Source organism: Electrona antarctica (assembly GCF_951216825.1).
Source record: "Electrona antarctica genome assembly, chromosome: 7".
NCBI classification, from domain to species: domain Eukaryota; kingdom Metazoa; phylum Chordata; class Actinopteri; order Myctophiformes; family Myctophidae; genus Electrona; species Electrona antarctica.
In genome coordinates this window covers 39,594,304-39,721,580 of record NC_136812.1, presented here as the reverse complement: position 1 = coordinate 39,721,580, position 127,277 = coordinate 39,594,304, and the positions used below count along the sequence as shown (strand labels likewise).

General features: G+C 41.8%; 9 protein-coding genes across 17 annotated transcripts in view; 5 read left to right on the top strand and 4 right to left on the bottom strand.

Annotated features, from left to right (window-relative positions):
• The window catches only part of p3h2 (prolyl 3-hydroxylase 2), an 81,776-nt gene extending 78,388 nt beyond the window's left edge, over positions 1–3,388 (top strand). For both annotated transcript variants that reach the window (XM_079507092.1, XM_079507091.1), the window contains exons 14-15: positions 1–20; positions 913–3,388. The exon at positions 1–20 is cut by the window's left edge and continues 121 nt beyond it. In XM_079507092.1, coding sequence (XP_079363218.1) covers positions 1–20; positions 913–1,023 — 131 coding nt within the window. In that variant the 3' untranslated portion in view covers positions 1,024–3,388. The remainder of the gene's footprint in view (positions 21–912) is intronic.
• Positions 3,389–5,604: 2,216 nt separating this feature from the next.
• On the bottom strand, positions 5,605–13,572 carry ccdc181 (coiled-coil domain containing 181; the record flags this gene model as incomplete). The annotated part of the gene is made up of 6 exons (XM_079505512.1): positions 5,605–5,842; positions 7,291–7,448; positions 7,675–7,824; positions 9,309–10,127; positions 10,601–10,819; positions 13,468–13,572. The coding sequence occupies 6 exons, from the start codon at positions 13,570–13,572 to the stop codon at positions 5,671–5,673; spliced, it is 1,623 nt and encodes a 540-aa protein (XP_079361638.1). The 3' UTR covers positions 5,605–5,670.
• Positions 13,573–14,894: 1,322 nt separating this feature from the next.
• On the top strand, positions 14,895–23,630 carry cpox (coproporphyrinogen oxidase). Its single transcript, XM_079505957.1, has 7 exons — positions 14,895–15,582; positions 16,200–16,343; positions 18,673–18,783; positions 18,920–19,061; positions 20,937–21,155; positions 21,857–21,961; positions 22,241–23,630. Exons 1-7 carry the CDS (start codon positions 15,060–15,062, stop codon positions 22,323–22,325), a joined length of 1,329 nt encoding a protein of 442 aa, XP_079362083.1. The 5' UTR covers positions 14,895–15,059; the 3' UTR covers positions 22,326–23,630.
• Positions 23,631–27,338: 3,708 nt separating this feature from the next.
• prrg1 (proline rich Gla (G-carboxyglutamic acid) 1) lies at positions 27,339–35,091 on the bottom strand. Of its 3 annotated transcripts, none has more exons than XM_079504985.1 (4): positions 34,973–35,091; positions 34,066–34,140; positions 31,653–31,813; positions 27,339–29,902 (listed from the first exon to the last, which is right to left on the bottom strand). In XM_079504985.1, the coding sequence occupies exons 2-4, from the start codon at positions 34,073–34,075 to the stop codon at positions 29,444–29,446; spliced, it is 630 nt and encodes a 209-aa protein (XP_079361111.1). In that variant the 5' UTR covers positions 34,076–34,140; positions 34,973–35,091; the 3' UTR covers positions 27,339–29,443. The 3 variants fall into 3 exon arrangements, with proteins under 3 accessions (XP_079361111.1, XP_079361113.1, XP_079361112.1); XM_079504987.1 differs by lacking the exon at positions 34,973–35,091 and adding an exon at positions 34,720–34,830; XM_079504986.1 differs by lacking the exon at positions 34,973–35,091 and adding an exon at positions 34,338–34,551.
• Positions 35,092–44,521: 9,430 nt separating this feature from the next.
• On the top strand, positions 44,522–54,543 carry tmem47 (transmembrane protein 47). The gene is made up of 3 exons (XM_079505975.1): positions 44,522–44,854; positions 50,630–50,770; positions 52,691–54,543. Exons 1-3 carry the CDS (start codon positions 44,626–44,628, stop codon positions 52,867–52,869), a joined length of 549 nt encoding a protein of 182 aa, XP_079362101.1. The 5' UTR covers positions 44,522–44,625; the 3' UTR covers positions 52,870–54,543.
• A 550-nt stretch (positions 54,544–55,093) lies between these two features.
• Positions 55,094–66,726, bottom strand: tab3 (TGF-beta activated kinase 1 (MAP3K7) binding protein 3). 3 transcript variants are annotated; one of them, XM_079505952.1, is made up of 7 exons: positions 66,580–66,726; positions 65,709–65,877; positions 63,419–64,682; positions 60,736–60,896; positions 58,941–59,037; positions 58,691–58,774; positions 55,094–57,162 (listed from the first exon to the last, which is right to left on the bottom strand). In XM_079505952.1, exons 2-7 carry the CDS (start codon positions 65,808–65,810, stop codon positions 57,017–57,019), a joined length of 1,854 nt encoding a protein of 617 aa, XP_079362078.1. In that variant the 5' UTR covers positions 65,811–65,877; positions 66,580–66,726; the 3' UTR covers positions 55,094–57,016. The 3 variants fall into 3 exon arrangements, with proteins under 3 accessions (XP_079362078.1, XP_079362079.1, XP_079362080.1); XM_079505953.1 differs by lacking the exon at positions 65,709–65,877; XM_079505954.1 differs by lacking the exons at positions 65,709–65,877; positions 66,580–66,726 and adding an exon at positions 64,803–64,935 and having other exon boundaries at positions 55,095–57,162.
• A 6,396-nt stretch (positions 66,727–73,122) lies between these two features.
• Positions 73,123–89,052, top strand: nexn (nexilin (F actin binding protein)). 3 transcript variants are annotated; one of them, XM_079506384.1, is made up of 15 exons: positions 73,124–73,339; positions 76,235–76,691; positions 78,490–78,684; positions 79,450–79,534; positions 79,686–79,834; positions 81,755–81,943; positions 82,363–82,551; positions 84,429–84,617; positions 84,856–85,047; positions 85,577–85,621; positions 86,267–86,464; positions 86,852–87,073; positions 87,166–87,354; positions 87,898–88,258; positions 88,409–89,052. In XM_079506384.1, exons 2-15 carry the CDS (start codon positions 76,284–76,286, stop codon positions 88,420–88,422), a joined length of 2,625 nt encoding a protein of 874 aa, XP_079362510.1. In that variant the 5' UTR covers positions 73,124–73,339; positions 76,235–76,283; the 3' UTR covers positions 88,423–89,052. The 3 variants fall into 3 exon arrangements, with proteins under 3 accessions (XP_079362509.1, XP_079362510.1, XP_079362511.1); XM_079506383.1 differs by lacking the exon at positions 88,409–89,052 and having other exon boundaries at positions 73,123–73,339; positions 87,898–88,293; XM_079506385.1 differs by lacking the exons at positions 85,577–85,621; positions 88,409–89,052 and having other exon boundaries at positions 87,898–88,293.
• A 927-nt stretch (positions 89,053–89,979) lies between these two features.
• mindy4 (MINDY lysine 48 deubiquitinase 4) lies at positions 89,980–108,737 on the top strand. 2 transcript variants are annotated; one of them, XR_013790482.1, is made up of 19 exons: positions 89,980–90,294; positions 90,443–90,562; positions 92,757–92,971; positions 93,778–94,069; positions 94,266–94,507; positions 95,081–95,139; positions 95,948–96,063; positions 96,296–96,412; positions 96,515–96,606; positions 96,826–96,927; positions 98,539–98,602; positions 99,079–99,144; positions 99,933–100,000; positions 100,345–100,408; positions 101,114–101,275; positions 101,693–101,873; positions 105,796–105,874; positions 106,422–108,243; positions 108,422–108,737. XR_013790482.1 is itself a non-coding variant. In XM_079506683.1 (18 exons), the coding sequence occupies exons 1-18, from the start codon at positions 90,235–90,237 to the stop codon at positions 106,468–106,470; spliced, it is 2,148 nt and encodes a 715-aa protein (XP_079362809.1). In that variant the 5' UTR covers positions 89,980–90,234; the 3' UTR covers positions 106,471–108,737. The 2 variants fall into 2 exon arrangements, 1 of the variants encoding a protein (XP_079362809.1); XM_079506683.1 differs by having other exon boundaries at positions 106,422–108,737.
• A 14,418-nt stretch (positions 108,738–123,155) lies between these two features.
• Positions 123,156–127,277, bottom strand: part of alkal1 (ALK and LTK ligand 1) — a 14,765-nt gene continuing 10,643 nt past the window's right edge. Inside the window, exon 6 of the mRNA XM_079506684.1 lies at positions 123,156–123,739. The gene's annotated coding sequence lies outside the window, so the exon portion shown is untranslated. The remainder of the gene's footprint in view (positions 123,740–127,277) is intronic.

Sequence of the window (127,277 nt, the reverse complement as noted above, 5' to 3'; positions counted from 1 at the left end):
ATCCGCTCTACAGGGAATTGGTAAACAGCACATACCACTACTCTGATTTGTCACTTAACCCATTAACACCGGAATCTGAAAATGACTTCTAAATCCTAAAAGTTTTCTGAAAAACATAATGTTAAAACACACCAATTCATGGTTTATTATTGTTACATACTGGGGTTTTTTTTAACACTTCGATAAGCGAATTCATCATTGCTTAGTAAGTAGTTCATTAACATTTAAGGATCCAATTATAAACGATAATTTATAACTGTTAATAGTTTCTTATATTAGTTTCATTTTTGTTTTGTTTGCTAATAGGAATAATGGTTAACCACTTAAACCCTCTGTACTTAGTGAAACGGACCTCAGTTGGCTCTGTTCTTGTTTCCTTTTACACCAAATCTCTTTGCCAGAAATAGCTGATATACAAGCTTGCGTTGCCACCATAGAGTATATAAAAGGATAGAGACTGAACTGGCGCGAAGCTCCGCCCCCCCCAGCTATTCATGTCAGTGGAAGTTGCTCAGTGGCGTTTTGAAGCACCCGGAAGACTGCCGGAAGTACCGTCTCAGAACGTCTACTTCCGCATTTGACCACCAAATTTTGGTGGTCAAATGCGGAAGTGCAACCGAGCGCTCAATGTTAAAGCCCAGCTGCACGGGGTTTCCCGGTCATGAATCCACGGGTCCGCCTGTAGTCCCTCCTCCTACCACTAGGGCCCAGAGCTTCAACGTTGAATAGCCTCACTGGCCCCTTGGTTGCCACACGCTGTGAGCTTGTAGTTCAACTATTACTGATGAATAGGGGGTGCTAGGGTTCAAGTGGATAATAACTACCGGTAACCACTTTTACTTGGTGATGTTTGACTTTGATCGAACCTTTCCCAACCTTCATCCTCCTCCATCTCTTCTTCCACAACACCAGGAGAGATTACAAGCAGACGAGGTGATGGAGGCGTTGGACCGCCAGTCTCTCCAGCAGCCCCAGCACAACTGGGACCAGGGCTTTACTATCAACCCTAAGGATGAATTGTAACAACACCAACCCCCTTCCCTCCTTACAGTCAGATCTTTCTATCTATCTATTTCTATCTATTTATTGAACGACCTTTTGGATAAAAACAATTCTATTTTTGTACCATTTAAAGTGGAAGGGTATTGATCATTGTTGCGTTGTTGTATTGTCCTGATTTATTTTGTTTTATTTTCATGTTTTTCCGTTAATTCTATCAGTGCAAGTAGTAGACACCATATTACAGGATGAACACAAATCTAAGCAAATAAAGACAAGAGAAATACTGAAATACTGGTATTGTACTCCATGGAATTTTAGGAGTAAAGAAAAACTTGGATGTATAGTGGTATTATGGGGTGTCAGAAAGATATGTATAAGATGTGTATAATCAGTGATATGTGTGTTCCTTTTGAATGTTGCTGGGCGTGGGCTAGGTGTGAATAGATGGATATGTGGGTCCCACTGGAACTGGAGGTAAGGCAAATCTGCCTTACTGGGAGCCCGCCCACATACTGGGAGCTCGCCCACATACTGGGAGCCCGCCCACATACTGGGAGCCCGCCCACATTGAGGGTTTGATGGGGCAAGGAAGCAGCAGCAGGGGAAATCACTGGAGCTCGCCCGATCACAAGCTCTGCATTTTTATTTTATTTGATTTATTTGGGTATTTCGTTGATATTGGGGCCATATATGTTTTCTGCACTGTGAACAAGCCAAATCAAAGAGCAATATGCAGTCTGAGAAATTCTTTGTTCAAATTATCTCCTATACATAATGGATAATAATCCTTTAAACTTTTCCAAAATATACACATTTTATTTTAACCCCAGCAATAATGTTTTATCAGAGTAGGTGTCACTGTAAAGCTTAATTCAGTGGTTCCCAAACTTTTTCATTAGCCTGCGGACCCCCCATTTGATAATATATGGTACAAGGGGTTTTTACAGCTCTAGCAGTGATAAGCCTATCTCACAGAATTTCCCCGCCCCCTTAATACGCCCCCTTTCGGGGTTAGTGGTGATAGCGTGACGTCACTCCATAGACGCTACATGTTAACAGAGGTAATTTAAGAAGTCTACAACTTTTGTTTTCTCAAGGTAAGGTTTGTTCGAGCTGACTTACCATCTTGTTTGCTTCATAATAATATTGGTCTGTCACATTTTTACATTAGAAAATGTACTTAGATTCTCCAGAGAAAAAAACGTGTAAATGCTAATTTACACGTTAAAGACACCACTATTTACCGGAAGTGGGCGTGGAAAGCGGGCTGTGAGATAGGCCTATTTTCAACCATTTTCATTTCAAGGACCCCCAGTTTGATATGCAACAGGCTACGGAGACCCCTTTTAATGGATCTCTGGGACCTCTCAGAGTTACAGACCCATAATGGTCCATTTGGTTACAAACTATAATTTAGTTGGGTACCCCCTGGAACTCCCTCAAGGACCCCTAGGGGTCCCAGGACCCCACCTTGGGAACCACTGGCCTCATTTATGCTCTGCCGCACGCCGTTGGGTGTCACGCGTTATGAGCTTCAGAGCTTGTAGGTCGGCCATTTTTGACGCGTGACACCTTCATGCAACGAAGTGTGAATCAAGCTTAGAAAATCTCATTCTGTCAAGCTTGGAAGACAAAACATGAACATGAACGGCTAAGAGCACAGAACGGGGACAATATTGGAACTAAGGATATTATTTGTCTGTGATTGACATTTTGTGTTTGACTTCTTTTTTGAAACCAGTGACTGATCTTATCTGTCACTACCTGTGTGCACTACCTGCACTTTCCTCATGTTAGGAGATAAGCAGAGACCCCTCCCTTTGAACAAACAGAACAGTATAATAGTTTACAAGTTCATTGACGTACGTGTGTGTGTGTGTGTGTGTGTGTGTGTGAGCGTGTGTGTGTGTGTGTGTGTGGCTGTGTGCGTGCATGCATGTTTTATGTGTTGTTTTTTGTTTTAAGATAGCTGCTATGGCAATTGTCGGCTTTTAATACTAGTAACTTTTTTAATAAAAGAACTCAATCATTCCTGTTTCAAGGAATAATGGTTATCTTTAATGGTTATTTTAAAAGTGGGTTGTAGTTCTACTTTCTTTTCATAAGTCCTATTTTGCCAACAATGCAGACAGGTAAATGCATGCACTGTAAGTCCAGTGGAAGTTGAAGTGGCATGTGTGCTGTACTTGTTTTTTGTTTTCCACCGATTCCAACCGCTATGAATTTAACCCATCGATGTTGAAGAGCTGTTTTTAAGGATTCGTGTCTGATGGAGAGGGTGGCCACTTTGCTTTGTTTCACTGATATTTAACTATGAAATGCTGTAGAACATAAATTGATGTATGTGTGTACTGTATGTGCCTATAAATTAAAAAAGAGAACATTGCTTATCCAAAATTGAAGAATTCAATGTTTGTTTGTTTCAATATTAGTTGTATGTGTTCTTCAACACACTGCATTTCTCATTGTTGATGTCATTGTCATGATTCTCATCTTCCTTTTACACAAACAATATAATATTCCTTTAAATATACATTTTCATTTGTTTCTGATAAGAACGTGTCCATACAACTAATGTGACCTTCTCAACATGGTGGGAAGTCTTTTTGTTTTACTTCCCATTACAGTCAGGGAATATTATCAGTATAATGTCAAATTTGGGAATACATTTCTTAGCAAGAAATGTCTTCACCAATGTGTTTGTAGAGGTGTATACTAACATATCCCACATATGGTTTATATTCAACCACCCTAGGGGAATTTTTGACAGCTGCTGAAAGTTGGGGTACCATCAACAGCATTAGTTTTGCACGAAAAACACTCCTTGGGCTAAAAACGGCCATAGACACTTGCCTGACCTCATCACATTTGTGATGACTGCTATGGCCTTTTTAAGCCCAAGGAGTGTTTTTCGTGCAAAACTAATGTTTGGAATGGATTCAGAATGATGATAAACCCACTAGTTTGACACGTCACATGCTACTTAAAGCATAATGACATTTAGAACATTTTGCCTTATAATGGTTGTATAACTTTCAGCAGCTGTCAAAAATTCCCCTAGGGTGGTTGAATATAAACCAATGTGGGATATGTTAGTAGACCTCTTTACAAACACATTGGTGAAGAAAATTCTTGGTACGAAATGTATTCCCAGATTGTATTAATATCCCCTGACTATACTTGTAATTCTATTACCATTTTTGGCAATGCACTCTTACATGATACACCAAGCAGAAACATACGTAATTAAAATGCTCTGGATTTGCACAAACTACTGTATTTGTCCCAGGTCTGCCAGCTGTTACAAAACACTTATTGATGCAGACTATGAAAAGGCATATGGTCATAGGAAGGGTATGATTCTCATGTTCAGACTGTAAAGTGATGAGCTCCATTCAAAGTGCATCTGCCCCTACAGAAATTATTAAAGCTGGTAAAAAACAAACAAAAAAACACTCAAAACAATGTATATGCCACAGTAACCTTATTGATCTTGGATATTTCATTTACCCAGCTACATTCACACTGATCAAACAACAGTCCAGGTAAAAAAAAAGGGGGTTTTCATGTAGCTTATATATATACCCGTTGTATTGTTATGACATCCGTAGCAGCGAAAAGGATTGTCAGTAACAGTAAACTAAGATGCATATGACCTCTGTGTGAGGTGATGATAGCTCACAACTTCAGTAGGGTTGGGATCTGGAATCGGGGAAAAAAACTGATCCAGCATTGAGGAACCGGAATCGGTTCCGTCACATTTGGAAGCGTTTCTGGAACCGTTTTTTATCACACTATCGGAGCTTTTACAGCAGGGTTCCCCAATAAATTTTCCTCAAGGGCCATATTTTGACTAGGGAACCAGGCTGGGGGCCGAGTCCGCACAAGTTTTTATTTTTACATTAATTAATTAAAAATTGTTCTCAACCAGTGGTCCGGAGACCACCAGTGGTCCTTGAGGGGGTGCCCAGTTTGACATGCATAGGCTACTGACCCCCATTTAATGCCATTTATATCTGGGACACCCCCCCAAAACAAAACAAAAAACCTTTTTTTTTTTTTTTTTAATTCTTCCAGGGGCCACAAGGGGCCGCTCCACGGGCCGCAAATGGCCTGCGGGCCGCCTATTGGGGAACCCTGTTGTACAGTATATGGACTTCACGTCTGCTATTACAAATCAATACCGGTGGTTCTCAAATGTCAAGGACCACAATAGGTGCGGGTCCATTTGGTTCCATTTGTACACTCGCGCGGTTAAAGACCTGTTGGGGTCCATTTGGAACACCCCATAGGAATCGTTAAAGGGAACCATTAAGGAATGGAACCGTTAACCCATTCTGGGCGGGAACCCCTTTTGGTGTTAGCATTATGTTATGCTTTAGCTATTGAAAAATAGCAGATCTACAAGCTCATAGCGCGCCACCGAGTGGCGCGCTACGAGCTTGTAGGTCTGCTATTTTTGAAAAATCGAAGAACCACTGACATAGAAACATAGCTTTTTCAGAAAACTGTCAGGATGTAGAAGACATTTTTAGGATCTGATAAGAGGGAATCGTTAAAATCCAATAGGATCCCAACCCTAATATAAAGTTCAGTGCGGAGATGTGATCTATCCTGGTCTCGTTGTCCTACAACGGAGGCCTGAAGGCGTGCTGCGGGGCGGTGAGGTCAGAAGCGGTACGCCAGGTGTTCTGAGAATCTGAAAGTCTTCATGTCGTTGACGGCACACAGCAGGTCTTGCGTGCGTCGTGCTCGCCGCTCCTCCACCACCAGCATGCGGGAGCGCTCCCGAGCTGCCTGCTGCTCGGCGCGCTTCTCTGCCCGCTTCCTCTTCAGCCACCTGGGAGGGAGAGGTACAGTATGTGGTGTAGACGACAAAAATGAATGGCTTGTAAAGGGTTTGGTCGGTGACCTTCAAAAAATGTGTAGATCTGCAATTTTTTGCTTAATTATTATAATTTTTTGTGCTTCACCCTTTTGCAACCATATCATGGTATAAAGGGTAAGCGTGTGACATCATCATCATACCCGGAACGCCTACTGAGTGGCAAAAAACTAACTTTCTGGCGTTGACAGCCCATACATCCGAACAGAAAATCTGATCTGATTGCTCTAAACGACATTAAACAACGTTAAACTCACTTTGCCAATCGATTTTCCATTCACTTTATGCATACCCTCTATACCCTACTCTATAGAGCGTTGCAGTCCCGCCCCCTACCATGGACCAGGAAATGATTCTCCGTTCATTTTCCTCATAGACATTTCAGAAAGTATTTATTTAAAGACGTTTACGCCGCGGACAAAGCCAACTCGAGTCGTGACAAATCATGACAACAAACACAATTTTTTGGGCCGAACAAATAATTCTAAAGAAGAAAAAAACGGCAGGTTACAACACTTTTTGTTGTTTTTCTTCTTTGTAATTATTTGTTTGGTCCAAAATATTGTTTGTGTTGTGTTTGTGGATTCATTTCCTGGTCCATGGTAGGGGGCGGGACTGCGACGCTTTATACCCTCTATAGGTCCTCCTCACTAATGCTCATTATGAGAGGGTACCATTTCTGTCTACTTGCTCTGCGTCTCTGTTGGGCTGGTTACCTCCAATGACATAATCAGTGATAATTGCAAACAAGATTTTATTTTTGATGAAGTAATGCATTATTCCAATAGCTTGGAATCCCCATCGGTGTTGTCATTTAAGTTTTCAGAACTCCACAGCCCAACAGACACAGCAAGTAGGCAGAAATAGTGCCATCTTAAAATGAGAATTGGTGAGTACCAATTATATGAAAGATACGGTTGAAAAATGGTTGAAGTGCTTCTTTTGGCAGTCGCTATGCCTGAAAATAGCTGATCTGCAAGCTCAGACAACGCATCAATGCGATGTGTTGTGTGAGCTTGTAGATCTGCTATTTTCGCTATCGTAAAGCCGTCGCTATCTTAGGCCATCAATAAGCCTCTCTTAGCTCCTGCATGGGCTACTGACTCACGTTCTGAATGCCCTGTCGGACTCCACCGGGTTGTGTATGTAGATGGGCTACTGACTCACGTTCTGAATGCCCTGTCGGACTCCACCGGGTTGTGTATGTAGATGGGCTACTGACTCACGTTCTGAATGCCCTGTCGGACTCCACCGGGTTGTGTATGTAGATGGGCTACTGACTCACGTTCTGAATGCCCTGTCGGACTCCACCGGGTTGTGTATGTAGATGGGCTACTGACTCACGTTCTGAATGCCCTGTCGGACTCCACCGGGTTGTGTATGTAGATGGGCTACTGACTCACGTTCTGAATGCCCTGTCGGACTCCACCGGGTTGTGTATGTAGATGCCACCCTCCTGCTCCAGCCTCCTCATCTCCTCCAGCTGTCTGTCCCTCTGCTGCTGCTCCTGTTTCCTGTGCAGCCAGGACCTGAAGGCCACATCTGGGTCAATGGCATCTCTCTGTTATGGGGAAAATAACATATTAAAATTTAAAAAAAAATATATATATATATTGCCAGAGAACAGCATATTACTAAGCTATATATTGTGGTGTACAAAAACATGACTCTTTTCAGTCAACCTATGCAGTATTCGAGGTCACTGAGGCTGAACTGAACCACTATTATTTTCAGCAATGGTTTTAAGTTGTTGGTCTCGCTGCTCAGTGGCCATACATACAGTGTACCTTGCTACTGTTCATCCTCTCCATCTCCTGTGCTCGATGGATCCGCCTCTCCCCCTGAAACTGCTCCCTTTTCCTTATCAACCAGGCACGGAATGCCGCCTCATTTTCCTGACGCTTCTGCTCCTCTTCCTCGCGTTTCTTTTGCTCTGCCTAATGGGGAGAAATGGAGATTGGAGAAGCTAACACATTTCCATGGCATGAAAAGTACAACAATAGACCATTTTCAACTCATTTTGACAGGTAAACACAGCTGAAGGTAATTACATTAAAGGTGCTATGTTGCACTCACACTAATGTTGCAACAAAGGTGCTATGTTGCAACATTAAAGGTGCTATGTTGCACATAATGCCTCTGTTGCATAAGGTTCATTATTTCCCTGAATCACGTGTAGGCAGCACTCAATTTGCACAATTGTAACGTGGGGCCGGGCTCCGGCTTCAAGTGTCTCTTGAAAAATGACCTTCCCCAATGAAAATGGAAGCCACTTGGATAATGCCTGCCAACAGCTGAAAATTATTTTAATTATTATTTCACAATCAGCTGAGTTTAGGTATAGGTAACTGTAAAAATGGCTGCTTTGTAAACTAGGGTCCAACCAGGGATGTACTGGAGGGCAAAACCACCTAAACTCCAAACACTTACTTTGTTAATGTGAAAGATATCCCACTTGTGTAAGCAAATAGATAAGAACTCTATCCAATCCCTGAATTAATTAGAGATATTTGTAGTTAATCAAAAACATAAATCAAAAACACTTTATTATCCAAGAGGGTTTCGTGAAAGGAATGTAGTTTTGGTTGATGGTGACTTGACAGCTTAACAATATAATATTATTGATGCATACAGTAACTGCTGCCAAAGGCACATGGACATGCAAGATTGATATTACTAATCCAATATAATTTCTATCTAATATAATAATAAATATAGCTGCAAGCAGCGATAAGACGGGGTCATGCCATAAAAGCCCCTCTCGTCAATTCCTGTCAGTTCCCTTGCGGATGCTTCCTGTCTTCCAATGATAGTGCTTTCTAACCTTTCAGCATCTTCTCTCGAATGAGCTATACGCAATATAAATAAATAACTGGTTGGAGACTGGAGATGACGTCACTTTTTGTTACGCTGATTGGCTGAAGGGGTTGTCTATCAACGCTGTACTCCCGCAGAAAACCATGCATTAGCGGAGTCGAGACACAAATGAATGACATGACATGCGATTTCAAGGCGGAATGGTTAACCATACAAACATCTAGGAGTGGATAGAGGTTCATATAATTCATCCATTGGGAGATCTAAAGGTCAGAGGTCCTTTGACGAATCACTGTGAGCTTCAGTTCTTGACCGTTTCCTATGACCCTCTACCATATTGCTGAAATCCGTAGAATACGACAGCACCGAACTGCCAAAACTGCGAAAAATGGCAGAATCAGAAAAATCGCTACTAAAACAATAAGGGGTTTTCGGGCCTTTGGGCCGAAGACCCAAATAAATAAATCATCATAAATTATTAACATTCTAAAAATACATTTTGGTAAACTGGTTGTTGTCCACCCTGAGGAGATCACTTACTGGAATCCATTATTTTCTCACCTTTTCATTCATTTCTAGATCACGGACTTACATTGGTTCCTACCTCTTTGGCCAGCTTCTCTTTTCTCTCCTGGGATCTTTGCAGCAGTTCCTTCTGTTGTGGGGACAGCATGTAGGTGGCCTCGCATGGGGCTCCCGTGGCTGACTGCACTCTGCGATTAGTGCTTCTCCTCTGGCTGTCCCTCTGGCTGTGACTGGCTGAGTTGGGTCGGTTCCGTGGCTTGACCGGAGGTCTGGGTGCTGCAATGCCCTGCTGAGAGAAAGAAGCGCTGGCCAGCTGAGGTGGAGCGGAGGAGAAGGCGGGGGTCTTATTGGGGCTCGACACAGGCTCCTGAGGGCGAGGCGAAGAGAAGGTGGTCTCACTGGGATGGTTTGCTAACGGAGGCAGCAGGCCTTGGCTCTCCATCTCCTTCAGACTGACCAGTTCAAACTTGCCGTCCTTTTCTACCAAGACTCTTCCCTCCTTTCCTCCATGCCCCACCTGGCTGCTTCCCTCAGCCTCCGCCGCCGCCCTGATCGGACCTCCTGCCGCGCTTCCCTGCCGCGGGGAGATCTTCAGCTCAGACAACCTCCCCGACACCTCGTTCTCTGCCTCTGTGCCGTTGGCCCTGTCCGCGCTGCTGTGCTCCTGTCCTTCTGCCTTTGCATCGGCAGGTGTTGCACCTCGCTCGTACTCCAGAGGAGGAACCACCAGGTCCACCAGGTTGTCTTTGAAGTGCAGCCTCCTGTGGCGTGACGCGTCCGGAGCCTCCTGGTCCTGCAGCTCCCGGTTGGCCTGTTGGATCTTCTCCAGGATGTACTTCTTCTCCTCGTCCACTTCTTCTTGGTCGTCCGACACCAGAGGAGGGGGCGAGGCCGTGGGCTGTGTCACGATCATGACATTTTAGTTAGCGATTCATTGTCATGCAAATAATTGCGATTAACGATTTAAGTATGTTTTTTTTTTGTATTGAACATTGGAACATGTAAGCAAAAATTGCACAGGGCAGATGTTACAACTTAAATATACACAGAAATGACTGACAGTGACAAATAGGCCTACGAATAATCAAAATAAATAATGTACTGTAGCCAAAATAGGCCATATTTACCTATTTTATATTCATAATTATTTCAAAATAGCGCGGCAATAGCCGATCTACAAGCTCACAGCACATTGCAAAGTGTGTGTGAGCCTGTACTGTAGATCTGCTACTTCCACTACCTTTGAAAAAGTTTGAAAATATATGAACATCAATGGCTGAATTTATACAGATTAATGGAAACAATTCGGACGATTAGGGAAAAAAATTACTGTGATTATCTCAAATAATTACGATCAAGCAATAGGCCTACCGGGCCGTCTCCTTCCATGTCGCATTCTAGAGGCTCCATAGGTGAGGGCCACCTCTCTTCTTCCTCCATTACTTCCATCTCCTTTGTTGCCTTCTTTCCTTTCACTGCCTTCTGGCTTTTCTTCTTCTTCTCCTTCCTCCCTCGCTCATCCTTGTCCTCTTCCACCAGCTTCTTGTCTATTTTGCTCTCAATTGTCTCATTGTCAGCCTTGTCAGGGCCCTGTGGTGACAAAGTAGAGTTTGATTGATTGATTGAAATATTTATTAACAGTTTGCAGAATTACAGTACATTTCAAGCACAAACTCAATACAAAGACTGTTAACTGTGAGTGGACGACCCAATTAAGCATTACACTTGTTTACAACAGGGTCCACCATGTTCAATTCATCAAAACATTTAGAGACGTACAAATAGACACTTCTATATAGTCAAAGAACAGAACAGGAATTCATCATAGAGGTAAAAAGGGAAAAGAGACATATACAGTGAGTTGGGTGGGGGGAGGGCGGTGGGGGATTCAGATTTTTACGGGGGGCAGTTTTGAATTGCAGCCGTCCATGGTGCCCTTTGAGAACAGCTGTATCGACGGACAGTAACCAAGAACATTTTCTTGAGTGCTGTACTTGAAGGACGACTTCAGCCATTTTCAACCTATCTTCATATGATTGGTCCTCAGTGGCTCAGTCCTCAACCTATCTTCATATGATTGGTCCTCAGTGGCTCAGTCCTCAACCTATCTTTATATGATTGGTCCTCAGTGGCTCAGTCCTCAATAATGCTCATTATAAGATGGCACCGTTTCTGCCTACTGTGTCTCAGAGGAGGGCTCTGGACATGCAGAAACCCGACATCACTGATGAGGAATCCATAAAGCTTATAGAAACTGCAGGCTTTCTATTCCTTGAAAGTTGGCATGCTATAATGGAAACCATTGTTCTCGCGTTAATACAAATCTAAATATCTTTTTTTAAATCTTGCAAAACAGTTAAAAAAAAACTGCCTAATGATGAAGTCATTGGTAGGCAGGTTTCTTATGTCCCTCCTATGAGACACAGACTGTTTTTGAGGGGCAATACTTTGTCCTAACACAAACATTAAATGGCATTGACAATGAATGGACAATTTTGAGTGTTTGTGTAAACACAAACATTGCGTAACACAAACATTGCGTAACACAAACGTTGAAGACGAAGGTGAGGATGCAAATTCTGATTGGCCGGAATGAGATGATGTATTTATGATGATGTACAATGATAAGAGCGCCCCTCACTTCACACAAGTGTGTGAACTATTTTATCACGAGCATTGGTGCTTTAAGTACTTTTGTTTTTGTTTACTTAAGTATTTTTGAGTGGTGCAAACCACTCCAACAACCAGCTTTGTTTGTACCCGTGTATGTGTGTACCTGTACGTGGGGCCACGTACAGAGGAGCACGGTTGCTATGGTTAGTGTGTGACGTCACTGCACCACTCAGTTCACACGGGTGTGATTTTTGGATACTTACTGACTTTCACTAAACTATTTCAAAGACAACTAATTGTACTTTTGACTGCACTATACATTAATTAGAAAATGTACTTTGTAATATACTTTTGAATACTTAAAGGACCACTTCACCCATTGTCAACCTATATTAGAATAATTGGTCCTCACTAATGCTCAGCATAGCGCAGCATGAATTAAGCATTAAGTGTGCATATTCAAGTCTATCAATAATGCATCCTATAATGATATCTTTCCCTGGCACAGAGAAAGTATGCACGGCGGTGTCACTTGAGCAGGTTTCCCATGCAGACGGTGGGACTGTGGAACATGCCAGCGTTGGGTTACTCATCACTCTCTATCACACTTTCACAGGGTCAGGGTCATGGACCCATTGGCTTCTCGTCTTCACTGCAGGTAAACACAATTTACCTGCGAACTGGTTACACTGAAGAGCTATTTGACAAACTTCAAAAGTTCTACTGACTGAGTGACATACCGGTACCAATAAATAAGATTGTGTTACTGTAATTCAATGTATCTTTCAGCAAGGGAAAGCTAAATTATTTATCTCCATCTCTGTGTTGCTTCTCTTTCCTTTCCATTATTGTCTCCACCAGGCCGAAGGCATGGGGAGAGAGTATGTTTTGCACTCCGTCCGTCTGTGTGTCCGTCCGTCCGTCAGCTAATCTCCGGCACCGTTAGCCCGATTCATGCCAAGCTTTGCACACACACTCCCTAGATGCTAATGATGAACCTCTGCCCCACATTTTCCAGAACAGCCTGTTATAGCGCCACCAGGAGGCCGACTTTTGTAAAACACATTTTTTGCTATTACTCCTCCAGATTTTCTCCAAAACTCCCGCAAATCGTTACACAGTATCTCTATAGTCATTTGCTCAAGATGGATCTGTCCGATATTTCATATTCCATCCTAATTGGCTAACATTGGCTTTCAAAGTTTGCAGGACTGGCCCGTTTTGAACAAAAAGCCTCAATTCATGAACGCAGCTTGCAATTTACGTGAAATCTTTCACACACTTTCCAACTAGGTTCAGGAATATATCCCACCCTTTTCACATTGGCCTGTTATAGCGCCACCAACAGGTGGATTTTTGCAAAACACATTTTTGGAACAAAATGCCTCAAATCATCCAATTGCCATCAAAGGCATAAGAACAAATGGCACCCTTTTCACATTGGCCTATTGTAGCGCCACCAGGAGGCCACAACCTGACCTGCCCTGGTGGAGACCTGTGCCCCGAGGGGCAGTTTTTCTAGTAATATTACACGTTCCAGCTGTGTGGAGGAAACATTGAGTAAATATGGGGTGAGCATGTGTCTAATATTAGTAGCTATAAATAAGCAGAAAGGAAGTGCTCACCTGGTCATCGGTCTGACCCTCCTCTTCACTAATCAGCCAATCCAGGTCCTTCTCAAAGTCATCCTCGTACTCATCCTGGTTCTCTGTACTCACACCCTGACTCATCTTGGAGCACTGCATGGGAGAATAATTTCATTTAATAATGATGAACTAAAATATATTTGGTATTTGTATTCAATTGTATTGTGTTGTTATATGGTCAATATTAACTGTATAAAAACACAGAGATTAGCCATAAGTTAATTTATGGAACCAAAGGCTCAATTTTTTTCCATTTGTACACTATCACAGTTACAGTAAGGACCCCCTCAATGAACCCTGAAGGTCACTGGACTGACCTCCACAATTGAGAACCACTGATGTAGACTTAATTGACTTCAACCAAATTGCTACAAAGACATGTCAGTTAGCATTTAATTATAATGATTCTAAAAAAATAGCTTTTAGTATTTTCATATTTCCTCTTATAATAGGAGGCACAAAATAACGTGTGCATTTACAGGAGTGAAATACAGGTTTGTTTTTGAGTGGGGTTGCGTAGCCTTAGCTATCGGTCGCCCTCTCCTGGTCAAAAGATAATAGTTCAGGGTAAAGTATTAGGCTATGTAATATCCCACAGACGCGTGCAGCGTTTTGTTTTGTTTCAAACATGTATTTATTATTTTTCTCAAATTATGTACGCCATATACGGGTAAAGATCAGCTGTGAGCTATATATGATAGACAAATGACTAGTGAGTTATAGTGTACGTCTGTACAACTTGACTTAATCGACTGACGTAAGGAAATACATCAACGAACTACACAGACTACAAAAGTAAACATCTAAACTGTGGCAATAAAAAAAAACAGCTGCACCATACTGGCTTTTTCGTCTGTAAAAGTTATATGCTAATGAAACTAACTAACAATATCGTGGATTCATAGTACAGCAAAGTACAGCAAAGTGGTTGATTAATGTGATGTGACCACAACCTACCAAACTGGTACCAAATTATTCTGTCTTCTTCTTGCTTCAAACAAATGAAAATGTCTTCAAGAAGGTTGTCTGGAGACGAGTTGCACCTTATTATTATTATGACACTACATTCTCAGCTATCCGTCTGTAGCCCATCAACCTGTCTGTGCACATAATCCACTTCTCTGTATGTCTGCTGCCCTCAAAGGCTTTAATAGACGTTGTCATGGCGACCTACAACACGCCTTATCGTCGGGCACATGCGCAAATAGCACACACACGCGCGCACGCACACACAGACGCGCACACACACACACGCGCGCACACGCACACGCACACACACGCTACCCTCTGCAGACGTGACGTCAGAGTCAAGCATTGCCTTCTGGGTGTTGATGTTTTCTTATGGGCCTCTATTTGGCTGAGTTCGATGCGCTATGAGCGATCAAGAACTCCATTTCCCATGTCTCCTTAGAAAGGACCCTCCCCCCCGACCTAGCACGCGTCTGCTTGCACGTCTGTACGATAACATCACTGTACGTCAACTTACAGCATGTCAGCGTTGAGATGACTTCAGTAAATGTATCATAACTGCGTACTCCCGTCACGCACACACAGGGCGCAGGTCTCTACTCATGGCTACTGTCGGACTTTATTCCGTAAACAGGACGCTTCAGACAACTGCGAGGAAATGTTTCGTTTCGCCGCTAAAAGGGGTTGCTAACCTTTCTAACACGACACTCTCCTGTTCTCTTCCGGGGACGCGATGGTTTTCCAGGACTACCGGAGTAAGGTTCATGTCCCATGGGACCGCAGGCACGTCTGCCCCGGGCCGAGCCAGTCGGGGAGCCCTGCTGCTCGCCGGAGCTGCAGCCGCAGCGGCGGGCTTCGTGGCCAGTGCGAGCCACATCCTCCAGCGGGCGGAGATGGCGTCGGTGGTCCCTAAGGTGACCGTGGAGGAAGAGGGGGATATTTCGGAGAGGTGCAAGGGGTTCATGTCTCCCCCCGTGACCAACGTCAGCGTGCTTCAGGAGAGCAGAGCGGAGATGAGCACCAGGATGGAGATGCTCATCATGGAGACGCAGGCCGACTTCTGCAGAGCTCTGGAGAAGGTGGACGGTGGGACGTTCCAGGTGGACCGATGGGAGAGGGAGGAAGGCGAGTACAGAATGGTGTGTGCCATTTGGCACGCACGCACCCTTGGCTTCTTTTGCGCGGGGCGCGGGTGGGCATCGCCATTCGCCAAAGTGCCAAACTGGAGTAAACGATGTTTCAGAGCGGTTCAACAAACTGGTTGATGCAATGATGCTGGTTATGATGCTAAATCAGTTGTTTCTGACATTTAATAGAATCCAATGTTGACAGTAACAATCAATGTGTTTTCATTTAGGTGCTACTGAATTGGTACAGCATGGACACCTGTACGCATAGTTAATTTCATGCTGGAAACGGCCCTAAATGAAACTCACACAAATACAGTTATTACCTTCAGCTACTTTTACCTGTCAAAAAATGTAATGGCTGGAATTTCACTTTATTGAACTATGCTTATTGGGGAATTCCTGTTTTACCCATTGTCAGAGTACCCATCTTTCTGTGGCTCCTTAATGCCCATATATGGAGTTCTGTGTCAGGCATTCCCAAATATGGGTTCAGGTCTATGACCTCATATTGATGAAATCAGCTGAAGATCACACTTGCCACTGTGCTGCTAATTTCTACAGACTGATGTTACTGTCCTAATTGTTGTGTCCCTGTCTTATGTTGTGTATCAGGCGGTGGAGGAATCAGCTGTGTGATGCAGGATGGTAAAGTGTTTGAGAAGGCGGGAGTCAGTGTGTCTGTGGTGTTTGGACACTTGACTGAGGAGGCTGCCAAGCAGATGAGGAGCAGAGGGAAGGTTCTGAAAGGGAAAGATGGTACGTCTACACACAAATCAATATATTCATACAGGGGTTGACACTAAGGTCTCAGAGGCTCGTCAAAAAATAATAATAATTACCGTTCATTTTAACACTTTTCTTTTTTCTTTTGAGTGGCGCTAGCCCCTCCTATGCCCACACAATGTTTGTGTTTGAAGACAAAAGTGTGTAAACACAGACATTGAAGACAAAAGTGAGGACTCAAATTGTGATTGGCCAGAATGAGATGATGTATGATGATAAGAGTGCCCCTCACTTCACACGGGTATGATTTTTACTTTACTTGCCAATAGCTATACATTTTGACTTTTAATTTATTAAAATACATTTAATATTTTAAATTCCACAGACATCTTCTGTTTTGTTTATAGAGAAATTGCTTCCACATTCATACGCACTTTGGGCAACCTGAATGCAAACTCCGCCTGCCCGGACCCGAACATTTTATTTTACTTGCCACTGGCAGTTGGGAGTCAACTAGGGCGTTAAGCAACTAAACTAGTCGACTAGTAAATCCACTAGTCGACCTTGTTGGTACTAGTTGACTAGTTGATAAGGATAAGGATTATTTCTTTCCCCCGATTTTGTAGGCCTCAAGATCAGGTAGATTATAGTTATAGTCACCATGTACACAGTTTTTAAATGTACAAATATTTATTTCCCAAAAAAAAAAATATATATATATATATATTTTTTTTACATTATAGGTAGTTAAACAACTAGTCGACTAGTAAACTAGGCAACTAGTCAACTAGTAAAAATGACTAGAAGTGAATGCCCTAGCGTCAACCCCTAGTGTCAACCCCTGTTCATTATAGGGCAACTATATCAGCTATATCATGATATTACTATAACTGAAATCACAGATGGTATCTAGTCTCATATCATCGTATCGTTTCAGTAAATAAAATGTCCAGCCCTACTTAGACCGTTGCAGTCCTTATGATTGTTAAATCATAAGAAATAATATATTCAAAGACATTGTCACTTTGAACAAGAGCAATAGGTAAATATTCTTAAATGTGTATGAGTCTTCTTGCATAAGCTAAAGCTATTGGTGGCTTTTGGGGTGGCAATGGCCCAGGAGGTAGCAGTCTTCTGAGGACTGTAAGGTTCCTGGTTTGATCCCTGCTTCTTGTGGTGTAGTGTCTTTGAGCAAGACACTGAACCCCTTTTTGTTTCATGTATTACTAATTATGAAACAGTTTGATTGATTGATTGATAATTTTATTAGACAATAAAATGAAAACGGTACAGGGTACACTACAGCCAAGCACAGCATTGGTCCAAAAGGACAGCACCGAAGAAAGACCTTGCTGTCTTGTTTCCATTCGGGTCCCATGCATTCATTCACAATAACAACAGTGACAACAAACAATTAAGATATCTCAAACACATTAAATCAAACACAAAAATCATGTACAGGTTGGAATAGAAATAAATTGAAAGGGGGGGAGGGGGGGCAATCACCTTCTCTCCCTTTGATCTGATGACAGCGACAAGTGAATTTTCAGACATTCTTTATGATTAATATTTTTATTATTTTTCATTCACAGGGTACAGAAAAAATCTTTGCAACAGTGCAGTAACAATTAAAGCAGGAAAAAAAGGAAAAACAGAATGCAAACGTGAACAATTAAAAAAAATAATACATACATACAAGAAAAAGAAAATAATACAAATAATAATTCAAGTACAGTTCATATGCTGCTCAGTTTACAATTAGACAGTGCCTCCAGTGTGCGTCTCCCACTTAAGAAGTCTGAAAGACAGTTTTTCCAACGCTGCCACTTGACCAAGTTGACTAAACCAAACATTCACAGAGGGGGCAGAGGGAGCCCTCCACTCACACATTTTCCTTTCCTCTTTTAAAGGAAACTTGCTTGTTTTGAGGGAATGGGGCAGGTCATTCCAGGGGGCAGGGCATTCCAGTAAGGCTGGTAAACAAGGCTACTGGGGCGGTGCTCACGTAGAGGTTAAGGCAGCATACCACTAACCACATACTGTATAGGCTCTAATGCGGCCTGACAGCGAGTTGCAGGTTCTAGGCCCGAGACCGATAACCTTTGCTCTGTGTCACTCTCCGTCTCTCTCTACCAGTTTCCTGTCTATCTCTGTGTACTACCAATGAAGGCAGAACAGCCACAAAAATATCTTTAAAAAAACAAGGCTACTGAACTCTAACTACTCCCGATGAGCAGTTTGGTGCCTTCATAGTAGGCTCTGCTGTCTGTCAGTGTGTAAATGTTGTAAAACTTTGGATGAAGTCACTCTAAAAATGAAGATGATTTCCCATTTTAATGTGTTTTCCTGCACTCTCCCCCAGGTAAACTGCCATTCATTGCCATGGGGGTGAGCTCTGTAATCCACCCCAAGAACCCACACATTCCCACAGTGCACTTCAACTACAGATACTTTGAGATTGATGAGGAAGATGGTGAGTGTGTCATTGTCACGTGACTTCAGTAGTGGTTGTGTCTTGGTGTCAGTGACACTATTGATTATTGATGAATGAAGGTTAATCCTTGTCCTCTGCTTGTGTGTGTGTGTGTGTGTGTGTGCGTGTGCGTCAGGCTCTAAACTGTGGTGGTTTGGTGGAGGCACAGATCTCACTCCGGTCTTCATTAAGGATGAAGATGCCTTTCACTTCCACAACACGCTGAAGGAAGCCTGCGACAAGCACCATCCACGGTACTACCCTGACTTCAAGAAATGGTACGGACTGACTTCTCCAGATCTGTGTGTGTGTGTGCTATGCATGTCTGTGTTTTTGTGCATGTGCACGCAAGAGTGTGCGCACCAAGCATGACGTATACAGTAGGTCCCGTGTAGCACAATGAGTAGAACATGACACTCACATTACCAAAGAGATTTCATTGCCATTGGGGGACCCTTGTTATAGAGCATCACAGTCATGACGACGACGACAGACCCGGAAAAGTATTTCCCATGCATTTCTTCCATAGACATTTCAAAAAGTATTTATTTAAAGACCTTTTAAGCAATTATTTTTGGCCAAACAAATTAGAAAGAAGAAAAAAAGGGCATGGTATAACACATTTTTTGTTGTTTTTCTTTTTTCTAATTATTTGTTCGCCCCAAAAAATTGTTTGTTGTCATGAGTTGGCTTGGTCTTTAAATAAACACTTTTTGAAACGTCTATAGGAGAAATGCATGGGAAATGCTTTTCCCAGTCTGTCGTCGTCATGAAAGGGGGCGGGACTGTGACGTTCTATTAAGCATGTATTATTATGGTACTATAAAGAGCTTTGGGTAAATGGGTGAATGTAATGCTTGGATAATATGGATAATTGGATAATATGAATGAAGTCTGTTTGTGTGCATGTTTTGCATAATTCTTTATTCAGTGACTTTGTGTGGTTTAAGTGTGTACATGTGTCTGAGAGTTTCATCACATTGGGCGTATCCTTGCTGTTTGAATATGATAAGGGCAAGTCGCTCCCTATAATCTGCAACTGCAGAATAACTGTTTAGTCTGAGGTCATGAGGTGAAAGACCTTGTAGTACGCCAATGAAAGGGAGGTTGGGATGTTATCTTGCATGGCCTTGTAATGGCATTTTGTTGACTTTAATCAACCATTCCCGTTCATTGAAACCCACTGATGCACCATAACATGTATTTTGTACTTGTAATCTGGTAATGTTAACTTGAAGTTGACTCCTAACACTGCAATGCTTAATATCCTGGACATAATACTGTCGGTGGGACCAATCTGATGTCGTACTGTAGTGTAGGTTGTGGACACATTGTGCAAACAGCGGTGCTGCAACGTCTCACATTGTACTATCATTCCCAGGAATGCTGGCATATTAATACTTATACAAGGTATTATATTCCATACTAAAATGCTTCAGGCTCATGTCGATGTCGTATTTTAATATCATTAGTGTAGCGTTGGAGATTACTCTGTAAAAAGAGTAGAAGAGACATATACAGTAGGTGGTTCAGACTCAGAGGGACAGCCCTGGTGAATCAGGAAGTTGGTACATCATGTTTACCCTAGGATGAAGTTGCAACAGCGTCCCTGAATAATAATAAGAAGAAGAAATTGCACTCAAAATAAGAAGTCAGGTGTTTTAAATTTGACAGCTGTCAAAGAGTCACGGTGACCAGGAAATGCACTGTGTATGGGCAAGACTGAGGCTTCTTTTTGTAAGATCATTATTAAGATGGATGTTTAAATGATTATTCTAGAGATGTGTCCTTGCACATTCCAAACAAATAATTACATTTCAATGTTAAGCGTAATATTTTATACTCCATGTGCAACATTGTTGCTTTCTTGACAAAACAAACACAACCTTGCATTGTGATGCAATGTTCTTTTTGGGAGGGAGCAGTCTATGTAATGGAGTGAAGTAATGAGGACTACTTTTGTCTTCAGCTAAATGAGAATCCCTGTTAGTTTGCTTCAATGTTGACATTTACCTGATGCCTTCTACCACCCTCTGGTGGTCAAATTGGAGTCACGTTGATGGACGCTACAAGTCCAATAAGTGGATTTGGTTCCATGATTTGTACACTCTTGAGTACACTCTGTTATGGATGACCGTGTGTTTCTTCTCCAGGTGTGACAGATACTTCTTTATTCGCCATCGGGGAGAGACGCGGGGTATAGGAGGTATCTTCTTCGATGACCTGGATTCGCCTGATCAGGAGGAGGCCTTTAGTTTTGTCAGGAGTTGTGCCCGCACCGTGGTGCCATGCTACTTACCCATCGTGCATAAACACCTCACTGAACCCTTCACTGTAGAGGAGAAGGACTGGCAGCAGGTTCGACGAGGCAGGTGAGTGAGACACTTTTAACTTGCTCTCCCTATTTTGGGAATGCTATTATAGGCAAACAATTAAAAACACGTTTACAACAACAAACTTTTCATGGGGAGGTTTGATTCCAGGCTGGCCAGACCATCAAGAGGACAAATTAAAAAATATTTAAATATATATATTTTAAAGGCAGGGATTTGCCCAATTTTTACAATGCAAATACAGATTGCGCCTGAAAATGCAAAATGGTGTAACCACATAAGAATTGTAAATATTTTGTATTTTATCCACTTGAAGTGAATGAAAGTGTTCTCATAAAATGTTTTAGTTTTCAAATATCAAGTAGAATCATCTCTAGGTGTATATTTTGGCCGTTTTTCATCCCATGCTTTATTATTTCACTGTTTTCCTGTATAGGTGTATATTATCATATTCTTCTTATGAAACATACTGGTTCCACTTGATACAACCCAGCTACAGCACTTGACAATGTTGCTTTTACAGTGTCACTTTTCAAATTATCTTTGTATTTTCTTTAATTCCACTTGACAACTAATCAGGATAAAAATTGGGAGTGATTGTGAACGTTTGTTTGTATGAGTGAGAGAGAGACAGAGGGGGGGTGAACTGAAGACCTACCTAAAATTAGTGACCCCGATTCCTATCATTACACATCCTGGCTAAAGATTCCTCTGAGTATCAGTGTGTATGTATGCTTTAGGTACGTGGAGTTCAACTTGGTGTATGACAGAGGTGTGAAGTTTGGCCTGGCCACCCCTGGCTCCAGAATTGAGAGCATCCTCATGTCCCTCCCCCTTACTGCTAGGTAAGCTGTGTGTGTGTGTGTGTGTGTGTGTGTGTGTGTGTGTGTGTGTGTGTGTGTGTGTGTGTGTGTGTGTGTGTGTGTGTGTGTGTGTGTGTGTGTGTGTGTGTGTGTGTGTGTGTGTGTGTGTGTGTGTGTGTGTGTGTGTGTGTGTGTGTGTGTGTGTGTGTGGCACGTGTGTGTGTGTGTGTGTGTGTGTGTGTGTGTGTGGCACGTGTGTGGCGCGCGTGTGGCGCGTGTATGCGCGTACGTACTTGGTAACCAAGCACTATTTCTCCCCAGGTGGGAGTACATGCATGAGCCTGCCAAAGGTACCCCGGAGGCTGAGATGTTGGACGTGCTACGGAACCCCAGGGAGTGGGTGTGACATCATGTTTGTATGTCACCATGAAGACCACCTTCAAGTGTGCTTGTGTCATCGATCTGTGAAATCTAAATTATGACAGACTTGCCAAAAAGAAAAATAGGCGCCATATACTGCTTTTTTTGTTTTTGCTAATCTAGGCAGGACAAACGTGCAGTGCACTTTTCTAAATGGACAAATAATGACTTACTACGAACCGGTACTGCTTATGTTTTTACTAACGTTTGTATCTATTTACACTTACAGTGAATCATTACTTGTGTTGCTGTCTGAGTGTCTGTGGCATTATTTGACATTGTCAGTCAAATTGAAGACAGCAATGTTGTTTCTCAGGTAATGATTATGTATACTTTTGGGTCATCACATATCACTGAAGCATGATTTCTACTTAATTGCACGCTGGTATGATTGGTATCGCACAGCACAAATGGCTCATCTAAAAGCCCACAAGGTGTCTATTCTCGGCACACAACACCAGCGCAGTATGAGTGAAGCATTATTTCTCTTTTGTGTGTGTCAGAAACAAGCAGTGTTTGTTTTCTGTGCTCTGCTGTGTTTGTAATATAGCTTGCTCTCACTGTAAGCTGTTACAGTTCACTTAACCCATTTTTGGCGGGAACCCCTTTTGGTGTTTTAACTAAGCATTATGTTATGCTTTAGCTATAGGCCTATCTCACAGCATTTCCACGCCCCCTTTGGGAGCTAGTGGTGTTATTTAACCATTAGCATTTACACTTTTTTACTATCTAAGTACATTTCCTAATGTTAAAATGTCAAAGACCAATAATAATATGAAGAAAACACAATGGTATAACAACTCAAATAAGTAGAATAAACCTTAACTTTACAAAACAGTAGTTTGTGGCTCGTGAAAATACCTCTTTTAACATGGAAGCCTATGGACTGCAGAAAAAATAACACCACTAGCTCCAAAAGGGGGCGTGGAAAGGGGGCGGGGAAATGCTGTGAGATAGGCCAATTGAAAAATAGCAGATCTACAAGCTCATAGCGGGCCACCGAGTGGTGCGCTACGAGCCTGTAGGTCTGCTATTTTTGAAAAATCGTAAAAATGCGGCACAAATCTTTGAATATATATTCTTTCAGAATACTTTTTTTTTATTTCGATGTCGGGTCTGAATGGGTTAAAAGAGAACGTTTAGGAACCGAGCCGCTCCAATAGTGTGCCAAGACCAAATTTTAATAAATCTGTTTTTGATATTTTTAGGTCTAATCATTGTAAATGTTACAATGTGGTATCTTGTTAATGGAAACAAAGGACTACAAATTGACTATAAAATGAATCAAAAATATACCAAAATATATTATCAAGGCATATTGCGCACTTTCCATGTAGTGTTTTATGTGCATTTGACAAGACTGACCAAAAGGGAACCGCTCGTAATTCCATCTGCGCATTAGTCCGACAATGTGGCTTTGTGTGCTGTTAGGGTTACGGACAGGGTTAGTAATGGGGCGACCAACGCGCCATCAAAACAATGTGCTGTCAGAATAATGCTGCTGACCTGTTTTAAATTACAATTTATTTGTCAAATTTCTATGCATGATTTCATGTTTTCAATCAATTGATGGAATGAATAACTTAAAATATCTGAAAACTAACTGAAATCAACCATCTAAGCAAGTTTTTGGATTAGGCCTATACAAGGTTTTATTCCCTGTAACAGTTCCTGGACAGATAATGTCAGTTTCTGGAAGAATGCCCCAATGTATACAATAAAATAACTTTTATAGAAAAAATAAATCTATTGTAGGGGTGCACTAGTTTCACAACTAGAAATTACAGAAAAGTGTGCTCCTCGGACACAGGTCTCTGCCATAGCCCGCAAACTTTGGGAGGTAGTCATTGCCAGTTTGAACGGGAACTGAAAAATCTGACTCGTACATCTTGATCAGATGACCCCAGATAATGTGTACCCACGGACGGACGTAGAGTTGAATCATGTGGTAAAAATATAGTCTCTGTCTGGAGGAGACAAATGATCACAAATGAGTGCTGAGAGACAGAGTTGGAGTAAGGACACAATGTCATTGGGGGGCCAGGTGTAAATCAACTGTAGTCAACCTACCAGGAAGAAGAGTGAGAGAAACGGATGATAACAGGGACATTTAAGTGTTTGTTATAACTTTATAAGTTAAATAATATGGTAAATGTCACCAAATTAAAGGCCAGCTGTTAAAAACAAGAAGGTTACCTTGTTTGGAGCTGTGTTATCTCTCAGTATTTCTACCATAACCAGCTGACATTAATAACTGCATTATGAGCTGTGGCTATAGTTGACTAATAAGCTAGCCTGGAGGAGAAGAGAGTATGAGACATTTCAACAAGTTTCATGTATGGGTGGACTGTGGATGCTATCTGAACACTAATGACAGGGACTTTTATAGTTAAAAGATAGGCTGTTTAATAGTGATGTGGTGTTTTGGATATGCTTCAGGAGTCAGGACCCTGCTGCCAAAACTGTTGCTGTAGAGGTTCTCAGGACTTGTCACTGGGTCCAGGTGCATACAGACAGGTGGGGTACCATACCTGAGGATAACACAGAAGGCTCTATTTTTGTCCATGCTAAACCCCTTATCCATAAACTACTTTGCCGTTTTTGTTTTTACTATTTTGAAAAGCATTTTTGAATAGTTAAAATAGCCACTCTACATCGACACGTTGTGAGCTTGTATTGGCTATTTTAACTGTTCAAAAATGTTTTTCAAAATACCGTATTGGCACGAATCCCTAAACTTATTTGCCATTTGTTACTATTTTAAATAGTTCAACTAGCCGATATACATTGATTTGTTGTGAGCTTGTAGATCAGCTATTTGAACTATTTGAAAAGATTTTTCAAAATACCGTAGTAAAAAAAGGCAAAGAAGTTTAAGGATAAGGGCGCAAGATATAGCCCTTAGCCTATTCCCAAAGTGGTCATCCCTAGTTAGTCATTAGTTCTAGTGATGCACCGAATATTTGCCCGCAGAAAATATTCGGCAGAAAATGGCTAAAAATGCATTTTCGGCCTATTCGGTTTCGGCCCGAATAGGCAGAAAATATATCACCAAATAGTGTATGCAATTAATGCATTCAAAAGAGCTGAATAAATGTTTTATGGACCCATAAGTGATTATTATTTAAGTTAAGTTTTGCCATAATTACTTTTGCCATAAATCAGGTAGCTATAAGGTGACAGCAATGGTAGGAAAAATATATAATATTAATCCTATTCGGATATTCGGCCAACTGTTTCCTATATACGGTATTCGGTTTCGGCCAAGAATTTCCCTTTCGGTGCATCCCTAATTAGTTCTGTCTTAAAGTTAGTCATTTAACCCTGTCTTGCCTTCTATTCACCCAGGAAGCCTTGAAGGTGTCAGCTGGTGCTGTACAGAGCATTTCTTGGGTATGTGTTTCTGCTGGAGCGATTCCAGTGAGGACAGGCAGTTGGTTAGATGGAGTGGCTTGACAACTGCCTCTCACTGGAATCACTCCAGCATATTCAGCTTCACCTCACTAAACTGACCATGGTTCTAACAATGGTATTTAAACCCGGCCTCGACCCTGACTCCCCCAATAACTACCGGCCCATCTCAAATCTCCCATTTATGTCAAAAATTCTGGAACGAGTCGTCGCAAACCAAATCACTGCATACCTGGAAACAAACAACCTCTACGAACAATTTCAATCCGGCTTCCGCACCAAACACAGCACTGAAACTGCCCTCCTCAGAGTCACCAACGATCTCCTGCTATCTGCTGACACCGGTTCACTCAACATCCTCATCCTCCTTGACCTCAGTGCCGCCTTCGATACCATTCACCACTCCATACTCATCTCACGCCTCAAATCCACCCTTGGAATCACTGACACTGTCCTCTCCTGGTTCCAATCATATCTCACTGACAGACAGCACTTCATTTCCATCAACAACTGCCAATCACTCACGTCACCTGTCACCCACGGCGTCCACCAAGGTTCAGTACTTGGTCCCCTCCTCTTCATTCTATACATGCTCCCCCTTGGTCAGATACTCCGCACTCACGGTCTCCGCTTCCACTGTTATGCCGACGACACACAACTGTATCTCCCCTCCAAAACCATCACTGCCATCACCCACTCCACCCTCACCTCCTGCCTGACTGACATCAAAACATGGATGCAAACAAACTTTCTAAAACTCAACTGCAATAAATCTGAAATCCTCATCATTGGCCCCGACTCCCTCACCCGCTCCTCTCATGACTTCTCCCTCACCATTGATGGCTCCACTGTCACCCCCTCCACCCGAGTCCGCAATCTTGGTGTCATCCTTGACCCCACCCTCTCCTTCCAGCCCCATGTCAACCAGATCACTAAAACCGCCTTTTTCCACCTCCGTAACATTGCCCGCCTTCGTCCCATGCTATCCCACACTGCCGCTGAGACACTCATTCATTCCTTCATCACATCCAGACTCGACTACTGCAATAGCCTCCTCTATGGCGTCACCACCAAGGTTCTCAAAAAACTACAATTTGTTCAAAACTCCGCCGGCTCACCAGAACCAGATCCAGGGACCACATCACACCGTCCTCCGTGAACTCCACTGGCTCCGAGTCAAGTCCAGAATTGATTTCAAAATACTCACCATCACCTACAAAACCCTCAACAACCAGGCCCCCCTCTACCTCTCTGAACTCATCCACCGTCATGTCCCCTCTCGCTCCCTCAGGTCAAGCACTGCCAATCAACTGGAACCCCACAAGTCCTACAAACACACTTGGGGAGACAGGGCCTTCGCAGTGGCCGCCCCTTCTCTTTGGAACTCACTCCCTACTCATCAGATCTTCCCCCACCTTCGAAATGTTCCAAAAGCACACTCCTAGTATTTAACCTTGTATTATTATTACTATGGTGCAGAATATGGTTAAGGGCTATTATATTATTTTGTAAATCTAATTTACTTACAAAAGCACTGCTTTTCCTCAGCCTTGACTATGTTAATTTTATTTCAAGTACAGATTTCAGGTACAGAAAATGTTTTATTTATTTTTTTACAACCCTTTTATTACAAATTAACATAAGCTTTTGCACAAATCCAATTTTGATTTAAACACATTCTCTTGGCATTTTGTTAAAAAATGTTCAACTTTGTTTGTTTGCTTGATAAGGCATAATACAAAAACAATACAACACATTACATCCCCCCATCCCAACCAGTAGGCCAGTCCAAGGTCATTGCGGAGGAGCTGGTGCTGAGATCAAAATAAATATCAGTGCTCAGTGGGTAATGTACACAATTTTCAAAAAATATCAAAAATGAATATTAGGCAGATATATTTGGTTTCTAGAATGTCTTCAGAGGTGTTGCATATTGATTGAGAATTAAGAGCAGTAACATTGTTATTGTCTAGGAGGGCACTGGGAGACACCAAACCAGACTGCCTTAGTATTCATTACTTAGCTTGAAGAAAACTAAAACGTGCCTTCATTCACCACCTAAAATAGTTGCATTAGTGATCAATGCATTCACTGCAATAGAAAATATTAGCACTCACACATTACTTAAATTTTTATATATTACACATGCTAAACAGTTTCTGGCCATGTTGATATCTAATACTGCATTGTCCATTATTGGATCACACCCACATTGCGTTCTGTCCCATATTCCGCTCACAATTCACTCCACGGCCCTGCCTAACAAAATAGTAAACAGTCTAAACACTGCCTTGTTTGAGTGCTCTTCTGAGCATCTTTCCCTTGGAGAGTTCAAATCATGTGATAGGTGAAAAATAGCCCAGCATTCATTTCCTAAGGCTTATCAAATGTAGTTAAGATCACAGCGATCACAAGGGAAGGGTAGGCTACATTTTCCACATCGTTCAAATGATGAGGCCCACAGTAAATGTCACCCGACATGAGCCGGTGAATGAGCACAAAGCCAAGTATTGACCGTCAACAAACATTGGGCTAGAAAGAACCAAATCCATGTGTACAAACAAAGCCAGTTACATGGCTGAACACAATACAGGCTAACAGGACACATACACAAAATATACATTTTCATCACAATAGAAATGTCTTGCCTTTAACAATCAACAAAATAGTCTACACATTTAGAAATGTTTTCCTTTCTTATAACTATGGCAAACAGGAAAATAAGTTATGTTTTCCTCCGTCACATGCATGCATTACAAATGCCGTGTGCCTTAAATTATTTGCTACACTGTGATAGAATGGAAAACAACTTCAAAGAAGTTGATGGATTAGGTCACGGTGTGTTGGTTTGGCTCCATCCCAAACATCATTCTACTTCCATGATGAGTGGTTAGTGCAAGTTTCAACAGCGCTGGCTCCAGCAGAAATTGACTAGTCCATTAAAATAGTTAATGGTTTATGGAATTAGTGAGGGGGCTGGTGATACCAGGATGATGGCATTATTAGTGATGAGGTTTTAGTGGAGGTTAGGGATTTGTCAGGATGGCCCAATCCCAAAGTCCACCCTAGGTTCCTGGACTTGCAGACATGCTTTCCTCTAGTCCATAGGACCAAGCATTGTCCCATCTCAAAAACAGCCACTTGAAGGCTATTGAGCTGACTTTGAGTCCTTTATCTTCTCCTTCTTTGCCAACTTTTGCTATGGTAACACCCATAATTTGGCTCATTCTGATGGTTTTCAGTAATGACCCACCTCTTCCTCTCTGACAACACTTGAGAACGCAAATAAGTCGTTAAGACTATCTAGACCAGGATACATCCCAATCTACAACATCTTCTGTTCCGACTGTACATTTTACTTGTTGAGCATTTAAAGATAACTTTAACTGATGAACTTGTGTAGCTCACTCACAGGTACAGACCTTGCTTTTTTCCTCTCTCAATATGCCATCCTTGCATTTGTTAAATTATTTACATTGCCTCATTGTGTTAAACCAAAGTTTTTTGTATTGTCCCCCAAAACATGGTGCTCCATAACTGAGTAATGCACTCAATGTCCCTGGTGATGTCAGAAGTATGTCCCTTTTTCGTTATTATTTGTGCACATCTAACTCAGTAAGTTACATGGGAAGTCTAAGTTCCGAGTCCAGAATCTGAACTTTGGGATTGGGCCATTGAGACCGGCTTGGAAACTTACTTCCCCAAGCCAAGGTTGACACTGGTAGCGTTGGTGTTGACAATGTCCTCGTACTTTGGAGGAGGCTCTGTCTCTATGTGGACATCTGCATGGCCCACAGCCTCGTCGTAAGATGGCGGTGGGTTTCCAGCACTTCCTCTTCCCGATGTGACCTCTGAGCCCGGATAGGCTGGACTACTGTGACTACTCGATTGGTCACCAAGGTGGTACTCCCTTCCCCACTGGTCCATAGAGACCACAGCTAGGTTTGGGTCATGGTGTGAGTGCCCCATGCCAGGGCTGCGCTCTGAGCGCTTGCGGGTGTGGCAGCGCCACACAGTGATGGCTACCGCCGCAATGATCAACACGACCAATAGCAGCGGCAGGATCAAGTAGAGAGAATGGACTCCACCCACCACCGACTCTAGCCCTCCACTTGGACTGCTCTCCCGCACATACTCCTCCCAGAAACGTCTCTGTAGCCAATCAGAAGAAAAAGAAAGATGTCAAATGTTCTCATTTTTTTGACCAGTCTGAATGTAGCCTCCCTCTGTTGCCCTCTACTGGCTGTTTCCACTATACCATTTTAAACGCCTAAGCTTTAAAGGGAAACTTAACCCTTTTTGCCAAAACATATATGTTAATGATGTTTAGAAGATTTAGAACACTTTCCTGGGCGTCTGTGTAATATGTGGTTTTAGATTTTAGCAGTGAGCCCAGTGTCTCTGATGTCATGGACACTGGGCTCACTTACTTCCTGGACTACATGTTGTCTCAGTAAGACAGCCCTCCCCCTCTCCACAAGGAGGAGCAGTGCACCAAAGCATTATGGGAATTGTAGTCTAGGAAGGAAGTGAGCCCAGTGTCTATGACATCAGAGACACTGGGCTCACTGCTAAAATCTAAAATATCTAAAACCACATTACACACACAGACCCGCAGGAAAGTGTTCTAAATGTCATTAACATGTTTTTTTGCAAGGGTGAAGTATCCCTTTAACAGTACAGCAGGCATGTTCAATATATGGCATTATGAAACATAATTAAAAAGACCTGTTAATGAGACAAACTGACTATGGAATGTGCTTTTATACAGCTGTTCTCTAGTTTCCTCTTAAATTACATTTATTAAGGTATATCCAACAGTACTCAGAACACTGATTTTCAAACATTACATTTTCAAGGACCCCCAGTTTGACATGCATTGCGCCAAAGATATGATTTTTATCAATAGGATTTTACAGTGTAGTTTGGGGTCCAATCTCTGCGACTGTACAAATGGACCATTATGGGTCCATTTGGTTCCATTGTACACTCTCGGAGATAAAAACCCATATCTCCTCAAGGGCCCTACGTTTAGAACCAGTGAAATAAGGGACATGCTTATAAGTGTATATACTTTATTTTGTGCCTTCCATTTTGGGTGCAGCACCTGCCTTCTTCAAAAAGGTTTTTGGATGTGTTGACTACTTTGAACTTGTTTGATATAATAGGACACAAATGTCCAAAAGCAAAATTTCAGAATGTTTGTCTGCAACCCAGCTGCACTACGCCTTGAAAAACAATGGCTAAACAATGACTCTCCCACATGATTATGCATGTCCATCCACATGATTGTGCTCTCCAAAGGCTCACAATCGTTTTAGCGTTATGCCTCCCTCCAAAGCATGCACTCAGCTTTTCTTCCTGCCGATGATAATCGCTTCCTGAATAACAGCCACATTCCAGAAGCAAATACACTTGGGAGTAGGATTTCACTATTGAGTATACAGACACACACTTTTGTTAAGCGGTTTATCAGACTAGACGGGTGAACAAATAGGTGTGGCAGGTGTTCTCGAATGCCTCTCCCATAACAGTAAATACTCCCTATACTTTCCCCTTCCACACAAACCAGCTCTGTACAAGTGCTAACTCTAAAAAGCCCAATAGATACACTTTTGTGTATTGATAAAATGTTTGTGAGTGGTCCTCAAAGTGGGGTCTGGGGACACCCAGGTGTCCATGAGGGGATTCAAGGGGGTCCCCAACAGAATTGGCATCAAATCAGTTACTCAATCACTTAAACCCTATTTTGTACTTTTTTTCTTATTTTTTTAACACTAATTTTCTTTTATGTCACTCTCTGGTAAAAAAATATTTTCAGAAGTGGGTCCACAGTCATACATAACGTGGGTGTCCTTGGCATGAAATAGTTTGAGAAGCACTAGTGTAAGGATCCTCTCACCGTCTTCTCGTGGTCCTCGAAGGCCTCGTGCGCCTCCTCGTAGCTGCAGACCTCCTCGCGACACTCCCTCTCGATGTTGCCCTGCTTTATCTCCTCCAGCAGGGAGTAGGCCCTGGGCAGCCTTTTCAGAACCTTATGGGCTTCATCCGCCGACAGGAACACTGGAAAGTAGAGTAGAGGAGGAGAAGAAGAGATGAGTGAGTGATTGGTTGTGATGATACCTAGGGTTTGATTTGTGTAAGAAAAACAGACGAGGTGCATTTCCTTAACAACCTTGGCCCTGTATGCTTCGTCGAACATAGCAAAAAAATACCTTTGCTATTTTTTTTATTGAAAAAGAAATAGAAAAATCTTGTCAAATAGCAATGCTAGGGTTATTAATGGTAACCGAACCCTGGATATATTGGAATTGCAGATACAGCTTCAAATGCTGGATCAGGTATCTGCAAGTAAAGTACAATTGTCTATGGACCGATCCAATACCGCATAATTTATCATCCGACGATAGCTCATTTACGCTACACCGGCAAACAACAATACATGCTTTGCTAGAGGAGAGTCACGAGTGTAATGTTAGAGCTAGCAGAACGTAATTGTCAATGTCATTAATTCTCTGTGTATATTCTCTGCATCTGTAGATTCAGAACCAGGCCATACACAATCATCACATCAATGCAGGGTTTGTTAGTTAGTAGCAACCGTATAACACTTTAAACCTGGCATATTTTGGGCATACTGTAGGCGAAAATTCTGTTTATAGACAGTATCGACTAATACCCAAGTTCAGGTATTAGAATGGAAAAGTTCAGGTATTAGAAAGGAAAACATGGTATGGGAACATGTCCACGAGTGACCATAAGTGTCCCTATGAGAGACAGAAGAGAGAAAATTGGTGGATGAATATAAGTAAGGGAGAGAGAGACTATGGTGATGACATAGTCTGCAAATTTGAAATGAAAACGCATTTCAGACATTTCTTTCAGCACAAAACACCTAGTACCGATATGGGGGTACATTTTGTCCATTATATAGGGTATAATCATTATTACTGTAGTGTACAATCGGACACCACTAGTGCAAAATGGCGTAATCATCTAGTGCACACTGCACAGTATAGTGCATTATAGACTAGGCCTAGCCAGGGATTGATTTCGGACACAGCCCTAATCAATGGGTTAAATGCTAGATCACCATGGTCATGGTCCTTTGCGAATGTATAACCCTAATTTACAAAACAATCCCGGATTGGGCCTTGGAAGTGAGTAAGTGTGGAAATTAGGTAAAAAAAAGAAGAAAAAATTAAGAGTGAATACATGAGGAAGAAGATGACATAAAGAAGAGGGAGAGAACCAGACAAAGTTAATTTGGGGAAGAGAGTAAGAGGCAGAGAGACCGAGATGAGGGAATGAGAGTTCTGAAGGGGGGGGGGGGGAAATCAGAGGGTATTGAAGAGGGGAGGATGGGATGAGGGAATGAGAGTATTGAAGAGGGGAGGATGGAATGAGGGAATAAGAGTATTGAAGATGGGGTACAGGGGGCGAGGGAATGAATTGAAGAGGGGGAGAGAGAGGGTGAAGAATATAGGAATGTTGTGAGTCGGAGAGAGGCATTGTAATAAGGGGGAGGGTACAGTGTATGGAGAAAGAGGGCTAAGAAATTAAGTAATCCTAAGAAAGAATACTGGAAGAAAGAGGCAAGGTAAATGGGGGAAAGGGCGAGAAAAATATTACAAACGAGGCAAATAAAGAAAGGAAAGGGTGAGAGAGAGAGAGGAGGGACTGAAACAAAGCCATCTGAGGAGAGCTGAGCGCTGCCCACTAAACTGCATTTTTGGATAAAACAAAAGCTCCTTTGATGAAGGAACGTCCATCCCTGGGAAGGATAAGAGAAGCTAGAGGAATGAAGAGGCAGCGATAGACAGAGCAGCCCTCTGTTCCAAATATCAACCATAAGAGCAAATGCAGGCAGGGGGGCAAGAACACAAATCCAATAGAGGGAGGGAGGAAGCATTCAACATGCTTCAGAATAGGCCAGAGCAATTTAACTCTAAGATGGCACAAATTTGTACACTCAGTTACAAATTGGTAACACAGGAGAACATCCCGTGACTCATAATAATAGGGACATGTTTGGACAACACACACGCACATCAGGAAACAATGTACACAAAGCAGGACAACTGGGACTTCCCGTCAAAAAGAATGCCAGCTGTGTCCCCAAAAAAAGTGTTTAAAAAAAGAAAAAGATCTACATCCTGGTTTGTGGAAGAAACTTCCAACAATATTTCATTTCACCAGGATCAAAAGGCAATGAGAATTTTGAGCAGGAAATGTGTGACTCATTAAAACGTGTGTCGATACTATAGCCCGCAGCTGTACTGCATGTAAACGTACTGTAGTGTGAACAAACTTACCACCCCCCATGATTCCTGCGGGTCTGTTGGGAGAGATTCGTCTGTAGAAAGACACACTCTGCTAGTCTTCTACTCCTGTTCCCAACACACACATTTAACATATTTGTGTTTAGATTTGCTCTGGTCCATAGCTCTAAAGGAATTAGAGCTATGGACCAGAGCTATGTTTACATTAACAATACATTCTAGAACACAAATAATAGTAGTAGAAGTAGATGCACAAACTGGGTCCACTCAACTTCAAAAACACACACACACAGAGAGGCATTTACCGAAACAGCGTGTGGCATTTATAGCTATATGAACGACAGAACGAACGACGTCGTGACAGTAAATGAAGTCCTATTGTGTGTTGATGTGCATGGGATGATGGGCTACACTCAAATCGGAAGCTACAATGGTTCGAAAGGAATTTAACTGTAGTCTGTAACATCCGCGAGTCAGTGAGTGGCGCTCATGACGCTGGTTCCAGGAATGGTGCTGCTGCTGTGACAGAAATAAACTGACCAGCAACTGCAAGACATGTCACTAATACAAAGCCCAATCATTCGTCGCCCGTTAGACAGGCTGGACACACAGAGAGAGATGGAGAAACACACGACACGAACGATCAAGCGCGCGTAAATAATTATTTGACCGTGATCATCATCATACCACAGCGGCATTTGTTGTCCGAATTGCATGATGGGCGACCGAGAGGAGAGAGGAGCGGCATAGGGGTCGATTAGATACAGTTGCTGACAAGCGAGATTTATTTGTATCGGGATCAGTGGCCGCTTTGCCTATTCACTAACACAAAGCAAAGCGCCATGTGAGCAGTTCAATATACATACGAGCGCCGACAATAATGTGTATAACACTCTGATGTGTTTACCAATTTACGGCAACAGATAGAAACTTTATTTACCTGATTTGTAACCCAGCTGTGCCAAAACGCTCCCTTTACAGTCCCTGTTGTCGAAAATATGGCTACGCACGCGCACAACAGCCTGCATAGCTATACTCTATGATAGCGGCCCATTTTCCGATTTTAAAGGGACAGTCCGGGGATTAGACCGACCCACCCACCCACTGTATCCTCCTAGTATCCATCATGGTGGTTACGTGTGGTAATGCCAAACAAAAATAGCAAAATGCACAGATTATGATAGATAATGTAATTTGCATTGAGGAGTAACCAGATATATTATGTGATTAGTGGCAGCTCTGGCCGAACGGATTGCGGAGCGGTCTTGATACCGGAAGATCGCCAGTTCGAATCAGCGGTCCGACACGTTCAAATTACCACCGCTGAAGTGCCCTTGAACAAGGCATTGAACCACTACGATTAAATGTTCTATGAGCAGGGCCTGGCTGGAAACAAGTTCTTGAGCTTAGCCCAGATACCCTGGGTAAATATAGTAATCATTTCATTTCATTTCATCAATTGTAGAGGATCAACTAACCTACAACCTTTTCACAGTTTTTCCCACCGTATCATATTGTATTTGAGACTGGGCTTTGTCAGAGTGTTTGTTGGACATGGGCCAATAACTAATATCGCAAGGTTTTGATTTTGTTTGCTGTGACTTTAATTACTTTATTTGCTTGCGTATTTATATTGTTTTGATTTGTTTATTTGATGTGTAAGTTTAGTTTTTAAGGACACAGTAGGCCCTGAAGCCTTCACCCTATATCACCTATCTTTGGGCTCAGTCCCACTTTTAGGATCATGATTTCCCAGCTATAATAACACCTCTTCCCTTCTGTATTTTAAGTTGAATATATTTTTCTACATGTTGAATAAACTTGACACTTTTGTTACATCAGCCTCTGGTTCTATTCATCAACCCGGACCAACTTGGGGGAACCTTCCTTGAAGACCCTAACAGGAGCCCTCGTACAAGGTTTCTTCGACTATGCATGCATAGTAAAACAAGGCTCCAGACTTCCCAAAGCAAACTGGTCAGGATACTACTGGGCCTCACCCCCCGAACCCACCTCACCCCTGCTCACTTTGACAGGCTGGAATGGCTCTTAGGGTTGACGACAGAGTACAGCATCTTGTGACCAGAAGCCTGATTTGAATGTTTGTTGGGTTCGGAACCTGGAGGCATGAGGACATGTACAGCCTAGCTTGGTAAGAAAACCTCAAACAAATGTTGATGCTCAGTCAATTCATTTTGATTATATGGGGATATGTTTTAATTGGTATAATTTAATATTCCATTTACAGAGTTTGTCAGGTGTGATGTTTTGTGGGGGGGAGCTGGGGTGCTGCCTGATCGAGTCATTAGGGCTATTTGTTTTAAGAGGGGGACAATGTTAGTCACAATGTTAGTCCACAAGAATCAATCAACACCAAGATACCCATATACCTGTCTAAATACTTCCTTAATGTCAATAAAGTCCACACCCACAACACCAGAGGGAGTTCAACAATGTGCAACCCAGATTCGGCACAAACAAGGGACTAAATTCATTTTGCTCCTACGTATGCCACAACAATGTGGAACACCCTACCAATTGCAATGCGATTCGAAACTGGCCCCCGTAAAATCCTGTTTTTGGCTATATAGAAGTGTATATTTTTAGGTCTCTAAATGTTATGATGAATTGAAAACGGTGGACCCTCTTGTAAACAAGTGCAATGCTTTATGGTGTAGTCCACTCACTGTTTTTTTTACAAATACTTGGTGTAACTTCGTGTGGGAAGTGAACGTGATATTGTTTATTTATAACTTGTAACTTCTGTGTGGGAAGTGAACGTGATATTGTTTATTTATGTTGTTGGTGTCTTATAATCCCGTAAGGGATGGGTCTTAACGACACGAAAATAAAAATTCATTCATTCATTCATTCATTCATTCATTCACAGTTAACAGTTTGTGTATTGAGTTGTGCTTGAAATGTACTGTAATTCTGCAAACTGTTAATAGATACTTCAATCAATCAACCAATATTACTTTGGTCAGTTACCCAGTTGTCCAGCATACAGTATTCTGGTTAATGCTATGCTATGGTAGGGTCCCTCACTCCTATTTGTGAGGGTGGCGTAGTCAATTCATAATATAGCCCTGCTACACATTTAAAAATGAAAACATATCCGTGTACTCATAAATAAACTGTCATGAAAAAGTGGTTTCAGTGCCCCTCAAATTTTATGGGAGCCTGTTGTCCGTGAGCACAGCATTTCTATCCACACCCCTGCATGCTTGCATGAGTGGGTCTCTGTCCACTGCAGAAGAAACCACAGCAGACGGGCACACTGGTCACTCCTAACAACTGGACAGCTGTATTGTGTTACACTGCTTTGTGTTGTGTGGTCGACCAGGGACAATCTTATCTGTCTTTCTTTGTCTGTCTCTCAGTCGGTCTGTCTCTCTCTGCTGAGAGAGAGCCACAGACAAGCACGTGTGCATTTGTGTGCGTACCCCAGGGGGTCTCTATTGATTGCGATCTGTAATCACTGATGCTTTGAAAGACTTTGCCACTAGGGACAGTTGACTTGTAGTACAAATATACGCATGCACGCATGCATACGCAGATGCACAGTTTGCACACACACAAAATGTTCTCAGCTCACAAAAACACAAACATACTGGCAGTCTTTTTTCACTTTTTTGAGTGGTGCAACCACTCCCTTACGGAGCTATGTGTGTGTGTGGGTGGGTGGCTGGCTGGCTGGGTGGGTGCCTGGGTGGGTATGAGCATGAAAACAGAATGGTTGTTTTTCACCACCTGTGTGCAACCTAACACACATACAAACACACACGCACATATCAACTGTATATATGATGATCTTGGGTGTGCCAGTACAGTAACAGTACAGTACAGTAGAGGGTACAGTAGAGGGACCCCCACACGGTAACTGTCATTTCTCAACCGGGGCGGCTCGCCGGAACAGTCCCGGCCCCCTGGGCGCGTTCCTGGGGGTCTGGATGTTCCGGGGACCCCCCCGGGTACTCCCCAGGGACCCCCACGCGGTAACTGTCATTTCTTAACCGTCTCGGACGCGGAGCGGCTTGCCGGAACCGGGCCGGCACCCTGGGTGTGTTCCTGTGGGTCTGGAACTTCGGGGACCCCCCCCCCCCCCCCCCGGGGACCCCAACACGGAGTTGCACCACTCACTTCACACGGGTGTGATTTTTCATTATCTGGGAGCTTGTCCTGTGTAAGAATTTGTGTTTCAGTGAAAAATTTAGTTTGTGTGTAAAGTGTGTGTGTCTACATGTGTTTTAGGATTTTCTTTTGTATTTTACGGTACAGATGCCTTGTAAATAAATTGAATATTTTAGTAAATGTATGATTAAGATGTCAGTCAAGTGTGTGTGTGTGTGTGTGTGTGTGTGTGTGTGTGTGTGTGTGTGTGTGTGTGTGTGTGTGTGTGTGTGTGTGTGTGTGTGTGTGTGTGTGTGTGTGTGTGTGTGTGTGTGTGTGTGTACGCACGCAACAGTCACTTGGTGGTGAAAACCAACCAAACGCTATTTTCATGCTTGGAGGAAGAGACAACACATATGACAATATTGCGAAGATATCTACCGGTAGTTTCATATCATGATATTGATGTAATGTTGATATATTGCCCAGCTCTATCTTGGACATGCAGCAGGAGAGAATCATGTTTTCTTGGCTTTTAAAAGGAGTGTGAAGTTGAACGGATGTGCAGTCCACTGCATTCAAATTACGTAGTAAGGTCTTTTTGATGACCATGATGTCTGTAATAAGGAGTCACAGTACTGTACCAAGCCTTTAACGGCTCCCCATTTGTCTGAGTCACTGAATATCTGCTAATGTACTACCCTAAGAGCAATCGAATCACTTGTGCGGAAGGACTCTTTCACGCCAGTCCATCTTGACCTTATGGCGTTCATTCAATGACAGCGTGGGGTTGACTCCAAGACTATATATACACCTCTGAATGCATCACACCTGCTGTTGTAATAGATGGACTTAACAAAGACCTATTAATATTGTAAATTGTAAAAATAAATAAATAAATTGCAACATTTTAAATTATTTAATAATATTACACTGAGGAATTGTTTCTAAATGAAAGAAATGCATGGCCTGAGTCGGGTCTACCTGCCTCATTGTCTCCACCAGGCCGAATGCCGAAGGGGTGTGTGTGTGTGTGTGTGTGTGAATGAATGGCTACATCTATATTGTTCTGTCTTATACCTGGTGCAGGCTTGCTGTTGGACCAAACAGAGTATTACGGTATTCAGGTTTCTGCCTCATCTACTCAGGAGTGTAAGTCCTCCTCGCTGACCTCCCCGTTAAGAGAAAAGTCAATGGTACGGAAGGTAAAGCGGCTGCCCCAGCAGTGAGCACAATATTGTACTCATGGCTCTCCCCTGATGGTGAACCCAGCAGCAGCTGTCAGCAAATGGTTTGAGGGCAGGACCAAAGTTTATTAGGTCAAAACACACTTCTATTTTTAAAATAGGAGTCAGTGACACACTTATCACCAAGAGACGTGGCTCTGTTCATAGTTTCAACACTTTCAACACTTTTGATTGAATAACTATCTGTTATAACTAGTTAGATAATTCACAAACTTAGTTAATGAGTTATCAATGACTTGTTAAGTGTTTGTTAATAGTTGGTTAATGACTTATAACAATTTCTCATGTTTGATTGGTGATTGATCATGCAGCAAACATCTTCAGAATGAGGTGTTTTGTTTGTTTTTATTTATCTCTCCTGCCCTTCAATAACACAAATGATGGAGCTTGCACAAAAACATTTTACACCTGTAAACCTGTGATGTGACAAAGTTGATTCTGAAAGTTGTTAATCAACTTTTAACAAATACTTAAAGTAATTAGTAAGAAGTTTACTAATAGCTTGTTCATTTACAAGTATGTGTGCCCACGCAAAACTTTCAAAAAATCACTTTCACCTAGAAACTCCATTCACACTTTTTATAACATGACACATGCTGGAACTTTTTACTTTGAAATGTTTTATAGTTTCTGAGTTATTTAACTTAAACGCCCAATGCATTCTCAATGGCAATAACACAGACTTTGGCACCACGTATTAAGCATTTTTTTCAAAAAAAAACCCCAAAACCGTCTTGGGCACTGCATGCGCAGTAATACCAAAGACATCCACAGACGTCTTGGGCACAAGATGTGTTTTAAAGGGTCAGGAGATAGAGCAGCTAGGTCGTCGGTTCGAATCCCGCCTCCTCGTGTCCACATATTGAAGTGTCCTTGGGCAAGACACTGAACTGAACCCTACAGTACATCGCCTCCACTCCAATGAGTTGGTCGCCACAATATAGCTTGCCACAATTGGTGTGTGAATGTGGGAAGTGAGGATTCTGGATTCTGACTGTTCGCCACTTCACCTCCCAATGACTGAACCATTGTATTTTTAAATGGTTTTTTTTGTGGCTTTCGCCTTTATTTTATTATGGAGGGACAGACAGTAGGCTGACAGGAAATGGGGAGAGAGATGGGGGGGGGGGGGGAAGACATGCAGTAAAGGCCGTCGGGATCGGGAGTCGAACCCGCGGCACACTGCCAGACTGGATTGCCAGCCAAGGTGCCTGGACCACTGAGCCATGGCCCAGGCCGACTGAACCATTGTAACTCAAACAAATCTTATAACTAGGGTTGTCCCGATCGGATCGGGTGATTGGAAATCGGGGCCGATCGCGTCATTTTCAAATGATCGGAATCGGATTGGGAGCCAAAAAATGTGATCGGGACATCCCTAGTATCAGTATTATATCGATATCATGATATTAGACTGGATATTGTCTGTGATTTGGGATATTGTACTATTGTGATATGGCATAAACGTGTTCAAAATATAAATATCGGATCGGGAAACATCGGTATTGGCAAATTCTCAAAATCAAAAGATCGTAATCGGATCGTGAGCAACAAAACGGGACATTACTACCAACTACCAGGTTGCAAGTGATTTATTAAACTATATAAGGCATATCATTGACCAACTATTAACAAACATTTAACAAGTAATTTATTAACTCATTAACTAACTAAATATATTTCATTTTAAAAATGTCCCTCAGGGCAGGCAATATATAGGCGTCTGTGATCTTTGTCAATCTTACCGTCCTTTGAAATGCCTCTGTATGCGAGAATTGCTTTCAGCAGCCCAGGTCATATAGTAGCCTGCTTGAACAGTCGCTAAATTTACACTAGAAGACAGATCTCTTTTCACAGTTTGCCAGCACAAGTCCACTGTCCTCTCTTTTCATGGCTGCCTAAATATGCCTTAAAGGGATAGTTCAGATTTCTTTTTTTACTTAAGGTGTATGAATACTGCTCTGGTTTTGGTGAAATATTAAGCCTACTTGATAGAGGGACTGAGGGGTGATAGAGGGGTCAAAAGTTGAACGAAAGTTGCGCTAATATTTTAGAAATAGATCAACAATACAAATGATGCTAGTTTTGTGAATTAATTTACTTTTACTGCGTGGCCCCAGTGTCCCCCACAAAATGACCGGAAGCCGGAACTACTTAATATTGACCAAAACCAGAGCAGAACTTCCACCACGGGACTCGGGCAATCACAGTTGCAACCACTATATTAATGGCAAGTATTTCATACAGCTTACGTTCAAAAGATCTGAACTATCCCTTTATTCTGTGGCACATGACTGTGCCAGTCCGATGACGTACTCTATTATGTGTGCCTGAATTTATAAGAGTTATGATTTAAGCCTTATGATCTACAGCTAAAATGGTAAATGGTGCATTTATATAGTGCCTTTATCCAAGGCGCTTTACATAGATTGTGCATTACATTCACCCATTCACACACACATTCATACACCGATGGCGGTAGAAACCATGCAAGGCACCAACCAGCACATCAGGAGTAATTAGGGGTTCAGTGTCTTGCTCAAGGACACTTCGACACTAACTCTGGGGGAGCCCGGGTTCGAACTGGCAACCTTGCGGTTACCATCCAGCCACTCTACCCCTGAGCCACTGCCGCCCCGCTGAATGGTTTATGGTCAACATACATTTCTGATCTTCGTTAAACACATTATGAACCATTCAGACCTCTCAGGTTGTCTGGGAAAGATCTGCTGTCTGAACCCAGAATTAGAACTAAAATGCATTCTGTTTTTATGCACCACATTAAAAAAAAACAAGAAACCCACGGAAAACTGCAGGTCTGCAGTTTCAGTTCTTTTAAATCAAAGCTGAAGACATTTGTTTGCAGCTGCCTTTTAGGTTTTTAATTCAGCAATAAAAGGGTTTGTTTTTCCTGATCATTCTTGTAGTTGAAGTGTACAAGTTTTGAGTGATTAAGGTTAGTGTTTCCTTTTATTTGTTGGTGCTGTGGTTTAGCTATTAGATTCTATAGGTTTCAGGTCTGGTTGTGAGGGACTATAGCACTACAGCTTATCTCGGATTCAAATTGGGGGAAAAAAGCTGATCTTGGACACATATTAGCAGGTCTACTTTGAAACCAATACCAATTACCAGAGTCACATCTCTGCCAATTACTATAAGTAAAGTGTCAGTGTCTTACTTATGAATGGGGGCCCCCGGGCTGCAGCCCACCCTAGCCCAACGGTAGATCCGGCTCTGACCGCCACACCGAGCAGTCGGTGTGAGGTCGGCGGGAAAAAACGAGGGCGAGATGGATTACCCATTACATTGTACTTGCCCAGTAATTCATGGGGATGAATTTGTACTCTAATTGCCAGTAATTGGGTGAACTGTCCCATCTTGCTCTGTCAGGTTGAGGCCAATCTGAGAACCCATTGGCATATAAAGGAAAAACAGCGCCCTCTTTTCCTTTGACAACAATCTGTCTCCAGAGACTATAGGTTAAGGTAAATCAGTCCCAAAAGCAATGACTTCTAGTGTTCCACCAAGTGCCACTGGATGGCAGTGTTGCCTTAATTTCTCTAGAGCTGGGCTGCATACTCAACATTGCTCAGGGGCCACACCATAGCGCACAGCAAAAACATATATAACGTCAAACAAACCTCATTGGACAAAATATATTGTCATGATACGAAAATATTAAGTTAGAATATTAAGCTTCCTTCACAAAATCCAAACATAATGTGGACAGAATGCTGTTGCAATACAGAAATGGTAAATAGCCTTTATTTATTTTTTATTTAAAAGCAACCCATATAAAGCAAATTCTTCTTCCCATGTTTGTTTGTCCGTTAATCATGAATGTTGATGGTTTGTCTTGATTTAACGATTTGTCCTCAATGAATTGAGAATAATTATTACTTTGCTATGATGATGCGATGCAAAAATATGAAACATCAAGCATGGTGGCACATGTGGCCTATTGAGGGCCTTTGAGTGGTGTGGCTCTCGAGACTCCACGTTTTCACCATAGAGTTATAAATAGGTTTTCACATCCAACTCTCAGACAAAAAGTCATAGGCCTACATAATTTAATATTGTTCTAAAACAGAAAACTAGCTATATATTAACGTTGTTTGTTTGACTGCTCTTCATGGTCATGGGAGAAAGTCAGAAAACTACAAAATGTAAAATGCTAAGTATAAAAGGTGGTGGTGTGATGGTGGAGGGGAAAGGAAAAAAGAATTAACCCCGACACGTTTCAGTCAAGAGACCTTTGCTTTTAAATAAACTTTATTAAATTATTCAGATGTTCCAGAACTTATAGGCTAGCGCTAGCCTATACTGGTGCACACCTGTGCAAACAAAGTGGCCTTTGGTATTTTTCTTTTTGACAATTTTGAAACCAATACATCCGTAAATCCATTGCCTTGACTGACTCACTGCATGCCTCAACAAGCGCTTGCTCTTATTATTCATCAAGAAAACTAAAATTAGTCAACTTATCTCTTATTCAATTCAAATGGCTGTATATTGGAACAATACTACAATCAAAACAAAATGTATAGAATTGAATCAGTGCCCACTGCCCATACCCGAGGGCCGAGGCGGGGTTGGCGAAAGGGCCTTTCTGTGTGGAGTTTGCATGTTCTCCCGGTGTCCCCTAGGCCTAGGGTATAGGTAGCCTACTGGTACCCTCACAAAAAACATATGGTCTCTAAACTACCTCCCCCTGGCCAGCCGGGGGACCTGATGGAGGGGAAAGGAACGCGCTACGTCCAGCCGGGGAAACTCTCCCCTGTCACATTACATTAGATAATTGACACTGGGTGAAAAAATGGGTTGCACAATCGTGGGATAAAAAATTAGAGTAAAAGAAAGTCAGAATCTCCAAATCAATGTAGGCCTACCGACCAAGATGCAGCCAGATGCAGGAATACACATGCACGATAGTCTTTAGGGTGGTTGTGTTCCATTTGATATCCTTCTCCTATCACAGCAGCTCACAGTCACTCCGGAAGTTACATACGTGCGTGTAGGTCTCGCTTGACGAGCCTAGAACATTGACTGATCTGCTGCCTCCCCATCCCATCCCGCTACGAGTCTGACAGTGAGACGGATCCCTGGGGGGACAAGTGGAAACACGGAATACTTCGCTGGACTTTTAGAATCCACAGAGCCCCACCACATCTCACGGAGGGAAGAAGACTGATGTAGTCAAACGCATCTCTTCGCAGCCCGTGAACCACCGAACATGGCCTCATCCGACGCGAGCGGTACCGAGGAGGTGCGCGTCTCGGCGCTGACGCCCCTGAAGTTGGTGGGAACGATGTGCGTCTTTCTCGCCCTGTGCCTGGACGTGGGCGCCGTGGTGAGTCCCGCCTGGGTCACGGCGGACGACCAGTACTACCAGTCTCTGTGGCAGTCCTGCTGGAAACCCGTCAGCTCCGTGGAGTGGTCCTGCAAGTCCCCGCTGGCATCTGGTGAGAGTCACGAATCGCTGATTCTTTTTTCTGTATAACTATATAATATGTATTTTTATTACTTTCTCAGAGAAACCTTAATCACCACGGGTTGTTCATGATCTATTAAATAATTATTACATATTTATAAATCATTAAACAAACATTTACAAGTATTTTAAAGGGTCAGTTAAGTGTATACTAAATGTTTAGTATACACGGAGCTACTGGATAACAGGATTTTACTGTGAGTCTGTGATGATATCACATAATCACACATTGAAATGTTCACTATGTTTTTTTAGGATTGAAATAAGTTCGAATGTTATTGTGTTCATATTTGGGACCCTCTCCGAGTAGAACAGACACCCACATTCATATTTAAATCACCAGAGCTTCAGTGATGATAACAAAGAAGGCTCACTGCACACAGATAGTGCCCTGCATGGTGCATCGGTTCGGTCTGTAACTTCTGTTCACAATCACATTAAGCAAGTCACATAATCACTAAGCAATGGACCCTTAACCGTTTAGTTAAGGGTTTTAATTAACATAGCGTATAACAAAGTAACACTTTCAAAGGTTACATAGAGACTTGGAACAATGGGCACTGTATTCATCTCCAGGTGGAAAATAATAGTCTATAAAAGTTTATTCTTGAACTGCTCCGTCATCAAAGTCTGAATAAGCTACCTTTGGTTTGATTTGGTTAACCTTTTTGTTCCAAAACATTTGCCCAGTGCACCGCTGATCGGCGCAGAATGATGTGGGAATTTTGCCTGACTAGGATAGGTCCAGCTGGGGTTTCATTCTGTCTTTTGTTGCTCTCAAAGTGAGCCTTTGTATAGGTTCCTCCACCGGCCAAGGAGTGAGGGCAACTTTGAGAGGCAAGCTCCCCAGAGATCCAAATGCCAGGAGATTAGTAACCAGGGAAACAAGTAGCTCATTCTAGCAATGCTTTTTTCCACTTTAAAAAGGGAAACTTGGAGAGTCCACACGGAAGCTTCCCTGGAAGCATTCCGTTGCTTCGATTATATAGTCCCTTCGATTTATGTCTCTGATGCTGTCCATGACAAGAGTCTTGTGTGCTGGGCAGTGAATAACTGTTTGTGTTCAGCTGACAAAATGTTTTCTTTCTGTCTGAGGGATGAGTAACACTGGGGTCATACTGGCTCCAGGCCTCTCCTGTCAGAGTAGACAAAGTACCATATAGAGACATGTAGTCTCCGTGTCAGCACTCGGCAGTAGCGACAGAAGCATACTGCAGTAAATGAACACAGCAAACTGCCAATTTCCTCCGGCTTGTGCTTGCCTAGGCTTATTGATTTGAATCCCAGTAATCAGTTTCTACACTCAATATTTTCTCAGTGTCATGCTCCTGGGATTAAATAAATCCTGTTAGTTTGGAACCCCTTCTGGCAGCTAGAGGCGATGTCCTGACCTTGTTTACTTTGTGTATGTCAGAGAAAACATGAAAGGCCTATTATGCAATGTAAATAAGGATACAGTATATCAATGAGAGTCATAGACACAATCAATCACAAACATTCACACATGCAGTAGCCTACACAGGCGATTCAGTCACATGCACGGCACACACACAAACTCATGGACACACACAAGTAGTGTATAATATACAAAGTTGATGTTAGTCCCAGGAATTTAGAACATTCATGCAAGAACATTTGCAGCTGATACCAGGTCAGTGAGAGGGGAAGACGCGAATGTGGAACGAGTGTGTGAGTGTGCCCTCTCTGATTCCAGTACTGTGTGCAGTGATGATGGGTGTGAGAGAGACTGAGACGGACTGAAAGGCAGAGAGATGAGAAACACAGACAGACTGAAACTAAGGCAGAGAGATGAGAAACACATGGACAGTGAGACTGAAAGGCAGAGAGATGAGAAACACAGACAGACTGAAAGGCAGAGAGATGAGAAACACATGGACAGTGAGATTGAGAAAGGCAGAGAGATGTTGATGATAAGAGACAGACACAAATGTGAAATGTACAGCTAAATATTTCATCTTTGTGTAAAAAATAAACCCTTTATAGGTCTTTTTATTTGTACAGATTTTTGCTGCATAGAAAGACAGAATACTGAGAACTTGGAGAGAGAGGTGATGAGAAGGGGGTCCTCTTTGATGACACTGATCCTCCATTGTTTCAGACAAAAGCCTCCAAAGGATATTTGATTAACAGCTTTGACAGCCCCCTACAAATGCAGAGGGGGTCATAATTAATTCTCTGATTTGATACCGTATCTTGCTTTTCCATCTCTTATCACACTGGGCTCAGATTAGTAGTTTTGCCACTGGGGGATTAACCCATTTTGGGCGGGAACCCATTATGTTATGCTTTAGCCATTGAAAAATAGCAGATCTACAAGCTCATAGCGCGCCACTCGGTGGCGCGCTATGAACTTGTAGGTCTGCTATTTTTGAAAAATCGAAGAACGACGGACATAGAAACATAGCTTTTTCAGAAAACTGTCAGGATGTAGAAGACATTTTTAGAATCTGATCTCAGGTCAGAATGGGTTAATAATGTGATATCCTATCCTGTCCTGTCCTGCTTCCTGCCCTTCAGGCACTGCCACTCTGGCTATACTGTCTATCTCACACAGCATACAGGGCTTGTCCCAAATCTGTGGAGATGAGATGTCTTTGCTGCTGTTTTAGTGGGACGTGCCGATAAGACTGCGGTTGCCCCAGTGCAATCTCTTCTCTCCGCAGAGTAATTGGTACAAAAGCAACAAACTCAACCAGAAGGAGAAGTAATTTGAAGGATGGGAATTGAGGGAGGTGTGTCAAGTGTCTTGCCCCCACTCTGAGAAGCAGCCAGTGAGGTTACGAAATAGAAAGTCAGGGCCAGGGTCATTCTGTGTGGTTGCCTTCTTGTTGTTGAAGCTGGAGACCGACGGGAACGGGAGCTCTGCTTTTTGTGGTCTCCTTCCAACATCCTGTGGTGACAAGGGGCCATTTTTATACCCTAAATCCTATGCCTTATTTGGTCAAACAAAGTTGATGTTTGTTTATGTTTGAGACGCTAGGCCCCCGGAATATAGTTTCCTTCCAACATGATTGGGGACTGTACTTAAAGCAGCTTACTTTCTGTCACTTTCTCCCCGCTGGAGGATGTTTTAATGATTTTCTGCCTCACCAGAGAAGAAATATTCTTGGCAATGCTTAATCTTGTTCCTGGCCCCAATAATGGACAATATATACTACGTTCAACTCGAGGAAATAATTGGGATGTGAACTTTTCCACCCTCTCTAAGTCTCTATAAAGCTTGATACAGCCATAATGATGGACCAATCCCCCTTTCAGCTTTGAAGTTATTTATTGTTGTCCCCTGACTGTACTAAATTATTTCCTCCCGTGTAATCAAATACCTCATCATAACATCCCCTGTCTGTTTACATATAGGCCTCCTGTTTTCAGTTCAGCCCTGAGCTAATCTCTCAACACTGTCCTATACTTCGCTCAGCAGTCCCCCCCCCCTGGTTTACCTTATGCTGTTAGGTCAGCATAAGGTTTTCCGTCAGTATATTGATTTCTTGTGCTCACTCCAATTAACCCAGCATAGGCTATGTCTTCATTGATCCTGTCAACGCTAGTTAAAATACTCAATACCAAAATGCATTTAGTGATAGATATAAGTAGCCAATTTCCTTTTGTCCAGTCGTCCACTTTTTCTAAACATATTTAATTTCCCTGCTGACATTCCAGGGAGGATAGAGAGAGCAGGAGGGTCAGAGCGACTAGACAGCTATTTCCAGTCCGTGTGCTGTGGTCGAGTGTTTTTTCGAGTACTTCTGAATGAAATGCTGAGAATGTTGCTGACCTGGCATCAGACACGAGGGAGAGTTACCCGTTATCTGAGTTGCCGCGTAGAATCACATCGCTGTTCTGCTGCACTGGGACTCATTACTGAGCCTCTGATCCATGTGCACAGGCAAAATCCTCTGTTATTTTAACACAGAGTGTAAACATGTTTACTCCCTCAGATACAGTAGCCTATGTGATTTGGACAAAATCTAATTTTATGTTTTGACTAGCCTCGATACCCAGGCTTTCATTTGGTCTGCGCGAAAAATGAAATGTTTTGACCAACTACCTTGATTGTGATTGTATTGTGACAATATAAAAAAGAGATAAAGATTTGTTTTTAAATAGTTAAAATAGAACAATGTAGCCCTAGTCTCGGAGATACATGAGCACTGAGGTACTGTGTGTGTGTGTGTGTGTGTGTGTGTGTGTGTGTGTGTGTGTGTGTGTGTGTGTGTGTGTGTGTGTGTGTGTGTGTGTGTGTGTGTGTGTGTGTGTGTGTGTGTGTGTGTGTGTGTGTGTGTGTGTGTGTGCGTGACTGTGTGCATGTATGCCCAATTGCCCATGCATGTGTGCAATTTGCTTCTTTTTAGCTTGTATCTGCCACGCTGGGCTGAGTGTTATTCACCACATGGTTCACATTCTTCAGCCATTCGCCATGAACCCCCCCCCCCCACCCCAACCCCATCCCCAGTGGCTCACATCAGAAACACTGCAAGCTGTTGCCAGCTTCTCAGAATATGTTTATGAGGAGTTGCTTCAAGTTCAGCCTCTCCTTATTATCACAGAAGCCACAAATAGCTTGCTGCAGTAACTCATCACAGAGCTTGTTATCATGGAGGAGGGGGGGGGGGGGGGGGGGGGGGTCATTCTTCTGGGTGTCTGACTGTGTGAGCAGACATCTCTGTGAGACTTAGCAGGCTTATGTTACTGTGCCTCTCACCAACGTACCCCCTGACCTTGGCCTGGGCAATTAATCAAAAATATATAAAAATCTATATGTTGAAGTTGAACCTCTAACCGACATAATCTTAAGAAGCAGGATTTACGAAAAACCTACACGAAAAACTTCAAATACATGTTTTTGAGGGGTGCTAGAGCCCCTCCTATATTCAGCTATAGTGTAGATTTTTGATTGGATGAAGGCTGGGCCACCTACCCAAAAACGAAACCTATGGTTTTTTGACCCCCAGGGGTTAACTGCGGACAGGGAGGAACTCCTTATATGGTCAGTACACTCTATAGTAGGGAGGATTATCAAAAAAAAAAAAAAAGAAGTGTTATTTGAAATCACTGAATATACCTTTAACCACTTTATACTTTATTATACTTTGTTGTATAATGGGTGGCATTCAAAAGTAGTGAAAACAACATATATGTGTTGTGAGCTTGTAGACATGCAATTTTCACTTTTTTAATCGTTCGTAAATCGTGTCATTTTTTTAGAGTCATAGCCCAGCCCTATACTCTGACCTATTTTACTGTCTCTCTGTCTATATCAGAAATCCCTGCTTCAGTCTCTTCTCTTGCCATCACTCACACGCTAGCCCTTTCTCTATCTCTCTCTCACACACACACACACACACACACACACACACACACACACACACACACACACACACACACACACACACACACACACACACACACACACACACACACACATTTTGCCGGGAACCCCCTCAAAGACCCCCGGGATTTCCCGGACCCCACTTTGAGAACCACTCCGCTAGATTCCCTTTGGTTTTAGCTTCCAGTGTCCCTTTCTCAGTGTGATTTCATGCCTTGACCCACCCTTTCTCCTCTGTGTGTGTGTGTGTGTGTGTGTGTGTGTGTGTGTGTGTGTGTGTGTGTGTGTGTGTGTGTGTGTGTGTGTGTGTGTGTGTGTGTGTGTGTGTGTGTGTGTGTGTGTGTGTGTGTGTGTGTGTGTGTGTGTGTCTGTGTGTGTGTCTGTGTGTGTGTCCAGACTGGCAGATAGCCACGCTGGCCCTGTTACTGGGGGGAGCAGTCCTCATTTTGCTGTCCTTCATAGTGGCGCTGGCCTCCCTATGTTCTCGATGCAGGAGCCGATGCTACAAGCCTGTGGCCGTGATGCTGTTCGTCGCAGGTAAACACACACACACACACACACACTCACACACACACACTCACACACACACATCCACTTAAGAATATAAGGTAAAGCCACTAGGTTGGGAATTAGGTTGAGGAAGTAAAATAAAAGACAGAATGAAATGAAACCCTCAGCATAGTATAGTTTAAATTTTAAAGGGACACTTTTTTTGCAAAAAAAAATATTTAACTTACTTCCTGGACTACAACTACGGTAATGTTGTCTCAGTAAGACAGCCCTCCCCCTATCCACAAGGAGGAGCAGTGCACCAAAGCATTATGGGAATTGTAGTTCAGGAAGGAAGTGAGCCCAGTGTCCATGACATCATGGACACTGCTAAAATCTAAAATATCTAAAACCACATATTGCACACATAAAGTCCCAGGAAAGTGTTCTAAATCTTCTAAACGTCATTAACATATTTTTTGCAAAAGGGTGAAGTGTCACTTTAATTCTGCTGTCAAAGTGGGTGCTTGATTTAAAGTATGAATTTATTGCGTGTAATTTATAACAGTAATTTACAACAGTTTTTCACACTCCCAATGTGAAGAAACGGTGTGCTTTCCCCAATTTTCATGTTCTCAGAATAAAGGTGTGATTATTTATTTTTTTGAGGGGTGCCAGCCCTTCCAATGCATGGTTTTGAAGATTACATCATATGACAGCTAAGTCTATGGGATTTTTAATGTTAAAGCTTTACGTAACTTCAATTGACGTAAATCATCTGCTAGACTTTGAGGATATTGCAATGTTTGTTTAGAGCTCTTTAGGGAGCACTTTAGAGCCAGCCAAGTCTATGGACTTTAATGTTTGTCTAGAGCTCTAATGACGTAAATTGTTTGCCCGGCGCTATGTCTATAGACTTTAATGTTTGTTTAGGGCACTAAATGGGCCCTAAACAATGGGCACATAAGACATATCATGTGGCCGATCTGATATAAAGACAATGGGCGCCCCTCACTTCACACAAGTGTGATTTCTTTTTTTGTTAAAAAGTGAAAGCTCTATATTCTCATTGTGATCATTGCTTGGGTCTCCCCCCGTCTCTCCAGCAATCTAATAAACAGAAATTACATTTTCGGGTGGGTCTGGGTACCAATTTCATCCAATCAGAAGAAAGAAAATGTTTCTGCTTAAATTGGATAGTGTTCCAATTCCAATTTTGTCTACTCGTATTTTGTTTAATCACTTACAATTTCACTTGTTTATCTTGTATCCTGCATGAATTCTCACTATTAATTGGATGACATTGGTATGGTATCCCATTCCCGACCTGAGAATATAGAGACAGGGAGATGCCTATTACTGACCAAACACTATAGCTCATTTGTGGAAAAAGAACATTGAATGTGAAATAGTCTAGTCCCCGATTATACGACCCCGTTTAAAAAAAATATATGATAAAGTTATTTATATTCTTATATTCAGGACAATAGGGTATATCATAGATAATAGATATCCCCACTCCCCCCACTATACCTTCGACAGGCAGCCTCTGTAGACATTTGTAAAGCACAGCTCAGACCTACTACACTCTTGCTTTTAGTTGAGCTTTTGAAATCCTTGTTGTTGTTCATGTCCTCACTGTATTGCCTTATTCACTGCTATTATTTTAATGTTGTTTTCTTTTCCTTTTTTTCCTCTATTGCTCTGTAAAGCACTTTGAGCTGCATTTCATGTCATGAAAGGTGCTCTACAAATAAAGTTTTATTATTACTACTATACTTATTTTATCAAAAGAAGAGGGGGAGAAACAATTATACCCACTTTAAACTCCAGCACGAAATATTTTCACCTGATAGTTGACTTTGTAGCTTAACCATTGTCCTCCTAACCACTGTCCTGTATGCATACAGTGGTGTTACTTTGTAGCCTAACCACTGTCCTCCTAACCACTGTCCTGCATGCATACAGTGGTGTTACAGGTCTGCAGCCTGGCACTCTTCCCCATCAAGTTCATTGAGACAGTCCATCTGAGGGTGTACCATGAGTTCAACTGGGGGTACGGCTTGGCCTGGGGGTCCACCATCTTCTCCTTCGGGGGAGCCATCCTTTACTGCCTCAACCCCAAGAACTATGAAGACTACTACTAGAGTCTGGGAGACGGGAGGAGAACTCTGGGACTCGTATCCCCCCCCCCTCTGCGATTACAGTTTGGGAGTTTTATTATTGCAGAAGTGAAAACCTCAATCAACATAGTCAAGCACATATTGTTTCTGTAAGACTGAACAAAAACAACCCCCTTATTGTTAGGTTCAGGTCACTGCTATATTGCACAATCTTTGTGGGCAGTTTCACTTAAAACTGGAAAGGGAGCACTCCCACACGATACTGTGAGTGAGCTTAGTGACTTGAAGGCTCTCCGCACATATTGGACAGGAGCCCCAAGGCCTTTAGTGCTAGCAGCAAGATTACAAACTGTAATGGAATTCCACAACCAATGAGTTAAATCCTCGAAAGAATGCCACCAATCAAAAAAGCCGGCAGTCCCTTTCAAACGGAACTCCAGTGGGTCTTATTTCTTGGCACAGAAATCCTGAGGGAACAGATGGATCTGGAGGAACCCATGCAGGGATGGGGACTGTGTGGTGGACTCACTGACCAATCAGAGCAGGAAGGGGCGCACATAGATGAACAGTGACCATGACCAACCAGGGAGCAGAGGGATCTAGACAGGAAGCGATCCTATTGAAGTGACATCCTGAGGATGAAACCGTGAATGAGCCATCGAAGCGTGGGTACGCCCAAGGAAATGCCAAACGGTGTATGTTCCCCTGGAGAAACATTCAAAATTTGTCTTCGCCTTCCTCCTATTATAATGTGTATATGTACTGGTTTGAGGAATGTGCGGAATCCAACAAGGTTCTGTGTTGGACCGGTTGTATTGTCTCATTGCTTAATAATTTAGACACAATAAGGGACAGACATTCTGGTCAATACAACAAATGGAAACCAACTTATAAGACAATTAAAAAAAACCTGTGTATTGTCCAAGTGACGTTCTATTGTCATACTGTGGAATATCCACAGCCAAGTTCTGAGGAACATTTGATTATTAAAATGAATCGCATAGATTCAATTTTGCACACACACACACACACACACACACACACACACACACACACACACACACACACACACACACACACACACACACACACACACACACACACACACACACACAGTGATTAAAATCTCGACCCCCCCAAGCTGTACCTGCTCTTTGTCTTCTTTGATAAAATAAAAGAGCAGTTGTTGTATGATATGTAAATATTCTATTTACAGCATTACTTCCAAGTATTATTCACAATCACCAATAACGCAAGTGAACTGGGAAGAGGGCAAATGATCAGTTCTGTCGAGTGCACATGGGCACATACTTGAGACTGTCTCCTATCACCATGCAGTCATGTGCTTGCACACACCTCCACCACGTGACGCCTCCTATCTCTTCACTCTGTGAAAACTGGAAAGGGAGCTTTCCAGTTTGGGCTTGTTTTGTTGAAGGCTCTTAACCCATTCTGGGTGGGAACCCCTCTTGGTGTTTTAAAGCATTATGTTATACTTTAGCTATTGAAAAATAGCAGATCTACAAGCTCATAGCGCGGCACCGAGTGCCGTGCTACGAGCTTGTAGATATGCTATTTTTGAAAAATCGTGAAAATGTGGTGGAAATCTTTGAATATATATTCGTTCACAGCGAACGTTTTTAATTCAAATCTTTGCTTCTGGGGGGTCCCTGGAACAACATATTTGCAGATGGGGGTCGGCGGCCAATTACATATAATTTTTGGGGTCCTTGCCATGAAATAGTTTGAGAACCAATGATATAGAAACATTGGTTTTTCACAAAACTGTCTGATTTAGAAGCCTTTTTTTTTTAATCGGCCTCAGGTCTAAATGGGTTGCAGCAGACACCATGTGGAATATACAGTAGAGCCCAGCAGAGAGAATATATAGCACACTATAGTTGGTTTTACCCAAGTTAAAGTAGATTAGAGTGTTTTAACCCCTTAAACCCTACAGTTGGAGGCCATCGATATTGTCCTTTTCTTTTTGCTGAGGTTTGCGTGATCTGCACAAAAGGACAGTTAACCCCTTTTGGTGTTTTAAACATTACGTTATAATTTAGCTATTGAAAAATAGCAGATCTACAAGCTCATAGCGCGCCACCGAGTGGCGCGCTACGAGCTTGTAGGTCTGCTATTTTTGAAAAATCGTGAAAATATTTATTTCAGAAAACTGGAGGATTTAGAAGGATTTTTTCAAATTTTGAGGTCAGGCCAAAATGGGTCAAATGATAAGGGACAATATCGGTGGCACCCAACTGTATGTTCTTCATTCTGGGCATGTCATAAGAGGCAAGAATACAAGCTCATAATGCACCACAACACATTGTGAGCTTGTAGGTTAGCCCTTTTCAGCCAAGAGGTTTGGTGCAGTGAAAGAATGAGCGGACTAAGTGGGATACACAAGCCTGGGATAACAAGCTATATAGGGTTGAGGAGGATAAACATCCTTTACCCATTTAGTCCTGAGGCAGATTCTAAAAAACACCTTCTAGAAGTACTCTGAAAAACTACAGATTTGAATTAAAAAAAATGTTATATAGCAACAGCTAATGGTACAAAAATGGTTTCCCGGATTGAAAGGTATAACAACGAATTGGAATTCCAGGTCTAAATGGGTAATAAATAGACTAGGTAATGTATGAGTAACTTTCGCTTTGTGTGTGTGTGTGTGTGTGTATTCATGATAACTGGGACTTGGAAAGTTTTAAACCTGAGGACTGTGGCACTGGGTTGTCATGGCGGGTAACATGATCTAACATCAGGGAATAGAGCATGTTTTAAAGCTCCATTGTCAGACAGAAGCCTCTGCTCATTTATCCTAGTTTTAGGGCAGCAGTAGCCGAGTGCGTAGCGAGACTGTCTGGCAATCAGAAGGTCGCCGGTTCACACCCCGGTCCGCATAGTCTTATGTGTCAAAGTACCCCTGAGCAAAACGCTTAAATTGAACTGCTTCCCGGGTGGTGTATTATCAATAGCACTTACCCACTACTCCTAATAGTTAGGAGGATGGGTTAAATGAAAGGCAAATGTACAGTGAAAATAAAAGATAAGTAAATAAGGTGCATCAAACTTTTCCTAAGGGTCAAACCACCAGGTTTCCACTTGTCATGACATTCATGGTATGAGTGCATGACTGGCTGAGATGGAGGTTTATGTCTCCACATCATTTGCTGCTGTGTATTCGATGACCATTGGTTTGTTTACTAACATAATAAACATGTAATGTAAAACCAAAAGCCTGCGCTTGTCATTTGGTCTGAGGGAACGTCCATGAATTATGACACATGATCTCAAACACAAACAACATGGTGGCTGTGTTCGGTCAAATCACATAGACTCAGCTCATTTATTAATTACGGCAACTTGAGGCATTTGCACAGGAAATTAACATCTTTTTGAACACTCAGAATACAGTGTGGCATAATATGCATCAAAGTACCAGGAATATATTCATACGCGAGTCTCTTTAGTGTTCTTCATTCAATGAAAGGAGCTCTTATACAGAGCCAGATACAGTGTACAGTCTACATAATGTATTAGTCAGACCCTACATTACCATTGCATTCATGGTCCCACTGTCCCAGAGGGAATTTCATCAACAGTTCCTGGTTAAAAGGGGAAGTGCCTCCATTTTTTTTTGTTCAGGAATGGGCACAATTGTGTAAACAGGGCAGTCACTCATTCTGCATGGAATGTTCGCTCGGTAAACCAAAGTTCCTCCTTCCTCCACTTCATGATTCTCGTTCATTTAAGCTGTTCTGAAGCCCCCGCCACGTGCTGTCCAGGTTGCAGCTCAATACTCCCTTTTTGTCATCATCATCATGGGAACAGCGTTCCTCTGTCCTGGAAAAGCGTTGCCATTTGCCAATGGAAACGGGTCAAAGTGCATGGAGGTTCCTCCAAGAAGTAGAAGGGAGCAGGGATATAAGGGTGTGTGGGGGGACATGGTGGCTCTTCCTCAGCAAGTAGGAGGGGCTTATACATAGATTAACAGAGGGGAAAGGGTTCTCTAGACCTTGGGCAGGGAGCTTGTTAAAAAGGGAAATTGGGAAGTGAGGAATTTAAAGGGTGTCTGGACATATTCTATCCAGGGGACGGGGTAGGGGGGACGGATGGGGGGGGGGGGGGGGTGCAGAACGGAGCAGTGCAATGCAAGACAGCGCCAGGCTCAGGTACAGCGCGGCATCTCACACTGTTCACAGCGGTTGAGTGCAGGGTGGTTTAGGAAAGTGCAGCTTTCACAGTTCCACTGGGCGCCCTCGAAGTCTTCGTCCCTCTGGGGTGCTACCACCGGCTTGGGGACCTGCTGCCCTTCTGGAAAAAAAAAAGAACAAACATGAAGAAAAACAAGGGACTTTGTATTATATATATATATATATCGTGTATTCATTTATTAAAGGGATCATTTATATTTTTATGTTGGCACACATTTTCTATAGCTGTTCCCAACCTTTAGGGCCCACTTAAATCTCAAAAGTATTTGCATCCTACCCGTCTAACCACTGGCCAGGTAGTTGGGACGCATGTATTTTCATGTTTAATTTAATGATCAAATATACTACACTAGGATTGTGGACTAGTGTAGTATCACGTTGAAAACATTTTTTATAGAACAAATACCATGGCTGATTAATACTAAATAACATCGATATTAAATTTGTATGTAGAAAAGTTCAGGGTATTTATTTGTTATTAATTAATATCATTAAAATCGTGCTATCCAATTATATGGGGGCCCACTTGAAATATGCTCACGTCCCACAGGTTGGGAATCTGTTCTACATTCTTACGATACCTCAACAAAAGCCCAAATGAAGGACATGTTAATCAGCTTGCCATGTCGAATACCACAGTGACAACTGGAATGCTATCACCTCAATGGTTAAATTAAACCACGGTTGTCATTCGAGAGACAAGCGTGAGGCATGCATTCAACCATCAGGCAATTAAGCTTGAATGTCGACAGACACAGGAATTTGGTCAGAATGTATTGAAAGGAGATGCAGCATCTCATTTTAGAGGGGGTCCTAACCGTCCTATACACAGATAAAACATCCAGCTAGGTTCCTCATCTAGTTTCCATGTGTATAGGACATAGACACACCAAGGTCAGTGGGCTCAAATACTAAAATGACCACAAATAACTCTACTGATGAAAGGTATTACAAAGAATCGGAATCGAGCAAGGGAAACAATGCAACTGTGTGTTGGGAAGGAAATGTTTGTCTTAATCATCTTGTGATACTGCCACATAAATGTGTGAAGAAATGTATTTCTTGTCTTGGTATGAGCATAGGAAGAAAATTAAACATAACATACTGGGTGATAACAAGGGAATATATTGGTTAAATAAAATATGGTTGAATATTTAACCCGGAAAGGTAGCGTACAGAAAAGATGTTTTGTTTTGTGTAGTTAAACCATGGTCATTCATTTTGACAAGTTGAGCTGGGGGGAAAAAGCATGTGAGTTCCAGGAAGTGAGGTACCAGGAACAGCTATAAAAGTACAGGAAGTGAGGCAGTCAGAGGTTCCATTTTAGGTATCAAAAAGAGTGTTTGGTGGTGATTTGTCAAAGAGACTCTTTTAAGGCCAATACTAATTCACCAGAATCAGAAATTGATAAACCACAGCAGTGGGGCCGGAAAACTTTGAGATCTGAATAAAAGTTTGGTCAAGGAACATTTCTGAGGGTTTAGCTCTGAATCCCTTCAGAGCTTTTGGACAAAGATGAATCTGCTGTTGGCCTCCTGACTTGAAGGTTGGGTGAGGAATATACTTCCAAGTCCCCCCCCCCCCCCCTATTTCACCAAAACCTGAATTAAGCTTTAAAAAGCTCTCACCTTTCTTTCCCGGTTTTGGCGGCATCACCGGCCCCGGTTTAATGTGATCATAGAAGTTGTTCATGGCTTTCGGGTCAAACTTCCCTGTAGATAAAAGCAAACATCAGAGAGACTGAGTCTGATGAAGCCCATGCCCCCATCCATTACCTCGTTAAAACTGTCCGCTTCCGGACTCAGCTCTTACAAGATGTTGTGATATAAAGATCAGGCACACGCCTGTGGGCCAGTGTGTGAGATTGTGTGTGTGTACCTTGTACTGACTGCAGTAGATCCATCTCCTTCAGGGTGCAGTCGATATCAATCTGAAGCTGTCTGTTCAGACCTCGCAATCGGGTCATCTCTTCAGGCTGCGCGCGCACACACACACACACACGCACACGCACACACACACGCACACGCACACGCACACACACACACACACACACACACACACACACACACACACAATTAGACAGAAATAGAAAACCAAGTTTACTCATTCTTCTGGCTTGTTTGTTAAGACAAGGACTTTTATGATTTAAGCTTTGTGTAACCCGTGTCAATGTTGTTTCAATGTTGACTGTGTGCATGTACAGTATGTGATTGTAGGTGTTAGGGCGCTATCCTAATCCTACTGGCCTGGGTGCGTGGCTCAGCGGTCCAGGCACCTTGGCTGGTAATCCAGTCTGGCAGTGTGCCGTGGGTTCGACTCCCGATCCCGACCGCCCTTACTGCATGTCACCCCCCCCCCCCATCTCTATCCCCATCTCTATTCCTGTCAGCCTACTGTCTGTCCTCCATAAAATAAAGGTGAAAGCCACAAACACTGTATCCTACTGATAACTAGAATGTGAGTGCACAAGCAAACCCGTCACGCCAGGTGCTATGGCCACACTGATTGTTTGGTGCTCTCACTCTTTTGGTGCCCATTTGCTTATACAAGAGCGCTCCCATGTGTACACAAGAGGGACTCGAGTCTGTTGCGTTTCATTATGAGGCCGATCCCTTGCCTTTGTAAACATTGAGTGGCTGTTTTCTATGATTTCAACACAGATTTGCTGTTTACAATGTAGCTTTATCAAGTGATATCACAACATTGTTTCGGACAGTCTAATCATGTTTTTTTTGTTTGTTTTCAGTAATTCGGCCAAACAACGAAAATGCGTTTTACTTCCGGGTGATAATTTCGGCCACCTAACTTACTTTTTTCTTTTCTTTTTTCCCTTTAAATTTGTATCCCACAATTTTGCAACCCATTTTTTTCACCCAGTGTCAATAATCTAATGTAATCCTGTGCGCTAGTCTCTCTCTCTGCCAACCTGGGGAGAGCAATGAACTGACTTCATGCTTCCTTTTATGCATGACGAGTCCAAGTTCTTTTCACCTGACAGGGGGGTGTTTCGCTTGGAAGGAACACGTTACTCTGACCAGTTCCTTTCCCCTCCATCAGGCTGACCAGGGGGAGGCTGGGCAGGATTACTGCATGTTTGCATGTTCTTTGTGAGGGTACCTACCCTAGGGGACACGGGGTGAACATGCAAACTCCACACAGAAAGGCCCTTTTGTCAACCCCACCCAGGGTATGGGCACTGATGACTCCCCCAGCACCCACAGCGTCCCCAGCGGGAATCAAACCCAGCTGTGAGGCGACAGCACTACAGACTGCGCCACGTGCGCCCGGCCACCTAACTTTGCATCCCAACGGTTTCTACTCCTGGGTGTCTGCGTATGTGTCTAGTCAGTGTATTATTCACCCGGGGGATGAGGCTGGTGGAGTTGACTCTTCTGTACAGTATATTATTGTGTGTATTATTCACCAGAGGGATGAGGCTGGTGGAGTTGACTCTTCTGTACAGTATATTATTGTGTGTATTATTCACCCGAGGGATGAGGCTGGTGGAGTTGACTCTTCTGTACACAGTATATTATTGTGTGTATTATTCACCCGGGGGATGAGGCTGGTGGAGTTGACTCTTCTGTACAGTATATTATTGTGTGTATTATTCAGCCGGGGGATGAGGCTGGTGGAGTTGACTCTTCTGTGTATTATTGTGTGTATTATTCACCCGAGGGATGAGGCTGGTGGAGTTGACTCTTCTGAAGCGTCTCTGCAGAGCATCATACTCCATGTCGTTGACGTCGGCCTTCAGCTGCTCCAGCTTCTGTTTCTCCAGCAGTAGCTCCTTCAAGAGACGCTCCATCCTGGCTCGCTGGTGGAGCAGGAGGGCTGCATGGGTGACACACAAGTCAATTCAATTTCAATTCAACACACACCAAACCCTTGGTAAATACAGTCAAAGTCCAACAGATCTGCGTGCACACACACACACACACACACACACACACACACACACACACACACACACACACACACACACACACACACACACACACACACACACACACACACACACACACACACACACACACACACACACACACACACACACACACACACACACACACACACACACACACACACACACACACAATTGCTGAGATTGAACGAGGAACCTTCTTGTCCCACACGACACGGCTGGCTTGCTTTACTTAAATTAAAGAAACAGGAAACGATCACTGATGTTTGATGAGAGAACCAGGTTTTGCTGCCTTCACAATACAGGGTAGTAATGAAGTGGGAGATTGCCAAAAACAACAAAAGGTCTGAACTAATCTAGCTGACTTAGCACAATAACTGCGGTGAAGGGTGTCTCTCTTAAGGCTTCCTTCCTTGTCCCCTTTCCCTCCTCCCCCTCTTGTCCTGGCTTTACACCTGAACTAAGGCAAGCACCGCGTTTCAGAATAGAAATGTCTGTTCTATACACCTATTTCTCTGCTAGAACGCAATACACTAGTGCAGCAGTAGTGCTCCTGCAAGCTTTTCAAAATCACACTGTAGGAAAAGTAATTATAACGAAATGTCAAACTTGCAAGCTAACTTTAACTAGTAGCTACGGAAGCTTAACTGTTAATTACACCTTTTTTTTTATTGCAAGTAAAGAACCACCCCACCCAATTGACAGAAAAGCTACAGTAGCTTGTCACTAAATGGCACACAGGCAATTTGACGTTGTCTCTAGAAGGATTTCCGCCTTCATTTACTGTAATTATATCTGAGAAAATAAATAAATTCTGCAAAGCCTGACCTTAAATGTATTTTTAATGGCGTGGCTGAAGGTGTAACAGCATGTGAATAGAATGTGAATGTACAGTATATCCCCTCAAACGTACACCACAGCTCATTTGATTTACTGTATGCATAATGCCGTGGAAAAGAACCACCTCTAGCCATAAACAAACAAACAGGTGGATGAATAGTTAGTGTGCCAACCCCATGGTTGCATTGTTTTTGTGAGCCACTTTTGACATTGAAGACATAGAAAGATGGACCATCACCAGTGCACCACACAATAACACATTTACAAGACTGAGTTATAGAAGATAAAGAAAAAGGCACACTCATAGCCACGATGCAAACAAATATTTAAAAAGAGGAAACGTTTCGACCTCCTAAGGTCTTGTTCAGGCCAGGGAATGGCTGAGACCAGGTTATCGCCATATCATTTTAGAAAATACTGTATCAACTATTATCGACTAGCCATCTTATTCATATGTCTGTGTCTGTGTACAGTATATTACTATACCCAGCAGGGATGCCATTCCAAATTGAGCATTCACATCCCAAATGACAATCAAAACACACTGAATCCATGTAATGTTTAGAAAAACAATGCAATGGCCCGGGCCACCAGGCAGTAGGCAGGCACGGTTAAAAAAATACAACTAGAAGATAAACAAGCCAGCAGAACTACATAACGTGACGTCCTTTTCACTATTTTATTTTCCTCGCCGAGACCAACAACAGACGTGTTTCAGCTCAAATAGCTGATCAAGACGCTAAAAGGAAATCATTACAAGATGAATTGAGAGCGCATCGTTGCTATAGGTTATTGCTTATTGTGAGTACATAAAGCACAAAAACATTGTGGAAGTAAGCTCACCGTCCCATAAAGTCAAATGCAGCTTTTGACTCAACATTGGAAGACCTTTCTCTGTCTACACCATCGAAAGTGAAATCTGACACCACACGAAAGTGAAAGTGAAAACTGACACCCATACAAAACAATCTAGTATTAAAAATAATAATAAAACAGTGCTATCGGTGTGCAAGTAACATACTGTGTGGTTTGCCCGGCGTGCCCGCCCACTGGTAACACCGGTAACACCAGACACTGTGACATGCCTTAAGTAAACACTGGTGGAATGGAATGCAACCCTGTTTCCCAACATCCAACAAACCAACATAGACAGGTTTGCACTTAAAACTTGGCAAAACAGTACAGCACTATCAGTTAGATCCTGCAGGACGATATCTTTAGTGTCCTACTTCCATGTTCACAGCCAACTACATATTGCTATGATATATGATATACTATAACCAACATACATACAGACAGTATTTGTTTGACATGAAAGCACAGTGTTGGGTATAAATGGAATGTCTGTTCTAAAACATTTTATTTCTATGATAAGATCAGACCCTGTGTATTGGTGAAGTTAGTCTACTTCAGTGATAGTGTTACTACTATGTGGTGTCCACATGAATTGATTATATACTCAATGTAGACACAACCACAAAGTGAACACAGACTCCCAACATACTGTTTGCAGATCAAGAATAAACACAAACACACATGGGCACGCACACACAGACTGAGAAAGGGAAAACTCTCACGGCTCATGCCCTACCTTGCGTGTAGGCATAGTCATCAGAGCCCGAGCTGGAGCGCCGTGGCATGCGCTGAAACTGGCTCACCACATTCCCTGGCAGGGCAGAGATGGGAAGGATGGGGGGCGGGGCAGCGTTGTGCTCCCCCTGGTCCACTATGTTGAGGAGGGACTCTGCCTCGGCCACAGGCGGGGAGCTGAGTGGCCTCTGTCCTCCCGGCGAAACCTTGATTTTGATGTAGGCCGACTGGCCCGGCTGTGGCGAGGAGGCGGGCCGCGGCCGCGCCGGGCACTGGTGCAGGTACATGCCTGGGTGGTGGAACGCTGCCGGAGTCGGGGGTCCGCTCATGCTGATGGCCCTCGAGGGCGAGCTCGGCGAGGGGCTGGAGGCCATATAGATGGAGCCCTGTGGATGGGGGCTGTGGACGGGGGAGTTACTGCGTGGCCGCGGGCCCTCCAGGGTGATCTCGATCTGGTTTTTGAGGGAGCTCTTGGTGGAGAGGTAGGGCCTATAGAGGGGAGGCTGGGGCTGTTGCTGGTGGTGGTAGGGCATGCTAGGGACGGTTGGGCTAATGGGGTGGAAAACATACTGCTGGTGCTGAGGCTGTGGCGGTTGGGGTTGATGCTGTGGCTGGACCTGATGTTGTGGCTGGACCTGATGCTGGGGGGAGCTATAAGGGGATCCGTATGTGGGAGTGCTGTAGGGAGACTGCTGATGCTGATAGACTGGCGTTCCAGATGAAGGCCAGGGGGGCGGCTGCGGGCTCTGCGAGGGCGAGGGTCGGATGTATAGGGTGGTGTTTGCACTGTTGGCATAGTGCCCGGGGGGGATCTGCAGGGCCTGGGGTGCATTCGGTATATTCTGGGACAAGGTTACCGTTAATGGGTTCATAGTGTAGCGAGGGATGGGGCAGTAGGTGGGAGACATGCCCTGCATGTTGGTGGGGGGAGGGGTGGGCGTGCTGGCACTGCGGCTCTGATCGTTCATAAAGAAGGGGTTATAGCTCGGCGAGGGCGCCATGGTGGCAGGGGCCGATAGTGGCTCTGGGAAATTGGGCCGCTGAGGTTCAATGTGACCGTCACTGGAGCTGTGCACAAGAGAGCGAGCGCCCACCGCCCCTCCATTGGCCTTGCCTGGCTCTGTGGGCGGGTAGCCCAGACTGATGTGCAGCATGTGGTTCCGAGTCAGCCGCACCTCTTCTGGACTGTGGTGGAACTCCCCATAGAGGTATCTGTGACTCTCCTGAGCCAGCAGGCGGCAGCAGAGATCCAGGTTATTGTTGTTCTGAGAGAGATGGGACAGACACAGGCTCACAGTTACACAATGACCAGTGAGAGTGTTAGCAGTTTGACAGCCTGAATTAATTAATCGCAATGCCCCATTGACTGCCTAGATTTCACTAACCTTTAAAGAACCACCGCGCCGACATCATCGTTCCTTTTCATGAAAATCCGATTTAAAATGGTGTGATCCTTTGTCGTAGTGTTGAAAAATAATCCGATAACAACAAAGAGTGGAGGAGGAACGCGCCGACTGCGCACCACCGCCGCCATTGGAATGCATTGGGCCTCAAATTCCCAGAACCCTTTGCATGCCAGTGCGATTTAATTTTTTTGCGGTGACATGATCCGAACGTGTCACCTATCCCACTCTGTCCGATGGAATCCCTGTATCCCGTAAGTCTTAACTTATTAAAATGCGAATTAAACAATGAAAACATAACTCGTTATTGGGAAGGAAGCTGTTCTACAATCAATTAACTTGTGTAACCCGTGAATGGGAGGGAAAGTGTTAACATACCCACTCATGTGGCTGTCTAAAAATGGTCTTCCTATGAACCTAAAGGGACAGGAAACATCTTGGATTGCCATAGTCGGATGAATATAAAAGGCAAAATATCACAACCAAAAGAACAACACTATTCCACCAGCTGCCTTGACAGGTTATGGTGCAGACTGCTTCTCTGTGTGACAGAGATGCTAGTATAGGGGGACAGAAATATTTATTGCTTCCCTTGTCTTGGCACTGTGGTTTTGACCCTTGGACTTCTTGCCGTTGGAGTTGTAATGTTGGCATTTTGAAGAAATGAAGGTTATTCAACATCTTCACTCATTGCCCTGTAAATTGCTCTGCATAAGAGCTTTAGTTCAGTGTGTAAAAAGGCAGCCAGAGACCAATGCCTGATTTATACTACTTTGTTCCTCGCCGAGTTGTGCAACAAAAATAGCAGATCTACGGCTATGTTCGGTGCACAACATCAGCATGAAACTATACCTCTAAATTGCCCTTAAAGAGTGTATGTCTGTGTACCTGCAGAAGGCACTGGGAGACGACTCCCTCTGGAATCTCGGGGAAGCGCTGCTTGAGGTCCTGCAGGATGTGATAGTCTAGCTGAGGGCCTCCCTGCGCCATCCTGAGCCCAGACAGAGAGTCAACAAGCCCACAGCTGCAAATGCTGCACCAACTGACCTCTCATCTCCTAAAGACACCGAGACAGACAGATCATACTGGAGCCCACCATGAAATACTGATGATCAGTGCAGTTGTTAGTCCTACTCCTGCCATCCAGACTGTACCAAGGTGTCAGTTATCAATGTGTCAGTGGTTATTACAGGGGTGTAAACATTATTAATTTTAAACATGTCTATTTGCTGTCTTCAAGAAAAGATCTATATCATCTAGTCCTGTAGTCCATAGTCGCAAACGAACCCACAATATATCAAAAGCCTCAAATCAACACTGCCAGTGACACTGTCAACAATCCTCAATAATATGATTGCCGAGATTGCCGCTGTCATTCTAGTTCTGTTTGTTTAGCCATAATGCTTCACCAAGCAACGACGACGACGACGACATGCCATCGCTAGCAGCAGGTTAGCAGAAGCTTAGCCTATGGACATCAGATCAAGTCATTGCCCTGCTGTTGCTGTTGGTATAAATCCCCATGCTACAAGCTACTGTCTAGTGTCTACTACAGTGTAGTAGACAGGGGAGCGGGCTAGACGTTTTTAACGTAACTCGCCATCTGATCCGACTGCCAGGCAGCTAACTTAGCTAAAGCTAATATTTAGCGTTCTCCTGTATTGGCTGGTCAGCTGTCACTGTTTAGTGTTTAGGAGTTGATGGATTAGCCAGCTAGCCAAGCTAAAGTTAGCCACTACTACGGCTCAATTGAACTTACCATAGGTTTAGCATCTCACACGTCTCCGCACCATACCAAAGTTTAGCAGGACGCGTCTGGCTGTTCCTGAGGTGATATATGACGTGTAAATGGAGGTTTCTGTTGAATTAAAACGCTAGTTTCGCATTCCAGAGGCAGGCCCCTCTAGGCAGGCTCTCTATCGCGATACTGTCAGCTTGTTAAGAGGAGCAGGAAGTTGTCCAAATACGACACTGTCAATACTGCGCATGTTTGTGTATGGCGCACCCTCCACTGTTACAGTAGGACTCCCATAGATAACACCATGCATCTGATTACATCAAGACAAACTGATCAGTTAGTTAGTATCACGTTATAACGTGAAAAGTGTATGTTATAACAATGTTTTCGTGTTATAACAAGATATTTTCATGTTATGACAAACTTAAGTTTGTCTTGTTATAACTTATAAATATATAAAGATCCATGTGAAACATAACTGATCCATTTGCCACGATCTATCATAATTCATGTGAAAGTAAACACGCTTGGCTGCTAATACTTTTAGAAAATGTGTGAACTAGGCATAGAGCCATAGATAGATTGATTGATTGATTGAAGTATTTATTGACAGTTTGCAGAATTAAAGTAGCCTACATTTCAAGTACAACTCAATACAAAAACTGTTAACACATCTGTGGTACTATTAGCCTGTGGTACTATTAGCCTTATATATGCGGATCATCTGGGTTTTCAAACTGTTGTAACCTATTTTTTTATTTTTATTTTTTTAGAAAAGCTAGGCTTTAGGGCTGTAAGGCTGTTAATAAGTTTGGTATGTTATGTATTTTTATTTGTGTGTTATATGGAGCACCCCCAACCTACGTTTTTCATAGTGCATAGTACGTCCTTGTGACAAATCTCTTGGAAGAAAATCTAGTCAAAGTATTCCAAGAAACTTTATTCACATATTTCTTGGGGATGGCATAGTTATCATGGTGGTACAGTGTAGGCTACTCAAGTCTCATGTGCTTGGATGATGGATGGATGGATGGATGGATGGATGGATGGATGGATGGATGGATGGATGGATGGTTGGATGGATGGATGGATGGCCGGGTGGCCCAGTCTACACCATGGTTGGTCAGGTGTGCATGTGTATAGATATAGATGCATAATAGACTAGGCCTATATAGGGCATAGTGGCGGCAATTTTGGGTTCCTGCACCGATACAGAGCCCAGTCTAATTTTTCTCATAGATATTTTATTTTAGAAAGGATGATCCCGGTGAATCATGACCATAAAACATTTGATTCTGTGAAGAAGAGAAAAAGACAAGTGAAATATTTCATTATATGATATACTTCCAATCCAATTTTATTTATAGAGCACGTTTAAAACAACAAAGTTGACCAAAGTGCTGTACAATTAGGCAAAGCAGTAATAAAACATAATACAAACAGTAATAAAAACATATACAATAGAATCAAACACTCAGGAGTACACATTATTCAAGGTTTAAAAGCCAGGGAATAGAATAAATAAACACCCTTTGTTTTGCAGGTTTCTTTTTTCTTTTTCACAGAATTAAATGTTTTAACTATTTTTATATCATATACAAACGTGCTGTTACATAAGTGTCCTCCGCATAATAGAAATAATGTTGGAAAAAACATACAATCTCTCTCACATGCAAAGCTAAATGAGATGTTATATTTGGGGTCAGTTGTAACATGTCTGCCAACCAAAGGTGTTTGGTTGGCACAAATAGTTAACAGACAAAATAGCTATTGTCAAAAAATATTGGTGGTTTAGAATATTTGGCTGCTAAGATTTACCCAAAAATGCAATTCACACAACTATACCTATACCTATTTTATTGGATCATATTTTTTATTGGATAATATTTATTTAATAGGATCAACAGGCTTATGTGCACTAGAATGTCCTGTCTGTATTCACTAGGGGGCAGTGGTAGTTAATTATGCATTAGCATTCTTACTATAAACAATGGCAGGAAGGAACTTCCATTGGCCTCTGCAGTACAGAAAAGGGGTGTTTTGTATTGCATGACATAGGAAGGACATTGAATGTAATGGTTGAACTGAGAGAAGGTATATATTCCAAAGACATTAACCCATAATCTGGAAATAAGTGATTTATATAAACTTTTGGTAGACCAGAGAATGGTAGTATAATTAAGTTGAATGGTGCCACATAATTAAAACATTAGAAATACCCTATTGCGGTTGTATGCCAACCAGTTGCTGTTTACACATTTGATTACATTCACAGTAAAGACTTTGAAGGAATTTAAAGAATGTGTTTTGTGAAGTCAGTTACCTTGACCTTTGACCAATCAGGTCGTTCAGTTCATCCAAGTGAAAATGTGTGGCAAATATTGTGAAATTGCCTTGACATATTGAGTTTGGGACGGACAGACAGGCGGACGGACAGATGAACTGTCCGCCGGCGGAGGCATAATAATAAAGATTAGTCAGGAATCTCAATCATTAGATAAGGGGTTTTAGGTCACCAAGGCAGCAATGATCTAGAAGTGGTAGAGTGTGCAGCGAAGTGCCAGTCTGTGACCCAAATCAGATGTGGATGATGGAAAAGCCAAAGTACTCCAGCAGCAGGCAGTGTGGGCACACAGTCAAGTCTCACTCGTCAGAGGTCCTTAATATAGCCAGCGTCAGTTAACTGATAGCACAGCACTGACATAAGGTGTCAGTAAGTGTAAGATACAGAATAAGGAATCTTGGCCTTTTCACTGTTGGGGCCACATTCTGCTCCTGGGGGAAAAAAAGGGGGAAAGTGTTGTTTTTTGTCAACAGACTTACCAACTTACCTAATCATGAAAACTAAAACAAGAAACGAACACAATCTGATATACCTGCTGGTTAGTGTTACTTATTACCCTCAAGAACCAAAACCACTTTGGTACGCATTCATCTCTTGACCCTTTCCACATGCATGGTTGCATCTATTTCACTCGTGGGGTCTTCCCCTGATTGCAACCCTGAAAGCTGAGCCCTTATAAACCACAGCTGGTAACTTGGGATATGGAAGTTGTAGTCTTTATCTGTGTAGTTGAAGACAGGGACGAATGGAAATTATAAAGCCACTTAACACAGTTTATCTTTTAGCTATTTACATGCAGCAGGTTCACAAATGATTTGCACAACTGTCAACCTTTTGGGAAGAATTAGCAGGCTATTAGAATATTTAAAAAGGTCCATGCAACACCATTGAAAAGAAATGACTTTTCTGTATTATTCAGAACCATGCATAAGTGGAATAGTAATTAAATCAGAGAATATATATTGCACGTTATTCATTGCTAGTAGAGGGTTAGAAATCCCATATATAGAAAGTTTCCATTGTTGCCATTTTCCCATTGCTGGCCACAAAAATGGTCTTAACCTTCTTTTAATCTATGCCATGCACCTGAAACAACTGCACCGTTGCCACCTCAGTCAACCCCTTCAGCCCATGCAGCTGCTAGGAGGAGGGGTCTCTAACGTTCACTGTTAGCAGGCATGAACAACGTTTACTGAACATCTTACTGTTGCTTTCAGATCATCGTACAAACGAGCACTGTTGTAAAGCTCTTCTCCAAAGCCCAGTGGCACCTTTCTTGTCTTAAAGACAGTGCATGCATTTCACTTTGGTGTGACAAACATGAGTAACAAGTTCAACTGATTGATGCTTTGACCCTACGCATTAGGTCTATACCAGGGGTGCCCAGACTTTTTTGACTTGAGAGCTACTTTCAAAATGACCAGCACAACAAGATCTACCCACCAAAAATATGATCTAATTGCTGAAAATAGTTTAAAGAACATGACAAACACACTTAGAATGGGAAATATAGGGGGGGAAATGGAAATAGTTTTTGTTTTTGTGTGTACTGTAACTTTCTAATGCTACTGATCTTTGTGCTCAACACTCTTGAAAACAAAGTAATCTGTTGTGGGTTAACAGGCCATTTTTATGTCAATCAATCAAGTCACCTTAATTCAAGTGTCAGATGCCAAATTAGTGATCTACCTGCACAGCCTTTGTGATCTACTGGTAGATCGCAATCTACCTTTTGGGCACCCCTGGTCTATATACTGTATAACTGTAAGCGTCATTACTCATGAGTAATGACTACAGTATATGCACATTTAGATTTTGATAGATGGCCGATGCCCTAGCAGGAAATCAAAACTAATAACCTATCCTGCAGACTATGAAATGTGTGTCATCGTAAGTCATTCTTCATCAGAAAAAATAATTCATTGATTCAAATGTGGCAGTGAGTTTGCCACATTTAAGGAATCAACCCGCATTGATTTTGTCATTCTGAGACAGTCGACTGGGGCTTCAACAGGGGTGGGAGTGTGCGGTTTCAAAAGGGCTGTACCACCCCAAATATATTTACAGGGGTGTCAAAGCAGAGCTGCAGCAGCTGCAGATTGAGGCCAGTCTGACTCAAGCTAGCTGTCTCTATACAGTGTTGATCAGCTACCACAGCTGTGGATCTATTTAGGGAAGCCTCCCTTTGTTGTCTCTGTTGGGTTCTGGACAGAGGAGTATATGGTATGCCTCTGGGGTTCACTAGACCTGCCATAATCTTGAGGAGCAAACGACTGAATCAATAAGAATGAAATGAGCATCTCCCGACTTAGATCATTGCATGTATGTGCCACCCATTGTTTTGCAACTTAATTCCTTGCAACAGTGGTTTCTTTTGTGAGTTCAGGAAACAGGAAACCGCAAAGCAGAATTAGTTTGTCTATCAAATATTTTTTCTCAACCTGTCCAGTTATGTTCAGTTTCCTATAAATCAACACTTGAAATTATTATTCAGGAATATACTGAAACTGTAATATTTGACTGTTACTGTTGTGAGTGCATGCTGGTTGATTGTAGTGTATCAAGCTAGGCTTTTGAAAATATATGGATATTTTTAAATGATTGAGGTATAATCTATATTGAGAACATCACTTCAGACTTAACAAAAACATTATCGGCCGCCCTAGACGGATAGGGTAGTGGTCCGGGCACCTAGCCTGACAGCGTGTCACAGGTGACACTTTGACACTAGACTATAGACAGTAACACAAATCTTTTCTTCTGGGTGTCCCTGGCACAGAATATATTCAGATCTACTCTATGGCCAAATGTATATCAATTTTGGCACTAAAACGGCCCTTGTCAATAACCCAGGGTTGAATCTGCCTAACTTCTCACCCCATTCGACGCCGCCAGTGCCCACAGTATTTTATGAGCAGGGCCTGACCTTAGGAAGTGGGAGTGAGTCAGCAACTGTGCATGATGACTGACAAATGTGAATCGTTTCTATTTACACCCACTACAACTGAAAAAACACTCCGTTGTCTAACGGAAGATTTGCCTGGCTGTAACCAATTCATAAGTGGACCTGTGGTACAGTGGTATGACACTTTAGTGCAAGCATTAAGCATATTTCAAGAATAGCAAAATTAGCCGATCAAAGATGCATCACATCACACTGTGATGTGTTGAGTTTAGATGAGCTATTTTGCCATTTGTAAAAATTGTAGACTAATGATTTTGTCCAATTCAACATGCTCAAAATAGGAATTCCAGGTTGAAAGTCTATGTGACATGCTTGTGACTGTAAATAAAACCCACTGTGTGGAACTCTTGACATGTCGATATGCATCGTAGCTGTTGCATTGTATAGGCTACAGCAACCCATGGCAGCGTCTCATTTGTTTCTAGGAGGAGAAAAACAAAAGGCAACCTGGTTTCCTTTCAGATAAGCCAGGCATCCATGGCTCTGACCACCAGCAAGTGGCCTTAAAGTGTATGTCAACTTATAAAGGCATCTCTGTAAACAGCGCAGTCTCAATGAGTGTCAAATTTAAAAAAGAAAAATAGTAATGAATAACATTATTGGCCTAGCCCACTATTTGTAAATGTTTAAATCTATGACGCGTTTCCAAAAGTATGAACTATATCATTATGCTGTTTTGCAACACTAAAGAATTGATTCCTGAAAACAAAATATAATGTGAAGTACTGAAGTGAACCATGTCAAAAGTTTAAACAAAAAAAACATTGCACACACTTTTGATTGATTGATTGATTTATTAACAGTTTGCAGAATTACAGTACATTTCAAGTACAACTAAATACAATAACTGTTAACTCTGAGTGGACGACACCATAAAGCATGCACTTGTTTACGGGCCCACACGGATAAACAATTAATGATAGGATAGATTCTAGGCAAATAGCTAATTTATGTAGCCTAAATATGAAAGGCCTACAGTTTATTTTGATAAATTGTAGGCTAACGTGTAATTGAAGCAAAAAATATTCCTCGAGGAGTTAAACATGTTTAACTTGAGGAAACGTTCATTTTATAAATACTATACTGGTGTTGACTTGTTACATAAACCTGCAGCCCAGTGAGCCCAGTACAACAGGAAAAAGGATAAGCGTGTGTGTGAGTGTACGTGTGTGTGTGTGTGTGTGTGTGTGTGTGTGTGTGAGAGTGTGAGTGAACAGCTGAACCTGCGGCTGGTGCGAGGGGAATGTGGTCGACGGCAGAAGGAACGCTACTTTTATGGAAAGCGGTCACCGATACGCAACCTCACCCAGTCCACTGTGTGTGTAACCGTCTCTCCGCGCACGCTGACGCGTCTCTGTGACTTTCCACTTTTCTGGATTGTTCTGCTTGTGTAGACTACACCAGTTCACACACATCAGCCAGTTACCTACAAAGGATTCTTATGAAAATAAGGAGGACGGCATCATAAAGAGGTAAGCTTATTTCATACACGTTTAAAAGCTGCACATGTCCAATACACCTGCAAGGTCAAAGTTTATAGGGGACATTTCATGCAGTCTATTTATTTATTTATTTTATAAAAAACGTATAATTGAACCAATGGTGTTTTTCTTATATTTTATAAGGGCTCTCATTCATCTGTATAGGTAGGCCTATGGGTGTAAACTATTACAATATTATCACGATTTGCATTTGGTATCCTCAATAACTTTCTTGAGATATACTACAGTTGCTATTGTGGCTATAGTGCTTTGACAATTAAAAGACAATGAGCTATTAATGAAACTTTATTCAAGCCAGAGTTCGTTCGTTGTATATAGCCCAGGCAGGCAGCACGCTGTCATGATGTCTGGTGCCAGCTGACTACTGAGTAGGCTACATTATAACAGCCATAAATAGAACTTTACTTGGCTAAGGAATAAGGATGATAGGGCAATCCAAGCTCATGTTTAAAATCATCACAATAACTGATTTATAAGACAACAATAATGATAAATGTGTTTAAATTGTTATCGGCTCATTTGTTTTTGCAAATAGTTATTGGAATCAGTGGCAGATAGTTTTTGCAGTGATTGTTTTTTTTTTATATGTGCAGTGAAAAAAAATCAGTAACATTATGAAGTACATCTTTGTGATGTCACTAGATGTAGGCCTACTTCATAATGTTACTGATTTCTTTTCAGACCTCCAGTTCTAGCTAGGCAACACAGAATGGGGGACTTTCTTTTAAATTATTTCCACACAATAAGGTATGTTAATGACATAGTAAAATGTTGAAAATGACTGGTATTCCCCTTAAGTATAGGCCTACTGTTGTTTCTGTCAAGATAAGCATGTATTAAGTTAATAACATTATTCATCAACAAGCCCCTAGTTTGCCCCTCTTGACCTTATTCTCAGGGAATTATTGGAATGTATCAGCATCACATTGCGGTTGACGGTTGTACCATGACACATTAGGAAAGTCAAAGGAGGCCGCTAACACAGTACAGTATATTGCCATCATTCTTAAATTATGTTTTATTTCAATTTAAATGACAAGCTATAGCCATCTTAGCTCAAGGTGTAAGTACAAGGGTCACTGCGGGTAATGATGACAACAACATTGGCAGCTTTATGCCAAAATGCAAATTAATTATTGTCACAATTAAAACAACACAAATAAATCCTTCTATATCCATTGGACATGGATTATTTACATAAATACTGTGTATAATCTAGGTCAGTGGTTCTCAAAGTGGGGTCTGGGGACCCCCAGGGGTCCTTGGTTTCAGGGAGTCCCCGGCTAAAATATTATTGATAATGGGAACCAAATGGACCCTTACAGATCTGTAACTCTGAGATTGTACAAATTCAACACTCTCACTTTGCACATCCTACAAGTTATGGGGGTCTGTGGATATAATTCATAACATACTGGGGGAGAACTCCTGATCTAGGTCATTAATGAAATGTATTTAAAGCATATATCTCTCAGAAGTCTTTCTATAGCTTAATGTGGTCATATAGGGCTCTGTGACACTGTTATAATAACTGTTGTTTTCTTTATAACAACATACTGTACACTATTCAATATAAGCCAACATGAGCCCATTCCACTAATCAATCATCAACACTACAGCTGTTTACTGTACTATGCCACACTGACCAGAGTTGCTAAATACATAGACATGTCTGAAGATGTATTTCAGGGCACTGATGAACAGCAAAACATTTTGTGGGGAATGACTAACACCTCTCATTCAATTGTCTATAGCTTTAAGTCTAGCCATTTTGTCAAGAGTCTGTGGGGGGCTGGGGCAACATGTGGGCTCTGTCCAACTTGAGCTCTGTCCAACTGAGTATCACCTATCAGAAATAGCCATGATCACATGTCCTGGACACACAAGTGGGCTAAAATTAGAACCCACAATTATGTTCCGTTTCAGTGTAGGGAAGTGGGGCACCCCTTTCTTCCCCTGAACTCTGTAGTCAATAAGGCTATATTATTACGCTTTTAGGCTATTTTGTTCAGACTGGCATCCCAAAAGTTATTTTTGGGCTATCTAGATAGTTTTATGATAGTCATAACAGCACAAAACCAAACAAAAAACACATGGTGTTTTTTCCCCCTGATCTAAGATTAGGATTAGTTCCCTATAGGTCCTAAACCTGATTTATAGGCTACTTTTTCACATTCTCACTGAAAATCACAGATCTACACTCTCACAAAGTGTGGCCTCTTTACCACAGGAACCAATGTGTTTCGATTATGTCTGAAATCACAAATCCGATCTGATCTCTTGCATGTGTGGGCAGTCAGTCCTAAATATTGTAATTGAGAAACAAATTGGATTTGCCTGCAGTCTGAACAAATTATGCCTAAGTGGCAGTCACAGATAACAACCCCAACATCTGACTTTGAGCTGAAAATTAGTTACTTGAAGTATCTGGAATAGGAAGTAGATGATACTGTAACATCAGTGGTTCTCAAAGTGTCCTTGAGGGGGTCCCGATTCCCTAGAATAATGTGTTAATATAGCATCAGAATCAATTTAACCACTTGAACCCTATATACATGGCTATGAAAATAGCCGTTCTACACGCTCATTGCAACCTGTTGTGAGCTTGATCGGCTATTTGAAAAAAATCTTGCAACACAACAACAACACAACACAAGTCTTGCATGTCATGGTAGTTCCCTAGCTGGCACAATTTTCTTATTATTGCTTTTGCTGCTTTAGGCCTATACATGACAGAAAAGTGGTTATGGGTTCTGCCATTAAAGTTCTATCTACCAAATCTCCTAACTCCTAACTTGTACAATAGGTAGGTTCTAGGTCCTGAGCAGATAACCAAAAATTGATAAATGTCCCTTTTCTTTGCAGGTAACATTTAAAGTGGGCCTGTCTGTCAGCTTGTCACTGTGGCATAAAGATGACTGAGGTTGCACAGGTTATGATGGCTGATGTCACACACGACACGGACAATATCACCAATGAACTTGACAAGGACATAGATGATGATGTGGAAAACAAGGACGAAGGAGATGAAACACATAACGGCGAGGAGTGTGCTGATGAAGGTGATGAGACGCTGAACGGCGAGGAGGAGGATTGCGCTGATGAAGGTGATGAAACGCATAACGAGGAGGATGAGCACGCCGATGATGAGACCGACACACACGGCGTGAACGGTGTGGAACACAAAGACAATGACACAGCCGATGAGAAAAATGAGGATTCACAAGCAGTAAATGGTGACACAGCACCAACAGAGAAGACGGAAGAAACAGCACCTGATGCAAGTGAACAGAACATTTCTGATGTGGCTCTGAAGCAAGAGGTAAGGCTTTCATGAACAAATACATACTGTACTTCCTACTATAGATATACAGTACACAGAGTCCCATGTAAATGTATAATGTATTACATTAATACATTTATTATATATCTCTAGAGAGGTAAGAGTGCAGGTACAAAGCAGGCAACTGCAGCATCCATGAAGCAGCTTGGGGTTCAGTGCCTTGCTCAAGGGCAACCGTGGCAGTTTACTTTGTGGTAAAAAGAAAAGAGTCTGCACACTACAAAAGTACTTGCTCTTCAGAAGGCCATTCTGAAGAAGACCTTATGTTGAAATGTAAATAAACTACGGACTAAGTTATTTTACAATGGGCGGACTCTATTTTCTTAAATGTCTTTGATCCGTTTATCCTGCGTCAGTTATTTTATGGTGGATGTGCAAGCCATGGTCTTTTTCTTGCAGCGTGCTCATGTCTAATGCCACACACGTCTCTGTTGTTGTTTCTCAGTGAATTTCGTGTGTCCGAGTGAGATACACACACACAAATTTGAACGAAGGCAGACAGCGATGTGTCTTTGGCCACTGATCGTGTTTTGTCCGTGCTGAGCAGGTTGTGTGGCTGCTCGCCGCTCACGATGTGTCTTTCTTTGGCCACTGACCATGTTTTGTCCGCAAGGATAGAGAGAGGCAGGTAAACTACAGGGGGAGCGAGCGTTCCATGCTCACCGCAGTTCTCGGAAAGCCCCACTGTGATTGACCAGTAGTCGAAGACCCACCAAGCTGGGTTGAAAGTCAGTGACGTTACGTATCACGGCCACAAAGCACAGGCGTGAAAGGCACTTGTGCATACGTCATGGTCTATGACTTGGCCACCATGAACTGCTCACAAAGCTGTGCAAAAAATTTGCATTGTGCTTATTTGCATTGTGGCCGTGGAATTAGATGGATCTACCTGGGCTTCTCCATATTATTCAAAAAGGTTTACCTTTTCCACCATTTTTTCCACCTCACTGCAAAATGTTATCACATTCAATGTCCAGGCTGGAATGGCTTAGGGTTGAGTACAAAAACTTGCAATGTGCCTGGTCTACAAGATTCGCTACACCACTAAGAATAGATACCCACGTATCTGTCTAAATACTTCCCTAATGTCCACAATCACAACACCAGAGGGAGTTCAACAAACCATGTGCAACCCAGATTCGGCTCAAACAAGGTATTAAATATATATATGTTTTTTTTGTGGCTTTAGCCTTTATTTTATATGTTTTTATGGAGGGATAGACAGTAGGCTGACAGGAAATAGGGAGAGAGATGGGGACATGCAGTAAAGGCTGTCGGGATCAGGAGTCAAACTGGCACACTGCCAGACTGGATTACCAGCAAAGATGCCTGGACCGCTGTGGCATGCCCTACCAACAGCCATTAAGAAATGTGAATCCCTAGACTCCTTCAAAACCGCTCTCAAAGAGCACTTATGGACGGCTGCAATTCAAAACTGGCCCCTGTAAAAAAGTTAAAGTCCCCCCCCCCCCCCCACTGTACATGTTTTTTACTTTCTTACACTGTATATATTATGATTTCCTTTTTCATAGAAGTGTACGTCTTTAAATGTTCTGATGAATTGAAAATGGAGGACCCTGATGTAAACAAGTCTTGATTTTTCTGGTTTCATCCTCGTAGCAGTTTTTGGATTGACCTGTACTTCCATTGAAATGTACTACAAACTGTGAATTCAATCAATCAATCAATCAATCAATCAATCAATCAATCAATCAATCAATCAATCAATCAATCAATCAATCAATCCATCTGTCTCATCATTCTGATTTGACCACAGAAACTCCTCCGGTCCAGGAAGCCGGTGGCCAGGAGCTACGTGCCCAAAGACAAGGACAAAGGCGAGGTCAAGAACAAGTTTGAGGCCATGCAGAAAGCCAGGGAGGAGCGCAGCAGGAACAGGACCACTGACGAGAATAGGAAGAGAAAGGAGCAGTTCACCATGGAGAGAGCATATCTCGTCAGGAAGCAGCAGGTCAAAGACAGATAACCTCCCCCCACTAACCACCCACTGTGAGCTGCATGGCATGATGAGGCATGACCAGGTGACAACGCTTGTGGTTTGTGTGACAATTCACTACATTACAGAACAACACCAACATCTATCACTGATCATTTTAAAGCTACAATCTGTACGTTTTGCGTCCGTTGACTCGACAGAGAGAAGTAATGTTCAAACTATAATAAAGATCGACGTTGTCAATACTCTACCATAAAAAGTCACAGATTGTAGCTTTAAATAATCCACTGGTTATTGTAATGAATAATCTTTTGAATTATTCAAGTTACAGTAATATTCGATGAGTTTAATGGTTTGTGTTTCATATAAAAAAAACAAAAAATAATAATAACACAATTAATATGGACACTGACACTTGAAAAACATGAAAGCAGGTACAACTTGGTTGTAAAAGACAAACTAACTAATAACACCTTGGTGAAATGCGGTGATAGTGTGATGTGAGTGGATTACCAGTGACATACAGAGAGAACAGCCTCCCAGCGTACAGCCGTACTGTATCTCTACGGGAATGGACACCTACCTATGCTGATCTCCCTTCCTTGCCAGCATGGGATGCTCCAATCAGAGGCTCATCTGTGGGTCACATGACCCAGTTATTAACAGGGATTAGGTCCCTGTTCTTGCTGGGACCAGCATGGCTCCTGAGGTGCAAAGGCAAAGCAGATGATCCTGGCTAAACCATTGCCTCACGTATACTCTCTGTCTGCTCAACCGCAGATAAAAGAACTCCTAGCCTCCAGCGATGAGGAAGAGGAGGTGAAGCCAGCCAAGGTGGAGAAATCCTACGTCCCCAAAATCACAGGTAGGCCTATGACATGTGAGAGAATGGGAGGAGTGGAGTCAGTGATAAAGAGGGATGTCCAGTGGGCCATTTGGTTAGTGTAGGGAGTGAGTGGTTCACAGCTTACCTCTTGTGTTGTGCTCTTCGCTCCTCTATATTTGGGATTCCTCAGGGAGTGTAAAGGGGAAATTCGCAGAAATGGAGAAGCAGAGACAAGAAGCGGAGAGGAAGAAGGCTGGCGAAGAGAGGAAGAGGAGGTCTGCCCAGGACACCAAAGAAAAGGCCAAGATTCAGAAAGAACTGGATCAGAAAGCTGTCGAGGTATGTAAACGTGAGGGGGGATTCCTTTGGTATGGGGGCCACATGTGAAATCGCCTGGTCTAAATTATTTAGCTATAGTACCCTACTGGAGGGAATGGCTTCCGATCATCTGTAATCATTCAGGTAATCCTCAGCTGCTACCCGGATGAGTTATTCTAAGTGCCATTTGAAAGCCAAACAGGATGGGAGCAACATGGGAACTTTTGCTTTCATAGCAGTTGCTTTCATAGCATCATAGAGCCTTTAGGGATTTTAAGACAGATAGCATAAATTTATTTTATTGTAGGACTCCACATCAATAGCATAGGTTAAGACAAGGATGTAGTCCTTGGGAATGTATAAATGTTATGTAATGATGCTTATTCCAGATAAGCAATTATACACTTTTACGTAGCCTACTACTAGTAGCACTATTCTGGTTTTGCTCAAAGTAATCAAATTAATTCATTGACAAGACTCTGTAACATGTTAATCTGGCTTCTATTCAGCATTTAATTTGTACTAATGCAGTGTTTACCGAAAGTCAACAATACTGTAGAGACAACATCATAAAAGTTAGATGAATAGTTAGTAATATACTGTAAAGCATTGAATTGATTCAACGAGCAGCAATTAGGATATAGATCATGCTACTGTATAAAACATTGTCAACAATGCTAGTCCTTATGCTGGTGGATTCACTACAGGTCATAAATTTAGGGTTTATGACCTGTAGTAACTACTTAAGGTAGTTACAGTGAGCCCAGAAGCTAATCATTATTTATAGTCTCCCATAATCATTTATGCCTGAAAATATGACTTAATCAATATAAGAAATGGAGTGTTACTCTAAAATTGTAACCATGTACCGTATTTACAGTAGACCTACAATAATGCTTTGATTGATTGAATACTTTATTAACAGTTTGCAAGTAACGACAGGCACAGGGAGGGCAGAACAGGGCAATACAAGCTCTGCTAAACAGATGAAACCAGAAAAGCCTTTTGGCTTGTTTCCATTGGTGTCCTCAGGTACTCAATTCATCGAAAAACATTTATGATAGACAAATATACACAATTCTGTGGCAAAAACATATAAACAAGTGGTGAACAAAAAGAAAAAAATGCTTCCCATGTTGCCCGTGATTTTACAGTATATCGAACGAGAGAGAGAAAGAATGGAATACGATATGTTATCATGTGTTGCTATCGTATTATACGCTATACTAGCGTATATTATATTTATTACATTATGGGTCTAAAAATCTCACAACAAGTGGTCCTCCTGTGGGGCTAATATCTCAAAATGGAGATGGTTTTGTTTTGAAAGGCACTGACTCTGTGATCCTGAAACAACTGGGCCAATCTACTTATATTGCTGCCTGGTGTGGCACTGCCAGGTGTAGACAGCATGTGACTGGCAACTGTTTCCCACACCCCACAGTGACTAATTTAGCTTCTGTCCCCTTCCCCACTATGACTGACTTAGAACTCCCTATCTTAGCCTCACACTTGCACTCATAGACTGACGACCTGCTACAAATGGTGACCATTGGAACCAAAGAGACCCCTCCCCCTTCCTGCAACCCAAAGTCCTCTTATCTTCAGTCTGAGGGTGTTTGGGGGTGTTACATTGAATGTATTTTCCCTTAGTCTGTCAAGTCTGGGTGTCGATCACAACCATAACCCATGGAGATATTTAATGAGACAAATCTCAACACTCTTCCAATGTCTTTTCAACACTGCATTGATAATATTCTGGGAGCAACGGTAGCAAGCCAGACGTATTTAGAATTCACATCCACTCTGAAATTATGATTAAAGTCGTAAGCTAGGAAGGTGATTCTAGCTAATAGGAAATGTAAACAAAATGAAGCAATGAAAAACACAAATAAACAAAACTCTCTGTGTGTATGTATTATTTCTTAAAATACCTTCTAGGATGGAGATGATAGCATGCAGATACGGGTGGTGCCAGGGAAAGCTTCACGAGCTCCAGGCAGAATCAAGGTAAACTTTGAAGACCTGGAGAAGAGTCGTGAAGATGGCCTGAAAAAGAAGGCAGAAGAGGAGAAGAAGAGACGGTACGCTGAACTCAAGGAAGCCAAGCGGCGCTCAGTGGCCCAACAGGTGAGCCCAGAGTGTCCTTTTCCATGTTCCCATTGTTTATGGAGAAAACAAATGGGTAACAATGAAATAATATATTGAGAATTATAAGGAGGCCGTTATTCTCCAGGGCAGGGTGGACGATTGGACGATTCCTGTTCTCTGAGCTTTAAATCCACATCTTTGGTTATATACTTTCATCTCTGATACAATTTCTAAATGGCATTCTAATAACATCTTTTTCATGAATCGCACCATGGTTTACAATATCATCGTCATCGTAATAGTTTAGTTTTCTTCAAATTGTGGAGCTTTTGTTGTTAAGGCATTATACAGTAGATACTGTAGAAGATGTCCTCTAGATGTTTGCACCATTGTTTTTAAGTCAAATAATGTGCTATTGGGTTGTTGTTTTATATTAAATTCTCCCTGTCTGCTTTCAGGACGATGATGACGAAGAAGACGACATGAAACCCAGTGAGAGGGAGCAGGTGACTCCTGGGAAGTTGAAGCTGTCGTTTGAGGAGCTGGAGAAGGAGAGACAGGAGCAGAGGAAGAAGAAGGCTGGGGAGGAAGCCAAACGCCGTCTGCGGGAGGAGAAAAAATCATTTGACGAGGCCAAGCTTGAAATGGTGATGCACCTGAGCATTTCTTTACACATCCCAATGTGATGCACTTCAGCTGTGTGTTGATTCCTGCTTTCGGATTCCAAAAGTTAGGAGCAATTACAATTTACAATTTATTGCATTTAGAAGAACGGAACACTGGGACACAAGGTTTCTTCGACTATGCATGCACCTCTTCGTACCACAGTACCTCAAAGGCCCTTAAAACTAGGCTCCAGACTTCCCAAAACAAACTGGTCAGGCTACTACTTGGCCTCACCCCCCGAACCCACCTCACTGCCCACTTTGGCAGGCTGGAATGGCTTAGGGTTGATGACAGAGTACAGCATCTTGCAATGGGTCTGGTCCACAAGATTCGATACACCACCAAGATACCCATGTACCTGTCTAAATACTTCCTTAATGTCAACGAAGTCCACACCCACAACACCAGAGGGAGTTCAACAAACCAGGTGCAACCCAGATTCGGCACAAACAAGGGACTCATTTAATTTCGCTCCTATGCCACCAAAATGTGGAACGCCCTACCAACAGTCATTAAGACATGCGAATCCCTTGACTCCTTCAAAACCGCTCTCAAAGGGCACCTACAGACGGCTGCAATTCTAAACTGGCCCCCGTAAAATCTGAATCCCCGATCTACCCCTTTTCCCCTCACTGTATATGTATGTTTTTTCCATTTTTACTTCTATGATGATTTCCTGTTTTTGGCTATATAGAAGTGTATATTTGTCTCTAAATGTTATGATGAATTGAACATGGTGGACCCTATTGTAAACAAGTGTAATGCGTCGTCCACAGTTAACAGTTTTGTATTGAGTTGTGCTTGAAATGTACTGTAATTCTCCAATCTGTTAATAAGTACTTCAATCAATCAATCAATCAATCAATCAATCAATCAAAGACACTCTTATCCGGAGCGACTTGCAGTTGCAGAGTGCAAGATTAGAGTCAATGGCATAAACCCTTGTCAACTAACGCCAGGGTAAAGTAAATAGCATGCAAAGAAAACAATGAAGTGCTATGAAGTAACTAGGATACTATGTAAACATCAACCTAGCATCTGTCTAAACAACATCTAAATAGCATTCTTTTAGCATTTGGGCTCAAGCAAACTGTACGCGTTTTTTTAACCAAGGTTCATGTTTTAGGTTGTTATTACAGAAAGTAAAAGATGAGTGTTAATGTTTTTTCATTTGCTGCTTTCTTTCGTTTTAGCGATTTTAGCAATTTTTTACAGGGGGGCGGGGGCATTCGAACATGGGGCTAAATATGTATTTTTGTACACTATTTTATAGCGATTTATTTTTTTATTATTTACTATAGTCCTACTAGACCCCAGGAAATTACATCTGGCCACAAAAGATCACAGCATCTATTGAATGTGAAGGTAGAGGTACTAGGGGATGCCATACTCATACTCAACATGTGAATTTGTCTCATCTTTTACTTTCTCTAATAACAACCTAAAACATGAACCTTGGTTGAAAAAAACTAAAGTCGTCCTTTAAGTGAACAAGTAAGTTACCAACACACTGCTGTGCGGCTTGTGTGTTTGACGCCATCTTGGCTAGGTTCCTGTTTCAGTGGTTAAAAAGGTGACAATACGTGATACAAGGAATGAGAAGTGCTACGGGTAGAAGTATGTTCTGGGGGAGGGGCCTAGGCAGGACACTTGGAGCATTTGCCACAGTGTCGTAGGGAAGGGAGGCACAGATGTCCCGTGTGGAAAGGGGTGTAGGGATGGATCATGTCCTGAAGGTAATGGGGGTGCCTTGCCCTTGATTGCCTGTAGGCCATGACAAATCCCCCACGCCCCACCACTGAGGCAGGAGTGCAGTATAACATAGGTTTTGTCTATTCTTTGTTGTTATTCCTCTCAGGCTGAAGATGGGGAGGATACTCAGGAAGGTCAGGAGGAGAAGGACGATATCCGACCTGGAAAACTACAGCTGAGCTTCGAGGAGTTGGAGAGACACAGGGTAGAAGGGGTCCGTAAGAAGGCAGAAGCTGGGTACAAGAGACGGATGGAGGAGGAGAGGCGAGCCTTCGCAGAGGCCAGGAAGAGCATGGTCAATATAACGTCCACCATTAAATAGAAATACTCTATTCAATAGTATGGAAATATGACTCAATGTCTCAATTTAGACTCATTTAGACGTTCATTCATTTATATATACTTATGCACTATTCAGGTGATTTAATTATACAGCGATGCCATTGTCACGAAACCTTAGATGCAAAAAAGGTTTATGCTGGCATATACTTATTGTATTATCCAAAGCTTTCATTTTATACTCTTCTACTCAGCTGGTGGATGAAGACGATGAGGTGTTCATGGCGTTGGTGAACATGGAGGGCGATAAACCAGGGAAGCTGTGCGCCAGCTTCGAGGTGATGGGGCGCCAAAGAAGGGAGGAGGTGCATAGGAGGGCAGAGGAGGAGGCCAAGAGGAGACTAGAGGAGGAGAAGAGGCTGTTTGCAGAGGCCCGCAAGAACATGGCAAGTCTGCAGGCCGAACTGCACAGGACACATCTGCATGGATATAATACTGACATACAGTCCATTTAATCATAGCATGTTCTACTAAAGGCTCCTGTATATCCAATCTTAATTCTATTGCTCTTCATAGAACATCATGATGAACAAATAGCGTTCATGATGCTGCTCAATGTCTGGCATGCCGCTCTGTAGTTATCGTTTAGTACTTGTCATCACGCTTAAGTTCAGACAATCATCTTTACATGCAGCATGAGACGGCATATAATCATATATCAATAACATTTGGAAATGATTCCACGTAAATGCTTTCCTTGTCCAGGGGAGTTTTAGAATGCCAGGGGGTCAACATTACCTACTCAAAATTAACACAAACATTAACATTTGATAAACTATACTACCAACATTTTTATCTTTAATTTGAATTTCTAATTGGTCATGAATTAATGGTATCTGTTTAAATGTACAGTAGCCTATATTATTCTGATATAAATGGCACATGCTGATCCCTTCTCCAAATTAATTCTTGAAGAGCCCCGGCCTGGATCAGGAAAGTTCTGCATATGGCGATGGAGAAGTAAGATATTCTTAATTTCAAAAGCCTTTTGTATTTACAATGTGGTATATGACGGGAAGCATTTTGTCCATATGCTGCTGTTATATTCAATGTAAGTACAAATGTAAGAACCATCCAGATGATAATATCACTACTTTGCTGTGATTTGAATGCTGTCTTTGAAGTGTGTGCACAAAGGTGCAATATTATTTAATTTTATTTGAAACGTTGACATGTTCTTCTGGGGTTAGATGGTTATTTTAGACTTGGTATTATTTAGGTGATGTAACGTTGCCTTGAACTCTTCTGGCCTATAAAAGAATGCGGCCAATACACAATTTGATGTTTGCTTGCTTATGTTGCAAGTTAGTGATAGTTGTGGCTATTTTATAAATAATAATACTGAAATCAGACAACAATCCTATACTGAAATAGCCTAATCAGTAGTTAAATCTTTGACTATTCCGAAGAAGTCTGAACAAGACTTGTTTGGTGTGATGTAAGACCTGATTTATGATTTAGTGATTCTGATGTGTAGTGTTGCTTGGCGAAACAAAACATTAAAAATACTTTTAATTTGTGTTGGCACTGAAGCATAAATAAAGCTTAATTCAGTCAGATCACCCCCTTACACAGTTGTCCATCTTTGCACATGTGCCACAACAGGCACCAGATCAGGAAGAAGCCGGTATGGTCAAAAGTGAGTCTCAGGAAGCATTAAATCCAAGAAAACTGGAAATGAACTTTGAAGAGCTGCAGAAGCATAAGGAGGAAGCAGAGAGGAAACGCAAGGCGGATGAGCGCAAAAGGAAGATGGAGCAGGAGAAGCAGGAGTTTGAACAGCTTAGACAAGAGATGGAAGAGGTCAGTCTGAAAGATATGGTAGTGAATTTACATGTATCAATATTTTGTGCTTATGTTTACTCCTAACTATCAGGTGATAGCTGGTGACACACTGTCACACATATGTGTATCAGAGGAGACCAGTGCTGGAGACACATGGTCATCTGTTCTAGATACACGTACTCTCCCCAGGCCAACTGGGGCTTAGCATTAGCATTAGCTTTAGTAGATCATCATAGATCATTGTTCAAGGAAATTGTGCAGCCACTAAAGTACACAGGACATTCAGCACAGAAGTGTTCTTTCTTTCTTTCTTTCTTTCTTTCTTTCTTTCTTTCTTTCTTTCTTTCTTTCTTTCTTTCTTTCTTTCTTTCTTTCTTTCTTTCTTTCATTCTTTCTTTCTTTCAGGATGTGGTGAATGAGTCCTCTGATACAGTGAGCAAAGAATACGAAGAACTGACCAAGCTCAAGAGAACCGGTTCCATCCAGGCCAAGAATCTCAAGTCCAAGTTTGAGAAGATCAAGCAGCTGACCGATGAGGACATTCAGAAAAAGATTGACGAGGAACGAGCGAGGAGGAAGGCCGTTGATGACGAGATCAAAGTGAGAGAAGCAGGGAGATTCCAAGAGGTAAGAGCGCCAACTCCACTGAAACATGAGAATATGAGTGAGTTATTTTAGTGTTGCATATTGAAAAGATTGTTTTTTTCCCACCTGTTTAGGAGGATGACGAAGAGAAAACAAGTCCAATGAAACCTGAGGAGACACCGTTCAAACAGAAGGTGGACATGCGTGCACGGTTCGAACAAATGGCCAAAGCCAGGGAGGAGCTAGAGAAGAAGAAGGTGGAGGACCAGAAGCTGCAGAGGATGCAGTTTGAGCAGCAAGAGATTGACGCCGCTCTCCAAAAGGTAAATCTCCCTGAGCACTTTTGCTTTTGTTAAAGGACAATTTGGGTGTTATTGCATGTATATGAATAATGTACAACTACTTTAGATGTTGTAATAATTCCAGTATTAAAACTTTCAGGTGATAAACCACCTTCAAATTATACACACACACACACACACACACACACACACACACACACACACACACACACACACACACACACACACACACACACACACACACACACACACAGCGTCCCGTTCTATGCTTTGAGAAATTGACGGCAGTAAGATGATTGACTTGTAGTCAATAGATTAAATATGTGATAAACACGAGAATGGAACTGCTGCGTATGCTAGTAACACCAGCAACTTGATGAGGCGCTTAATGTTTATTCTGAGCTGAGACGCGCAGTCGCTGCTGTTTTTTATCTGGTTACAGAGATGAGTGATGCTCGACTGAAGTGAAAAAGCTTGGTGGACACACCAAGATCCTTGATCTTAGTTAGTTTGTGTGACTGATGTTTGTTATTGTGTTATTTCTATTTATTTATTTTAATTCAGAATAATGAGGATGAAGAAGAAGAGGGAAGCATTATCAACGGCTCTGCAGCCTTCGATGACGAGGAAGATCACGGCAGGTCGGGGGCCCCGTGGTTTAAAAAGCCACTCAAGAATCAGTCGGTGGTGGACTCAGAGCCTGTCCGGTTCACCGTCAAGATCACCGGGGAGCCCAAGCCAGAGGTGACCTGGTGGTTTGAGGGCGAGATGCTTCAGGACTGTGAGGACTATCAATACATAGAGAGAGGAGAGACTTACTGCCTCTACCTACCAGAGACCTTCCCAGAGGACGAGGGAGAGTATATGTGCAAGGCCGTCAACAGCAGAGGGACAGCGGCCAGTACCTGTATCCTCACAATAGAAAGTAAGAGCACCTTGGTGTGATTGCATGCCTGCATGATACACTAGCCTGGTTTCTGAACTCTCTATCAGAAGTGGAATCGCATGCTCCTCTTCCTCATGGACTTGGACTGAGAGGCATCTGTGATTAACCTCTCCTGTTTCTTTCTTGCAGCTGACGACTACTGATGCCCTCTCCCACCTCGTTCTGGAAACTTTCCCTGTTGTCTCTCACTCCTTTCGTAAAATTTTGTCCCTTGCCGTATGGCCAAACAATAGAGGGACAAATTATGCTTGGCATTCCTAAGGGAGGGAAACACAACACAAAACATATGCAAGATGTTGTTTACATATTGCTTATCTGTAAAGCTGCACTCCCTGCTAGAGTAGGAAGAAACTTGTGCCAAAACACATTATTATTATTATTAATATTATTATCATTATTATTATTATTAGTGTTGTTCCTTTCCTGCTGTAGCTGCACAACATTTCAGAGCTATCCTTGTTTTATGATGCTAGGTCCTCATGACACCTGTGATACCAACGGTTCTTTTATTAACACTAAACACAAAATGTATACGGTACAAAAATCCACTGAAATCTGCTCCTGTTCTAACAAGCTATACTCATAACCATCACATATCCAACAAGTAATATTCCTGTGAGTAATATTTGCCATACTCTTTGGCACTGTGATACTTTCCTGTTGTCATTTTCATATTGTTATTGTGAAAACTCCATGATGCTGGCTATCATCATGACATTTGTCTGCAAGTTACAGAATTTCTCTCATGGCAAATGTCATAACTTTAACAAAACTATGTGAAATTCCATCTAACACACACTGTCAACATAAAGTTCAGAAACTTTAAACTCTCATAGGTTTATTTTCATTGCGTTATGACAATGTGTATTGTCATGAACACTTAGCTGATTTTTCATGTCCCCCAACCTTATTTTTCCTTTTAATTTCGAGTTTAAAAAAAGCTCTTGATTCTATTGCTATATGTATTAGAGAGACTGTACGTTATTTTATGGTTTGATAATAGGAAGTTGTTAGGCTAGCTTGAATAGGCTATTGTGATATGTTAAATAAGTAAATAAAAACCTTTTAATAAAACATACAAAAACACTGTGAATTTCTTTACTGTGTCTAGTAAATCTAATAGCAACATATTTGGATACTCACTCATATCGACAATAAATGGGTTTCTACTGTCTGTTCTATGTATTGTATGATTGATTGTTTGATGATTGATTCATTGAATACTAATAGTATAGTGTTATGATCATATCATATATCATCAATCAATCAATTATCAATGATTAATTAATTTAATACATCAATACAAAAAAAACATTCATTCATATGTATTTATTTATTTGATTTCTTCTTGGTATGGACCGTACAAGGTGGTGACGTTTCATGTGGTGACTGGTGAGCATGGTGAGTGCCCAGCGTTGGAGTGCAGCCATTATACGGAAGAAAGAAAGAGAATGTATGCACTATGCAGCAGTGACAAAGCACTAGAACACTCCAGAGTCTCATGAGCCAGTTAGCCAAGGACTGTAAAAGCAGACTAAGCAGTCAGTGCTCGAATTCGTGACATGGCAGCTAAGGTCTACTGCCGACCAGTAGGAGGCAGCAATGCGCCGAAAGTTCATCCAGACTGCCGGAAATCACATGAAGAAGAAGAGCGCCCAGCGTAACCATGGAAACAGACACCGAAATCGTCCTCGTGAAGACAGGGCGAGACGTGCAGCTTCACAGATCTCCAGTTCTCCACTGAAGAGACGCACTAGTGCTTCCCCTTCCAGGATACTTTGGTCCATAACACACCATCGAGTTATAATATGGTGTACTCTACAGACAGAGAGTAGCACAGCGGACGGCGCACAATTTCTACATGTTGTAGTTTGTGGTCGACTGTTCAAAATGCTTCATGCAGGTTCACAGTACTTCACAGTATCAACAGAAGACTGATTTCAGAAACCTCCACCATGGTTGCATCAGTAGAGGAGGTTACTTCATCGCTTGTGCGGGAATATCTTAGTCGAAAGGTAAGTAGGATGAAGCTTCATCATGGTTGGCATCTTCGGTTGAAATCTCTACAGTCTATGTTTGAAATGCAAAGCAACATTTCCAGCAAGCTAACGCGGCTATAGGTAGCGTTAGCTTGTATCAGGCTAACAGTGTTTATGTATGCAGGGACTCAAGGGAACTATTGCCTGCATGGATGAAGAGCTTCCTCGCACACACAACAGCATCAACAACAGATCAGAATTACGAGAGATTCTTCTTATGGAAAGTATTTATAAGAAGAACAAGGTGAGGCCACTTGAAGTGTAATGTTAAAGGTGCTGTACGTTTTTTTTATGTTTATTAAAACAAAGTGGGATTCCAGGAGCAAAATGTCTTCTTTCCAAAGAAGACCTAAATCTTGTATTTGGTCCCTGGCACAACATACTTTCAGTTGGGGGTCAGCAGCACAAATACATATTCCTTTGGAGTCCTTGACGTGAAAATGTTTGAGAGAGCTCTACAGTATATTCAATTATTGTCTCCACCAGGCCGAAGGCATGGGGAGAGAGTATGTTTTGCACTCCGTCCGTGTGTGTGTCCGTCCGTGTGTCCTTCCGTCCGTCCGTTACCAGCTAATCTCCGGCACCGGTAACCCGGTCGATGCCAAACTTTGCACACACACTCCCTGGATGCCAACGATGAACCTCTGCCCTGCATTTTCCAGAACGGCCTGTTATAGCGCCACCATGAGGCAGCTTTTCACATTGTTTACCTAAAACTGCACCGATCTGCGTGAAATGTTGCATGCACACTCCCTAGAGGCCAAGCACAAACCTTTCGCCTGCATTTTCCGCATCTGCCTTTTATAGCGCCACCAGGAGGCCGACTTTTGTAAAACAAATTTTTTGATATTACTCCTCCAGATTCTGTCCAAAAATCTCACAAATCGTTACACAGTATCTCTATGGTCATGTGCTCAAGTCGGATCTGTCCGATATTTCATATTCCATCCTAATTGGCTATAATTGGCTTTCACAGTTTGCAAGATTGCCCCGTTTTGAACAAAAGCCTCAAATCATGAACGCAGCATGCAATTTACGTGAAATCTTTCACACATTTTCTTACTAGGCTGAGGAATATATCCCACCCTTTTCACATTGGCCTGTTATAGCGCCACCAACTGGTTGATTTTTGCAAAACACATTTTTGGAACAAAATGCCTCAAGTCATCCAATTGCCATCAAAGGCAAACATGTTTATATTACTCCTAAACATTTTGCCAAACATCTCACACAGTCCTATCCTCCTGGTGGAGACCTGTGCCCAGAAGGGCACTTTTTCTAGTTGCTACTGTAATTCTATATTATGTTCAGGAACAGGGGCCTCCCTGTCTCTTCAGCTCTTTATTGAACAGAAAACACCTTTTCAGGTTTGCACATTTTGTCCAATCAGGATATAGAACACATATCATTTATCATCTTCAATTTTATAGTGTCCCAGTACCAAATTTATCTGCTAATTTATTTGTTTCATCACTTCCAATTAGCCGCAATTTGCAACACTAGATTTAAAAAAAAAATTGGATGAATCTAGAGTTGCAATACCCTCCATTGACAGCCCATATCCAAATCGAATTTCCGATCTGCTTGTATTAAACGTTAAACTCACCAACATTGCAGCAGTAGGGCAAGCTTGAATTATCCTCTTTCAATCTGCGAAGTGTTTGTTTCATAAAAAATCTATTTTACCATTTTACCATTGAGCTAGAAGAGTCGGCCTGCTTGCTCGAGGGATCAATTTCTTGACCATCGGGTCAAAATCCGTGTCAGATCCTGTGTGTCTAGGTGAGACATGGTCTTTGACATGATCTAAAGGCAGCATCGAAGCACCGACGTCTGACGTAATGTTCGCATCATACCTGGGGTGCATCCCCCAACCCCCCCCCCCCCCCCCCCCCATTCTGAATTCCCATAGATGTGTTTAATATCGTGTCATATAAGAACTGTGTTCCAAAAAGAAACAAAAGAGCATGACTCGTGGATATGATTATGAAGCATCAACTGACGACTAGGTTAGAAACAATGTTACTGCCGCCGAATTAATTGCATTTCCACCAGAAACGGACTGTATCAAATATGAGTGACTAACTATCGTAAACGACACAGAGCCACCTCCCTGACAATATTTGTATTGCAGGGACAGTTTATTTTTGGAGACGGTTATTATATGAGACGGTTCTTTCCGAGGCTAATACTGTGACCGAGGGGATGAGCGAGTGATGTCAGGTCTTCTGTACTCATGAGCATGAGAGCATGGCGACAAAATACAACCACCCCAATTGTATAAGTTATATTGTATTTACAACAATACAGATTGGATTTTATTTGTTAAAAAAAAAAACTTAGTGAGGCTTTAATTTATTTTAACAAAAGGCAAAATGAAAAACACAAAGATCACATACACCACCTTTTAATGTGACCACTCGGTTCAATCGTTGCAGGTTCAACAAAATCCTCTAAAAACACTGCTGGAGATCATTATAAAACATCACATTGAGGGACACAACACAGTCTTCAACGACGATCCTCTCCGAGCTGCCCAAAATAACCCGAATGCCAACCTTACTGCTGTAGCTGGGACATCAGCAGTGATGAATGACAATAGAACAGAGGACAACTCAAGACCGCAGCATGGCAGCAAAGATGACATATCGAGGTAGAGATTGTTTTTTTTGCTTAAATATTGTGTATACATTCTGTACCTTGTTTGTATTTTTGTATATTTAAACCTGTCATGTTTATTATTATTGCGATAGTGTCTATTTCTTCCTCTTGTACTGCCATTTGTCCAGCACCTGGGCTAGAGAGGAGGTGCATGCTCTATTACCTTTGAGAGATTGTTTTTTTCCCCATAATATTTTCTTTTACCTAACTTCACGTTAGATAGATGCAAAAGAGAAAAATGAGACCCAAATGATTGAATATATGGCAGATCTACAAGGTCACAACGCATCACTGTGTGACATATTGTGAGCTTGTAGATTGGCTATTTTCACTACCTCTTTAAAGTTTGTTTTATTTATGTAAAATAAATTATTTATTGGTAGACATTGTTGTTGACATGTAAAACAATCACACCCGTGTGAAGTGAGGGGCGCTCTTATCATCATACGTCACCATAAATCATCTCATTCTGGCTAATCACAATTTGCGTCCTCACGTTTGTCTTCAATGTTTGTGTTTTCACACATTGTTTTGTCTTCAATGTTTGTGTTTACACAAACCCTCAAAGCTGGACATAGGAGGGGCTAAAATAAAAGAATGTAGGAAACAAAAGGAAGGGGATATTTACTCGTGACCCATAAAAATGGTGGAAAACGGTTCAATTATCTGTTTTTATTGTATACATTTTTGTGTGGACCCCAGGAAGTCTAGCGACCACTTTGTGGAAGCTAATGGGTATCCGAATAAAGAAAGAATGAAGGTTCATAACGATTCATAAGGCACTTCTCTGTGTCACAGGTCATTCCTCGAGGAGGCACATCCTTATCAAAGCACCACGTCATTAGCTGAGAGCGACAGACACACCGGGCACGACCGGACAGATTTCTGGAGCGGTACCTCAGACATCCAAAGAGACCAGCCACTGGTGGCTGGTCTCAAAGAAAATGAGAGCTTCATCAAGAGAGAGAGAGAACAAAGGGCCAGCATCTCGGAGAGCCATAACGGCATCACTGAAAATGCCCAAAAGAACAGAACACACACACGTATTAGACGTGGTATGATGGCTGGTCCAGTAGCAAGTTCATCCCAGGTAGGTAGTCCTCCACACCGATGCCAGATTTCTCTGTCAAAAAGTGCAACATTTTCAAACTGATTTGAAAATGTGAAAGTGAACCGATATCAATGTGGTCAAAAAAGTTAAATATACTGTAAGCTGAGCTTTTAATACAGTTCCTAAGAAAATCTAGATGTATTCAATGTCCATATTTTACTTAATTGATTTGAAGGAATCGAGCAAGAAAAGGAAGAGTCGAAGGGCAAGCGGGCCTCATCCCTTGCTTGGAAATGAGGAAGACACCAGCATTTCCACCAGGGGTGGGCCTTCGATGACTGGCTCACATGAAAGAAGCCCAAAAAGTGGGCTAACTCGGCTCCACACGTCTAGGTCCACTAAGGAGAGACAGCCGTCACGGAGTCCACCAGAGAAAGGATGGAGTGAAGAACCTTTTGAGAAAGACAAGCCCAGGAAGTAAGTACATACCTTGGGGTTTTGAGTTGGCATGATTCTAAACTACGTCCGTCTATAGACATGGTAACGCCCCGCCTACCTCTGATTGGCCTACCGACACTGCCCGTCTTACCAGACCTAGTTGGATAGCCTGGTGACACTGACGCGAGGTTACTCCGTGGTGGGAAATAATACAAGCACAACGGATGATGCTCCAGAATGCAGCCTTGTAACTTGTAACTTTTATTTTTGTAGAAGAGGCAAAGTGGCAAACTAATATTGTTTATGCTGTTTGCTTTGATTGAATAATTGATTGAACACGTACGCCGTAATATGATTTGATTTGGGTGTGTTCTAAATAAAGTGTTTGTTTTGAATATCATGTATTAATCTAATTATAGTAAACTAATACTATTATACTAAAAAGGATAAAGATGAACGGAAAGAGACCTTTTTCCAGTACATTAATGTTTCAAGTTTACACATACAAATAAATTACATGAATCAGTGCTGCAGATCAAACAGCAGTGACAAATTAAGAACTTTGTGCAAAATGTCTTTATATTATTATTTCTTTGTCTGCCTTTTCCCTAGAAAAAAGTCATTGAGCAATCAAAACATGAATGACCAGCACCTGTCTGAGATGATTCTGGGTAGGTGCCAGGTGTGAAAGCTCTATTCATCATATTTACAGTTTACGGTGCACTGACCATGTGGTCACCATGGAGTGTGAACCTTGCTCAGCACTTTTGTTCCTCAGTGGACACGGGTACATCTAATACATTTACTCAAGTACTGTACTTAGGTACACGTTGAGGTACTTTTATGTACTTGAGTGTTTCCATTTCTTTCTATTTTATTCTTCTATTCCACTACACCTGAGGCTGATATGCAAATATTGGACTTTTTACACTAAAATAATTTGATAGCATTAATTACTTGGAGTTTTAGATTATTAATACAAAGCATAAATCAACTGATACATTATAAAGTATTATTATAGGTTATTTAGCTACCGAGCAGCACATAAAGTAAAGTAATATCAGCCCCACCATTACCAGCTGAATGAATGATGCAGTCCAAGATTGGAAATGAGCCATTCTACACCATTTGTACTGTAAGTTATTTTGATGTCAATATGTCTAGTAAAAGGAAAATATTGAATAGAGGACATTTGCATATTACGGAAAAGTGTAGTTCTACCTTGTGGTATTGCTACTTTTACTTCAGTAAATTGCACTGACATGCAGTACTCTTCTCCACCACTGCATGTCATCTTCCCTCTACTACCCCTCTTTATCTCTTTAGCGTCTGTCTCCATTGTGCTTTCTGACACATTTGCCGTTTTAATCACGTATATAATTGTATGTTTATGCACAAAAAATAATTTCACCCACTCTTTTGCTTTGTAAATCTGTGATGTGACAATAGTTGATTCTGATTCATCTTATGGATTTCCAGATGACGTTGATGATGATGAGGAGTTGCGTGAACTCTCCACACTTTCCCTCCACTCTGCCAGGCCCATCCCCCAGTGCAGCTATGACAGCTATCCCATGGACCTACACACTGCCATTGTAGGGAGACCACAGCGTGATATCATTCATTCATATTTTAGCAAATTTTCTGCAGGATCCTTTCAATAAAGCCTGATGTATACTTTGTCCACACAGCGGAGTAGCTTGCCGAAAATAGCCAAGCTACCTTTAGATTTTAGATATACTACTGTATTTGTGCAGTCAGTAAGACTGTTGTAAGACTATAGATTTTGCATAATAGTGTTTCTTCTCTGTTTGTGTATTCTTTCAGGCATTGAAGGAGATCTTCCTAGGTTCCAGCTCAAGTTGCTTCAGTACTGAGTGGAGGAATCAGGGTTTCACATTCTCAGAAACACCTGACCTGACATATGGAATTGTTCAGAAAAAGGTTGGTAAAATCATGTAATACATTGAAATATGGAGTTATATACTTAACCTAATGGATACGTTGTGGGAAATACTGTTGGAACCTGACTGTGTTGTTTTTCAGGGCGGTCCGTGTGGAGTGCTGGCTTCCATCCAAGCTTGTGTCCTAAAGAAACTCTTATTTGAAGGGGCCAATGGGAGCAACACAGGCCTTCAGTAGGTCCCTCTCTGATTGAAGCTTCTACCATATAGTATAGGTATAGGATATATACATGACCAACTATAATCACTTAGAATAGCTTGTTTTAACGTTAACAGCCTGATAAACTCACATCGAGATATACTTTGATTAGAATAGACAATTCAAAGTATTGGAGTATGTATTCATTTGGATCAGCTGACCAGGAATTCATGTAAATGTTGCTTTGTTTCCAGGGGCTTAAGACCTTCATGTTCCACTCGAAGAAAGTGTCTCATGTTAGCAGCTGCTGAGGTGCTATGGAGAGCTGGGGAGCAGAAACAAGCAACCGTTGCAATGTAAGCTGAAACATTTCTACAGATTAAGTTGTATCACCAAACACTGCTTCTTACTACGGTAGGTCTGCACACAGCGTCATTCAGAACTTCAGATGGGCAGAAGTTGGTCAAATGTTCAAGTCAGGCGTGATGTAGGGCTTTAAGCAACTAGTCGACTATTCAACTAGTCGACTAGTAAATCCACTAGTTGACCTTGTTGGTACTAGTTGATAAGAAAAAAAATAAAGTAGGCCTCAAGAACAGCAAGATTATAGTTATAGTCACCAATGTACACAGTTTTTAAATGTACAAATATTATTAGTTATAGTCACCAATGTACACAGTTTTTAAATGTACAAATATTAAAAAATATATATATATATTTTTTAATATAAATATGTAGTTAAACATCTAGTCGTCTAGTAAAAATCACTAGAAGTGAAAGTCCTAGCGTGATGTAGTTATTCTCGTTTCCGCATACATCCCAAGGCGTCATCCTGCCAGCAGCAAAACCAGTGATAGTTTGGAATAGAGCTGAGGAGAGGTGTAGTCTCAAGGGCAAGCCTTCAGGAGGTATAAACAACTGGAATCCCTATCTGAGTGACCATACATGAACACAACCTGTCACAAGAAGTGCTACAGGTTGTGTTACCTTTCCGTATCTCTGTGACAAATCTTCACAGCAGGGGGATATCCAGGTATTAACACGACGCACGGAAGGTCCTGTGGTGTTGCTAAGCAGAAGCTATATGGGCAGATTACTGAGGGGGCTGGGTCTCTGGTTCAGAACGAAACACTTTCATCCTCCCTGAACTTTCTTCGGATTGCCAAACCAAAACAAGTTCTTGTTTGGTTTGGCTCTCTGTGACGTATGTACAGGTAGCCGCTTTTACAGGATCTGATGTAGCTATTGAATTATAAGACTAGTGTCCAGACTGTCCGACGCGTTTCTTCCGCTCCTCTAAAAACACTTCCAAACGCCAGAGTTGAAAATATTTCAGCTCTCGGCAAGCAAATAAAACTCCTCACGTGAACGCGCAAGAGCAAAACAGCTGTTCAGCACCTCATCACACTGCTGGAGTTTCCAAAAACACGGCTCTCCCATTGTAAACAAAACAACAAAAAATATTCTCAAGACAAAACATCTTGGTGGACACAGCCCCTGGGCCTAAGGAAAGGATGTGAAACCTCACTTAGGCGTAAGAGATGAGGCGTATGGTATGACATGGGGGTTATTAAGTGGCTACGTCTTATTACAGACGTTTTGATGAATAGAATACTTTATTAGCAGTTAAAAAATCACTATTTAGAAAAACACCAATGTGGATTATACACAAAAAAGCCAAAGATTGTCATTCCATTGTGACCCAGCTTGAGACAAGACGCAACAAACTGTACAAATTATAAAACAAAATATAAAGCCCACATTAGCTCCAGTATTAATGTCAAGTGCCATTCTTTAATTGCGTTTACTTTGTTCTTATAATTATAGGGTAGGCCTATATTACGTTATTTTTAGTTCTTTTTTATTTTATGATGTAAAGTAAAGTACTTTGTAACTTTTTTGTGAATTTAATATTTCTAATATTTAGGTTGTTATTTATTTTATTTTTTTCTCCCCTTTTTTAACAGAACTTCAGGAAGAAATAATTTCATCCCACCTGTACATTTCAAATCTGAAGGCGTGTTTGAAAAGGTATGCTGTACTATGACAAACCGCTGAGGCCACCCATATTAAAGTGTACTCTTATGTACACAGATGGATACAAATATTCACACTAATTTGTGTGCTTACTGTTGTACTGTACTTTGGCATAGCTGCTGCATATTTGTATGTTAACATACTGTATTTAGACAAAATAAACTACATTTTATACTTTGGACATAATTGAATAATAGTGTAATAAACATAATCTGATCAATGTAATATTGAAAGTACTGTAGGTGTCAACTTGGAGAAGAATCAGACTTTCTGTCTGATATGGCGACACCCAATTTCACTTAATGTGTATACTGTGACTGTATGTACAATTAAATCTCCAGGTTGCATGGAGGTCGTGACACGACCATAGCAAGGCTGTCTGCTTTATCAGTACTACTTTGTAGGAGTTGAAACCATTTAAACATCCATTTGTCTCCTATAGATAATGTACAGCCATTTGTCTCCTATAGATAATGTGCATCACTGTTGATAATCTCAAGGATCTGCAGTTGCTTTTGGAGCAGCACATTCAGCTGGTAAGCAACTGTACTGTATTTCAAGTTTTGCTCACTTTATCTTTAACCCATTCAGGCCTGACGTCGAAATTAAAAAAAAGAATGTTTTCTAAATCATGACAATTTTCGGAAAGATTTGAGGCACATTTTAACGATTTTTCAAAAATAGCAGATCTACAAGTTCATAGCGCGCCACTCGGTGGCGCGCTATGAGCTTGTAGATCTGCTATTTTTCAATAGCTAAATTATAACAATGTTTAAAACACCAAAAGGGGTGCCCGCCCCAAAATGGGTTAATGGTTAATGTGGTTAAACGCTAACGTGACATGGATGCGTTCCAGGTCTCAATGGGTTAAACAGTTAAACTGTGTCTATATTATTGTAAAAGTATTATTATTATTATTATAAGCTCTATATTTCAATAGTAATCATTGCCATATAGTGTTTGTTCAGTAACATGGTTCACTGAATCTCTCCAGCTCTTTAGCAAACGGTCCGGGTCGGGATACCAATTTTATCGAATCAGAAGATTCAATCAATTTGATAGTGTTGTAGTTCCAAATTTGTCTGCTCATTGTTTTTGTCTCATCACTTTCAATTACACTTGTTTATCCTGTACGAGTTCTCTCTCCTGATTGGATGAAATTGATATCCTCACCTGAAAATGTTTTTTTTAAAGAGTGTGGAGACTAGAGACATGGAGTCTGTTACTGAACAAATGTGAGTGATTGCTTTCTGAATATACTTATTTAAAGAGATCACTTACACTCCCTTAACAATACGTTATATTTAATATTATTTGCCAACAGTTTGAGAATGGAGCCTTAGGGTGCATACTGCTCACCATCTCTGCTGTTCTGTCTCGATCTATTGAAAAGTAAGAATGCACAATTTTTTTTTCTGTTGTGTGCACTGCACACAAACGGTAGTGTAGAAAAATACTCTGAGCCAGAGAGTATGATTAACTTTAACAAGTTTACAAGTGTAAAAAAGTGTGTGGAATTATAGTCCCTACAAGCTGCCAGCATGTTTGTTTTTGCAAAATAACAGACACAATATCACATTTACCAAATACACATAAGGTGCATGGTCAAAAAAGGAATGAAGTGAGGCTGAATATCACAGTTAATTAACCTATATATAGCAGCAGAGTATTATTATTATGATTATGATTGGAGATTATATTCATATAATACAGTGATTTATGTCCTCTTTTGTCAGAGTGAGAGATGATATGGACGTCCCCACTTCCTCACTTATAGGAGCCTATGGCTACTGCACACAGGTACCACTTCATCATCATCTTTGGAATATTTGTTCTTGCCAATACAAGTTGCAATTATTCAAATGCATGGTTGTTTTTGTTTAGTCTCTTAAAGAAATGTATTTTGTGCGCAGCTGCTCATTGAGGCCTTAGGGTGAAAACAGCACTGCGAACAAGAATGAACAGTGTTCTGCAGTCAGTAATGAGACAGCGGAAATGTATTGTTGCAAGCACATGCATTCATACACACCAACATGAGGGACAAAAGAAATACAACTGATATGATTAGTTACTATATTCTTATGGGAGAAGCCTATGCTCAAGTCAACGTATTGTCTATATTATATATATTTTTTACGATATTTCTTTAGGGCTTTTTCTGTCTTTATTGATCGATATACAGTAGACTGACAGGAAATGTGGAGAGAGATGGGGGCGTGCTGCGTGACACGTAGCAAAGGTCGTCGGGATCGGGATTTGAACCCGCGACATGCTGTCAGGCTTAGCAGCCTAGGTGCCCAGACGGCTATGCCAGCCGTCCGGGCCAAGGAGTTTTTTATTCTTGCTATGCATTGACTTGTCCACAAGAGTGCATTGGTCTCATTTCTTTCTCTTTTTTTTAAGTTTTGAAATTTGTTTGAGAACATGACTAAAATGGGAATGCCAGGATAATGAAAAGAACTGGGACACTAGCATAATTTATTACTCTCCCGTTCCCCACCTCAGGAGTTGGTGAACCTGTTGCTGTGTGGAAGTGCAGTCTCTAATGTCTTTGACAACGATATGGAGCTGGACTCGGGCAACGGCAACTTGACCCTTCTCAAAGGCATCAAGGGCCACTGTGATATTGGCCTGCTCTCCTTATTTGAACATTACAACATTTGTGAGGTGAGTCATTTGTGACTGTGACTCCTGTGTTGCTCCTCTCTGCAGTACTGCAACTTTGGCAACCTACAGACACCTACAGTAATAATAATAAAGGGGTGGAACAGGGTTACCCAGCCAGAACACAGTTTATCTCTACTGTCTCTTCACAATGTTTTGATAAACGTGTAAGAAAATATGACTGTTGCTTACAGATGCATTGTAGATTATTTAGATGTACGCCGGTTGCTTGTCCACAGATGCTAAGTAATTTTCTTCTTGCACACATGTATTCTAGTCTAGGTACAAGTTCATTTGTAGCACTTGTTTACTCAACCACAGTACTATTACACTCTATTCCGCTCTGCTTTATTATATTTGATTGTATTCAATATGCTATGCTTTTCTGCTCTATTCCACCTTGCTGTGTTCTACTCCAAGGTGGGAGCACACCTGCAGAGCCCTCGGTTCCCTATCTGGGTGGTATTCAGCGAGAGCCACTTCAGTGTGCTGTTTGGCCTGCAGAGGGAGCTGTTGACCAATCGGGATGAGGCCCAGGAGTTTGACTTGTATTACTATGATGGATTGGCCAATCAACAGGAAGAGATCCGCCTCACTGTCTGTATGTAGCGTTTTCAGTGCTGTATGTCAGTGGTTCCCAAAGTGGGGTCCGGGGACCCCTAGGGGTCCTTGAGGGAGTTCCAGGTGGTCCCCAGCTAAATGATACCAACCAAATGGACCCTTATGGGTCTGTAACTCAGAGAGTGTACAAATGGTTCCATTTGGTTAATTTGGTTCCATTTGGTTAACTTTGATTTTACAATATAAATGGGGGTCCCAGAGATAGAAATGCCAGTAATTAAGGGACCGTAGCCTAATTCAGTTCAAACCCGGGGCCCTTGAAATGAAAATGTTTGAAAATCACTGCTAGAGTCATAAAACTCTTATTTTATGGGGGTCCTTGGCATAGGTTTTCAAATGGGGGGGGGGGGGGGGGGGGGGGGGGGGTTTGCAGGCTAATGAGTATCATTTTGGGGGTCCTTGACATGAAAAACCACTGCTGTATGTTAATGCGGGGGTGTCACGTTATCTGTGCACATCTCTTTCTTTAGTTTTCAGCAGGTGTCCTGATGTAATGGGTGTAATCCTCGCTGTTAAGTGTTAATTTAACATGGATTTGGGTAAATCTTTTCTCTCAGGGCCTTATCTTACACGCAGAGCACAGTTGTTGGCACATTGCTATCTTTACTTAGGGGGAGTTTGAAAAGTAAGAAAGCAATTGACCATTAAGATGTGAGCCTATGTAGGTATACAGATGTGCATGCACTCTGCTTACAATCCAAATGACGATGATGACACATTACAACATATCACTAACGTTCAACATGGTAGATGACTTTCTTTGCTGAGGGATTCAACAATGCGGTTCAATAACATAATGCTCTGGGCCATTGCCATAATATCCATATTGCATGAGACGAGTGTCCGATGGGCACCAGCCAATTTTCCGTGCTTGGAGCCACCAACAACGTAAATCATTTTCATGGTCAGACACTTTAATGCTGATGGAAAATTCATGAATGGACCCATAGGAGGTTAAAAGGGAACAATCTGTCCGCCGTGTTGTGCTTTATCGACTTCAAAAAGGCATTTGACTTGATCCACACAGATTGGCGATTGGCCTACGGTGTCCCTCCCGGGCAATAGAGACCATGAGCCATATTTTGGTCCCCTTATCCCTAAAGTACTTTGCCTTTTTTACTATTTTGAAAAACATTTTTGAATAGTTCAACTAGCTGATCTACATCGACACATTGTGAGGTCACTGCCAAAGACACTGCCAAAGACACTAGTTTGCTGCCAGCCAGCAAACTAGTGCTGACTGGGAACTAACACACGGGCACTGGTCACGAGGACACATTAACATACAGTATGTGTGGATGTACTCAAGAAAGACGTAGGAGCGCAAAGCACCAATGAGCTAGTATGGAGAACCAGGGTGACTGGAAGCAACGATGGATGGCTCGTCTAAGGACGACCTAGAGAGATACGCTTCTGGGTTTTTTCTTTTCTTTTGAGTGGTGTAAACCACTCCTACAACTGGCTTTGTTAGTCTGTCTGTCTGTCTGTCTGTGCAGAAAAAAATCACACCCGTGTGAACTGAGTGGTGTAAGGTTTTATATAGCATGATCAGCTGTGGTCTGACGTAATGTCTGACGTAATGAAATAAGGTAAGGTATTATGTAGCCTGATCAGCTCTGATCTGACGTAATGAAATCACACCCGGATGTGATTTCACAACTGGCTTTTTCTGTGCAGAGAAAATGACCATGGTTGCTACGGTCATCCAGTTCACCCGGGTGTGATTTAATTACGTCAGAAATTATTTTGAACATAGCAACCATGCTCATTTTTTTCTGCACACAAAAGCCAGTTGTAGGAGTGGTTTACACCACTCAAAAATGAGCATGGTTGCTACGGTCACCCAGTTCATCCGGGTGTGATTTCATTACGTCAGACATTACGTCAGACCACAGCTGATCAGTCTATATAAGACCTTACACCACTCAGTTCACACGGGTGTGATTTTTTCTATGCAGTATGCACTGGTGTAAAAGGTTATCAATTACCATTTTGGGCTCTGACACATAGCGTGCAGCCACTGCAGCGTGCATGCTTTAATAGTTTATCTAAATAAAGGCCCTAACTCAGAACATGTTTGCCAAGGTGTCACAGACGTCTCTTGGACATGAGGACACCTTACAGCAGGGGTTCTCAACCCGTGGGTTTTTTTTTCACGATTTTAAAAAAATAGCAGACCTACAAGCTCGTAGCGCGCCACTCGGTGGCGCGCTGAGAGCTTGTAGATCTTCTATTTTTCAATAGCTAAATTATAACAATGCTTAAAACACCAAAAGGGGTTCCCGCCCAAAATGGTTTAAGGTTATTGTAGCAGTCAATTTATATTGGGGGTCGGGAGGGGGCGGGGCGGGGGTCCCGAGACGTTGCCAAAGCATTTCCGGGGGTCCCCGGCCAAAAACGTTGAGAACCCCTGCCTTACAGGACTTACAGGAATGTGCGGTTCTGAACTGCAAATAGGCTATGCCATTGCTAGCAGCAGCACGTAGTTGATCTTCAATAGTACAGTTAGTAGGTGGTCCGCCACCTGTTTCCACTAGATGTTTTTGGTGAGCGGCGAGCTTTTGTTTCCCTGTCTCCTGAGTCATTATTGCTTTTGGCATTGTGCAACTGCTCTTGTGATGCCAAAAGAAGCTCACAAACAGATCCGTTATCTAAGTGCAGGTGCACCTGCCTTTTTTAACCCATTAATCCATTGAGACCTGGAACGCATCCATGTCACGTTAGCGTTAGCGTTTTAAACATTATGTTATAATTTAGCTATTGAAAAATAGCAGATCTACAAGCTCATAGCGCGCCACCGAGTGGCGCGCTATGAACTTGTAGGTCTGCTATTTTTGAAAAATCGTTAAAATGTGCCTCAAATCTTTCCGAACATTGTCATGATTTAGAAAACTTTTTTTTTAAAATTTCGACGTCAGGCCTGAATGGGTTAAGACCGGCAAAGCGTCTGTCATTTAAGATTTTAACCATTCATTTATACTTTGGCTATTGAAAAACTGCAGATATACAAGCTCACAGCACATCACCTTGTGCCATGAAAATTTGTGCAAATCTTTGACTATTATATTCTTTTAAAGCGAACATTTATAACTACATGGGGGTCCCTGGAACATTATATTTTGAGATGGAGGTCGGTGGCAAAATACATAATTTTGGGGGTCGTTGGCATAAAGGTTTGAGAACCACTGATATTGCAACATAAGTTGTTCAAAAAATGGTTAGGAATTAGTAGAAAAGGCTTCAGGTCTTAATAGGTTAAAAGCAGTGTGAGATGACACTGATTGTTTTAATTCATTGTTGCACAACCATTTGTGTCTTACTTTTCACCCAGCATATAGCTTAACCCATTAAGACTTGGCTGGAATGCATCTGTGACACCTTAGCTTTTAACCACTTTAACCATTATTTTAAACCTTAGCTGTTGCCGCCAAAATGTGGAACGCCCTACCAACAGTCATTAAGACATGTCCCTTGACTCCTTCAAAACTGCCCTCAAAGGGCACCTACGGACGGCTGCAATTCGAAACTGGCCCCCGTAAAATCTGAATCCCCCCCCCCACCCCTTTCCCCCTTCACTGTACTGTATATGTTCCTTTTCCCTTTTTACCTCCTCTATGATGATTTCCTGTTTTGAATACATAGTTGTGTATATTCGTACCGTCTCTAATTGTTTTGATGAATTGAAAATGGTGGGCCCTATTGTAAACAAGTGTAATGCTTTATGGTGTCGTCCACTCACAGTTAACAGTTGTTGTATTGAGTTGTACTTGAAATGTACTGTAATTCTGCAAACTGTTGTGGAGTTGGACACTCCCCAAAGCACTTGTGCACCAGGTGCCATAGATCGTTTAAATAGGGCCCTCAGAGTTAACCCGGACTAATTGACTGTGTGTGCTTTTTAGCTGTCGGCATCCCGGCCCTTGCCTCCCAAGATGTCGACACTGACCTCATTCCTCCGCTGGAACATTGCATCCGGACAAAGTGAGCATTCCCTTTTGGTGTTTTTCACCCACACATTCTCTCCCGTCTTTCCTTCATGGATGGACAGAAACACATTGTATCACTTCATGTATATTTATGTCCCCTGTTGCACCATTAAACTACAAATGTTTTGATTTGTTGCTAACCAGTCTTGGGTGAATTTCACGTTGTTCAGAAAGAAATCTGTCTTAATTTATTATAATAAAATGTCTACCATTTTATACAGTATATTGTGCTGGAACTCCATCGCGTAGTGTTTGGATGGCGTCAAAAAATGAACCGGAGCGAATGGGTGAAGCCATCCAAACGCAACAGTCTGTAGTGGAGCACGCTTCATTGATTCAAAAGGGAACATTACCTGCGTTGACGAAGACACGATAATGATGGACGCCCAGTGGCTGCCGTGGAGCCCTGGCGTTACTCAAAATTGTATTTATTTTTGTTAAGCTTTGTTTTTAAACTAGTATTTCGGTCAGGTTGACATTCAACTAGTATTTCGGTCAGGTTGACATGACCAAAATATGATAATTATTTTCTTTTTACCCAGGTGGAAAGATGCGGTTGTCAACTGGAACTCCACAGAGCCTATTCTCTGATTGGCTAGATGAGGAGGACTCTAAAAAGGACTATCACATCCAGTTCCTCTCTGCTATGGATGAAGAAGATCATTTTTGCACAAAGTAACTGATCTACATAAATAGGTATTATCTAGAGATCAGTGGTTCTCAAACAGTTTAATTTCAAGGGTCCTCAATTTCCTCTCCATTATGCCTCAGATCCATTACTAAAGGGTGTACAAAATGGTTCCATTTGTACACGCCGAGTTACAGATGTGTTAAGGTCTTTGCAGACTGCTGTGTTTGTTTTTGTTTTTTGGAAAAGGGCGAAGAAATTCAGAAAAAACAGCAGTCCCAAGGTCCCCACTTTCAGAGCCACTGATCTATATGAAATTATAATATTCCTCACTGTCCCGAATGGGTATTGTACCCAGTGTTGCCAACTTAGTGATTTGGTTGCTAGCTTTAGCAACCTTTCAGACTGTAGCTACCAACAAATTGAAAAACTAAAAGAACAATCACACCTGTGTGAAGTGGCGTGTGCTCTTATCATCGTACATCATTGTATTTGACATGCAGCGATGTGCACTAGTGACATATATATATATATATATACTAGAGCGGTATCCGTTGGGAACGATGCAAGTTGGAAATGAATGCCCCACCCAGGTATTACTTGTGCGAGCGGAGCAGCAAGTACTGTAATCGGATGCGTATGTCGGTGGCGTCGCTCGGCCAATCAGGGATTGGCTGATGACTTAACTAAGGCACGTTTTGTCTGTGTGTGTGTGTGCGTCCGTGCGTGTGCGTGCGTGTGTGTGTGCGTGCACCCTGATTGGCCGAGGGACATATGTGGCCGGTTGAGATATGTATGTTGATGTTCTCCACCGGCTAATTATGTGCCCTTATTGTTGGTGACGTAACTAATCTATGTTTCAAAGTTATATATGGGAAACTTAAAACATTTAGAACTCATTATAGTGGTTTAAAGATTTAAACCATACGTTATTATGGGTAGTAGATCCTGTTGCAAAGGAACAGGAATCAAACAGAGTTATATAGAGATCTAACAGGTCTAGGCACTTTATTTTCCTATATACAGCTTTTGTCCCCTCAAGTCTCATATTTGACAATGAAAGGAGAAATTAGGTCAGGGCGGACAGTAAGTTGACAGGAGTCAGCAGTAGGTTGCGTGCTCTGCTTGAGCACTAGTAGGACATTCATGGCCAACTTGTGTGCAAAGCGCAAGTTGGCAGCTCGACAGAGTGCATTTCTAGTTGTGTCTGTGTCCCCCCCTTATGCCCATATATGGAGTTCTTTGTCAAATATGGAGTCTATGCAGATGTCAGAATATCGTTGTGGTGTCAGAACAGGCCAGCTGCATATACTGTATGGTGATGTAGGTGTGATCAGTCCAGAGCCTGGGCAGAGGCTTTTGTGCTGGTTCTGGACAACGGGTGATCCGACAGACTCGACACCGGGCACTGCACTCCCTGTGGTGGTGTGGAACGCTTGAAGTCTGTGGGGAGAACAGTTTTCAATTACGTGGATTACAGACAGACGTACGTACGTACATACAAACCGAGACATTTATAGTTATAAGATGATAATAAACAAACACATCTAAACTGACACATTTCATGTCCTATTTTTCACTGAAATGACCTTTCGATTTGAGAAATCTCATTGTGTATTTTCTGTGTAATGATGCAGTTTACGAAATTATGTAATGACGTTATCTCACGATGACATCACAGCGTCTTTTAGCACCGTATTGACCCGCCTCTAGAAACGTCCGCTGATCATCATTAGGCAACACTGATTGAATTTTTCACTGAAATGACCTTTCGATTTGAGAAATCTCATTGTGTATTTATCTGTGTAATGATGCAGTTTACGAAATGATGTAATGACGTTATCCCTTGATGACATCACAGCGTCTTTTAGCACCGTTGACCCGCCTCTAGAAACGTCCGCTGATCATCATTAGGCAACACTGATTGAACCCAGAAACTATAGCATTTCAAAGGCACACACTCTACCAACTGAACTACCCAGGTACAATTCATACACTGTTCACTGAGCTCAACAACACAAAACGAGGATGCAGAGAAGGTGCTTTCCCTTATAAGTTGATTTTGTGAGACATCCAGTTCAAACAGGAATCAGGATGGCAGATCTCTGCCAAGAGGCACGCGATGTTAAACCTAGCGTGTGCCTCCTGCGCGTGTATGAAAAGGCACAGGGCAATGGCATATGATAAAGGATGCTGATTGTTAATCCATTGAGACCTGGAACGCATCCATGTCACGTTAGCGTTTAACCACATTAACCATTAACCCATTTTGGAGCGGGAACCCGTTTTGGTGTTTTAAACATTGTTATAATTTAGCTATTGAAAAATAGCAGATCTACAAGCTCATAGCGCGCCACCGAGTGGCGCGCTATGAACTTGTAGGTCTGCTATTTTTGAAAAATCGTTAAAATGTGCCTCAAATCTTCCCGAAAATTGTCATGATTTAGAAAACTTTTTTTTTTAAATTTCGACGTCAGGCCTGAATGGGTTAATTCCTTGTGTGGAATATGTTTGTACAGGGGCAGCGGGGGAACACAAATCACAGCGGCCCCAATATCTGTCCAAATTGACGTAAAAATAACAAAGTATTTAGGGCATGCAGCCAAAGCGTGTCAACCAGCTGATCAGTCAGTCTGTGAAAGAAATACAAACTAAAGGGACCGGCATGATAGAACCAGTCCTCTGTGTGTTTTGGACTCCGTAACGTAGTGTGCTGCGCAGGCTTATGAAATAAACTCACATTGACGGCACTTGCAGTTTTGCACTCGATACCAGGAAACGGAGGAGAAAACAAATATCACAAAGAATGTAACAGATGATTTTTATTATCCTCCTGGCTTCAGAAACCCCAAATTACAAAATGTGTATAAGCAAAAAATAAGCTAAATTAACCTAATCTCATATTTCTTGATGGCTTGAAGCATTCAGAACATTTCTACTCATTTTGGCATACATTTTGGTGAAAGTTGCAAAGTGGTAGCAATAACAGCATAACTTAGTTATCCAAGCTGTTGTTCGCATAGACCGAGTTGGCTGCGCCCGGTATTCAGTGGCGTGCACAGATAGACACTAGGGGGTACTAGAGCACCACCTGCCCTTGCCCTCTGGACAGCAATGTGCCCTTTTGAGAAAAAATAAGACACAAAAATTGTACAGTGTACAGTATGTGGACCATGGTGACATTGATCAATTCTTGATAATACATTATATTTATGGCCCAAAATCTATAAATCTCACACTATTAAGGCAACTGGCCGGTTCCACGCGCTGCACAAGGTGCCCTTTTTTCACTTGAGCACCTGCCCCTCTAAAGCGTCTGTGCACGCCGGTATTGAACCCAGAAACTGGTGATTCACAGTGTCACTCTACAAAACTGAGCTACCCAGGTACAATTCATGCACTGTTCGCTGAGCTCAAGAACAAAAAAATGATGTAGAGAAGGTGCATTCCCTTAAAGTTGATTTTGTGAGACATCCAATTCAAACAAGAATCATTAGATGAAATCTCTGCCAGGAGAGGCGAGTTTGAGAGGAGGTTGTGTGGTGCATACATGTGATGACAATGTTTCAGGGTTGTTCGAGGTTCAAGGTTACTTTATTGTTGCATCTTGTTTTTACAGGTACATAAGAGTAACATTTTGTTCTGGTATCCTCAGACATTGTAGCAGCAATAATTGTAATATAATGAACATATATAGCAACATGGAAAACAAGTATATCAAGTACAAGTCCATAGTACAAGTACAAGTACATATCCTGGATTGATGGAAGATCACATCCACTGATGTCCGCACAACCCTCTGTATTGCTTTGTGTCCGGATGCTCTCGGTGGTACCTCTATCTATAGAAGGCTCGTACCTTTGGGGTCCATACAAAACGCATCAAGTCGCCTCAGATAATAGAGGCCATGTTGTGTTGAATTTGAAGTCGCCGGCCCTCTCCACTGCGGCCCCATCGATGGAATGCGGTGTGTGCTCTCTGCCTGTTGACATGTAGTCCACGGTCAGCTTTTTGGTCATGTCAATGATGAAAGCCAGGTTGTTCTCCTGGCACCATTGTGTCAGGTTCTCTGCTTCTCCTGTATAGGCTGTCTCATTGTCATCACTGATAGTGATTAGGCCTATCACTGCCGTGTCAGTATTGAGTCTATGCTGTTGAACACTTGAGTTGTAATCTATGGGTGGCAACCTGCTGTTGTTTGTTTATTAAAGGATCGCCATTAGAGACACATGAATGAGCCTCAAACAAAAAAATACAAATTAAAGTTTTAAATAAATAATTCATATTCACACACACCATAATTCACTAGCCTAAGAAATGTTTTTTATTTAATCGATTCATATCGTTGGAATTCATATCGATACATGCCATATATATATATATATAATGGAGCACTGCAGAGGGGAGGCGCTGTGTGTGTGTGTGTGTGTGTCTGTGCCACGGTGATGGTCGTTGATGCTCATTAATACATGTATCAAAGAAGGCAATTATGTTTCTGCACTGTCAAATAGGTCTACATCTATCCTAAGATGCCATCAGAGAAAGCTTCTTTTAACATGTTAACTCGAGCTAGGTTCTAAACAAGAAAGCATGTTTACAGTTGTTGCACAGAAATTAAGTCATTTTGCCTTTTATTTTTCAACTCTTATTGTTTGTTTTGTTTTCTGTTGTCCTTCAAATTCAATGTATTTATTCTTCTTGTGGGGTTTTAAAAAAAACGAAATTAAGTAATTTTACATGAAAAGTAATGCTACTTTAGCAATGTAAATGTGAAAAAAACTTGGGGGGGGGGGGGGGGAGATAAATCATTAAACAGATTTTCGGTCATTTTTCTGGAAAATAGTTTTTGTTCAAAATATTGTGAAAAATCATATCTATAAATGCGCCATGCGTCTGTATGTAGTCTGTCTGTATGTGTGTACAGCTGTAATGCACGTAACTCAAGAACCGTTAGCCATACCAACTTCAAATACGACACACACGTTCCACACCACCACAGGGGGTGCAGTGCCCGGTGTCGAGTCGGTTGGACCCACGGTTGTCCAGAACCACCACAAAAGGCCTCTGCCCGGGCTCCATATATGGACCTGGCCTGGTCTGACATCACAACACTCCATATTTGGGCATGCCTGACACAGAACTCCATATATAGGAATAAAGGGACACAGAGAGACATATACCGAAATCTCCATATATGGGCATAAAAGGGACACAGACAGATCAAATCAAATCAAATAAATTTTATTTGTATAGCACATTTAGAAACGACACTCATCGTACCAAAGATGGGTGGAATGGGAATGACATGGCTACAACAGGTCATTGCATAGCCGGGTGGGGCATGGATCTCCAACTTCCATCGTTACCGACACGGTGCTATAGCCGGGCACCTGTCTAGTGAACCTAATATTGTGATTCGAATCGTATCGTGAGTTCAGTGAATCATTACATGCCTAATATAATAACATAACAAACACAAAATGTATCCAAAAAGACAAATTAACTTGAGCCCTGTCTGGAATGACAGGATTTAGCATGGAGTTGTTGGGGGTTAAGTGCCTTGGGTCAGTGTTGCTCATTCACTATCCCCACCCAGAATGTTTTCCTGCTGCTATGAAAGATCAATCCAACTTCCTGTCACAAGCACGCTCTGCTAAACTTATTAGACCAGTGCTTTTCTAAATGCGGGCCATGGCCGCCAGTTAGGCTTAAACACAAAATATATACAAAAAGACAAATTAACATTACTAGTGGGGCCTCTACGGCAGTGCTCTTTGGGCACTGGCCTACTTGGAATGATGCAAGTTGGAAATGAATGCCCCACCCAGATATTATGTCTGTGTCCCGAGTTCTGTGTCAACCATGCCCAAATATGGAGTGTTGTGAGGTCAGAACAGGCCAGAAGTCTGTGGGGCGAACGCCCCACAGAAGTCTGTGGGGCGAACGGTTCTCGAGTTACGTGGATTACAGACCTACAGACGTACACACAGAGACTTGGTGCATTTTTAGTTGGATAAAATCAAATCCAACAGTCCAGTAAATTAAACAAATACACAAATAGCAGTTACATACTTGACTTGGCAAGATATCTCTTGATATCTTGTTTAGAAAGTAATTTTGTTGATTACTACAGTAGGATTGTAGATAATCTGTAGATAAGAGTACTATTGAGACACACACACACACACGCACACGCACACATACACACTGTTGTTGCTGCTCTAGTGTTGTAACCATGTCATTTGTAACTGGTGAACTGGCTGTTCCGCCGTAGCATTAGAAGACTCTCCTTTAATTTCTGTTCAACCATTAGCCATGCCAGATGTTCATGCATATGCTGTACCGAATGCTTGTACTGTATGAACAGTCTAGTGCCAGACGAGCTTTAGTCTGAGCAACCTACAACTTTTTCTAATCAGATTTTGGAGCTGATGACCAGATTACAAGCAGTAATCTAAAGACATAGAAACAAAGTGTAACTGATTTCATTATGGAGGCGGGAGTAATGAAAGCAGAACAATTCCTAGTCATACCGACTTCCTCTTCCCATTTTGACAACAATATTGTTTATGTGTAGAGTAGACCAAGATGATGAGCTATCGATAGTTACACCCATGAGGTCTATTGTGTCTACTTGTTCAAACTACGTGTCGATCAGCTCTTTGACATGCTTCTCAAACCTACAAGGAAGGTGTTTTATTTTCACATCTTGAGGTCTATTGTGTCTACTTGTTCAAACTATGTGTCGATCAGCTCTTTGACATGCTTCTCAAACCTACAAGGAAGGTGTCTTTATTGTCACATCTTGTTATATCACTATACTGAACGTTTAGACCAGTTAGCTATTATTTTTCGATACTGGAATTAATGTAGCTACTTTGAAACATGATGGTACTAAACCCTCCGAGAGGGATTAGCTGTAAATCTTGTAAAAACTCCTGATAGCTGCGTCACGCTTCCTCTGAACACCCGACCTGGAATCCCATCTGGCCCAGCCGCGTTCTGTGCGTTAACCCCCTGCAAAACTTTGCGCGCCTCTGATTCAGCAGTAACTGGTGAGACGATGACATGATCCTTGGCACATACCCAGCTGGCCTGTTTCGGGTCCTTTCGGGGCTCCGAGGGGCACACCCAGGGGCACACCCACCCACCCCCACTGGTTCGCGCATGTGCGGACCAGCAGCTGCCGTATCGGTGCCACGGAATGAGGGGGGGGGGGGGGGGGGGGGGGGGGGTTTGTTTGGGTTTCTATTCAACACTTTGAATCTGGTATAAAAGCGTTTAGCTCATCTGGAAGTGGTCTGTTGTGTGTGTGTGTGTGTGTATGAAAGGGACAATGGGATGAAGGACTATGATAAAGGATGCTGATGGCAATGCCTTTTGTCAGCTATGTTTGTATAGGGGAGGACGGGAAACACAAATCACTCCGGGAATTTAAATAACAGAGGCCCCCATATCTGTCCAAATTGACATTAAAATAATAACGTATTCAGGGCATGCAGCCAAAGCACATCAATCACATGATCAGTCAGTCTATGAAAGAAATACAAACTTAAGGGGACCAGCATGATGGGACCAGTCCTCTATATGCGTTTTGCACTCCATACAGTAGTGTACTGCACAGGCTTATAAAATACACTCGTATTGATAGCACTTACATTTTTGCGCTCTGTAGCAGGAAATTGAGGAGAAAAATAATGTGTACAACTGGGCTACAGAAACCCTTATTTGCATAGTTTGTTCAAAAGCTAATAGAGCACCGAAGTCTGACGTCACTTTCAGTAGAGGGCGCCTATACACAGGTTCATGTATTTTTTTATTTGCAGTGAAATCTCCATAGGGCGATTTTAGGTCGCTTCATATAAGAACTGTGTTTGAAAAATAAACCGACCACCCCGGCCTTTCTGTCAGGGGAGTGGCTGTGCGTCGTTAATGATGTCCATTCATATTTGATACAGCCAGTTTCTGGAGAAAATGGAATTAATGTGGCCGCAAAAGCCTTGAAACTACATATGAAGGCAATGTCGCTGCTAATATACGTCATGCCCCACATTGCGTTCCTGAGATTCCTCGTTGACGTAAGCTCAACTGGTGGTGACTCGACTCGTACTAACCACGAAACATTAAATATCAATAAAATAAAAATAAAAATAAACGTAATTAACATTCGGTTTCTGTTGTGCGACGGGCAGATGCAGCCACCCTGCCTACCCGGAAATGTAGTCTCTGGGTTGTTTGAATCGTTTCTAACGCTTATTTTGTTACTCTTTGGGTATATTTGTACAGTTCCACCTTCAGTCGATGCTTCATATCCATATGAGTGAAAAGGCCGGTGTGATCGGTTTATTTTTCAAACACAGTTCTTATATGAGGCGATCTAAAATCCCCCTATGGAGATTACAATGCAAATAAAAAGTACACGAACCTGGGGACTGACGCCCTCTACTGACAGTGACGTCAGGACTTCGGTGCTCTATAGATAAGTTAAAATAACGTACAGGCAACTCAATGTTTCCTTACAGCTCAACGCATCTGAACATTTCTACTCACTTGGACCTACATTTTGGTGTACGTTGCAAAGTGTTAGCATGCACTGAGTTGTTGGTGCCCAGTATTGAACCCAGAAACGGGCGATTCAAAGGCACACTCTACAAACTGAAGTACCCATGTACAATTCACACACTGTTCGTTTAGCTCAACAACAAGCAGGTGCATTCCCTTGTTGATTTTGTGACACTTCCCATTTTTTTCTTTTTTTCAAATTTCTGCCGGGAGAAGTGGCCTACCTACAGTACCACCATCTTACTGTCGCTGTGGTGCATGTGATGATTTGGGGTTGTATGTGCACGTGTATGAAAGGAGGGGTTGATTAATTCTTTATAAAAAAAAAAGAAAATCACTATCTCGATTCATAAATCTATGTGATCTCATTTCTAAATGACAATGTTCCATTGATGCAAAGTCGATGAAATCAGCATTCACTTGATTAATTAGTTTCTGAACAATCCGAGTTGCTATGTCAATCACACTTACACAATGTAAAGCAAAACATGCTATACATTGATTCAACATTCACATCATACTCCATACTCCATTCGTGTTATCTCATATGCTATTCCGTGTTATCTCATATGCTATTCCTCATTGACAATGCTCTTGCAGTATTGCACTCTATAGCGGGAAACTGAGTAGAAAAAGATCCCAAAGGATCCCAAACAGAATAAATTGATTCATTTTATAATTTTTTCAAGATTTATTCTTGGGCTTTTATGCCTTTTATTTATAGGACAGTAGACTGACAGGAAATGGGGAGATGGATCGATTCAAACCTGTGACACGCTATCATTTAGGTGTAGACATACCCATGATCTTCCCTGACATCTTTGACATTCATTGAAAGAAATACACCAAACATCTACAGTATCTACCATTGACATTAACAAGTACATTTGTATTTTGTATAGATTTTTTGCGTGCATGCGTGTGTGAATTGAGCAAAACATGTGAGAAGAGATCATGTTGGGTTAGTTTTATTATAGTTTGATGGACTAAATAATTCCTACCAGCTAAAAGCATATCAGCGCTTCTACTCAATTGGGCCTACATTTTGTTGAAATTGATAGATTATATTATATGATTGATTTGTTATAAGTTTTAACATTTAGATGTTTGCTGTAGCACCACCAATAGAACTATTAGCCCACAATGCCAGTTGAGTAGGTTTGGCACAGGACTGAACTATGTACAAAGTTGTATTTATTTTCATGCATGGGCAGATTTCCTGGCAGAAGTAGAATAAGTAGCTTAGGTGAAATATAAGTTTGTTGTTGGTAGTACAATACATTGTAACAGAACCTTGAGATTTGACATTATCACATAATTATCACATAATTATCACATAATTATCGATTATTTATGGTAAATGGTGCATTTATATAGCGCCTTTATCCAAGGCGCTTTACATAGATTGTGCATTACATTCACCCATTCATACACCGATTGCGGCGGAAGCCATGCAAGGTACCAACCAGCACATCGGGAGCAATTTGGGGTTCAGTGTAATGCGTTAATACCGTTCGAGAGTTATCAGATAGTCCAATAAACAGTCATGGAATCATATATTTAATGATTGCCCGGGATACTTATCCCAAAATGAATGGTCATGTGATATGCATATGAACATCAAAGACATAGATGATAGCAAATATGACCTGTTACATCACGAATCAGATTCGCTCATATCAGTCCGTTGATCGGGGCGCCCCTGGAAGCAGGACAGAAGGCTCGTTCTGTCATGGAGAATTCTGACGTGTCTCTACTTTTTTCAGACACTATATAGAAATCTTTCTGTCTCTCTGTGACCTTGCTTGAGCACAGCTAGGGTGCACACTCTTATAAATAATGGTAACTGCTTAAAAGGTCTACTTTATCCCAACAAGTGTCTTGCCCAAGGACACTTCGACATGTAGACAGGAGGAGCCGGGATTCGAACCGCCGACCCATGGATCATTGGACGACCTGCTCTACCTCCTGAGCCACAGTCGGCCATGTGACATGCAAAAGCAGTGCAAGACATGCTGTAAATGTTGCTTTTAAAGTGTGTAATGTGTGTGCGTGGATGCGTGGAAGTATGCGACTGAGTGTGAGATTTACACACTATTATACTAAATTGCTTAAAATTAACTTGATTTATTGATTGACTCAGCCTTCCCCTCGTGAAACTTAAGAGCAGCCATAGACGGTAGACTGCCTCCAATGTTGTCAATGACTTATCGCTCTGTCATCACTTGTATGGCTCTCTACCAGAATGGATTTATACACGTGTAGACAATTCATCATCGCCGTTTGTATTCCATTTAGCATCGCCCTGTAAAAACGTCTTGAGTCGCAGTCGAAGTGAAGTTGCAGCTCTTAGTTTTGAGTTTGTCCTCGAAAAGGCTTGGCTGTAAGATTCAATTAAGTCGGCTTGATTTATTTGTTGTTGTTTTTTTGTTCAGCATCAAGATGATTTAGCAAGCTATATCTCTTCCATAAAGCATGTTTCTTCTCAGCTGAAGCCAAGAAATGCATCAATGGGGGCCCAATTACATTACAAATGACCAATTAATTGGAATGTGTAACATATGTAGAATTATGTACTGTCCACAGACAACGCCAAAGCAGCTTCCTCACTTTACTTTTAGCATATATTTTTTATATTTTCTGATAAATGTACTGTACTATTGATGCGAGTTCTACACAATGTTTTTTGAAATAAATGGATGGAATTTGAATTAGATTAAATAAGTGTATTATTATCTCACTTGTTTTGTGGTTAAAAACAGACTCATGGGTTCAAAAATGCCTTGGAGTTAAACAGTGATTTAACATTTTAGTGACATTCATGCCAAGCATTGGGGGTGGCAGGAAGACCTATGCCAACATACCCCCCAAGCGCTGGGGATCAAAGACACTTTAACTGGCACTGATATAGAGCTGTGTTGCCTCTTTCTTGAAACCATCTTGCACAATATGAACAAGAGACCATTGTATCCTTAAGGGGTGGCAGTAGGGTCAACACAAATCAACAAATTCACTCTTGGCAAAAGAATACATCCAAAAAGATTCATTGATAAATTGCATTTGTCAAAGTCACTCAGATCACAGCCAGTGCAATGCATTCGTTTATTTACTTTCACCTGTCAAATTGCACATGGGAGGTTTTGCGCATACATCTTGTGTGTCTATTAACTGTGACTCATGTAGGGATTTATGCATTCTGTAAAAGAGCTATGAATTAATCATGAGATGCACAAAATAAATCAATTGTCCCTATGATAGATTTTACCGCCATCTACGCTACCACAATGACTATAAATATAGGGGCTTACATGGGGCCTAGGGGCCAATGAAATTGGATTAAGTGTTACCTTTGCCAAAAATCCTGTCGGGACATTGGGGGAGTCTAAGGTACGTCATCTGGAATCACATTTTAGTTTTTACGATTAGCATAATCTCCCTTAGGTGGCTATAGTGACTGCTCTTAGTACCGTTTTAACCACCATTCATTATTTTTTTGTGATGAATTGAGTACAAAGGACCACAATGTGTTATCCTTTTAGGATACCCTTCGACTGTACTAGCTGTACTGATCATGTTAATGAAGTAATCAATCGATCACTTCTTAAGTACATTATGTTTAGCAAACATAATAAACGTCATTGATACGGTTGGTAAAACCGTGCTCATCGATTCGCTTGTTATGAGATGGTGTGCTATAGCTTCTCTGTTGCATCATGACTGACATAAGTGGTGTCCCAGCTGCATCTCTTTGCTAAAATGCAAACCTAAAAACAACCTCCCTAGCATTATTGCATAAATAGTTACAAGCATTGGTCCTGCAGCTTCTTTCCTGGCGTGCCTGAGCTGTGACAGTGTGGTACAGCCGGTTGCAGTGTGTCAGGGAGGGGAAGTGGCCAGGCTTTGTGTATATTTATCTCACAGGCGTCAAAGGCCCCAGAGTAGGAGTTTGGTGGTTGTGTGTAATTGTGTTAGAGGCCTCCCACATGCCGTCCCCAGTGTCTCCTCTGTCTCTTCTCCTAATCTGTGCTATTCGTCTTCAGATAAGTGATATCCTCTTCAGATTAGGATCTGGTGTCTCCTGCCCGGCCTGCCTGCCGAGTGAGAAAAGGATCCCCCGGTGCAACCCCCTGTGAGGAGCACAGGCCATATTTTTAGCTTCCATAATCCTTTTATAGCACAGGCACAAAACGCCACTCACACCCCTTCAATTAATTGTCCCAGGTGAGGTAATCATGATGCAGTGAGCTACGGAGGAAGCAATTAGGCCGTAGTTTAATAATCTCTCCCAATCACGCTTTGGCTTTAATGGTTTCAAATGTAAAGATACATTTCGAAAAACGCACCAGTCTGCAAGGACCTTAAGTGTACAGTAAAATATTCAGTGTTAAATTTCCACCCCAGTTAAAGATGTTGGTGAGTTTTTGAGCGGTGCCTAACCGCTCCATTATGTAGCAATGTGTGTATGTATGTCCCTGTGTCTGTCCCTGTGTATGTCCGAGCATGGAAAGCTGCAACACGGTAACTCTGTCATTTCTCGACCATTTCGGACGCGGGAAGGCTCGCCGTAACACCCCCCCCCCCCCCCCCCCCCCCCCCTGGGCGCGTTCCTGGGGGTCTGGATGTTTCGGGGACCCCCACACGGTTACTCTGTCATTTCTCGATGGTTTCGGACGCGGGGCAGCTGGCTGGAACCGGGCCGCCTCCATGGGTGCGTTCCTGGGGGTCTGGATGTTGCGGGGACCCCCACACGGTACAGTTGCACCGCTCACTTCACACAGGTGTGATTTTTTTGTTCAAACTAAATAATTTTAATTCAAAGGTAAAGGCTCTTTATTCTGGCAGTAATCATTGCTGTGTTTGTTCAGTCTCCAGATGTTAAGTAAACAGAGATACCTTTTCATGTTGGGATGCCAATTTCATCCAATCAGAAGAGAGAACCCCACAACTTCAGCTAAACATGTATTGTATTCCAGTTCCAATTTTGTCTGCTCATTGCTTTTTTCTGTATCACTTCCAATTTCACTTATTAATCCCATGCGTTCTCTCTCCTGATTTGATCAAATTGGTAGCCTGTCCTGAAAATGTATGGAGCCGGAGAGACAGCGAGACACCTGTTACTAACACACACACACACACACACACACACACACACACACACACACACACACACACACACACACACACACACACAGGAATGATTCATATCAGAATACCAAGCTTTTTTTTAACACTTACAAATATCACTTACATCACTTTTGACACTCAGGATTTTACAGTGTGGCAAGCATAAACTTGGGGGCTTGGACAATCTCCCAGAGATTGTTGCTCCCACAAAGGAGGTTGTGATTTGTGGGCGAGCAGTTGTCTGGCTGATTTTATGGAGGATGAGACCAGTGAAGCTGACATCCATTTCCTATGAGGTTGGAAACATTGAAATTGACAGTCCCGCTGAGACCCATAATAAACACTCATAGGAGATATGAGTGCACTAGAATTTACAAAGATCCATTCAAAGGTTTTATGTCTTCCATTGAGAAGATGGAAGCGGTGTGTAAAAGTAGCAATACCACAATGTAGAAATACTCTGTTACAAGCAAAGTTTCTGTATTGAACATGTTACTTGAGTAAAAGTACAGAAATATTGGCATGAAAATATGAACAGCACCAAAGTGAAAGTAGGCTTCTTATGAATTGCACATTTCGCAGCTGATCTACCAGCTCACAATGCAATCTCCTGAGCTTGTAGATCAGATGTTTTTGAATAGATGAAATATAAAATAGGGATTACATGGTTAATGTATGTTTAGTAATCCTACATTCAAATTGGCTTAAGGGAGGGCTGGCAAGTGAGTGCTTAAAGACTTGTTTGTCACTTCAGTATACAGAAAATAAGGCAAAGTAGTGTCAAACACAATACAGAATCACCAGCCTTCGTCTACACAGTCAAAAAACTGTTTGCCTTTGTCCAGCAGCAACACCTGTGCTTGATTACAGACGTTCCTAAAATATCTTGGCTAACCCTTGACCAAGCCCTGCAGTGACGCATTGAATGGGAAACAACAACATAAACCATGGCTCTTCTACATTGTGGTATTGGTACGTTTACTTACTGCAAAACAATCTGAGGACTTTTTCTTTAAAAGTATTCACACAAACAAATTTGTGATATTCAGAGCTCCACTAACTTTGCATACTGGTAGCGTTAGCAAGAAAGTTATTTCTGATCGGTCCAGTAGATTGCGAGATAAGTCCCGGGCACACAAACAGACCCTCTGCTAGACGGCTTGCCTCCCATTGGAGACCCACCATAGAATCAACACGCACAGTAAAACATCCTCAACATTTGTACACTACTACACTCTTAAGAGTTAAATGAACACTAGGAATTTCACCGTGTATGACCTTAATCTTCCTTGCTGTTGAAAAACACATCTGCATATGGTTCATGGTTGTCATATGAACAGGTAATCATATCTAATGATGGCTCACGTACAATAAGCACGGTGATGGCTCCAATCCGACATTCTGGCGTGAGAACTACACTGTTGAAATGTTTTGGCCAAAGCATTTGTTTTCTTCATAACTTATTCCTAGAGTCATTCCCGTGCGTAAGGAACTAACTATTTGTTATACAATCCAAACTAAAAACAATCACTTAAACTATTCTCCAGGGACACCTCAGTACACATACACTGACACAAGACAACAAGAGGGACGGTTCAAATTGTCGTTTATTATGTGAGGACCTTGTAGTTTATACTGGCATATAACATGAGACAGACAGACTGCATTCAGTTTGATTATGATAGCACAAACAGTACTGTATGCAAACTATGCATGCATATGACATTAGTCAGAGGAAATATTGTTTGTTTTTGCTCCAATTGCTCATGTTATCTTTGTTTTCCTTGCATTTAGTAGTCTTAAAGGATAATTCAATGTGTAGGGTGACTAGGGTCCTTTGAGAGGCCCCCCATCCTGGATCTCTATAGAAAATAAACGTTTACTGTACAGTGTATGTTCATTGCTGTCTGAACCAGGGGTGAACTTACTGTATAGGACATGTGAGAAACTTGGACGTCGTGTCCAAATGTTTCAGGGGTCAGCTGATCAAATGTTATTGTAATAGATGCAGTGGTGGAAAGTAACTAAGTACATAAACTGAAGTACTGTACTTAAGTACAATTTTGAGGTATTTGTACTTTACTTGAGTATTTCCAATTTCCAGCACTTTTACATCTACTCCACTACATCTCGGATCCAAATATTGTACTACATTTATTTAAAACTTGAGTTACTTTGTAGATTTTGATTATTATTACAAAACGTGCATTAACCACTTCAGTACTTTTTCCACCACCGAATAGATGGTGTACTTAATTCACTGGATAAAATGTCAGAATTGAGACATATTTCCTCAAAAGAAACATGAAAAGGTAAGAAACTCTAGCCAAAGAGATATGTAAACCTTCCAAATGTCAAAAGATGCAGCTCGGGCATGACAATACCCAGATTCTATTTGGTTCTTGTGAGCATGAACCACTTAACATTCCATTATTCAAGGCTTGTGTGAGTGCTGAGAGCTATGAGCTTGTTGGTTCTCCAGACGTAAATGACTGCCAGGATTTTGGAAATTAAGTCTTTAGCATTCAGCTCAAAAGGTGTCGGGGAAACACATGTATCTTGAATGAACAATTAAGGAGGCCCACCTGTCAGCAGTTCATGCTTTTTGTGTCACTGTAATTTGCACAATGAGGTGAGCCGAGGATTCTGGATGGATTTTCTCTCAAGCCTTCTCACTATGGGCATTTTTTCGGACTAATGTAATCCATTCAACATAGTTAAGAGTATTGAGAGAAAAATCCATTCAAAATCCATTTACAATGGATTACAGGGCCTTTGCTCATAACCCTAGAAAAAGACATATTTTATATAATTATTAAATATATTTCATTTAATCATTAGCTATTTTAGCAATGAGTTCAAACCATTACACTTTGAAAATATTTAACGCTTAAAACAATACAACCAGCCGACGATGACATCACTCTCCACCCCCCACTTTTACAATAATAGCAAAATAGGCTGTGCTTCAATATTCTTTATTGTTCAGTATTGCAGTGCATTATCACCACTGTTGGCATTTCATACGTTCTCATAGTCTGAAATCACTCAAGTGCCAAATAAAATGTAATGTAGACAATGACAGTGAAAGACAGATCTTTAAGACCAAGGCAGGCCTGTCTCAGGATGTATCATCAACAAAGAGGAAAATAATACTGGAGCAGGAATTCACACAGTGACAAAAAGACACGTTTCCTCTACATTCCTACATTCCTTTCATGAGACCTTTACCAGAAATTATCATATTTCTGAATGATTGTGAATAATTATATACATACCGTTTCAATAAATAGGAGTATTTTAATATTAAATTAATGGTTTCTTAAAAATACATGGTACACGGAGTCACGGACGGCACATTAAAATAAAAAGCATTTTCTTTCAAAATAACCATGTTTGTCAGCATTTGTGATACCAAAAAAGAAAGACAAACATACAAAATACAACAACAAACAACAAAAGAAAACAATGTTATGACTGGTGCTGATTCGAAGAAGGCACTTCCTTGGCAACACATACAGTAGATCCCTCTTTCATATATTGAACCTGTAGCAAAATAAACAAAAAAAATACCAAAACAGAAATTGATTATGGCATTTTTTCAACCTTGAAATTCCACATTTTTTAACTGATTTAAAATACTGGGCTCTTCAGTCTAGTTTTGAGAATGACACATTTGTGACATCCTAAACTAGGGCTGGGTGATATGGGAAAACATTTAATATCACAATATGTTTGACCAAATACCTCTGTCAATATTGTGAGTGATGACTTTTTTCCCAGTAATAACAGATTTACAAGCACAATGTGAAAATGTTTGAGAACCTTTCAGAGTATAAAATAGAGTTTGAATGATTAGAACCAGGAAGAGACAACACATATGACATATATGACATATTGCGATATCCCAAATCCCATAAGATATCTACCGGTAGTTTCATATCATGATATTGATGTAATGTTGATATATTGCCCAGCTCTAGCTTGGACATGCAGCAGGAGAGAATCATGTTTTGTGTGAAGTTGAACGGATGTGCAGTCCACTGCATTCAACTTACGTAGTAAGGTCTTTTTGATGACCATGATGTCTGTGTTAATGAGTCACAGTACTGTACCAAGCCTTTAACGGCTCCCCATTTGTCACATTCATTTCACATTCATTTCTCATTCTCTCAATTCTCAGAATCGTATAGTCTTACGACAGGGTCTAATTTTCTGAGTCACTGAATATCTGCTATTAAAATGTACTACCCTAAGAGCAATCACTTGTGCGGAAGGACTCTTTCATGCCAGTCCATCTTGACCTTATGGCATTCATTCAATGACAGCATGGGTTGACTCCAAGACTATACACCTGAATGCATCACACCTGCTGTCGTGACTCGTAATAGATGGACAAAGACCTATTTATATTGTAAATTGTAAAAAAAAAATGAACATTTTAAATTGTAATATTACACTGAGGAATTGTTTCTAAATGAAAGAAATGCAGATAGCCTGAGTCGGGTCTACCTGCCTCATTGTCTCCACCAGGCCGAAGGCGTGGGGAGAGAGTATGTTTTGCACTCCGTCCGTGTGTGTGTGTGTGTGTGTGTGTGTGTGTGTGTGTGTGTGTGTGTGTGTGTGTGTGTGTGTGTGTGTGTGTGTGTGTGTGTGTGTGTGTGTGTGTGTGTGTGTGTGCACGTCCGTCCGTCTGTTACCAGCTAATCTCCGGCACCGTTAACCTGGTCGGTGCCAAATTGCACACACACTCCCTGGATGCCAACGATGAGCCTCTGCCCCAAAGTTATAGCGCCACCAGGAGGCAGACTTTTTAAAAACACATTTTTTTATATTACTCCTCCAGATTCTGTCCAAAAATCCCGAAAATCGTTACACACTATCTCTATAGTCATGTGTTCAAGACGGATCTGTCCGATATTTCAGATTCCAACCTAATTGGCTAACGATGGCTTTCAAATTTTGCAGGATTGGCCCGTTTTGAACAAAAAGACTCAAATCATGAAAGGAGCGTGCAATTTACGTGAAATCTTTCACAGACTTTCCTACTAGGCTGAGGAATATATCCCACCCTTTTCACATTGGCCTGTTATAGCGCCACCAACAGGTGGATTTCTGCAAAACATTTTTGCAACAAAATGCCTCAAATCATCCAATTGCCATCCAAGGCGTGAGAAGAAATGTCACCCTTTTCACATTGGCCTATTATAGCACCACCAGGAGGCCACAACCTGACCTGAGCCCGAGAAGCACTTTTTCTAGTTATTTATTTGTTTGCTTGATTGTTTGATTCATTTATTTTTCTCACTGACTCTGGTTTACCTCATATGTTTCTGAGATATTGAGATAATGATTGGAATGACATGGTGTTGATATTTGTTAATACTTTGCTTAAATATCTTTAGGATTATAGCGAGTTCATGTTCTTGGGTTCATGCTACAGTGCTAACCACTGAGCCACCATGCAACCGACATTTTTGTAAGATTTCACGCTAGATTTGCGGATCCTATCAGATTTTTGTTTTTGTTTTTCTGATATCTGATACAATGTTTTTGGACATACCAATGCCCATCCATATAGTGATTAAAATAAATAAATAAATAATGTCAGAGAGGTCTGTCTTTACACTATTTAGCAATGCATGCAAAAGCAGTATTTTAGATGGCATGAGCATACAACTCAACACAAGATAAAGCTGTATCTTCCCTGGCTATGGGTTAGACCAGGGGTTCCCAAACTGTGGTGCATGCACCCCTTGTGGTGCGCGAACGCCTTCTAGGGGGTACGTGACATGAAAAGGGTAATGGCGGTTTTAGGCTGTTATTTAGCAGCACAAACGGCAAAATCTGGTAAAACACTGTTGTAAGGAGATGTATAGAGCAGCTGCGGGAGTATACAGGAGCTGCAGTCTCTCAGTGCAGTGACATTCTGTGGTTATTTGCCATAATCTTATTAAAAATGTATAATTTTCAGCCAAATACAACGAGACTTAGCGCTGTGGGGTGCGTCAGCTATAGGTCAAGAGGTAACAGGGAGTGCACGGCCAATAAAGTTTGGGGACCGCTGGGTTAGACAGCAGTTGACCAATCAGTGCAGCTAAAGTGTCATGGCGGGCTGAGCTGGCCCCGCGAGCAACCTCACCCTGTGAGGTCTTACAGTGGTGGAAAGTAACTAAGTACATTTACTTACTTAAGTACTGTACAATTTTAAATTTGTACTTTACTAGAGTATGTCAAATTTTCAGTACTTTTACTTATACTATTTCGGAGGCAAATGTTGTACTTTTACTCCACTACATTAATAGATTTTGATTATTATTACAAAAAGCACATTAACCACAGCAGCCCTATATACATTTCGGTCATTTGAAAATAGCCGATCTTGTAGATCTGCTATTTTCAAAGGATTTTTATACTATATTTGAAAACTTGTAAAATGGGACATTCTGCATAATGAGTACTTTTACTATTGGTACTTAAAGTACATTTTGATACCATCATACCAATACTTTTGTACGTAAATTACAAATACTGTTGTAAGTACATTTTGAATTCTGAACATTTACTTGCAACAGAGTAATTCTACATTGCAGTATTGATACTTTTACTTAAGTAAAACATGTGAATACGTTTTCCACCACTGCTCGGAACGATTAGTTAAGGAACTCACTATGTCAAACTTGGACGACACACACTGCTACAGACAGTATGTTGGCTGTAGACGCAGAAATTAATCTGGGCCAAAAGGAACCAAACCTTGCCGTAATGGCATGGATGCGGGCCAGCAGCACTTTCAAACAACTCACTCCCGACACCAGTGGTTCCCAAACAGCGTTCCGTGGCCCCTGAGCAGGTGTGCTGTTCAGTAAGTAAGAAATCCATCGTACCGTCAAATTTGATTTATTTATGCAAAAAGCACTGCTTAAATGCTTTTGTGAATAAGTATGGCCAAACAAAATATCACTCAGCATTAGTCATTGTCAACGGTAAATGCCCAGCTCACACCTTTGCTCTCACCTTTAAACAAAACAGTACATTAGGGACGCTCTCTGACCAGAAGCTGACCCAATTAACATGATCTTCT

Excerpts from the sequence above, each read along its gene's own strand:
- mindy4 (XM_079506683.1), top strand. The coding sequence starts at position 90,235 with ATGGTTGCATCAGTAGAGGAGGTTACTTCATCGCTTGTGCGGGAATAT. Across the intron at positions 94,508-95,080 it reads GAGAAAGACAAGCCCAGGAA|AAAAAAGTCATTGAGCAATC; the intron begins GTAAGTACATAC and ends CCTTTTCCCTAG. Across the intron at positions 101,874-105,795 it reads AGAGATCCGCCTCACTGTCT|CTGTCGGCATCCCGGCCCTT; the intron begins GTATGTAGCGTT and ends TGTGCTTTTTAG.
- tab3 (XM_079505952.1), bottom strand. The coding sequence starts at position 65,810 with ATGGCGCAGGGAGGCCCTCAGCTAGACTATCACATCCTGCAGGACCTC. Across the intron at positions 60,897-63,418 it reads TGACTATGCCTACACGCAAG|CCCTCCTGCTCCACCAGCGA; the intron begins GTAGGGCATGAG and ends TCACCCATGCAG. Across the intron at positions 59,038-60,735 it reads CCACCAGCCTCATCCCTCGG|CCTGAAGAGATGACCCGATT; the intron begins GTGAATAATACA and ends GTGCGCGCGCAG.
- nexn (XM_079506383.1), top strand. The coding sequence starts at position 76,284 with ATGACTGAGGTTGCACAGGTTATGATGGCTGATGTCACACACGACACG. Across the intron at positions 84,618-84,855 it reads CAGAGGCCAGGAAGAGCATG|CTGGTGGATGAAGACGATGA; the intron begins GTCAATATAACG and ends TCTTCTACTCAG. Across the intron at positions 85,048-85,576 it reads CAGAGGCCCGCAAGAACATG|AGCCCCGGCCTGGATCAGGA; the intron begins GCAAGTCTGCAG and ends TAATTCTTGAAG.
- prrg1 (XM_079504985.1), bottom strand. Across the intron at positions 29,903-31,652 it reads TCGAGGACCACGAGAAGACG|AGACGTTTCTGGGAGGAGTA; the intron begins GTGAGAGGATCC and ends GATTGGCTACAG.
- tmem47 (XM_079505975.1), top strand. The coding sequence starts at position 44,626 with ATGGCCTCATCCGACGCGAGCGGTACCGAGGAGGTGCGCGTCTCGGCG. Across the intron at positions 44,855-50,629 it reads CAAGTCCCCGCTGGCATCTG|ACTGGCAGATAGCCACGCTG; the intron begins GTGAGAGTCACG and ends GTGTGTGTCCAG. Across the intron at positions 50,771-52,690 it reads CGTGATGCTGTTCGTCGCAG|TGGTGTTACAGGTCTGCAGC; the intron begins GTAAACACACAC and ends GCATGCATACAG.
- cpox (XM_079505957.1), top strand. The coding sequence starts at position 15,060 with ATGGCTACTGTCGGACTTTATTCCGTAAACAGGACGCTTCAGACAACT. Across the intron at positions 21,156-21,856 it reads CAGCAGGTTCGACGAGGCAG|GTACGTGGAGTTCAACTTGG; the intron begins GTGAGTGAGACA and ends TGTATGCTTTAG. Across the intron at positions 21,962-22,240 it reads TCCCTCCCCCTTACTGCTAG|GTGGGAGTACATGCATGAGC; the intron begins GTAAGCTGTGTG and ends ATTTCTCCCCAG.